Source organism: Lithobates pipiens, unplaced genomic scaffold, assembly GCF_037356315.1.
Source record: "Lithobates pipiens isolate NorthernLeopardFrog02 unplaced genomic scaffold, aLitPip1_a1.2 Scaffold_25, whole genome shotgun sequence".
In the NCBI taxonomy this organism is placed as follows: domain Eukaryota; kingdom Metazoa; phylum Chordata; class Amphibia; order Anura; family Ranidae; genus Lithobates; species Lithobates pipiens.
In genome coordinates this window covers 192,235,615-192,379,793 of record NW_027507787.1, presented here as the reverse complement: position 1 = coordinate 192,379,793, position 144,179 = coordinate 192,235,615, and the positions used below count along the sequence as shown (strand labels likewise).

Here is a 144,179-nt window from a genome sequence, read left to right as displayed (position 1 = left end):
ATACCTTTTAAAATAAGTTTGGCATAACTACATTAGTAGAACCAGCAAAGCAGCTTCATTATTATCCTATTAAAGAAGATGAGAATGTGCGTTGCATTTCAATATTTCATCAACTGCCGCCTCATGAATGTTAATTCTAGATTACGAACAGTAGTTTACAAGACCATACTCTTCCTAGTCATTCCTTGATTCCGAGCATGCGTGTTTGTACTTTCGACTTTTTTGTGACGATTTCTGTACTGACCATCCGAAAATCAGACGTTGCGTTCACATCCGACAAAAATTTTATAGCCTGCACATCCAGCTTTTATCTAACGAAAAAGTCAAATTGGCCGTCGAAAGCACTGCACTAACGATCCGAAAATCTGCAGACAGCTTGTCTTATGAATTTTCCCACCTGATTTTCGGAATATGTGTATGAGACTTTAGAGAGTAAAAAGTTTCCCAGAGCCAGAACATTACTTAATGCTTTAACCACTTCAGCCCTGGAAGATTGGGCTGCTCAATGATCAGGCCATTTTTTGCAATACGGCACCGTGTCGCTTTAACTGACAATTGCGCAGTCGTACGATGCTGTACCTAAACAAAATTGAGCCCTTTTTTTCCCACAAATAGCACTTTCTTTTGGTGGTGTTCGATTGCCTCTGCGGTTTTTATTTTTTGCAATATAAACAAAAGAATAGCGACAATTTTGAAAAAAAACACACTATCGTTTACTTTTTGCTAACAAATTTTTCCTCAGTTTAGGCCGATATGTTATCTTCTACATATATTTGGTATATATTGATTGGTTTGAGCAAAAGTTATAGCATCTACAAAATAGGGGATAGATTTATGGCATTTTTATTATTATTTCTTATTTACTAGTAATGGCGGCGATCTGCGATATTGCGGCCGACAAATTGGACACTTTTGCCACCTTTTTGGGACCATTGACAATTATACAGCGATATAAAATGCACTGATTACTGCATAAATGTCACTGGCAGGGAAGGGGGTTAACACTAGGGGGCAATCAAGGGGTTAAATGTGTTCCCTAGGTGTCTTCTAACTGTGGTGATATGGAACTGTCTAGGAGGAGAGAGAGATCGGTGTTCATACTTAGTATGAACACACCATCTGTCTCTACTCCCCTGAAAGAACCGGGATCTGTGTGTTTACACACACAGATCCCAGTTCTCGCATCGGCTCCGGGCGCACATGCCTCTAGTGGCCAAAAGGCGAAGCGAAGTAAGGTAACGTTGATTTGCCCAGCCAAGCCAACCTGCTGCAGTAAAACTGCAGCGGAAGGTCCAGAAGTGGTTAAATAGTGCATCTCACAATTTGTTCCAGGTTTCTGGGGGTAGGGTAACACCAAAGTCTCTTTCCCAACGCAAGCAGTATGTTGGAGGTTGGGGAAGGACATTACTAGGGTTGCCACCTCATCCCTTTAGACCAGAGCACATATGAATTACACAGGTTCTGAAGCTAATGTAATGCAGATAAGGCTCCAAGTGAATTTAATTACCACCTTAATGAGCCACAGAACCTGTGTAATTAATATGAGTTTGGTTTTAAAGGGATGAGGTGGCAATCCTAGACATTACCCATAATGGAAAAATATAGTAAGGATATTAGACCTCACTAGGGTTGCCACCTCATCCCTTTAAACCCTGAACACATATGAAATACACAGGTTCTGAGGCTAATTTAATGCAGATAAGGCAACAATTCAGTTTAATTACCACCTTAATCAGCCACAAAACCTGTGCAATTAATATGCGTTCGGGTTTAAAGGGATGAGGTGGCAACTCTAGACCTTACTAACGTGTCGTCGGATTTGATCGGCATCTAGACTCAAGAAGTTATGGATGTGAACTGGTCGATATTCTGCTCGGCTAGATAGCAGACATCCTCAGTATCTGGCATATCATAAGACTTACAGAGTTGTTGAAAAGAGTAAACCCCTTACATTGTCAAGAGGGAGCACACTGTTGTAAATCCATGACATTATAATGATTGAATTTATATATACTTTAATATAAAGCAATATTATGATTAGATATATGTGATAATGGCACCGTAAACTCTTGAAAAATATGTAAAGCAAAACTTTCATTCTATAGTATATTCATTGATTTGAGCGTGTAAAGTGCTGCTTAAATTATCAGTGATATATTAATACGTGTAATAAATACATTTTATAAATATATTGTGTGTTGATGAAGTTCTAAAACACTCATCTGCTATAGATTGATAAAGATGATATTTGCACAAGTTTTTTCACTTTTAGCTGTGTGCAATCACATTTTCTATTCCACAGCACTGACTATGTCTCCTCTTGGACTTTACAGTGACCCCCTGACACCAACTCCTGTAAAGGTCAGTAAATTGCTGTAAAAATGGAATTCACAGGACAGTGTCAAGCCTCAAGACAATAGTTCATGAAAGATCAAGGCTCGGTCATTAAAGCTTTTATACGTAAGTAACACAAAGTGTGGGTCCAGGTGCATAAATTGACAAGTAGGTGGCATTCCCTTTGCAGTTGTTACAGCTTAGCCTAATATCAAGCAATTTTTTCACATGATTGACCAATAAAAGTGGAATATTTTACGGATCTGTGACCCTCCCGTAACAGAATGCTGCCCATTCCTTTCTTTTGTGATGGAATGTAAGAAAGGTGGGCTTGTCCCTTGTTAGCCTGGGGTGTCTAATTAGCATTAATAAAAACCCAATTGGAGTTATGTGAAGGCTCTGATCACACTTGCACAACAATAACACAGCCATGATGGGTGTTTTCACACCAAGGAGTCACACGTCGTTGACTGAACATCGCTAATTGTGAACTTTATGTGGGGATTAAACTCATAAATGTTTTTCAAAGGCATTTGGTAGTAATTGGCTCCCTGACTAGTTCAGAAGTGGAGCGATCTGATTAACACAAGACAAGCAGTAGCTATAAATGTGCATCATGTAACAAATATGCTGAACATTTTTTTTTTTGAGCAGCTTGTTTGGTTGCATTGATGCAACTATAGACCTGGCTAAAAAAAAATAGATGTAGTGTACTGCAGATTGCCCATATACAGTAATGCAGGGTTTCTCAACCAGGGTTCTGTGGAACGTTAGGGTTCCTCCAGAGGTTGCTAGGGGTTCCTTGAGCAATGAGGAATTTCTTCCTCTCAGATAAGTTCCCACTGACACCATCAATCTTTTTTAGCTATCTGTAAGGAGGTAATTCTTCCCAATGACCAGAAGTGTAAGGAGCATTCTTCCCACTGACTATCACACTAATGTATCAGGCGTTGTAGATATCATCATTTTTAGTAGGGGTTCCCTGATACTGGAAAGATAATTCAAGGGTTCCTTTGTGTTGAAAGGGTTGAGAAAGGCTGCAGTAAAGTGTCCACCCAAACATGATATTTCAGCTGTGACCTCTTATATTCCTTATATCCTCCTGATGCATTTTTCATGTTATGGAATGCAATAGAAAAAGATTGACCCTCTCATAATGATCACTGTAAGCTGATAGACCAAGGAACTCAAGGGTAGAGAGCTGGCAGCCAGGGGGTAATACGGAGCCAGTGATGATGTAGGCAGTGTAGCTTTGGCCCCTCTGGCATCATCTCAGTCTGGCATATGCGGGCAGATGCACCATTTGGGACCCACTCTGTGCCCTATATTCTGGGTGTGCACAGATGTGCGAAGACAAACACCCTATAAAGTAAAAAAAATAATAATAATAGTAACATCCAAACGTCAGCAAGGGGTAAGGCAAAATATATATATATATATATATATATATATATATATATATATATATATTTTTTTTTTTTATGGTTTAAGGTCAGTTTTAAATTTGTACATTTTCAATTTTCTTGTTTTTTTCTTATCTGTTAGGGTAAATGTCTGCTTTAAAATCTTAAGTTCCCATCAAAACCTGGGCATACACCAGTAACATTTTGTTTGAAAATTTGAATTTTCTGAACATTTCCTTTGATTTTCTAATGGTTAGAGGGGATCAAATGAAATGCCAACTTGAAAAAAATTATCCATCCTGCTCATTCAAATATTCCTGTGTTCGAAAACATTTCTCATGCCCTGTACACACGGTCGGACTTTCCAACAACAAAATCCGTCAGATTTTTTCTGACGGATTTTGGGCCAAACTTGTCTTGCATATACAAGGTCGCACAAAGTTATTGGAAAATCTGATCGTTCCGAATGCAGTGATGTACAGCACGTACAATTGGACTATAAACGGGCCAGTAGCCAATAGCTTTCGTCTCGTAATTTATTCTGAGCATGCGTGGCACTTTGTCCCTCGGAATTGTCTACACACGATCGGAATTTAAACGATTGGATTTTGTTGTCAGAAAATTTTAGATCCAGCTCTCAAACTTTGTGTGTCGGAAATTCAGACGGAAAAAGTCAGATGGAGCCCACACACGTTCGGATTTTCCGACAACACGATCCGATCACACATTTTCCATCTGAAAGTCTGACCGTGTGTACAGGGTATAACTATGAACTTTTTGTTTGGGGAAAAAAACATATACAGTCCTGTGAAAAAGTATTTGCCCCCTACCTGATTTTTTTTTTAAATCTTTTTTTGCATATTTGTCACACTTAAATAATTTAGATTATCAAACTAATTTTAATATTACACAAAGATAACTGATGTAAATATAAAATGCAGTTTTTAAATAGTTTTATTTATTAAAGTGATTGTTTTTTTTTTTTTTTTTTTAATAAAACAATAAACATGTCATACTTGCCTGCTCTGTATAGCTGTTTTGTACAGAGCAGCCCTGATCCTGCACTTCTTTGGTCCCCACCGGCGCTCTGGGCCCCTTCCCAATGCTGTGAATGCTGGCTGTGATTGACAGCAGCAGGAGCCAATGGCATCTCAGCCTATCAGGAAGGAGAGACCCGGGAGAGCCTCAGGTCTTGTGCACATCGCTGGATCAGGATTGGGCTTAGCTAAATATTAGGGGAGCTGAGGGGGGATCTGCACACTGAAGGTTTTTTACCTTCATGCATAGAATGCATGAAGGTAAAAAACCTTAATGCCCTGTATATGGAAATTCTGATGGAAAAGGTCACATCGGATTATATTGTCAGAAAATCGTGTGTGGGCTCTATTGGACTTTTTCCGTCTGAAAAAATTTGAGAGCAGGATCTAAAATTTTCCATCAAAAAAATCCGATCTGACTTTTTCCGGTCGTTTGTAGAGAATTCCGAAGGACAAAGTGCCACGCATGCTCAGATCAAATTACGAGACCAAAGCTATTGGCTACTAGCCTCTACATAGTCCCGTCGTATGCAATGAATGTCACCACATTCCGAACGATTGGATTTTCCGACAACTTTGTCCGACCGTGTGTATGCAACACAAGTTTCAGACAAAATCTGTCAGAAAAAATCCAACGGATTTTGTGGTCGGAATGTCCGACCGTGTGTACATGGCATTAACCTTTACAACCACTTTAAGGGAAAAAAGCTGTCACAACCTGCCTGGCACTATGTGAAAAAGTAATTGCCCCCCAAACCTAATAACTAGTTGTGCCACCCTTGGTGGCAACAACTGCATTCAAGCAATTGCGATAACTGACCCCTTTGATACAGTTTAAATTCATAGAACAGGTCTGGATGAAATTTGAAGGCCTTTTGAATGATATTAGTTGAGTCAATGATGGCAAGAATGTTCTGATGAACTATTGTTCTGTGACTGTTTGAAAGAACATCTAACCATTTATGTCCAGATTAAGTTTTGGGGGGCAAGATCTTTGACAGATACAGTAAAACCTCGGATTGCAAAAACATGGTTAACGAAACGTTTCGCAATACGAGCTGTTTTTTTTTTAAATCCTGAATCCTGGTTTGCGAGCATTGTCTTGTAAGACAAGCAGGATTCAAGCTTCTGGGGTGTGCAGTACCGCATGTGTTCGGAGGTGCAGGGGCACCGGTTACACTCTGAGCCGCTCAGAGACACTTGGAAATGCTTAGAGACACTTGGACACACTCCATTCCTGAGTGTCTGCCTAAGCATCTCAGAGTGGTCTCAGAGCGTTTTCGAGTGTCTCGGGGGAAACTTGCTTTGATATACAAGTTCTTTGGATTACATGCATGCTTCTGGAAAGAATTATGCTAGTAATCCAAGGTACTACTGTATACTCAAATACACGTGGCCAAATCTGTAGTATGTGGTTGTCCACAACATACACTGTCATGCACTGTCATCATTTGAACAGTACTATCCTGAATCTTTGTTAGCTATGCGGATTCAGGAGTTCTATATATAATTAGACATGTTTGATTTGTTTAGTTACGAATCGAAAGTCAGATACATTTTTTATTGGAGATTTAGATATATCCGAATCTCCAAATCACAATAATAATGAATTTTAACTAATGCAAAATAAATTCTAACCAAAACATTCATTTGTTTAATTTGTATGCGACTTTAGAGGGTTTTGTAAGTTCAATAATATTTGTCACACTCTGTATTGAAGTCACAAAACATCAAAGTCCCAAGCAAGCATCATCAAAGTTGCAATGGAAAGTCGCACTGGAAACATACCATAAACATTCCAAAATAACTTCCAAAAATACGAATTGATTCAGAATAACAAATATACCAAATGAATCCAAATATACAAAACTAAGTCTGAAAATAAATTATTCTAACATAACTAATATGATGAAACAAAACAATTGCATGGTGAAATTTTTTTTTTAATTCATTCATTATGTCACATCTCTATAGATAATAATCATTTCATTTAAAGTGGATGTAAAGCCACTCTCATCCTTTCTAAACTACTGCAATATTGGTTATCTAGAAGGATATAGATGCCTCCTGCATGTATACTTATCTGTCAAATGTCTCCCCTCTGTCTGCTATGACAGATTTTGTGGGTGTGTCCGTTTTCCAGGGCTCAGTGGGTGGAGTCGTGATGTCAGTAGACTCCCCGCCCACCTCTACACTCCCCTTATCAACATGCATTTTCTTCTGTTTATTTCTTACACTGAACTTCTGCTATGATCACTAACATCCAGTCAAAACCCAGAAAAGTCCCCAATTCATCAGTCTCCAGTTATGCTGAGGTGTGGAACAGCCAATCCTTGCAGAGCAGCAGAAGAAAGGAGTGGGAGGGAATTAAAAAATAATGCATGTCTCTTAGGCTAGTGCACGAGATATGTAAATCACCTGTCACTCACAGCAAGGGGGAGGATTTGACAACGTTTTTCTCTGTTTGTCAAGATTTATCTCACTGAACAATAAAAGAGGATTGCTCAGAGCTGGATTAACTCTTTGTGGCAAGACTGGGCTCAAATGATAGGATGTTTTATACTCTACATTATGACATCATCAGGTTCACATCCACTTTAAGGGCAGTAAATCATGCTCACAGCGCTGTGAAGCAGAGGTGCTCAGGTTTGGTCTGCTACAATACATACACACTACACACCATCATAAGTCACTAAAACAGGCCTCCTTTAGTGACTCATGACGGTGTCCATGATCTCTGGAGGGTAATAGGAGTATATAGCTTTTCTCTGTGATGCTTCTCACATCTGTTGGTGTTGATGTCTGTCCCTTAAAAGTTTGAATCTGGTGGTGAAAAAGTGGTGAATCTTTTTGAAAGTCTTTTTGAAAGTAATAAACGTGTCACAGAAGAAGAACTGACAGTGGACGTCCAAGAAGACTTGGAAGATGGAAATCTGAAGAATAGCCTTTATTAATCTGGACTTTTAGAAAATTCCTTGTATTTAAATTATTTTATGTGTTAATTGAATAATTTTTAGTGTGGAACACAGACAGTTTTTAAAGTGTTTTTCTTTTCTCCGTTTAAATTCAATAAAAATACATAAAGACAGAGAAATGGTAATCTGATTTGAAGTGCTTAAGCAAAGATTTATTTCATTTTCATCTTGTGATCTGGCCAGTAAGTCTGTTGTTTTTCAAAAGAACAAGTTGTCCTGAAAATGTATCAGTTAACAGTGTTGAGACAAATCATTTACCTCTGACAGGGGTGCTTACAATGATCAGCTTTTATTTATTTACTGTATATAAAACCTTTATGCCAAAAGGAAAACTGTTGCTGTAACTGCAGTGTGAGCTAGAATTTAGCTTGTTAGTGTATCTAAATCTGCTAGTAAATCTAACACTCCCCTCCCTCTAGACGGGCAATGCTGCTGTCTGCTGTGCCCTGTTCTCCTTCATCCAGAGTGGGTGCACTCTAATACAGGAGATGTGTTACTGGCCAGATCACCAGGTAAGAACAGAGGGGGAAAAAGCCTAAAGAAAGAAAACAAATGCAAACACCACATCTAAAGATTGGTAAGCAATAAATAGAATTTTTGGTTTTGGCTTTATTACCTCTTTGATAGTCATAACCAGAATTACTTAAAGTTGAGTTCCACCCTTTTTTTAGTTTATTAAATAGCATAGCTGCTGACTTTTAATAAACAGACATTCACCTGCCCCACAGTCCAGCAATGCGGCTGCCCGGAGCCTCGCTCCCCTCCCCCTCCTCTCCTCCTCCTTTCCTCAGCGCCTCCATTGATACTGTGGGCACCCGGCCATGGCAGCTTACGGCTTCATGGCCGGGCGCACACTGCGCTTGCCCGAGTCGCTCTGCTCTCTCCTATTGGCCAGCCAACCTTCTGGGACCTGTGATCGCTGGCAGGGAGGGGCCACCTATGGCGAGAGGAGGAGTCGCCTAGAGCAGGAAGGAGGAAGTGGGACAGGAAGTACCACTAAAAAGAGGGTACACACTCCCCAAAAAATGGCACGTCAGGGGGTGAGGAGCGCTTAAAGTGGAAGTTCCATTTTTGGGTGGAACTCTGCTTTAACCACTTGAGGACCGCCGTATTGCCATTGTACGTCAGCACAATGGCACAGGCAGGCATAATCACGTACATCCACGTGATTGCCTTCCAGCGGGTGGGGGGTCCGATCGGACCCCCTCCCGCTGGTTACGGCGGTCCGATTCGGTCCAGGAGCGCTCCGTGATGAGGGGATGGCCGTTGGTTTTCGGCCACCCCCTCTGGATCGCTCCTGGCCAATGAGAAGCTTCCTCCCCTGTGTATTGTTTACACAGGAAGGAGGAAGTGATGTCATTCTCCTCGGGGCGGTCTTTTTGACCGGACTACGAGGAGAACAGTAAAAGTAAGTGTGCACCAACACTACACTGACATGTAGGTACACACAGGCACACAAACCCCCCCCGATCCCCCCCCCCGATCGCCCCCCTCCCCCCCCCCCCGCCCCCCTCCCCCCCCAGTCACAGTGTCACTGATTGCATTGATCATTTCTTTACTGATCAATGCATTCAGTGTCAGTTGTGACAGTAAAAACTGTCAGGACAGTTAGTGTTAGGTCCAGGGTAGCCCCCTATCTCCCCCCAATAAAGATTTAACCCCCTGATTGCCCCTAGAGTTAACCCTTTCACCCCCTTTTGCCAGTGTCACTAAGCGATCATTTTTCTGATCGCTGCATGTGTCGCTAGTGTCGCTAGGTAGCTAGTTATTTTTTTAGGTTCACCGCCAGGTTTTTATAGCGCTAGGTACCCCGATATACTACCCAATAATGTTTTTAACCCCCTGATTGCCGCTAGTTAACCCTTTCACCCCCTTTTGCCAGTGTCACTAAGCGATCGTTTTTCTGATCGCTGCATTAGTGTCGCTACAGTCGCTAGGTAGCTAGTTATTTTTTTAGGTTCACCGCCAGGTTTTTATAGCGCTAGGTACCCCGATATACTACCCAATAATGTTTTTAACCCCCTGATTGCCGCTAGTTAACCCTTTCACCCCCTTTTGCCAGTGTCACTAAGCGATCATTTTTCTGATCGCTGCATGTGTCGCTAGGTAGCTAGTTATTTTTTTAGGTTCACCGCCAGGTTTTTATATCGCTAGGTACCCCGATATACTACCCAATAATGGTTTTAACCCCCTGATTGCCGCTAGTTAACCCTTTCACCCCCTTTTGCCAGTGTCACTAAGCGATCGTTTTTCTGATCGCTGCATTAGTGTCGCTACAGTCGCTAGGTAGCTAGTTATTTTTTTAGGTTCACCGCCAGGTTTTTATAGCGCTAGGTACCCCGATATACTACCCAATAATGGTTTTAACCCCCTGATTTCCGCTAGTTAACCCTTTCACCCCCTTTTGCCAGTGTCACTAAGCGATAATTTTTCTGAACGCTGCATCAGTGTCGCTAGTGTCGCTAGGTAGCTAGTTATTTTTTTAGGTTCACCGCCAGGTTTTTATAGCGCTAGGTACCCCGATATACTACCCAATAATGGTTTTAACCCCCTGATTGCTGCTAGTTAACCCTTTCACCCCCTTTCACCAGCGATCACAGTATAAGTGTCACTGGTGACGCTGGTTAGCCAGTTAGTTATTTAGGTTCCCCGTCAGGTTTTTATATAGCGCCAGGGACCCCCATATACTACCTAATAAAAATTTGAACCCCCTGATTGCCCCTAGTTAACCCTTTCACCACTGATCACCGTATAAGTGTTACGGGTGACTCTGGTTAGTTTGTTTTTTATAGCATTTTATATTCAAATCCGGAAGGCAGTGCTTGGTTTTCGGGGTCCCGTACGTGGCTAGGCTCCCAAAAAGTCCCCCACATGTGGTATCCCCGTACTCAGGAGAAGCAGCAGAATTTATTTTGGGGTGTAATTTGACTTCTGCACATAGCATGTGTGAGCAATATATCATTTAGTGACAACTTTGTGCAAAAAAAAAAAAAGTTTGTAATATTCCCGCAACTTTTGGCAAAATATAAAATATTCCATGGACTCAACATGCCTCTCAGTAAATAGCTTGGGGTGTCTACTTTCCAAAATGGGGTCATTTGGGGGGGGTTTTGTGCTATTTTGGCATTTTATGGCCTTCGAAACTGTGATAGGTAGTGAGGAGTTAAATCAAAAATTTGCACCCTTAGAAATCCTGAAGGTGGTGATTGGTTTTCGGGGTGCCGTGCGCGACTAGACTCCCAAAAAGTCCCACACATGTGGTATCCCCGTACTCGGGAGAAGCAGCAGAATGTATTTTGGGGTGTAATTTCACATATGCCCATAGCATGTGTGAGCAATATATCATTTAGTGACAACTTGGTGCAAAAAAAAAAAAGTTTGTAATATTCCCGCAACTTGTGGCAAAATATAAAATATTCCATGGACTCAACATGCCTCTCAGTAAATAGCTTGGGGTGTCTACTTTCCAAAATGGGGTCATTTTGGGGGGTTTTGTGCTATTTTGGCATTTTATGGCCTTCGAAACTGTGATAGGTAGTGAGGAGTTAAATCAAAAATTTGCACCCGTAGAAATCCTGAAGGTGGTGATTGGTTTTCGGGGTGCCGTGCGCGACTAGACTCCCAAAAAGTCCCACACACGTGGTATCGCCATACTCGGGAGAAGTAGCGGAATATATTTTGGGGTGCAATTCCACATATAACCATGGCATGTGTGAGCAATATATCATTTAGTGACAACTTTTTGTAAAAAAAATTTTTTTTTTTTTTTTTTGTCATTATTCAATCCCTTAGGACAAAAAAAATAAATATTCAATGGGCTCAACATACCCATCAGCAATTTCCTTGGGGTGTCTACTTTCCAAAATGGGGTCATTTGGGGGGGATTTGTACTGCCCTGCCATTTTAGCACCTCAAGAAATGAGATCGGCAGTCATAAATTAAAAGCTGTGTAAATTCCAGAAAATGTACTCTAGTTTGTAGACGCTATAACTTTTGCGCAAACCAAAAAATATACGCTTATTGACATTTTTTTTACTAAAGACATGTGGCTAAATAAATTTTGCCCTCAATGTATGACTAAAATTTAGTTTATTCGATTTTTCTTATAACAAAAAGAAGAAAATATCTTTTTTTTTCAAAATTTTCGCTCTTTTTCCATTTATATCGCAAAAAAAAAAAAATCGCAGAGGCAATCAAATACCATCAAAAGAAAGCTCTATTTGTGGGAAGAAAAGGACGCAAATTTCGTTTGGGTGCAATATTGCATGACCGCGCAATTACCAGTTAAAGCAGCGCAGTGCGAAATTGCAAAAAGACCTCTGGTCCTTAAGGTGTTTATTGGTCCGGAGCTGAAGTGGTTAAGCTTTGTAGTAAACATTAAAGCGGAGGTCCTCACAAAAATTGAACTTCTGCTTTTCGAAACCCTTCCTCCCTCCGGTGTCACATTTGGAATCTTTCAGGGGGGAGGGGGGTGCGGATACCTGTATAATACAGGTATTTGCACCCACTTCTGGGCATAGATCACCACGGTGATCGCGATGACCTAAGCCACTTCCCGCCATCCCCGCTGTCTGCTGGGAGACACACGGGTCCCAGAGACAGTAGTGACCATTTGGACTGCACAGTAGGGAACCAGGAAGTGAAGCCGCAACGCTTCACTTCCTGATTCCCTTACCAAAGATGGCGGCAGCATCCGAGGGACGGTTCGACCTCGGGTCCGGACATCGCGGGTGCCCTGGACAGGTAAGTGTCCTTATTTTAGAAGTCAGTAGCTGCAGTATTTGTAGCTGCTGACTTTAAAAAATAAAAATAAATGCAGACATAACGGTGTCAGTATGTTAATATATCTAATTAGGTATCTACTGCATGACCCTTTGCTTTTTTTTTTAGCTGCAGTTGTTTTCATTTTATAGATCTACATATTATAGTTATCAAGTTCATCACTAATATTCATAATGGTTAACAGTTTGGTTATATTTTTTCATGTGTGGTGTGCCTTGTTACATGTATTGTATAATAATACATAACTTAGAAACCCAAGAAACAGTGAACAATATGCCTGACATAAGAATGCATTGCATCCCATTTCATCCGATTTGTAAATTTTTTTTCTTTTATCTTTTTCTTACTGGTTACCGTATTTATATCCAAAAGCAAATACTGATGCACAGTACTTTATGTTCAAGATAACATATGTATCACCTTTAACAGGGGTAAATTGTCAAAGTGTTCTGATTTTTACACTGTTCTGTACATATGAATCCTGATATAGAGGCGTTGTGCATTTTGAACACCTTTACTTTTGTAATGCATTTCTCCTAAATTGGTGCTTAATAGAGCAATACAGATCTCTTAAAAAAATAATTTTATATATATATATATATATATATATATATATATATATATATATATATATATATATATATATATAGTCTTTCTTTTTCAGCTGGAACACAGTTCCGGCACCACCAGCACTGATTGTACAATTATGTAATGGCAAAAGGTGCTGCAGTATGCTGGAGGTTCTATTGATGCTGGCGGCTGGGGAATCCATTGTTGCTGGGGGGGGGGGGGGTCTATTGTTTAAGGAGGGATCTTCTGTTGAAGGAGGGGTCTATTTTTGCTGGAATTGTCTTATGGAGGTGTTTGGGGTCGTTATCATGTTGGAATACTGCCCTGCGGCCCAGTCTCCGAAGGGAGGGGACCCTGCTTTGCTTCACTATTTCACAGCACATGTTGGCATTCATGGTTCCCTTAATGAACTGTAGCTCCCCAGTGCCGGCAGCACTCATGCAGCCCCAGACCATGACACTCCCACCACCATGCTTGACTGTAGGCAACACACACTTGTCTTTGTACTCCTCACCTGGTTGCCATAATTTCTTCAGTGTTGTCACATGAAAAGATATAAAATATTTACAAAACGTGAGGGGTGTATGCATATGAATGATAACACAAAAACTTTTCTTTCACTCATGGTTAGTGTTTGGCTGAAGCCATTTATTATCAATCAACTGTGTTTACTCTTTTTAAGTCATAACCACAACAGAAACTACCCAAATTACCCTGATCAAAAGTTTACATACCCCAGTTCTTAATACCGTGTATTGCCCCCTTTAACATCAATGACAGCTTGAAGTCTTTTGTGATATTTGTGGATGAGACTCTTTTTCTTCTCAGATGGTAAAGCTGCCCATTCCTCTTGGCAAAAAGCCTCCAGTTCCTGTAAATTCTTGGGCGGTCTTGCATGAACTGCACATTTGAGATCTCCCCAGAGTGGCTCAATGATATTGAGGTCAGGACAGGAGACTGAGATGACCACTCCAGGACCTTCACTTTATTCTGCTGTAGCCAGTGACAGATCAATTTGGCCTTGTGTCTTGGATCATTGTCATGTTGGAATGTCCGAGTATGTCCCATACGCAGCTTCCTGGCTGATGAATGCAAATGTTCCTCCAATATGTTTTGGTAAAATACTGCATTCATCTTGCTATCAATTTTGACCAAATTTCCTGTGCCTTTGTAGCTCACACATCCCCAAAACCAGGGCTGTCATTAATATTGATTGGACCCTGGGCAAAAACATTTCCATCCCCACCATCAAACATGGAGGTGGAAACATTTAGACATGTGCGATTAGTTTCGTACGAAACTAAAATTCATACGAATTTCCAGAAGTTCGTACGAATCCGAAATACAATTTTTTATGCATACGAATTTCGTACAAAATACAAAATTTTGTTTACGAATTTCGGATCCAAATTCATAACGAAAAGTTAACGAACCTAAAAGTTAAAAACCCAGTAAGTCAGCACAGGGATGGTGGGGACCCCTCATAATGATAAATTCATCATAACGAATGTTCATTATTTTAACGAAAAGTTTACAAATATAACAAAAATTCGTATTTCGTACGAATCCGAAATGAATTTCGGACACGAATTACGACATATGAATTTTTTGACAGCGCCCATGTATAGAAATTATGCTTTGGGGGTGTTTACTGCTAAGAGGACAGGACAACTTCACTGCATCAAAGGTACGATGGACGTTAATTAATAAAGCAGTTTGCACTATGGAACCTCTTTTTTTGTTGTTTCCTATATGTGAACCTGCTGCTGTGAGTGAAGTATAAAAAATCCGAGATATCTGTTATCGTTGGGATATTAAGGAATCTGAGATTGAGAACCTTTTTGATCGTTGATGACACAAGAAGTTTCTACAGAGGAACACCAGTGAATTATTACTCATAACGAAGTGCCTGTTAACCCCCTGGGTCTGGTGAGTGTGTTACCATAAGGGGTGTCACCGGCTGTCAAACTTTTTATGCACTGGTTGGTTTATCTTGGCGATGGACTTTCCTTTCTGTTTTCTCATCGTTTGAATGTTTCAACTGAAATCCCATCCTTATATGCGTGGGACTTTTCAAGGACATTGCTGTGGTTCTACTTGTAACCATGGGATTATCACCCTCTTAAAAATTATTGTTTTGTTGTTTTAGCGCTGTCAATATGGTATATATGGGACAATAGGTTAACGAGAGCTATATACTATATAATTTTTATGATATCATATATATATATATATATATATATATATATATATATATATATATATCCCAGCATATAGGAATAGGACTCCTGCTAAAATAATTCTATATTTTATAATATAATTATATTAAAAAGACAAAAAACATTTCTATTGCTTTATCCAAGTAGTGTTATTATAGTGTTAATAAACAGGAGACACTGTAAATGATAGGCATTTCCCTGAGTAACCAGGATCAGTCGCTCAGTCACCTCACAGCTTGTCCCATGGACAGTTTTTGGTTGTAAAGTGCCCTCTGCTGGTCTGTCTAATTATTTCGGGTGTACAGATCAGCCTTGAAAAGTAAGTTATTTGCGTGTATGTTTCTAAACACCATGTTATTTGTTTCCACAGTACTACATCTTTTGTGTTTGAGTTGATATTGCTACATATAAGATGGAAATGCACTATGAGCATTGTTAAGTCAAGTATTTTGTCATTAAATAATAATAAAAAAAAAATCCTAATGCAGTGTTTGCAGTAGAAATACAGAAAGCAAACAGTCAAGATAATTAAACTTAGATTGGTACATCACTGTAGAGTAACTTTTTAGAAGCACCGGAGGGCGGTGAGGGGTGGGGGGCGTCTATGGCTGGGTATTGCAGGGTATCACCGAGTATGGCTGGGTATCTCCGAGTATGGCTGGGTATGGCAATTTATGGCAGGGTATTGCAGAGTATTGGCGGGGTATTGGCAGGTATTGGCGGGTATTGGGGGGTATTGCAGAGTATTGGGGGTACTGCAGAGTAATGGCAGGGTACTGCAGAGTATTGGGGGGTACTGCAGAGTAATGGCAGGGTACTGCAGAGTATTGAGGGGTACTGCAGAGTAATGGCAGGGTACTGCAGAGTAATGGGAGGGGGTACTGCAGAGTAATGGCAGGGTACTGCAGAGTATTGCAGGGTATTGGCAGGGAATTGAGGGGTTAAATTCGGTGAGCAGCGATGTGGGCACTGCAGATGCAGCCCACAGCGCTGCTAACACTGATCTCTTTCCCCTCCGCTGTACCGATCGGTACAGAGAGGGGAAGGGAGTCATTTGACGGAGCGATCACGTGGTAAACGGCCGCGACGAGCGGCTGTTTACCGTGATGTGCCGAGTCCACTGGACCCGGCAGTCACGGATGATCTCGTGTGCGCACCCCAGGGGGCACGCGAGAGCAGAATTCTGGGAGGCCGTTAATTAACGGCCTCTCAGAGTTAAACAACCGCCCTGACGCCATTAATCGGCAATAAATTAAATTCCAGAGCTTTTACTGCCCACTGAGGTTCTGGCATTTGACAGTTGAATGATGGGGGAGTGGCATTTAGGACTTATTCACACTTGTCTTCGTCCTCTGAAGAGTGATCCGTGGTACATGTACAGTGCCTTGCGAAAGTATTCGGCCCCCTTGAACTTTTCAACCTTTTGCCACATTTCAGGCTTCAAACATAAAGATATAACATTTTTATTTTTTTGTGAAGAATCACCAACAAGTGGGACACAATTGTGAAGTGGAACGAAATCTATTGGATATTTTAAACTTTTTTAGCAAATAAAAAACTGAAAAGTGGTGCGTGCAAAATTATTCGGCCCCTTCACTTTCAGTGCAGCAAACTCATTCCAGAAGTTCAGCGAGGATCTCTGAATGATCCAATGTTGTCCTAAATGACTGATGGGGATAAATAGAATCCACCTGTGTGTAATCAAGTCTCTGTATAAATGCACCTGCTCTGTGATAGTCTCAGGGTTCTGTTGAAAGCGCAGAGAGCATCATGAAGACCAAGGAACACACCAGGCAGGTCCGTAATACTGTTCTGGAGAAGTTTAAAGCCGGATTTGGATACAAAAAGATTTCCCAAGCTTTAAACATCCCAAGGAGCACTGTGCAAGCGATAATTTTGAAATGGAAGGAGCATCAGACCACTGCAAATCTACTAAGACCTGGCCGTCCCTCTAAACTTTCAGCTCAGACAAGGAGAAGACTGATCAGAGATGCAGCCAAGAGGCCCATGATCACTCTGCAGAGAACTACAGCTGAGGTGGGAGAGTCTGTCCATAGGACAACAATCAGTCGTACACTGCACAAATCTGGCCTTTATGGAAGAGTGGCAAGAAGAAAGCCATTTCTCAAAGATATCCATAAAAAGCCTTGTCTAAAGTTTGCCACAAGCCACCTGGGAGACACACCAAACACATGGAAGAAGGTGCTCTGGTCAGATGAAACCAAAATCAAGCTTTTTGCCCACAATGCAAAACGATATGTTTGGCGTAAAAGCAACACAGCTCATCACCCTCAACACACCATCCCCACTGTCAAACATGGTGGTGGCAGCATCATGGTTTGGGCCTGCTTTTCTTCAGCAGGGACAGGGAAGATGGTTAAAATTGAGGGGAAGATGGATGCAGCCAAATACAGGACCATTCTGGATGAAAACCTGTTGGAGTCTGCAAAAGACCTGAAACTGGGACGGAGATTTATCTTCCAACAAGACAATGATCCCAAACATACAGCAAAATCTACAAAGGAATGGTTCACAAATAAACGTATGCAGGTGTTAGAATGGCTAAGTCAAAGTCCAGACCTGAATCCAATCGAGAATCTGTGGAAAGAGCTGAAATCTGCTGTTCACAAACGCTCTCCATCCAACCTCACTGAGCTCGAGCTGTTTTGCAAGGAAGAATGGGCAAGAATTTCAGTCTCTCGATGTGCAAAACTGATAGAGACATACCCCAAGCGACTTGCAGCTGTAATCGCAGCAAAAGGTGGCTCTACAAAGTATTAACGCAAGAGGGCTGAATAATTTTGCACGCCCCACTTTTAATTTTTTTATTAGTTAAAAAAGTTTCAAAAATCCAATAGATTTTGTTTCATTTCACAATTGTGTCCCATTTGTTGGTGATTCTTCACAAAAAATAAAAATTTTATATCTTTATGTTTGAAGACTGAAATGTGGCAAAAGGTTGAAAAGTTCAAAGGGGGCCGAATACTTTCGCAAGGCACTGTAGGTACCTGTACCACAAGGTTACTGCACTTCTTTTGTATAATTCCAGGGGTTTTTTTTGTTTGTTTTTTAGATGAACCCCATCAAACTTTTTAGATTTTTGAATATTCTGTGATATTCCAAATTAAGTACCTACCGCAATGAATATTGCTACATATTGCATTGTATACAGCAGTACAGTAAACAAAGCAAAGATCAGTGTGCACTAACCTATAGCAACCAGTCGAAAAGAAATGTAATATTTTTCACTAAACTTGAATGAAATGTAACCTGTATTATATTGTTGCTTCATGGGTCATTTATTATAATATTGTATCCATATTATCACTCAAGTAATTTTCTCAGTCATTATTATTATGTCCTACTAATTCTGTTCACTTATTTGCTTAACCACTTTCAGACCGGACCATTTTGCTGGTAAATGACCAGAGGTCTTTTTACAATTTGGCACTGCGCTGCTTTAACTGGTAATTGCGCGGTCATGCAATGTTGTACCCAAACGAAATTTGCGTCCTTTTCTTCCCACAAATAGAGCTTTCTTTTAAAGGTATTTGACTGACTCTGCGATTTTTATTTTTTGCGATATAAACGTAAAAAGACCGCAAATTTTGAAAAAAAATGAAATTTTCTACTTTTTGTTATTAGAAAAATCCAATAAACTCAATTTTAATCATACATTTAGGCCAAAATGTATTCAGCCACATGTCTTTGGTAAAAAAAAAGTCAATAACTGTATATTTATTGGTTTGCGCAAAAGTTGTCACATCTACAAACTAAGGTACATTTTCTGGAATTTACGCAGCTTTTAGTTTATGACTGCCTATCTAATTTCTTGAGGTGCTAAAATGGCAGGGCAGTACAAAACCCCCCCAAATGACCCCATTTTGGAAAGTAGACACCCTAAGGAAATTGATAAGAGGCATGTTGAGCCCATTGAATATTTTTTTTTTTTTTTTACACAAAGTTGTCACTAAATGATATATTGCTCACACATGCCATGGTTATATGTGGAATTGTACCCCAAAATACATTCTGCTGCTTCTCCTGAGTACGGGGATACCACATGTGGTCGACTTTTTGGAAGCCTAGCCGCGTACGGGGCCCCGAAAGCCAAGCACCGCCTTCAGGATTTCTAAGGGCATACATATGTCATTTTACTCCTCACTACTTATCACAGTTTTGAAGGCCATAAAATGCCAAGATGGCACAAAACCCCCACAAATGACCCCATTTTAGAAAGTAGACACCCCAAGCTATTTGCTGAGAGGCATGTTGAGTCCATGGAATATTTTATATTTTGCCACAAGTTGCGGGAAAATTACAAACTTTTTTTTTTTTTTTCACAAAGTTGTCACTAAATGATATATTGCTCAAGCATGCCATGGGCATATGTGAAATGACACCCCAAAATAAATTCTACTGCTTCTCCTGAGTACAGGGATACCACATGTGTGGGATTTTTTGGGAGCCTAGCTGCGTACGGGGCCCCGAAAGCCAAGAACCGCCTTCAGGCTTTCTAAGGGTGTAAATTTTTGATTTCACGCCTCACTACCTATTACAGTTTTGAAGGCCATAAAATGCCAAGATGGCACAAAACCCCCACAAATGACCCCATTTTAGAAAGTAGACACCCCAAGCTATTTTCTGAGAGGCATGTTGAGTCCATGGAATATTTTATATTTTGCCACAAGTTGCGGGAAAATTACAAACTTTTATTTTTTTTTATTTTTTTTTCACAAAGTTGTCATTAAATGATATATTGCTCACACATGCCAGGGGCATATGTGAAATGACACCCCAAAATAAATTCTGCTGCTTCTCCTGAGTACGGGGATACCACGTGTGGGACTTTTTGGGAGCCTAATCGCGTACGGGGCCCCGAAAACCAAGAACCGCCTTCAGGATTTCTAAGGGTGTAAATTTTTGATTTCACACCTCACTACCTATCACAGTTTTGAAGGCCATAAAATGCCAAAATAGCACAAAACCCCCCAAAATTACCCCATTTTGGAAAGTAGACACCCCAAGCTATTTGCCGAGAGGCATGGTGAGTATTTTGCAGCTCTCATTTGTTTTTGAAAATGAAGAAAAAAAAAATAATGTATATTTTCTTTCTTTTTTTCAATTTTCAAAACTTTGTGACAAAAATGAAGGTCTGCAAAATACTCACCATACCTCTCGGCAAATAGCTTGGGGTGTCTCCTTTCCAAAATGGGGTCACTTGAGGGGATTTTGTGCTATCTGGGCATTCCATGGCCTCCGAAACTGTGATAGGCAGTGAGGAATGAAATCAAAAATTTACACCCTTAGAAATCCTGAAGGTGTTGCTTGGATTTTGGGGTACCGTACGCGGTTAGGCTCCCAAAAGGTCTCACACTTGTGGTATCCCCGTACTCAGGAGAAGCAACAGAATGTATTTTGGGGTGTAATTTTACATATAACCATGGCATGTTTGAGCAATATATCATTTAATGACAACTTTGTGCAAAAAAAAAAAAATAATAATAATAATAATAATGTCTTTTTTCCACAACTTTTGTCAAAATATAAAATATTCCATGGACTCGACATGCCTCTCAGCAAATAGCTTGGGGTGTCTACTTTCTAAAATGGGGTCATTTGGGGAGGTTTTGAACTGTCCTGGCATTTTATACACAACATTTAGAAGCTTATGTCACACATCACCCACTCTTCTAACCACTTGAAGAAAAAGCCCTTTCTGACACTTTTTGTTTACATGAAAAAATATTTTTTTTTGCAAGAAAATTACTTTGAACCCCCAAACATGAAGTGTTTTTTTAAAGCAAAAGCCCTACCGATTAAAATGGTGGGTGTTTCATTTTTTTTTTTACACGGGATTTGCGCAGCGATTTTTCAAACGCATTTTTTGGGGAAAAAACACACTTTTTTTATTTTAATGCACTAAAAATCACTATATTGCCCAAATGTTTGATGAAATAAAAAATATGATCTTAGGCCAAGTACATGGATACCAAACACGACATGCTTTAAAATTGCGCAGAAACGTGCAGCGGCGACAAACTACGTACATTTTTAAAAGCCTTTAAATGCCTTTACAGGTGACCACTTTAGATTTACGGAGGAGGTCTACTGCTAAAATTAGTACCCTCGATCTGACCTTCGTGGTGATACCTCACATGCATGGTGCAATTGCTGTTTACATATGACACCAGACCAATGCTTGCGTTCGACGTTGCGCCTTAGCAGGGGGGGACAGGGGTGTTTTTTTTTTGTTTTTTTTTATTATTTATTTTGCTTTTTTATTTTATTTTTAAACTGTTCCTTTCATTTATATATATTTTTTTATGATTTTTATTGTTATCTCAGGGAATGTAAATATCCCCTATGATTGCAATAGGTAGTGACAGGTACTCTTTTTTGAAAAAATTAGGGTCTATCAGACCCTAGATCTCTCCTCTGTCCTCAAAGCATCTGACCACACCAAGATCAGTGTGATAAAATGCTTTCCCAATTTCCCAATGGCGCTGTTTACATCCCGCAAAATCTAAGTCATGAAATGCTCGTAGCTTCCGGTGTTTTAGGCCATAGAGATGATTGGAGCCATTCTGGTCTCTGATCAGCTCTATGGTCAGCTGGCGGAACCACCGGCTGCATTTTCAGGTTCCCTGTTGGGACAGGAGAGCCTGAGAAAACCATGGAAGATGGTGCGGGGGGGGGGGCATTCCCTCCCACTGCTTGTAAAAGTAGTCTAGAGGCTAATTAGCCGCTAGGATTGCTTTTACATAAAAGCCGACCGCTGGCTGAAAAGAATGATACCAAGATGATACCTAAACCTGCAGGCATCATTCTGGTACAAGCACTCAAAGTCCAGCAACATACCAGTATGTTGCTGGAACTGGTTGGGCATATATTGTAATTTTTTTTTCATGCAGCCTGTGGGCTGAACGAAAAAAAAATATTGATCGGTGGGTATGCCCACCATTAGATACCTCCCTTCATCCACCCACTTCTAATGGTGGGCATACATGCACCATTTATATATGCCGAAGCATGGGGGCATCCTCCCGCAAAAGGTAGGAGCAGATCGCTCCTCCACCCCTTATGCCCCATGCTTCGGCATATATGCTCTTTTTTAACTGTGGTGGTGAAATCACCCCCGACAGTGCTGGAGTCGCGGCTTTATGTATCGTGGGAGCAAACGCTGTTGCTGTCAAGATAAATAAATCCGCGCTGCAACTGAATGGCGTACCTGCTAAACAAATGATGGTTAACAATAAAACAAAGTAACATTACAGTATAACAGTAAGACGTACCATACCTGCAAAGCAAATACAAAAAAAAAATAGCAAAAAATAACACATTTAACACAATCTGTGCCTAAAATATATATATGCCGAAGCATGGGGGCATCCTCCCGCAAAAGGTAGGAGCAGATCGCTCCTCCACCCCGTATGCCCCCATGCTTCGGCATATATGCTCTTTTTTAACTGTGGTGGTGAAATCACCTCCGACAGTGCTGGAGTCGCGGCTTTACGTATCGTGGGAGCAAACGCTGTTGCTGTCAAGATAAATAAATCCGCGCTGCAGCAGAATGGCGTACCTGAAAACAAAAAATGGTTAACAATAAAACATTGCAGAATAGAATACAGTACAAAGGAGCAGAACAATAGAGAAAGAATAGAGAGAGAGAGAACAATAAAACGACAACTATTTTTGTTTTTTTTATTTTATATATTTTTTGGTTTTTTGTTTTTTTTACTTTTTTTTTTTAAACACTTTTTTTATGTAACTTTAACACTTCCATTGTAACGGTTCCAGCGGTTTGGGTCTCTCAAAATGCGATGGCATCTTGGGAGACCCTGTGAACGTGTGCCTAGCCTGTGCAATGCTGTACCCTACGCTAATACTCAACTAGTGAATGGTAGCGTTCAAAACATTCACCAATGCAAAGACCAGGATTGTCAGGACAGCGGGGACAACAATAACGGGAGTCACGCCTATATCCGCGCTTTCTGCAGACACGACATTTTCTTTGGGGGGCTCGTTGGGTAGGGGTACTCGGGATGACATAAGGATAATGCCTCTCATGCAGCCGGCTTACTGCATCTGGTTGGGGAACGTGAGGTGGAGCACCGCCTGGATACAGAAGGGCTCTGACGATATCCTCCTGGAATTTAAGGAAGGATCCAGTCCGTCCTGAAGCTTTGTGTAGTACATAAGCATTCAGTATAGCCAATTGGAATAAATAAACAGACACTTTTTTGTACCAGCGTCTGGCCGTAAGGGCAACTAGATATGGCGCCAACAACTGGTCATTGAGGTCCACCCCTCCCATGTTAAGGTTATATTTGTGGACACAGAGGGGTTTCTCCACAATACCAGTCGCCGTAGGAATTTGGACCGTCGTGTCTGCATGAAGGGAGGTAAGAACGAAAACATTCTTATTATCCCTCCACTTCATAGCGAGCAAATTATTACTGCGCAAGCAGGCTCTCTCCCCCAGCCTAAGACGGGACTCTACAAGCCGCTGGGGAAAGCCCCGGCGATTAGGTCGCACGGTGCCACATGCTCCAATCTGCTGATCAAACAAGTGACTAAACAGTGGCACGCTTGTGTAATAATTGTCCACGTACAAGTGGTACCCCTTTCCGAATAAGGGTGACACCATGTCCCACACTATCTTGCCAGCGCTTCCTATGTAGTCAGGGCAGTTCTCTGGCTCTACGTGACTATCTTTACCCTCATAAACCATAAAACTACATGTATAGCCTGTGGCCCTGTCACAGAGCTTATACATCTTGACCCCGTATCTGGAACGCTTGTTGGGGACGTATTGTTTGAATGACAAGCGACCAGAAAACTTAATCAGGGACTCATCAACGCAGACAACTTGATCGGGAGTAAACAAGTCTGCAAAACGTTGGTTGAAGTGGTTTATGAGGGGCCGAATTTTGTAGAGCCGATCGTATTCAGGGTCTCCACGAGGACGACAGAGTTCATTGTCGCTGAAGTGCATGAACCGCAAAATCAGCTCGTATCGTGCCCTGGACATGGAAGCAGAGAACACGCGCATATGGTGAATTGGGTCAGTGGACCAATATGACCGCAACTCACTCTTTTTGGTTATGCCCATGTTGAGGGAGAGGCCCAGAAAGATTTTAAATTCGGAAACCGTAACTGGTTTCCATTGTCTGGCAAGGGCGGACTGGGGAATAGTGGCGATGTGTTGACCAGCGTACAAATTGGTTTGGTCCACAATAGATCTATAGAGATCTTCGGTAAAAAACAGTGAGTAAAAGTCAAGTGTCGTAAAATCTACTGTTTCCACGTTAATGCCAGGTTGGCCAGTGAATGGGGGAAGTACGGGTTCTGCAGAAGTGGTGGGCACCCAATTAGGATTGGCAAATTCTGCAGGAAGGGCACTATGGGTACGACGGGCCTGTCTTTGTCTTTGTCTTGGTGGCAGCGGGACACTACTTGTACTTGCCACCTCGCCAGCTTGAACTGCACTTATGGGACTCGCCACGTCACCACGTGTTACTGCAGTGCTGGATGTACGTCCAGGGTGTACTAGGCCGCTGGTGCTTGCCAGTTCACCAGAAGGATGAGCGGCTCTAGTACGTCTCTGTTCCATACGAGTGACCTGCGGTTCCTGCACCTGAACAACAGAATACATTCGGGATCGGGCACACCTGTCCTTAACAGGGACCTCATCTCCGTCGTCAGAGCTATCTGTCATGGAGCCACTGTCCTCTACAGGATCGTATTCTGAGCCTGAATCTGACAGATGAGTGACGTCCTCTTCACTATCTGTCATGCTCAATAACGTGTAGGCCTCTTCACTAGTGTACCTTCGCTTTGCCATTTTGGGCTCTAAATTTAGGGGTACACTAGTGAGACTCACAGGTAAAAAAGCACCTAGCCTGTCAGCGACTGTTTCAAAGCGCTACAAAAAAAACTGTTAGCGATCGCAGGGATCAAGCCTGACTCTGCGAACGCTGCAGTTATGTGTGTTGTGTTTTGTAAGTGACAGTGATCGATCGATCGATACTGCACTTGGGTGGGCTGGGCTGGGCTTGGCGGAGGGGCTAAACGCAGGTGCTAGCAGGTATCTGGGCTGATCCCGCTAACAATGCGTTTTGGGAAACCTAAAATGCTGGCAACGCTAATATAGATCTGATCAGATACTATATTACTAAGGGAGGTGTATGCTTTGCGCGTGGGTGTTAGCGGTACTGGCACTAACCTGACGCTGGGGCGACGCAGACCTTATCTGACCCTCAAACTTATATCACCCGCCGGGTGATCAGGGGGTTAAACCTTTATTAGGTAATAAATGGCGGGTGCCCTGAAACAAAAAAAAAATAACTAACCAACCAGCGTCACCTGTAACAGTTATATGGTGATCACTGGTGAAAGGGTTAACTGGGGGGCAATCAGGGGGCTTTATGCGGTAGTATATGGGGGTCCCTGACGCTATAAAAAGCTGCGGCGAACCTAAATACTTACCTGCCTAACTAGCGTCACCTGTGACACTAATACAGCGATCAGAAAAACGATTGCTTATTAGTGACACTGGCGACGGGGGGTGATCACGGGGTTAAACCTTTATTGGGGGGGGTTAGGGGGGTACCCTAGAGCTAAAGGGGGCTAACCCTAACTGCCCTAACAGTTATTACAGTCACAAATGACACCAATGCAAAAAAAAAAAAAAATGCAATTGGTGTCACTGTGACTGGGGGTGCAGGGGTGATTGGGGGGGTGAAAAGTGTGCCTGGCGTGTTCTACTGTTAGTGTAGTGTTAGGTGCAACTCACCGATCCTCTCTCCTCGGTGCCGGAACGAAAAAGACCGACACGAGGAGAGATTACATCACTTCCTCTGCCTGTGTTTACATTACAGGAGAGGAAGTGATGTCACGGGGCATTTCCATTCGTCAGGAGCGATTGCGAGGGGGTGGCCATGAATGAATGGCCGCCCCCTCATCCCGGATCGCTCCCGAACGAATACCGACCGCCGCAGGCACCGGGGGGGGCCCAATCGGGCCCCCCACCCACGGGAAGGCAGGGACGTACAGGTACGCCCATATGCCTGCCCATGCCATTCTGTCGACGTATATCGTCGTGCGGTGGTCGGCAAGTGGTTAAAGGGGTTATGAACCCTCATGGATTTTCACCTTAATGCATTCTATGTGTAGCACCCTGCTTCTGATGAGCAGACGCTATTGGATTTTTTTTCAAATTTAATTGTCTGAAGCTGTAGTTTGGCTCAGACTAATTTCTCTAAAAGTTCTGGTTTCTGTACCAGTCCAGCTGGGTCGCACTGATTCCCACCTGACCGTAGGTGTCGCTGTCACCGTCGGTGGGTGTGGAACAGCAGCAGGCTGGATGCATTGATTGCCACCTCTTGCTTGGATATGGTTCAGTGGGTGTGGTTTCCCTGCTGTGCATTTTGGGGAGGGTATTTAAGGTACCGACACCATTTTTTTTTTTGGTTAGTTTTCCAGGGTCCGTGCTCCCAAACCCAGGGCCCTCCTGGCCTGGGGTCTGTGTCATATGGTCTTGCACCTCGGGGCCAGCTGGACCGAGGCCTCGCAACTGAGAGTGTAGGCCCAGGAATGTCTTGGGGCCGACTGACCAGGGGCGGTCCTGCGCTGTCTCACCTGCGGGGAGAAGCCAAGAAAGCTGGAGGATCCAGGGGAGGACTTTTCCAGTGGAGGACCGAGCGCAAAGGCTGGTGTCTCTGGAGGAGCCTGGAGACTCAGTTTGAGGACACAACCCGGATCAATATCCTTACAGTATCGCCAGGCCGGCTGAAAGAATCTGGTACTGTATGGTAGTTCTTCCTAAAAACTCTCAAAACCTCTAAGTTCAGTTAACAAGTCTGTGGCAGAGACTTTGTTTAGCATCTCATCGGCTGCTAGGTCAAATGAGAGGGGCCTATCCGGTGACTGCTGGATCCAGTCTGTGGAGCTGTTTGTCTTCTGGATCTGACTAGTACTTCTAACCTGCAATTACCAGGTGCCTGAACTCCCCTTATCCTCTGGCCCTCTATTGAAGGACTGTGTCTTATGTCTTTCTTTCGTGTTACACCTAAATAAATCTTCAAAAAGGACCTTGTGTCTGATATATCTTCATTTGGGCTACTTTCCACGGGACCCAATAAATAAAACCAGCAGCCTTTGGGGTTAGTGCTACATATGCATTAAGGTAAAAAACTTCTCTCATGCTGCAGCCCCCCAGAACCCCAGTTTTACTTACCTGAACCCAATCTTTTTCTCCCCAGGGACAAGCACACCAGCTCCAGCTGGTGTCTCGTGTCCTGATTGGATAAATTGATAGCAGTGCAGCCATTGGCTCCCACTGCTGTCAATCAAATCCAATGACGCAGGCACCGGGTGGCAGGACCGAGTCCAGCATTCGTGTCTATGGACGCAAATGCTGGACTCGGGAGGGTTGGCCGCAAGGTAACCCCCTCAGGAGAACGCTTCTCCTAGGGGGTTATCTAATGCGGGGAGGAGCCGCAAGAGCCACCGGGGGACCCCAGAAGAGGATGATCCAGGCCACTGGATTTTTCTTTTATATATAACAATCACTTTAAGTTCCAATTTAGCATTTATGGATGTGGCATGTTTCAATAAAGTACAGTAAAAATGACCAAAACATAAGGTAATCTGAGCAAATAAATACAGAAACAAAGTTTGACCCTCGACTAATCTCAACCTCTCAAGCAGGAAAGTAGCAGCATGCTCATTTTCAAAGCTTTTTCTATGGGACCGTGTTTTCTCTGCAATAGTGCTAAGAATCCACCAGGTGGCAGTTGTTCACAGTTTTACAAACATGAAAAGTTATTCCAGGTTGTGTGTTTAGTATTAGGAGGAGGAAATATTGAACAGTTATTTTTACACATTAATACAAAGCCTCATGGACACTTACCAGCTCCTGTGTGATAAGGAGTAAAGTCCCAGCTCTTTCCTGTGCCCAGAAATCTGCCGGTGCCATGTACAACTGCCAATACAAATGAATGGCGGTACGTGGTCATGCTTGGATAAACTTCTAAAGATTCTGTGTTTACCCACACATGAGTGCAATACATCTCCCCAAACGCAAAAGTGGCACATCCAGAAAGAAATACCGTATGTACATGGGGGGGGGGGGGTTAAACACCAGTGCGCTAGCCATCGGTGTGTACCCGAGCACGGCTATGTACGGCTATCTACTTGTATTGGTGGCTATATGCACCACATGTAGCTCTCAAGTTGCCAGAAAGCACAAGGGCTTTTACACCTCAGCACAAACCTAAATCCCTATGTTCTCTTTCTTTTTTGTTAAAGCAGTAGTAAGGTAAAGCATAATGTGCTTGTATGCATCCCATACTAGCACATTATGTAAAACTTACCTTAGAACAAATCCATCCAGCAGCGTGCTGTCCATGCTGAAGGTGCTTCAATCTTCACCTGATCTTCTTTCTAGGTTCGCGGACTCCAGCTGTGTAAGTGGCAGAGAGCCGCTGTTTACGGCAGAGGACTCTGAAGGCCCGTTGACATCACCGGCTGCATCAAAAGTAAATATCTCCTAAACGGTGCACGTTTATAAGATATTTACTGTACCTATAGGTAACCCTTACTATAGACTTACCTATAGGCAAAGATCATGTATGGGAGTTTACTCCCACTTTAACCCCTTGCCGACAAACTCGCGCCGAAATACGTCAGCAGAATGGCACAGACAGGCATATTACCCTTTAAAACGCGACAGGGAGGCGCATGCACGTGCCCCGTGAGTGTGATTTTTAGGTCCCGCAGACTCGATGTCCACGGGGATACCCGCAATCGTCTCACGAAGAGGAAGAACTGATATAAACAAGCATTTCCCCATTCTTCCTAATGACAGTACACTGATCACAGCTCCCTGTGATCGGGAGCGGTGATCAGTGCCGTAACACACGTAGCCACCCCCACTACAGTTGGAACACATCCCTAGGACATACTTAACCCCTTCAGCGCCCCCTTCCGGTTAACCCCTTCACTGCCAGTCACATTTACACAGTAATCAGTGCATTTTTAATCACACTGATCGCTGAATAAATGTGAATGGTCCCAAAATAGCGACAAAAGTGTCCGATCTGTCCATTACTAGTAAAAAAAAAAAAAAATTATTAATAAAAATGTCATAAAACTATCCCCTATTTTGTAGATGCCATAACTTTTGCCCAAACCAATCAATAAACGCTGAATAAAAATATGTAGAAGAATACGTATTGGCCTAAACTGAGGAAAAAAAATGTTTTTTTTATATATATATTTTGGGGGTATTTAATATAGCAAAAAGTTAAAAATAAAGTGTTTTTTTCAAAATTGTCGCTCTTTGTTTATAGCGCAAAAAATAAAAACCGCAGAGGTGATCAAATACCACCAAAGGAAAGCTCAATTTGTGAGGAAAAAAGGACATCAATTTTGTTTGAGAGCCACGTCACATGACCGCGCAATTGTCAGTAAAGCGACGTGGTGCCGAATCGCAAAAGACGCTCTGATATTTGGCCAGCCCAATGGTCCAGGGCTGAAGTGGTTAATGACAAAAATCCAGCAGTTCAGCAACAGGAAGAAACTGAGATGGTGAAGAGAAGTGTTATACCGCATACACACGACCGGACTAGGTCTGACGGTCCTCCCAACGGACTTTCAGTGGAGGTCCGACTGACTTTCTGAACCAAACGGACTTGGCCACACACGACCGGACTAAGTTATTTTGAAAGCCCGTTCATTTTGAACGTGATGACGTAAACGGGACTAAACAAGGAAGTTCAATAGCCAGTAGCTGCCCTTGCGTTGTATTTGGTTCGTTGGGCGAGCACACAGACAAACTGTTTTCCCGATTTTCAGTCCGTCGGACAGATTTGAAACATGTTTTATCTCTAGGTCCGTCTGACTTTTGGGGAAAAAAGGTCCGCTGCAACCCACGCACGATCGAATTGTCCGACGGATTCCGGTCCGCCAGACCAAGTCTGCTGGAAAGTCTGATCGTGTGTACGCGTAATTAGCACATGCACGTGATCGCACATAGCCGGCAGTGATCGCGACTGCCGGCCACGTGCATCGGGTCCCCCACCCTCTGGCGGCTCTTAAAGCAAACCCTGTACGGGTACAGGGTTTCACGCAGGGGTGCCATTCTGCTCCAGTAAGTATACGTGAGCCGGTTGGGAACCAGTGAAAGCAGGGTTAGGTTATAAAAAAATATCCAAGCTTTGAACATCTCATGAGCACTGTTCAATCCATCACCCGAAAATGGCAAGAGTTATGGTACAACCTATCAACCTAAACTGACAGGCTGGGCAAGGAGCATTAATCAGAGAAGCAGCCAAGAGGCCCATGGTAATTCTGCAGGAACTTCAGAGATCCACAGATCAGGTGGGAGAATCTGTTCACAGGACAACTATTAGCCGTGCTCTCCACAAACCTGGCATTTATGGAAGAGTGGCAAGAAGAAAGCCATTGTTGAAAGAAAGCCATAAGAAGTCCTGCTTGCAGTTTACGAGAAGCCATTTGGGGGACACGGCAAACGTGGAAGAAGGTGCTCTGATCAGATGAGACCAAAATGTAACTTTTTGGCCTAAAAGCAAAGCGCTATGAACACACCATCCCCACCATGAAACATGGTGGTGGCAACATCACGTTGTGGGATGCTTTTCTTCAGCAGGGACATGGAAGCTGGTCAGAGTTGATGGTAGGATGGATGGAGTCAAATACAGGGCAATCTTAGAAGAAAACCTGTTAGAGTTTGCAAAAGACTGCAGTGGAATTTTACCTTCCAGCAGGACAATGCCACTAAACATACAGCCAGAGCTTGAATGGAATGGTTTAGATCAAAGCATATTCTTAGAATGGGCCAGTCAAAGTCCAGACCTAAATCCAATTGAGAATCTGTGGCAAGACATGAAAATTGCTCTTCACAGATGCTCTCCATCTAATCTGACAGAGCTTGAGCTATTTTGCAAAGAAGAATGGGCAAAAATGTCACTCTAGATGTACAAAGCTAGTAGAGACATCCCCAAAAAGATTTGCAGCTGTAATTGCAGCGAAAGGGGGTTCTACAAAATATTCACTCAGAGGGGCTGAATACAAATGCACGCCACACTATTCCCGTATTTATTTGTAAAAAAATGTTGAAAACCATTTATCATTTTTCTTCCACTTCACGATTATGTGCCACTTTGTGTTGGTCTATCATATAAAATCCCCAATAAAATACATTTATGTTTTTTGTTGTAACATGACAAAATGTGGACAATTTCAAGGGGTATGAATACATTTTCAAGGCACTGTATGAAGGGTTATAGAAGGCCATTTTGGATTAGTCCAATGTTTTGTTCATTGGTGCTCTTAGCTGTGTGTTTTGGGTCATTATCCTGTTAGAGGACCCATGACCTGCAACCGAGACAGCGCTTTCTGACAAGAGTAGAATCTTTTGCTCCAGAATTACTTGATTTTCCAAAAATGTCATTGGGCCCTACGCAGGTTCAAAGCACCCTGTGCCAGATGGAGCACAACAGCCCCAAAACATAACCAAGCCTCCGCCATTTTTCACAGCATGTATGTGTTATTTCTTTGAAAGCTACATTTTTAAATGCCGAACATAGAGCCGACTTACCATAACTACAATTTTGCCTCATCTGTCCACAGGGATTTTCCCAGAAGCATTGGGGGAGATTGACTAAAACTGAAGCATGTAAAATCTGGTGCATCTCTGCATGGAAACCAATCGGCTTCCAGGTTTTATTGTCAAAGCTTAATTGAACAAGCTAAAATTAGAAGCTGATTGGCTACCATGCACAGCTGCATCAGATTCTGAGTGCTTCAAATTTAGTAAATAATTATTGTCAATAAGGATGAGCTCAGCTGTGTTCGGACCCCCCCCCCCCCCCCCGTGCAGAACCTGCCAGGAAGTCGGCGCAGCGCTGCGCTAATCACAGGCAGTGAGACATTTCCCGATCTCTGAAGCTGCGCATCAGGGGGCAATGTCTCAGTGCCTGTGATTAGCGCAGTGCTGCGCCGACTTCCTGGCAGGCTCTGCACGTGGAGTGTGCGAACACGCCCGAGCCCATTCTTACTTGTCAATATGCATTTAGCTTTCTTTTAGTTCATTTTTATGTCTTAGTCATCCAATGGGGGATGGGAGCTTCTGCCATTTTGTTTTTCCTCACTGTCCTCCATTTTTGTTTACTCGTGGTATGTACATGTTTTTACTTTTATTTGAATTTGTTTTAACGTTTTTTATTTTCAGTTACATGTATTTTATAGTACATACTGTAAGGGTCGGTTCACACTGGGATGACTTGTCAGGCGACTTAGCTGCCTGACAAGTTGTGTCCCGTTCTGTACAATGGAAACGTTCTAATCGGAGCGTCACAAGTCGTTCCGACTTAGAAAAAGGTTCCTGTACGACTTTGGGGGCAACTTGCATTGACTTCTTATAGAGAAGTAGTTTTGCAAGTCGCCGCAGCGGTTGTGTCCTGGTCGCCTGAGGCAGTCACGCTGCAAGTCGTGCTGCCTCAGTGTGAACCAACACTAAGACATCATCACGGGGGGCGGGGGGGGTGTTCATTTAGGAGAGGCTTCCAGTCTGGCCTGGTTATTTTAATTAAAATGGAAGTAAACCCATGATTTTAAACAGTTAAAAAAAAGGCATGCCGGGAATGCTAACTGCACATTGGCTGTGCTCTCAGCCAAACTATCAAACCACCCAATGGCTGGTGTGAGAACGACTCACATGTGCAGCACCATAGCAGTTGAAGATTAAACAGAGGCAAAGATGGCAGCTGAAAATTATAGGGGAGTTTACTTCCACTTTAAGAATTTGTGGCACCAACTGGTCGTGGTGCGCTGCAAGACATGGGTTGGTGCCTTGTCTTAGTGCATTTGGATGCCATGGGGGTGCCATTAACCACTTGGGATCCGCGCTATTGCCAAATGACGGCATTAGCGCGGACCTACATTTCCGGGACTACGTCTATTGACGCCGTCCCGTGTACGAGCGGCCTGCGCGCCCCCTGAGGGGAGCGCGCGGCACGCTGTGATCGGCGAGTCCATGAGACTCGCCTGATCACCGATCCGTGCAAGGGGTCGATCCCAACCCCTTATCACGTGATCAGCTGTCAGCCAATGACAGCTGATCATGTGATAGAACGGAGCCGGTAATCGGCTATTATTCCTCCTCGCGCTGACAGCGCGAGGAGAAAAAAAAAAAGCCGATCACCGGCGGCCGTGATCGGGACATTAGTCCCGATCACGGCCAGCAATACAAACAACCACCTGCCACCTGCCAGTGCCCACCTGCCTCCCGCAGTGCCATCCTGAATAAAAGTAAGTGCCCCCCGTCAGTGCCCATAGTGCCCACAGTGCCACCCACAGTGCCACCCACAGTGCCCACAATCTGCCTCAAAGGTGCTGCACCCCAGTGCCGCCCATCAGTGCCCAGTAGTGCCGCCCAGCAGTGCCGCCCATCAGTGCCCAGCAGTGCCACCTATCAGAGCCACCTATCAGTGCCCATCAGTCCCATCTATCTGTGGTACCTATCAGTGCCCATCCGTGCCACCCATCCGTGCCATCTTATCTGTGCCCATCTTTGCCCATCAGTGCCGCCTTATCTGTGCCCATCGGTGCCGCCTTATCTGTGCCTATTAGTGCCGCCTTAACTATGCCTATCAGTGCCCACCAGTGCAGCCTATCAGTGCCCACCAATGCAGCCTATCAGTGCCCACCAATGCAGCCCATCAGTGCCCACCAATGCAGCCTATCAGTGCCGCCTAATCAGCGCACTTCAATGAAGGAGAAAAATGACCCGTTTGCAAAATTTTATAACAAACTATTAAAACCTGATTTTTTTTTTTTTGCATCTTTTTTTGTTTGTTTAGCAAAAAATAAAACTCCGAGCTGTAACTAAATACCACCAAAAGAAAGCTCTATTTGTGGGAAAAAAATGATAAAAATTTCATTTGGGTACAGTGTTGTATGCCCGCGCAATTGTCATTCAAAATGCATCAGCGCTGAAAGCTGAAAATTGGTCTGGGACTGAGGGGGGTTTAAGTGCCCAGTAAGCAAGTGGTTAAGCTTGCCTTGTCGTTAGGGATGTTGTCTTGAGAAAGGTGGACTGTGCCCCACCAAAACATCTGAATTGACTACATTTTGGAATGTTAGCTCTGTTACCAAGTCATATGGAGGTTACCTATTTACAGATTATTTTTATATTAAAAAGATCAACAACATTTGAAATAAAAATGACCCAAAACCATTATGTTACCTATAAAGTAATGCGGCCAAAGTAAGACCTTATTCTCATAGTAGGCAATATTTTGAGCTGTTCATCATTTTTTGTGACAGCTTCCTGCCAAAATACTTTTTTGGTTGGCCAATCTGCAAAAACGTGGCAGCCCTTCAGCTGTCACAAAAAGCTGAATGTACTGCAGACTCTTTGGCCTAAACCAGAAAATGTTCCCAGAAATTTACACTGCGAGAAATGCTGCAATCAGGTTGAATCCTCGTTTTTTGCATATTGCTTTGCTCATCGTAACTCATTGGCACCAGTTAGGTTAATGTTTGTGTTTTCCTGCACATCTGCACTGGTAAAAATAGATTTAGAAAAAGAAATATCTTACATAGCAGAAGATTAACAGTGATTAATGCTCTGTACTGGGGATATTGATTAATGAGTGCAGTATGCCGATAGCAAGGCTAAACAGCAGCTGATCTGGGTGGCAGGTGAGATTGTTTCATCCCTGAGTGATAAAACATGCAAGCTAATCAACCTGCACCTAGTCTCCCTCCATCCATCTCAGCTCCCTGTTGCAGCTGCTTAATCAACTCCGAGAGAAACTTTAGAAAAGAAGCCCTTGTACCTTGTATTCGGCCGGCCTAGAGGTATCACAGAACATGGAGCAGAATTCCAATTGTCAGGATTGGGGGGATTTACGATTTGCAAGAGTTGGCAGAACATTGTCAAAGGGTACACATACACAGGTGTACTCCAGTCCAAAAAGATTTTTTTTTTACATTTAAAGGGGAACTGTTTTCTGACAATATTTTTAGGCAAATCTGCTGATTGCAGCACCTAGATTTGCAATATAGTTAGTCTGTGTGAAAAAAGAGCCATCTAGTTCATCCAATAAAAGGGGGAAAAAAATACAAAATCACACATATGTAGATATGCGCATAACTCTTGCATATTCTATTCTAATTTAGTATTTATGGATATTATGCTAATGTATATTTTTTTGACTGCCCACTTTACTTGTGAGCATGCTACTCAAAAATTCTCTTTTTGTGGATCCCTGCCGCAGGTGTGACCTATCCCCTTCTGTGTATTGCCGTCTCACTGTGTGTTTGTGTGTGTGTGTGTGGGGGGGGGGGGGGGGCGCAATCTAAGTAAGCCATATCGTTGGATCACTGCTCCTCCCTGATTGTTGTGGCCGTGGAGTGTTTTGGGAAAACTTGGGGAGAGAAAAAAGTTTTTAAAGGATCTCCATGCAGGAAATATTCCTTTCTTTGGATATACGCTATTGGGTAACTATATCACAGGTCTGCACTTTATGGTACTATTGTTTTTCCTATATTGTGCGTGAATAATGTTTGACATGTGTACCTATGATGTGTTTTTCTCAGCAGACGATCCCTCTGAAGAAGACCCTTGGTTTATGGGTTGAAACGCGTCAGTGTTATTTTTCATACTGTTGCCATTACTTGTATAATGTTGTTATGAAATTTTTGTCTGCAAGTGTATATCTGTTTTATCTTCACTTTCCTACTGGAGCTCATTTTTTAATTATCATGTTATGCTCTTTGGTATTAATAAAATATTGATTTTTTTCCATACATCATTGCTTAATTTTTTCCACCTTGCTGCCTAAAAACACCATTTTGGGGAGTCCTTTTCCCATCCTCAGGGTGAGCCGTGCTTTTCTACCTCTCCTGGTATGTGTCTTCCCTTTGCTATACACAATCCTTTACCCACAGTTGATCCAGTGGAAGATGGAAAACCCCAGCAAAGCATAATGCAATTTGCTCCAGCAGGGGAAAATATTACTTCATGATCCCGCGAAGAGGCAATCGGATATTCCCTGGATCAACATTACCTATAAATGTTACCAGTTATATTATGTACATTTAGGAAATAATTCAGGCAATCTACTGAGCTGGACAGTACCAACTCTTGAGGGACATTGCAGGATCCTGGGGACAAGGTTCCTGAGATGCTATCCCGAGTTGCAATCCCGAGTGTGGCTCGGGGTTACCGCTAATGTTACTGAAATTTAACCCCGAGCCACACTCAAGATTACCACCAAGGAGGTTAAGGCGGCAAATCCTTCCAGTACTTAAAGCGGGGTTCCACCCTAAAGTGGAACTTCCGCTGATCGGAACCCTCCCCCCCTCCGGTGTCACAATTGGCACCTTTCAGGGGGGAGGGGGGTGGAGATACCTGTCAAAGACAGGTATTTTCACCCACTTCCGGGCATAGACTCCCGTGGGCGTCTATGTCATTTCCTGTCCTGTCGCGCTGTCTGCTGGGACACACACGGGTCCCAGAGACAGCGCGGACAATTCCTATTGCGCTGCGCGGCTCGCGCATGCGCAGTAGGGAACCGGGAAGTGAAGCCGATTCGCTTCACTTCCTGATTCCCTCACCTAGAATGGTGGCGGCAGCAGCCGAGAGCCGAGCGATCGATCGGCCTCGGCTGCCGGCATCGCTGGAACCCGGGACAGGTGAGTGTCCATTTATTAAAAGTCAGCAGCTGTAGTATTTATAGCTGCTGGCTTTTCATATTTTTTGTAGGTGGAATCCCTCTTTAAGTGGCTTTGACCACGGCATGGTTGTTGGTGCCAGACAGGCTGATCTGTGTGTTTCAAAAACTGCTGATCTACTGGGATTTTTACGCACAGCCATCCCATCTGTAGGGTTTACAGAGAATAGTCCGAAAATGAGAAAAGTCTAGTGAGAGGCAGTTATGTGGACGAAAATGCCTTGTTGATGTCAGAGGTCAGAGGAGAATGGGCAGACTGGTTCAAGATGATAGAAAGGCAACAGCAACTCAAATGATCACTCGTTACAACCAAGGTATGCAGAATACCACCTCTGAAGCACAGCACATCAAACCTTAAAGCAGATGGGCTACAGCAGCAGAAGGCCACTCCTGTCAGTTAAGAATAGGAAACTGAGGCTACAATTCCCACAGGCTTACCAAATTGGACAATAGAAGATTGGAAAAACATCGCCTGGTCTGATTAGTCTCAATTTTAGCTGTGACATTCAGATGGTAGGGTCAGAATTTGGCATAAACAAAATGAAAGCATGGATCCATCCTGTCTTGTATCAATGGTTCATGCTGGTGGTGTAATGGCGTGGAGGATATTTTCTTGGCATACTTTGGGCCAGTACCAATTTATACACCACACCCTACCTGAGTATTGTTGCTGACCATCACTTTATGACTACAGTGTACCCACCTTCTGATGGCTACTTCCAGCAGGATAATGCACCATGTCACAAAGCTCCAATCATCTCACCACTGGTTTCTTGAATATGACAATGAGGTCACTGTACTCCAATGGCCTCCACAGTCACCAGATCTCAATCCAATATAACATCCCTGACAGGGCAGTCTTTAGAATTGATTGGACCCTGGGAAAAACATTTCTTGCCCCCCCCCCCCCCCCATGCAGTTTTTGCTCTCCACCTGCTCTGAGACCTATAATAAAAAGCAGCTAGACTCAAAATCAGTATACTAAATCAGATCAGGCAGCTATTGCGATTGGTTGGCAGAGGTTACAGTGTATCATTACTGCTCACTGACTGGTTGCTAGAGGTTACAGCACACATTATGTCTCACTGATTAGTTGCTAGAGGTTACAGCACATGATTTCTGCTTGTTGATTGGTTGTTAGAGATTACTGTGGATATGACTTCAGGGGGTCATGAGATACATATCAATGCCGCCATCCGCTGCTATTTAAATATGAATGCTGGTAATTTACATGTAAACACAGGGTCTGCAGGTGAGTCACCTGTACACGACAATAGGGCAGAACTGGGCAGCATTAGTATCAGCACTTCACACTGAGATATCAGGACACGCCAAGGGACTAAAACTTCAAGGGACAAAGGAATTTAAACCAGAATAGTTGGCAAGTATGAGGCAACTGCTTTGGGCCCCACAACAATGACAGGCCCAGGGCAGCTGCCCCTTTTGCCCTGCCTTAAAAACGGCTCTGATCCCTGAGATGTGGTGGAACAGGAGATTTGCATCATGGATGTGCAGTGGACAAATCTGTAGAAACTGTGTGATGTTATCATGTCAATATGGACCAAAATCTCTGAGGAATGTTTCCAACACCTTGGTGAACCTATTCCATGAAGAATTAAGACAGTTCTGAAGGAAAAAGAAGGTCCGACCCAGTATAAGCAAGGTGTACCTAATAAAGTGGCTGGTGAGTGTAGGTAGGTTACATTACACTTATCTATTTCTAAATATAAAGGACCTTTTAATAAGGGTCTGCTCATCCTTTAAAGTCTTTGGTTCTCTTTAAATATAAAATGATTGGACGTTCTGACTTTTGTTGTTGCCCAGAGTGGTTCTTTTAAGTGAGAATTACTTCCAGCATCGGGATCGTTGTACATCTTTCACAGCCACGATTTTGGTCAGGAAGTGCTGACTTACTGCAAGCAAGTTACTTGTCTTGGGAACTAACTAATCAAAGTATTTGACACTTGTGTTGTGAGGGCAGCTGTACTTTTTAATGGACTAACAACGTCTTGTATTGATGATGTAACCTGTCCCTTTCATTCTGTCAGATATAATGCACTGCCAGGCATTTCTCGCATCTCTTGAAAGGACAGTCCTTCAGCTCTGCTAATCCAGCTGACAAATAATACTGTTAGACCAATAAACAGAAATCGCTGGGACCTGAATAGCTCCCCCTTATTTATTGATCATGTATGCCCTGATTCTTTGGAAATGATCCAGCTGCCATATAGTCTGACACATAAAAGAAATACTTTGTTGACAGTGGCACAGCAGCGATCATGGAAGGTTGTTCTATGTGAAAGGTTTAGCGTTTATTTCTTTATAGTAAAATGTAGCTTTTGGATTGGTACATTTGTTTTCCGTGCTGGGATACAAAATTGTTTTGGTGGCAAATGAAATAAACATTTAAATGCCAACGGGCTGCACCTGCACTGCAGGGGTTGACTGCTCATTCAGTCTAGGGGAGAGTAAAGGCACTTTGACTCATCCGATCCTCTGCTCCCCCATGCTCTGCCAGTAGACTTCCCCTCAATGTCATCATGTCCAATCTAGGGCTTTAAAATCTGTATCGATCTTGATGACGTCAGGACCAGAGACCACTGGATGGGGGAGAAGATGCTGTTGGGATTGGTCTAGCACAAGGATATGCAATTGGTGGACCTCCAGCTGCTACAAAACGAAGTCCCATAATGCCTCTGCCTCTGGGTGTCATGATTGTGGCTGTCAGATTCTTGCTATGCCTCATGGGACTTGTAGTTCTGCAACAGCTGGAGGTCCGCTAATTGCATATCCCTGGTCTAGCAGGTTCAGGTAAGTAGATCTTCTTTTCTGTGCCACCTAGACCTAAACAAACAAGTAACCCTTGCAGTGCAGCCCAACTGCCATAGATCATTTTTAAGTTTCCCAGACTTGGGCTTTAAAGCTGAACACCAGACAGACATAAAAGATACAAGTATTTTTTTTAAATGGAAGCAGTGTAAGTAACTACATTTATTTTGGTATTTGCCACTTGCAGCCAACTGTACAGTCTGAACAGCAGAGCTCAGGGAGGATAAAGAAGAAGCAGCACAAAGAGACAATCAGGTATGCTGCACTGCAAGGCACAAACTCAGGAAGAGAAAGCAGACAAACATAATTGTGCTTCTTGGCTCACAGAGGTTGATTTACTAACACTGGAGAGTGCAACATCTGGTGCAGCTGTCCATAGAAACCAATCAGCTTCCAGTTTTTTTTTTTGTTAAAGCTTAATTGAACAAGCTGAAGTTAGAATCTGACTGGCTACCATATACAGCGGCACCAGATTTTGCACTCTGCAATTTTAGTAAATCATCCCCACTGTCCACTCACAGGCTGGGAGTGGGAGGAGGACCTGTAAAGTGAAACTGCAGCAGTGAAAGATCAGGTTCCCTTCTACTGCTAGATAAAGCCTGTGCTGTGGAGCAGAACTGTGTAAATCTTGGGAAAGAATGGTCAGAAATAGAATATTCTTTGGCAAGTAAAACCTCTCCTAAATATGTATTTCAATTGTGTATTTAGTGGTTTGTCTGGAGTTCCTGACCTTTTCTCAAGCCTACCTCTCAAGTGGCTTGAGAAAGGGGCAGGAATATCCTGAAACATGTTGCCACGCCTTCTCTAATGTCAGAGCGGCATTCTGGTGCCTTGCTTCTGCCCAGACAATCTCTAAGCAGTCCACAGCACTCACACATGGCACCCCCCCTTTATACCTCCCCTAATTGATGGTAGTCTGATTCAAGAGAGTGCATTCATTTTGTCACAATGCTCTTCAATACAAGCAATCTTGCTCAGTGCTATACCCAACATGTCTGTGGACATAATTGGGGTTGATTTACTAAAGGCAAATAGACTGTGCACTTTGCAAGTACCGTATATACTCGAGTATAGGCCGACCCGAGTATAAGCCGAGGCCCCCAATTTACCCCCAAAAAACTGGGAAACCTATTGACTCGTGTATAAGCCGAGGGTGAGATATGCCTGTCCATCCCTGTGTGTGTGTCCATCCATCCATCCATCCCTGTGTGTGTGTCCATCCATCCATCCATCCATCCCTGTGTGTGTGTGTTTGTCCATCCATCCATCCATCCCTGTGTGTGTGTCCGTCCATCCATCCATCCATCCATCCCTGTGTGTGTGTCCGTCCATCCATCCATCCATCCATCCCTGTGTGTGTGTCCATCCATGTGTGTGTGTCCATCCATGTGTGTGTGTGTGTGTGTGTGTGTGTGTGTGTGTGTGTGTGTGTGTGTGTGTGTGTGTGTGTGTGTGTGAGGCCTTGTGTGTCCAGCCTACCTGTGTCCCCAGCCTCCGTCCGGTCCCGAGCCTCCGTCCGGTCCCGTCCCGTCCCGAGCCGAGCCTCCGTCCGGTCCGGTCCCGTCCCGTCCCGAGACTCCGTCTGGTCCCGTCCCGTCCCGAGCCGAGCCGAGCCGAGCCTCCGTCCGGTCCCGTCCCAGGATCACCGCTCTTCGTCGGCGCCCATTTTCCTGTTCAAATGCCGCGCCTCCCTGTCTGTGATAGGCGGAACACAATTTCCCAGCAGTCTGTGTTCCGCCTATCACGGCCATCCTTTCATCCTCGTCCGTAGTACGAGGATGAGCGGATGTCCGTGATAGGCGGAACACAGGCTGCTGGGAAATTCAGTGTTCCGCCTATCACAGGCGAAGGCGGAGCCGGAGGCGCGGCTTTTGAATTAGAATAGAATGGCCGCTGTCTGTCTGCTCGACACGCTGATCGAGCAGGCAGACAGCGATGACTCGAGTATAAGCCGAGGGGGGCACTTTCAGCCTCAAAAAAGAGGCTGAAAATCTCGGCTTATACTCGAGTATATACGGTACATTTTCTCCAGGGCTTAGTAAACGAGGGGAAGCTTCACTTTACAAAGAATACCCAATCACATGTAAGGAAAATAAAGAACAGCATTTATACTTGCACATAATTGGATGCTGGAAATCAGCATAGCTTTGCCTTATTTACTAAACTTTAGCGCAACGGGTTGTTTACTGGTTGGACTTGATGGACTTATGTCTTTTTTCAACCAAACTAACTATGTAACTTTGTAACCATTAAGGAGATTTTCTAAAACTGGTCCCACGAAGCATTTGGTGCAGCTGTACATAGTAACCAATCAGCTTCTAACTTCAGCTCGTTCAGTTAAGCTTTGGCAATAACACCTGGAAGCCGATTGTTTTCTATGCAGAGCTGCACCAGACTTTGCATTCTCCAGCTTAAGAAAATAACCCCCTATGTAGCCGCACTTGCAAAGTTCAAAGGCCTTTAGTAAATTAACCCCAGTGTGTAATTTACTCCATTCTCTCTTTATATCTGCCCCCCCCCCCCCACTCATGATTAAATAAGATCCCTGTGCTGTTGGACTGGTCCCCGCAGCCTCTTCTCCTCTATGCTTGGGAGGTTGCAGGTCCTCTCACATCATCAAATACAATTCAGAGCCCATAACTTTGCACTGGGCATGAAGATGCCGGGGAATAGTCCATCTCTGGAGAGTAGGGGAGAAGAGCAAAGCGCCTGCTTCCAGGATCAGGTAACTAAAACTGTGTTTTCCGGTGTCATGTCAAATAGTGTCCCCCGTCAGATAGTGTCCGCTGTGTACGGCGTATGCGCCGTACACATGACAAGCAGATTCCGAAAATATCCAAAGATGTACGGTGCCTGCGCCATGAGTCCAGGTTCAAGCCCCGCCATCCAAGTGGACATAGAGTTAGAATAAAAAGAGCCGAGGGAAGCGTGGCGAGTGAAGCGAGCCCACGAGGGGCCGTGCACTTGGATGGTGGGGCTTGCAGCTCGACTCACGGCGCAGGTGGTGTTCATCTTCAGAGATTTTCCGAATCCCCTTGTGCTCCGTACTGCGCAATCGCTGCGCCTGCACAGTACACAGCGGACACTATTCGATAGGTGGACATTTTTGGACAGAAATTCGGTACCCTAAACCTAAACAAGCAGCCTCAATACAAGGGAAAATTTTCCTTTCACCGGAGATGGGCTTTAAAGTCAAATTTTAAGGATGTAGCAGGAGATTTTAGGGTTTACTCACTGAAGTTCTTCATAAATAATTTGGTTGGGTTACAAAAATTGGAGAGGAGAAGCTGATTGGCTACCATGCAGAGCTGCACCAGATTTTGCACTCTTTTAGTTTTAGTAAATCAACCCCAAAAGTGTTGTATCCTTATTATCTATTATAAATCAGCTCCACAGATTCTCTGCACAATTCCTAGAGGTGGCCTGCGCCTGCTCTGTGAAAGTGACTTTCACTTTCATTTTTAGTCTACGTTTCTACTTTGACTTTGAGTAAGGAAGTGTGTCGTCCAGCTTCTAATCAATCAAAGTATTATTTGTAATGAGTTCTTCTGATTACGGTGGTCCTCATTAAAGAACAGAAGGCTGTCTATGCGTCTGGTGAACTTTATAGCAACTTTGCCTGAAGTTGTAAACCTGGACCTGCTTGTGGCTTTGAGCCTGAAGCTCCCTGCAGAACTGTCATGGACTACTCTGCATGTGGAAGGGCAGGCAATGGTGAGTGCGTACATTCCATAACTGCATTACTTAAACCTGTGCTGTAAGGCAGACTGAACAACATTTAGAAATGATTTTGTTTTTATATTCAGAATTCAGAATACTTTATTGATCCCAAAGGGAATCAGGATATTCAAGAAATTCAACTTGTAAAAGATCAAACTGTTCTTTGTAGCTAGTGCTTTCTGATTATGACAGTGTGCATTGAAGGACTGACGGTGGGGCTGGTGTGCTTGCGGAAATTTGTAGTAACATTTTAGTTTCAGTAACATTCCTTGAAGCTTTAAAGAAAACTTGTTTTAAAGTCTATGCCAAGCCAAAAACGTTTCACTCGTTTTGGATTGAGTGAACAAGGATTTACTCCTCCCTTTTAGATTGTAAGCTTTAAAGTGGCTGTAAACCCTTACAAACCACTTTGACCTACAGGTAAGCCAAGATTAAGGCTTACCTGTAGGTCCAAGAAATGCATGCACCGTAGACAGCGGTGCCTGCCTTTTTGTAAATATCTCCTAAACCGTATAGGTTTAGGAGATATTTACAAAAAGACAGGCACCGCTGTCTACGGCGCATGCGCCATAGACAGTGGCGTGCAGGCGCACTGAGCAGGCCGTAGATCACGGTGATATGCCGCTCGTGCCGGCTCCCGTGCGCATGTGCGGGAGTGACGTCATCATGGCTCCGGCGAATCACAGCGCCGGAGCAGCGAGACCCGGAAGTCTCTCCGGAATACATGGCAGTGGCGAAGATGAAGACAGAGGACCGCTTCGGGGGCTTTGTTCTCAGGTAAGTTATTCATAATGAGCTAGTATGCTATGCATACTAGCTCATTATGCCTTTGCCTTGCAGGTTGCATTTTTTTTTTTTAAATAGCCTTTACTTCCTCTTTAACATCTGCTCTCATATTGTAAATCACTGTGCAAACTGTTGGGACTACATAAATCCTGTATAATAATACCCCTTTTGGGCTCATTTACACCTGGGGTCGGGATGGGGCTGTAAAATCAGCACATTGAGGCACATTTTTCCCACCCCCCTCCTTAGGCCTCTTTCACACGACCGATCCATTCAAGTCCACCTGTCAGTTTTTTAGGCGGACCTGAACGGATGCTCCATAGACCTCTATGGAGCGTCAGATGTCATCAGTGACATGTCCGCTGACATCCTACCCGCTCCGAAAAAGTGTGATGAGGAAAAACCTACTTTTCCATCCGTCTGCGGACCGGATCGGGTGACGACGGACTCTGCGGTCCATCGTCATCCGATCTCCCATAGGGGAGAGCGGCACTCTGACAGGTCCGTCTGTGCACAGTGTGCAGAGACAGACTTGTCATCTTCCTGCTCAGCGGGGATCGACAGAGCGATCCTGGCTGAGCAAGAGGATGTTCGATCCCTGATGATCCGCCCCGTGTGAAATAGCCCTTAGGCTGAAAAGGCATGCAGACAGGGTTATACCTATGTCATGGCTGTAATGCTTTGCTTTGGGGCCACAGCAAAAATGATACCCTCTGAATCTGCCAATGTATGTGGTCATGCGATGTGGTTTCAGCATTTACAGGGTTAAAACAGGTGCCAAGGAAGCAAAATATAGCCTCCTCACATCTGTTGACTGTCTCTAAGGCTTGATTCACACTAACACATTTTTTGATGCATTTTGCAGAAATGCAGGGAAATTTTTCAACATGGGTTCCTATGGAACTTGTTCACATCAATGCATTTTTGTGCCTCTGAATTTTTGGAAAGGGTTGGGGACTTTTTTTTCATGCAAAATGCTGCATTTTGCATGTAATAGAAGTTACTGGAGCCGCAGTAAAAACGCAAGTACTGCATTTTTGCAGCGATATTGCCACGATTTGCGTATTTGTATATAGCTCTCTGCTAAGCAACCACAGTGTGAAAAAAAAAAGAAAAAATAATGCAAAACGTGGCAAAATCGCGGTAAAAACACGTGTCCAAAAAAGCGACAAGCACCGCAAAAAGCACTGCAAAAACGCTCAAAAGCAACATGCATAGATGTGAATCGAGCCTTAAAAACAATCCACTGCACATCTAACCTAAAGCCCCGTACACACTATAAGAAAATCGGGCAAACGTTTTCATCCGGGGAATGGTTTTCTGCGTACACAACTTTCAACAGCCAATTCAACCTTCTGACCAAACTCCAAATTTTTTCTCATACAGGAACCAAACCAATGATTTTAGTTAAATGTACCGTTTTCATACAATTTTTGTACAAGAAAGATCAGAAACAAATGAGTGTGCATAATCAGAAACAATTAACAAAAAAAAAAAGCCTTTGTGGTATGAGAATTTTCATGCATTATTTCCTTCCTCGGTTTAAACTTGCTGTGAAATATCGAAGAAAAAAAAAAAGACTATCGTTCGGCCGATTTTCTTATAGTTTGTACTCAACTTTAGCCTTCAGGTTTTAAGTGCTATCTAGAAATCTGATAGAGCCAATTACAATCACTTCCTGTTCTACTGATAACGAAGGACATGGACAGACATAAAAATACAACATTCTAACGCAGGGATATGCAATTAGCGGACCTCCAGCTGTTGCAAAACTACAAGTCCCATCATGCCTCTGCCTCTGGGTGTCATGCTTGTGGCTGTCAGAGTCTTGCTATGCCTCATGGGACTTGTTGTTCTGCAACAGCTGGAGGTCCGCTAATTGCATATCCCTGTTCTAACGCATTCTAACGCATTCATATGCTTTGAGCTAAACCATTCCATTGTACTTCTGGCTGTATGTTTAGGGTTATTGTCCTGCTGGAAGGGGAACCTCCACCCCAGTCTCATGTCTTTTGCAGACTCTAACAGGTTTTCTTCTAAGATTGCCCTGTATTTGACTATATTTATCTTCCCATCTACTCTGACCAGCTTCCCTGTCCCTGCTGAAGATAAGCATCCCCACAACATGATGCTGCCACCACCATGTTTCACGGTGGGGATGGTGTGTTCAGGGTAATGGGCAGTGTTAGTTTTGCTTTTAGGTCAAATAGTTTACATTTTGGTCTCATCTGAGTACCTTCTTTCACATGTTTTTTGTGTCCCCCCACATGGCTTCTTGCAAGCTGCAAATGGGACTTCTTATGGCTTTCTTTCAACAATGGCTTTCTTCTTGCTACTCTTCCATAAAGGCCAGATTTGTAGCATTCACGACTAATAAAGTCCCATTTGCCCTGTGGGCAGATTCTCCCACCTGAGATGTGGATCTCTGCAGCTCCTCCAGAGTTACCATGGGCCTCTTGGCTGCTTCTCTGATGAATGCTCTCTTTGCCCAGCCTGTCAGTTTAGGGCAGTGTTTCTCAAATCCAGTCCTCAGACCCCCCCAACTGGTCATGTTTTCAGGATTTCCCTCAGATGAAACGGCTGTGGTAATTGCTAAGGCAGTGAAACTGATCAAATCACCTGTGAAAAATAATGGAAAACCTGAAAACATGACCTGTTGGGGGGGCCTGAGGACTGGATTTGAGAAACACTGGTTTAGGGGGACAGCCATGTCTTGATAGGTTTGCAGTTGTGTCATACTCTTTCCGTTTTTGGATGATGGATTGGACAGTGCTCTGTGAGATGTTCAAAGCTTGGGATATTTTCTTAGCACCTAACCCTGCTTTAAACTTCTCCACAACTTTATCTCTGACCTGTCTAGTGTGTTCCTTGGCCTTCATGATGCTGTTTATTCACTAAGGTTCTCTAACAAACCCCTGGGGGCTTCACAGAACAGCTGTTTTTATAATGAGATTAAACTATGCACAGGTGGACTCTATTTACTAATTAGGTGACTTCTGAAGGCAATTGGTTCCACTAGATTTTAGTTAGGGGTATCAGAGTAAAGGGGGCTGAATACAAATGCACGCCACACTTTTTCAGATATTTATTTGTAAAAAATTTGGAAAACCATTTATCATTTTCCTTCCACTTCACGACTATGTGCCACTTTGTGTTGGGCTATAACATAAAATTTCAATAAAATACAATTACGTATTTGGTTGTAACATGGCAAAATGTGGAAAATGTCAAGGGGTATGAATACTTTTTCAAGGCACTGTATACTTTAAGTAAGGACTATGGAGGCGGCAATTCGCATCTGCTTTGGAAAATGCTTGTAGTTTGGCTTTCAGCCTGATTCAGTGGCTTCATTAATTTTTGAATCCCTGACATGAAGTGATGTGGATTATGGGTTCTTTTTTTTTTTTTTTTTAATTCTTTATTTATCTCAAAATTTTTTTTTTTTATCTTCCAGCAAAGTGTATATAAAACAATTTAGAACAAGAAAAAACCTTATTACACATATATACAAACATTTCTTAATTTCTTTGTGGTTTATGCCTACGCCATCATACCCCTCTCGTAGTGTAGTTTGTCTCTATCAACTTATTATCTACTACCCCAGAGTGAATTAGTCTAAATATCTTCTTGCGAATTTGTGTGCTACATTGTGACCCCAACTCTTTTTCCCACTTTTGGATGTATGGTGGGTCCTCCAGCTCATCTCCCTCTGAGAGAATCTTATATAATCGGGTTATATATATATATTTTTTTTCTCTCAGGCATAGCCGCTCCAGAGGTCTCAATTCCTCTTCACTACGGATTGGCTGAGGTAAATTTGAGATAAAGTGACTTAGCTGGAGGAACCGCCATACATCAATCTTCATAATTTCTGTGTCCGCACTCAGTGCTTGAAATGAGGCTATTTTACCGTTAACTAGTATATCTTTTAATTGTGCGTTTCCTTTTATTATCCAATTACCCCCCACCTCCTGTTTTCCCGGTGTGAAATAATCATTTTCTTTAAGAAAAATCAAGGGTGAATTGTACCCCCAGTTATTTTGTGAATGTGTTCGATCCCAAATCTTTAATGCTAAACGTGTTATCTTGTGTGCGTTTGGTCCTATTGACCTAAACTGTGGAGGATTCCATATTGTGCGTCCTAAAAGTGCTTGACTCATTGCGTTCTCTACACTCACCCATCTCTTTTCGTTTACCTCTTTCGCCCATTCCACTACTCGTGACAAAACCACTGCATTGTAGTATCTTTTTAGGTCCGGGACTGCCAATCCCCCTTGTCTTTTCCCCCTGCTTAACACCGCCAAGGCAATTCTCGGCTTTTTATGTTGCCATATGTACTTAGAAATTATATTTTTCAATAATCTAAAGTAGGCCTGAGAGAGCGGAATGGGCAACATTTGAAACTTATATATAATCTTCGGGACCAATATCATTTTAACTGCGTTGATCCGTCCTAGCCAGGAGAGGGGACATGTTGACATTTTTTTTATTTCTCTTTTAATTTCATCGAGTAAGGGGATATAATTATTCGTATATATTTTCCTAATGGTATCCGAAAGATAGACTCCCAAATATTTAATCTCCTTATGCCAGGGGAAGCGGAATTCTGCCCGGAGCTTCTCCTCTTCCTGGTTACTGATATTAACATTCATAATTTCGGACTTGCCGAGGTTTATTTTCAAATTCGATATTTTGCCAAATTTTTCCAACGCCCTCAGCAAGTTCGGAATCGTAATCCTAGGATTGGTGATGAAAAAGAGCACATCATCCGCATAAGCGGCGAGTTTGTGTTCGTCCCTTCCCAACCCGATCCCCTTTATATCCTGGTTGTTTCGGATAAAGGTCAGTAACGGCTCCAGAGATAAGGCAAAAAGGAGTGGGGACAATGGACACCCCTGTCTAGTGCCGTTTCCCATTTGAAATTGGGGAGAGGATTCTCCATTAATCTTTACCGAGGCCTGCGGATGGTTATAGAGTACCTGAATCCATTGGATCATTCTCGGACCTATACCCATAACTTTTAACGTTTCTATCATGAGTCCCCAGTCTACCCTGTCAAATGCTTTCTCAGCATCTATAGACAGGAATAGACCTGGGGACCCACTGTTTTTTAGGGCCTGGAGGAGGAGTAATGCCCTCACTCCATTATCCCTACCTTCTCTCTCGGGTATAAATCCGACCTGATCTGGGTGCACTAGTTCGCTCATCTTTTCCTTCAGTCTAGATGCCAGTATTTTGGCAAATAGTTTTGTATCCGCATTCAATAATGCTATCGGCCGGTAACTGGAGCAGAGTAAGTGATCCTTCCCCTCCTTCGGTATTACCGTGATCGAGGCCCGCAAGGCCTCTGCCTTCATTTCATATTTTGTACCTAATCCGTTCATATATTTGCATAATCTAGGGACTAAGATCTCCTTAAATTTTTTAAAGTAAATAGTCGTGTACCCGTCAGGTCCCGGACTTTTGCCCGATGCCGTATCCTTTAACGCTTTATAAATTTCCTCTTCTGTAATAGATCTATCTATATTATATCTATCACTCTCTTGTAAGTACGGTAAATTAGTATCATTCAAAAATTCTTTAATAATTTCCTCATCCCCTTTATCTCGCCCCCCTTTTTGGCCTACATTGTACAGGGCTTCGTAATATTGCCTGAATACCTCCGCAATTTCCTTAGTAGTATGGACCATCTTCCCATTCTTATCCTGAATTTTATCAATAAAGTTAGTCCCCCTCTTCCCTTTTAACTGTCTCGCTAGATATTTACCAGTTTTATTTTTCCCATAATGTCTCTCTCTGACTCTCCCCTCATGTGCCCTCCTTGCTTCCTGCTCCATGAGGTCCTTGAGTTCCTCTCTCTTGTTGATCAATAGGTGAAAGAGTTCCTGCTGTTGGCCCTTTTGTTTTTTATGCTCTTGTTCTAATCTGTGAACTTCTTTTATCAGATTCTCCCTTTTCTCTATTCTAACTTTTTTTTAATTTGTGCCTATGGAGATGAGGATACCCCTGATGTATGCTTTATGTCCTTCCCATAGGGAGGCACCCGAAATTTCACCTATATCATTCGTCAAGAAGTAGAATTCTAATTCTTTCCGAATTATCTCTACGGTTTCTTTGTCCTGTAAGAGATTTTCATTTAATCGCCATGTAAAAGGTTGTCTATGTATTCCAGGTATCCTCATCTTCATTATCACTGGAGAGTGATCTGACAGAGACACTATTCCTATCCTTGTTTCTGAGACTTCCTCTAACAGCCTGTGGTCCACCAATATGTAGTCCAGCCTGGAATGCGTCCCGTGCACGGGGGAATAAAAAGTATAGTCTTTCATTTTTTCATGTTGAATCCGCCATACGTCCATCATTTGATGTTGTTTCAGGCGATGTTTAATTATTTTCAGAGTCCTCTCATTCATCCCCCTTGCACGGGACGTACTATCCATGGCCGGATCCATACAGAAATTAAAATCCCCTGCTAAAATTACATCACCTGATTTAAAGTCTGCTAATCTCCGTAAGATCTGTTTCATATATCCTAAGGGATTTTTATTTGGACAATATACATTTGCAAGAGTAAACACCCTATTTCCTAGTTCTCCCTTAAGGAACAAGTATCGGCCCTCAGGGTCAGTCAGCCTATCGAGCAGAATGAATCTTGTGTGTTTCTCAAATCCAATCGCCACTCCCTTGGCCCTCCTTATTGGGGAGTCCCCATAAAACCAAGTCGGAAAGCTATCTGAATATAACTTAATATTCGTATCCTGGGTTAAGTGGGTCTCCTGCAAAAATACCACTTCTGCTCTGTATTGCTGCAGTTCCTTTAAGAGTTTGTACCTTTTGTTAAGAGAATTTAATCCTTTTACATTGTATGACATACATTTTACCTCGGTCATCCAAGACTGTCTGATGACATGCTTAATCTACACCTTTTTGCCCTACCCATAATTTTCACTTTTCTTTCGTTCCCCCCCTCTGCAAGGCATTTCTTTTTCCACCTCTCCCCCCTCCCCCCCATCCCTCCTCCCTCCACCCTCCCCATCCTCTGGCCCAATCCTGGCCTTTACTTGACATTGGGGGGCACAGCTCCCCTCTGCAAGCAATACCTACTAGGGTGTGACTCCAACTGCGGTCTTCCACTTCTGTACCCCTTATCCCCCTACCCCTAGGGAAAAGGAGTCACCCTCTCCAGACAAGGAGTGGTGGAGCCCGGGTCAGCCCATCCAATCCATCCTCCTGTCCGACCCACCCCCGCCCCCCTCCCCCCCAAGATCTCCCTCCCCCCTCCACCCCCATCTGCAAAAAAAAAACAACAAAAAAAAAAAAAAAACAGCACAAACTAGAACCAGAGCGAGAAAAACTATCATCCTCCTCCCCTCCTTATTGACCAGCGACCATTGACATTAAGTTTCACGTGAGTCTCGGGGGATCTTGGGAGGTGAAATTCCCAGTTTGTTACAAAAGTCCTCTAGTTCATCTAGGAACTTTAACTTGATAGTCCTTCCCTCTCTCTGAACTAACAGAGCTGTCGGAAACCCCCAGCTGTATCTTATGTTTGCTCTTCTCAATTGTTCCAATAGAGGTTTTAATTGTCTTCTCCGTGCCAGGGTCCCTGCAGAGAGGTCTGCAAAGACTTGTAGAGTTGTCCCCTCATATTGTAATGAAGGCAGTCCTCTTAGTTTGCTCCATATCTTGGCTTTATCCTCATAGAGGTGAAATTTTATAATCACATCTCTTGGTACCTCTTCCCTTAATCCTGGAGGTTTCCTCACTCTGTGTACATGATCTATCTTTAATTCTTCACCTTCCTCTCTTCCTAGTATAGAGTTAAATATCTTCCCCATTTTTGCTCCTAGGTCTTCTCCCTGTTGTTCAGGTAGGGCTCTAATCCTCAGGTTCTGACGTCGGCTCTGGTTCTCCTGTTCCTCCATTCTATATAAGATATCCCTGTGAGCCTCTTGCATCTTTCTAGACTGCGCTTTTAACTCCAGTATTTCCTGGGCCTGTTTACCCGTTAGTTCCTCTGTTTCTTCTATCCTCCTTAACAGGTGGCCCATATCCGCCCTTACGGTTGAAATCTCCGCCTTTATTATATTTTCCAATTTCATAAACATTTCTTGTAATTCGCCTTTTGTTGGTATTTGGGAGGTATCCCTCTGCTCCTTTCTTTTGCCTTCCATGTCTGACTCCATCTCCTCACCGGAGGTGCCACCCTGTGTCCCGGTTGATTTTCCTGCCTCCTTCCTCCTCTCTCGTATGCCCTGCTGTTTTTTTTCTATGCCAGGACTTTTTTGGCTTGTTTCCTTAAGGTACTTCTGGATCGTGCTTGTATTTAAACTCTCTTTAGGGGCTTTGGGGTCATTAGCTTTTGGGTTTCTTCCCCTCATGTTGTCCCTCTTTGTCTTTCTCCTCCCCAGGGTTCCCCTTTCGCTTAATTGTAACTGAGAAATAAAATACGGGAATAGAGGGAAAGTACCAGGAGGCAAAATAAAATAAAATAAGATACTCCTTTCCTTTATGCCCGCCGTTAACCTATATAGGTATCAGGGATCTCTTCACTAATGGTCAACCAATGGAGCGCTCTGATCACAGTAGCAGTGGGAGAGACCACCTGTTCTTCTCCGTGACCTAAAGTATCTCCCTTATATGTCCATGCCTTAAGCAGTAGGGGCCAAAAATATAAGAGAAAAAAAAAAAAAGGAGAGAAAACCCCCTTTTCCTTTGTCACATTAGTGTATTCCCCAAATGAAGATCTGTTCAAGGGACTAAAGGTGCAGTCTTCTTATACAGAGGAATTACTCAGCGCTATATTTGATACCTTCGGTCCCTCCTACAATAAGGGAACCCTGATGCAGCTCTCAGTCTTTATCATCCTCGGCTTCTCCTCTCATTCTATACTAGGGCATAAAGTCTGGACTGCGCCGACCTTAAACACAGTGGGTACCCTTAAACTGGGCTATCTTGTTTTAATTCAGGCCATACAGAGGAGAAAAAAGAAAGGGAAAAAGCACCATTACAAAAATGTTTCAAAGTTCAAGGCTGTACTTTTCAAGGCTTATTTAGCATGTAAATATTGACATATATTTTCAGGGGAATACTTATCAAGAGCTCAGCTTAGTTTTCAAGTCCGTCAGCTACCTCCAGCCAATTTGCTCCTGAACACGTGTTTTTATAAATGCACGTTTCCACTCCATGTAGCATAGGTCTGCAGGCTTCCTATTAATGCTTGCTCTCCTGTTTTACTCCTGTATTGCCACTGCTATGTATTTAACTGGTCATGATATAACAGTCCGGATGAATGAAATGCTTGTATCTGACCTGTTTGTAGTCTTCCTTGCTAGTAGGCTCCTCAGCTCACAGGGATATCACAGCATCACAGCATCCGGTGGATGAGTATGGGGGGGGGGGAGAACCGGGGGCTCCGTTCGCTCCAGCGAGATACTCCGCGCCGTCTGCCGGCGGTGTTCCTCCGAGTCTCGCTGGGGGAGTTCTCAGGCTCGTGCGTGCGGACGTTCGAGTGCGGGCGATGGGGTTAGAGCAGGCATCATTACGAAGCGCTGCGCTCTCTCACCGCGCTCAGCTCCGGTTGGTACGGCGGATCCTCCTCCATCCACTCGCGTGGAAGCCGCTGTCAGGCCCCTCCCCTCTCACGTACGCCGCATGACGTCGTCCAAGAATCACTGTTGACCCATGTGGATTATGGGTTCTGACTCCACTGATTCGCATGCATGTGCTGAACCTTAAACCAGACCAAGACTAGCATTTTTAGAAGTAAGTCCATTGTGACACCTTTAGTTTTCTCTCAGTACAGGTTTCCTTTCAAATCTTAGCTTTTTGGTGAATCTGGACTCAAAACTCCCAGCCAAACTGCCACAGACTACCTTCTATTAAAATCTCTGTGGCAGACATCTAAAATGAGCTGGGAGCTCTCAGCATAAAGGAACAGCCAATACACTGTAATGCGTTCTTTGCATGATTTTTTTTTTTTTTTTCTAATTTTCTACCATAACCTCAAAAGTCTTCACACACCTGGTTGACCCACATCTCCTATCAGCATGCCAGGTTGACCCTCATTTCCTTACAACTATGTGTTTCCTCCATTTTGTTCTTGCAGTGCTGGGATTGCAACTTTTTTTCAGTGCACCTTGAAGCCCCATTCACACCTGAGCGTTTTGTGGCTTGAAGCTCAAAGTTCCAAAAGAAACAAAATCCTATGTTTTTAAATGGTGGGCATTCACCATTGATGCCTGACACTCCAAAAGGTACATTAGCTTCTTTTCAAGTAGAATTGGGTACATCTGTAAACACGCAATTTGTATGTTTTTGCACCTTTTTTTGGGTGTTTTTGAATCTTTTTCTGAGCTTGTAAGAATTTGTCTCCTTCCCCCAAAACTTTCCATTGGCTAAAACAAAAACCCAAGAATAAACTACATTCTTCAATAACAAACTGCAACATTGGTGTCAGTGCAGGGGTGTGGCTAGGTCTACAAAAGATCTAGGGCTAGAGCCCATAGCAGCGAAGTAAAGAAAGATCCCCAGAGAGCCCCACCACTTACATCTGGGTCCCCAGAGAGCCCCTCTTTACATCAAGGTCCCCAGAGAGCCTCCCCCTTACATCAGGGTCCCCAGAGAGCCACCCACTTACATCAGGGTTGTTAGAGAGCCCCTCTTTACATCAGGGTCCTCAGAGAGCCCACCTTTATGTTAGAGTCCCCAAAGAGCCTCCCTCTTGCATCAGAGTCCCCAGAGAGCCTCCCCCTTACATCAAGGTTCCCAAGGAGCTCCCCCTTACATCAGGATCCCCAGAGAGCCGCCCCTTACACTGGGGTCCCCAGAGAGTCCCCAAAGAGCCTCCCTCTTGCATCAGGGTCCCCAGAGAGCCCCTCTTTACATCAAGGTCCCCAGAGAGCCTCCCCCTTACATTAGGGTCCCCAGAGAGCCTCTGCCTTGCCTCAGGGTCCCCAGAGAGCCACCCACTTACATCAGGGTCATTAGAGAGCCCCTCTTTACATCAGGGTCCTCAGAGAGCCCACCTTTTACGTTAGAGTCCCCAAAGAGCCTCCCCCTGGCGTCGTAAGATTGTCTGTATTTATTTTAATGTGTTAGTTTGTTATTGGGAGATTGTATATGCACTCTGTTTGGGTTGGATGGAAGTGGATCCATCAGAATCCCCAAATCATAACATAACAAATAGAACAAAATTCATTTCAGATTCATTCTTTATGTTCTGATACAGAGATTCTGTTGGACCCACCTTCATCCAACCCAAACCCAATAGGTAGGAATCATCATCACCTATAGGCTGGGTTCACATATATGTGGTGCGGGACACCGTATGTGATTCCGCACAACAAAGGTGCAGGACCCTTTTTTTTCTCCACCCTGGAATCAGATAGCATGTGTGTTTACACCTTTTTGGAGTTTAACTTGCGGTTCATATAAATGATAAATGGTCAGTGCAGCGCTAAAACAATAAATAAAATTAAAATTAAAAAACTTCATATATGGCAAGAGACAACCATACATGTAAATTCTCGATATATCTAATAGTCCAAGTTCATATAGATGATCCGTAACCAATCCAAAAAGGTGAAAACAAAAACGGAACACCAGAAAGAATTTTTTTAATTTTATTTCTCTCTTTATTTCGGGCCGCTCACGAGTCAAACGAGCCTTCCCGTAACGGGTAAAATGTATAATTGTTACATCTGTGTGGATCCGATTGATCCAATCATGCTGCTCCGAATCACCAGCTGTATGACACACTCAGTGCATGTCGGATGGGATGCACCATGCAAAATCAATGAATAGTACATAGTGCTCTCTGAATGACTTAAACCATAATTTATTTATATAAAAGTTCACTTACAAGCAAGGCATTAGTAACCTAGTGCCTGGTATCGAAGCGCTCAGTAAACGTCTCGGCGAGGCAATGAATAAAAAGTGGCTGCAGATGGCGTGGCAGAGTCTTCCCTCATGAATGCCATGCAATTTAAATGCAGTGTGGTAAACGCACAGGATTCACTATGTTTCCTGCACCGTATATATGTGAACTAAGCCTTACACCTTACTGTATTTATTGCAATATGTTTCCATTTCATATGACATGCATTTTATATAATAATGAAAAATGTTAATGCAACATAACAACATGAAAAATAAATGATCCAAATGATTCGGATCCATTTTGTTTTTATGTTATTTTGGATCTGAATGAAATTAATAAATTTGTTGTTTCCTTATAATTTATTTCGGATTAGTTAAAAAATAGTTACTATTGTGATTCGGATACCTCCGATTAATGAAAATTTTGTCCAAATTGTGATTTTTAATTAAACGAATTGCACATGTCTGGTCTGCATTAGTAACCCCAAGTATTGGTGCCAGTGCCTGCATTAATAACCACAAGTATTGGTGCCAGTGCCTGCATTAATAACCACAAGTATTGGTGCCAGTGCCTGCATTAATAACCCCAAGTATTGGTGCCAGTGCCTGCATTAATAACCCCAAGTATTGGTGGCAGTGACTACAATATTAACCCACAAAATTGTTGTCAGTCACTGTAATAATAACCCCCAAGTATTGGTGTCAGTGCCCGCTATAATAACCTCCAGAATTGGTGTCAGTGTCTGCAATAATATCCCCCAGCATTGCGCTAGTGTCTGCAATAATAACCTGTAACATTGACAGCCGTGTCTGCAATATTAACCCCCAGCATATATGCCAGTGACTGCAATAATAATCCCTGGCATTGGTGTCAGTAATCCCCATCATTGCTTTTAGTGTCTGCAATAACAATCTCCAACATCAATGTCTAAACCTGCAATAATAACCCCCAGCATAGATGGCAGTGTCTGCAATAATAATCCCCAGCAGTTTACTTCAGTGACAATGCTCACTCACTGTACAGTATTTGTAGAGAACCCCTAGGACAGTACTACATTACTTCACTCCTATTCCCCTTTTATATGACAAGGGGAGGAGGGGTTTTGTAGTCCACAAAGACAACTGGAAACAAACTAATGAATGACAGTTAGGGGAGGAAGACAATTATCATCTCACAAGAATTCTGGCTAGTTTAGCAGGTTTTGCTGGTGTTCACATCCACTTTAAGGCCTCTTGCATGCAAAACTCCTGTTTAAGCATCTACTTTTTCAGGCATCATTTCAGGCTTTTTTTTTCGTGTATTTTTGCACATTTTTGCTTATATGTGTTTGTGTATTTACGTGCGCAATTTGAGCATTTTTGGGCAAATGTATTTAAATATGAAAATTGACAATTGCGTGCATTTGTGCACGTATTTATGCTTATTTACGTGAAATTGTACCCATAAGGTGGAAATTACTGACCAAAAAAGCATATTTTTCAATTCGTTTTACTGAATAATGCACATCGCTTGCTTGCGTGCCTGTGTGCATAAGCAAATTACAATTAATGAGCTGTATTTTAGCTCAGTAAAAAAAACAAAAAAAAAAAACTGTACTGAGCTTTTTCAAGATGCAGTGTGCATGTGTAAGAGGCCTAAGGCCTAAGTGTTTCAATAAAGAAGCTTGGCAGCTGCTTCTCCCCCTCTCCCTCCTGAAGCTGTCAGCTGCTTTATTGAAAGGTTATACGGGGGGGCCAGTGCTTGTAACTGCCCCCGCCGCTGCACCGATCATCCCCGACTGTGCCCCTGTGTCCTCCTCCGGCTCTCCAGGTCCTCCGCTGGCTTCAGGTGTCCTCCTCTCTCCCTCTCACTGTTTTCTCCTCCTGTCCCCGGCTTCCTCCTTGTCCCCCTTTGTGCTCCACGGGTCCTCCTTGGGTCCCCACCCTTCACTGGATCCCCATCTGTGCTCCGCAGGTCCTCCTCGGGTCCCCACCCTTCTCCGGATCCCCATCTGTGCTTCGCGGCTCCTCCTTGGGGTCCCCCTCTGTGCTCTGCAGGTCCTTTTCCGGCCCCCCCAGATCTGTCAGAATGGAGAGCGGAGGAAGGAGCTGGTATATATGACATTTACCGGCTCCTTCCTTTTATATCACTGACTAAACACTGACTGTCCATTCATAACTGTGTTTTTACGATGTTTCAGCTTATGAATGGAGAAGAGCTGCTGTCTCCTGTCCATTCATTTTCAGTGCAGCTGAGGCTGCAGAGAAGGACTGGGGAATCCCTGTCCTTATTCCCTTTCCCTGTCTCAAAGGGGAGATGTCAGGGGTCTAACATAAAAAAAAGACAAAATAATAAATAATGAAAGGTTAAATTGTAAAAATAATAAAAAAAAAGTAAAAAAAAAAAAAAAGTTAAAAAAAGTAACGGTATCGGCGAGTACTTGTAAAAAAACATTGGCACTTTTACTCAGTCTTAAAAAAGTGGTATCAGTGCAACCCTAATAAATACAATATAGAAACACTGATAATATCCATAACATGTAATTTTTTTACACTCAAAAAGTTAATGCAGCATGACACATTATCAGCCCTGACATTTGCAGACAGTTGTTCAAATCATTGATTTTTACAAACTGAATTTAGCTCCCGTTCAATGCTGGCAAAGGCACTGTCTGACTTTCCAAAAGTAGTTCCTACACTACTTTTGGTGACTTCAGGGGCAATTTCAATAGACACCTATGCATGAACCCGCACAGATGTCTTTCAAATCACCCCCAAACTCACACTGAAATACGGGTTGAAATCGTGCAAGTTCAGCACAATTTCCACCTCACATTTAGTGTGAATGAAGCCTTACTGACAGTCAGCAACCCTGCCTGAGACAAATATATAATTTATCTAATTTGTTGTTTGTCAATTGATAACCCAGCTACAGTAGTACATTAGGCAATCCTAGAAGGGAATATAAATAGGAAAAAAGTCAGGAAGTTGTGAAATCTGTAGCTAGTCCTCTCCCGTGACTGCCCAAACATCATCATTGATTTTCAAAATCATGAGGCTCTTTTACACTGAAATAAAAAAAAGAAAAATGCAGAAGCGGAAGTGGCCAATCTTATACATTGAGTGTACGGTCACACTGAATGCGGCTTTGAAATTCAAGTGAAGTCACACTATTTCAAAGCCGCATGTCAGTGCGACTTCAAGTGCGAGTTGGAAGACATCTGTGCGACTGTCATACCTGAACTTGCACAAAAGTAGTGAACAAACTACTTTCAAAATTGGTGTGACTCTGATGGAGTAGGAGTCGCACTGTATTGGCTTTTTCCATTGCCGAAAATAGGGTGCTACTTTTCATCGGATCTAAAACTATCAAATTACATGACATGTTGCATAGGTGCCACTAGGGTTGGTGTCTCCTGGTGCAGTGAAACATGGTGTCACCCCCCTCCTGTCTAGGCTGCCCAGCACCCTGCAGGCAGCGCACTGTCACGGGGGGCGCCTCCCCAAACTGGCCCCTGTAAATGATAGTATAGGGTGGTATAGTGACAGCTTAGGGTAGGTTGGGGTGGTATAGTGGCAGGTTGGGGTGGTATAGGGCTGGTTAGGGCATTATAGAGTGGTATAGTGGCAGGTTGGGGTGGTACAGGGCAGGTTGGGGTGGCACAGGGCAGGTTGAGGTGGTACAGGGTAGGTTGAGGGTGGCACAGGGCAGGTTGGGAGTGGTACAAGGCAGGTTGGGAGTGGTACAAGGCAGGTTAGGGGTGGTACAAGGCAGGCTTGGACTCTATGTAGTGACAGTGTGCTGTGCAGTAACGTATAGCATACCTCATGCTTGCAGATGAAGACCCTGGCGGGTGGGAGGGGCTGCTGTGTCCTCGCCTCTATCTCCTTCAGCTGTGGGCTCGTGAACGGGTCTGTGGGAGGAGTGGATGAGGCGGCCACACCCCCAGCTCCACCCACCTACTCCGGTTGCCTTGGGAGATATTGAAGATCGGACCCTGAGTGACAGCTGGGGAGTGTTATAGGCAGCCTGAGCCTCCCCTGCATGGCTGAATGCCCTGCTTGCAGCGCTCCGCTGTAAGCTAAAGTGTTTAGCGCCGGCCCCGGTGTCACCGGGCGCGGGCCGCACCCCCCATAGCAACGCCACTGTCGGGGGCTAAAGTGACACTAAACTCATGTTTAAAAAAATATGAAAAAATAATTTGTTGCTCTTGCCCTCCCCCAAATCCCCTTTTCTTTTTGCTCTGATCAGATATGCTGTTAGAGGGTGGCAATATTCATTCCCTACAGTCATGCTGTGCACAAGTACATAGCCACCCTCTCTTGCTTGCTCCCAATATGAACTAAGGACTATTAAAGTGGCGTTCCACCCAAAAATTGAACTTCCACTTTTTTGGAATCCTCCCCCCCTCCGGTGTCACATTTGGCACCTTTTAGGGGGGATGAGGGAGAAGATACCTGTCTAATACAGGTATTTGCTCCCACTTTCTGGCATAGATCACCGCGGCTTTCGACCTACCGCTTCCGGCACCTTTTCTATCCTCCCGCGAACAGAGGGAGGATAGAACACAGCAGGGACCAGTGAGGACGTGCAGCGCGACTTGTACATGCACAGTAGGGAACCAGGAAGTGAAGTCGCACGGCTTCACTTCCTGATTCCCTTACCGAGGATGGCGGCGGCAGCAGCCTAGAGCCGGCGGACAGATCGGCTTCGGCTGCCGACATAGCGGGCATCCAGGACAGTGTCCATATATTGCATATATTGCATATACTGCATATACTGTTGGATTTTAATATTTTTTTGTGGCGGACCTCCACTTTAATTATTATGAAATGTGTAGTGCATAGAACAGTGCACATAACTGCAACTAGCACACACTGCTTATTCCAAACAAATGGAAGTGAGAAGGAAAAAGAGAGGTTTGTGTGCTCACAATGGACATTACAAGGAGGCAGTACAATACAGTAGGAAACAATTTCATGAAAAATATATCACAGAGTCAATAAATAGTCATATGCATGGGTTGTTTTTGGATACTAAGGGTCCTTTCACACGGGACAGATCCGTGATGATCCGCCCCGTGAACATCCGCTTGCTCAGCGGGGATCGCTCTGTCGATCTCCGCTGAGCAGGAAGATGACAAGTCTGTCTCTGCACACTGTGCAAGGACGGACCTGTCAGAGCGCCGCTCTCCCCTATGGGGGGATCAGATGAGGACGGATCGTAGAGTCCGTTGTCACCCGATTCGATCTGATGATGGATGGCAAAGTAGGTTTTTCCTCCTTCACACTTTTTCGGATCGTAACGGGTCGGATGTCAGCGAACGCGTCCCCGCTGACATCCGACGCTCCATAGAGGTCTATGGAGCATTCGTTCAGGTCCGCCTAAAAAACTGACAGGCGGACCTGAACAGATCGTTTGTGTGAAAGAGGCCTAAGGGTGTCCCCTTTAGTGTCACTTTAAAGTTTATCTACAGCTAAAACCTTTTTTCCTAATTTTTTGTAAATCGTGAATAGGTTGGAACCAGTGCTGGGAAAAGGTCCAAGGCCAGGATGCCAAAGTGTGCCATACACTGAGCTCCGAATTAATTTGGTGATCTGAAAACTAACACAAATTATAAACTGTAAACAAACAAAGGAGTTAAAAGTAATTAGGGTAGACTCCAATTTTTTTTCCTTTGATTTGCTAGTGGGCACTAAAATCATATTTCTGGTACAAAGTAGTTTTTTGTTTAAATTAGCACTACAACATACTAAATGTAAATTTAAAATGTACATAAAAAATGTGTAATACATACACACACACACACAAAACATACACACACAACATACACACACACACATATATATACAGTATATACGGGGAATAAGTGAATGAAGGAATGCAGAAGTAAAAAAAAAATATTTAGGATTCAAGAGGCTGAAATGTTTATCCAGAGGAAGGCAAAAAATACGGCTCTCCTCGTGTAATTATCCTACAGCTGGGCATTGTGCTTTCTTTACCAGGCATACACAGAGCTCCTGGCATAGAGCTGGTGACTGTCACACCAAGAGCAGAGCGGAGTGCCGCTGGTTACACAGGAAGAGCTGCTATCACCCATTGTATTCAGCAGGATTACGCACAGTCCATGACATGACTAGATGATGCAGAGGTAGGAGAGGCTCCTGTCCTAGTTGCTCCTCTTTGACAACATTTATCCTCTCTATTTCTCATGGTAACCAACCTTTGCCATGGGGGCAGACTGTGTTGGAAATTTTTTCTAACTGGGATAACTGTCTGAAGGATTAACCTTCATTTTGGAGAAATTTCTTTTAATTCCTATTATCCTTGTAACAAACCCGATTAGGCACATACAGCACTGATTAGGCTTCTAGTTTTTTTTTAGTAATGCCACGCAAAAGCTTAATTTGTGGAGTCCATTGTCATTTATATAAAAGTATTCACATGACCAATTAATTTTCCACTTGTAAGCATGCAATGGACCTGATGTATTTTATTATTTGTATTTTTTCACAGATTTTTTAAGTAAGTTTTTTTTGCACACAAATACACATTTTTATAATATAACACATTTTTATATTTTCTCATGCTGGTTTTACTTTGTGCACATCTTTCTTGCAAAGAAAATATTTTTGACTTGTTTTCAAGCACAACAAAATTATTTTTATTATTTTTTATTATTGAGAAAGACGAAAACTGATATGAGTGTGCTAGAATGGAGAAGTATGAGGAAGTGTTCTAAAAATAACACCATGTCAGATACCAGGCCCGTGTGTGTTTTATAGAGCTTGGAATTCTTGAAATAACATGGCTGCTTACCTGTATTTTGTCTGTAGTTAGAGATTGTTTCATGCTTCTTTTGATATATTGCTATTGTTATTTAAAGTGAGGGTGGATCATCTGTTACATTGTTCATGGCATTCACTGCCTACCAGGGCCAGCTTTTTGTCACAGGAGCCCGTAAGCACACAACATTGGTGTCCAAAGCAACACTCCTCTGCTAGGATTATCTCTTTTACACATATTGTTTTACTGCTCATAAATCAGGTTAAAATATAGTGAAAATATCTAAATAAGCGTATATGAGTTACCTATATTTCTGATAAAGATAGGAACAAGTCCTATCACCTTAGAGGAACTTCAATAGGCGATGGCCTCCTTTTCAAATTCTAAAGCTCCTGGTAGCGATAAATTACCGATAGAACTACATAAAACATTTGGTGATATACTACTACCTGAATTACTTACCGTAATACGCACAGAAAAAGACCAAGGTTATTTCCCAATGTCCATGTATGAAGCAGTAATAGTTGTTTTATTGAAGCTGCAGAAGCATCCTAATTAACCAGAATCCTACCGCCCTATTTCTCTCTTAACTACCGATCTGAAACTTATAACCAAAGTACTTGCAATGAGACTCTCGAAGGTGATAGCCAACCTTATTCAGGAATCAGGATTCATTCCCAATCCATCAATGGCAAACAACCTTTGTAGACTCTACTTAAATATGCAACTACCTACAGATAATACGGGCAACAGGGCTATACTATCACTCGATGCCACTAAGGCATTTGATAGCAGGGAGTGGCGATTCCTATGGAGGGTTCTAGACAAGTTCTAGGGGCAAACTTTTTTTTTTCTCCTGCATTAAGCTTTTATACAAAGCACCCTCCAACCACCTTGGAATTAACAATGCTTTATCCACATCCTTTGAGCTGAAAAGAGGAACGAGGCAGGGATGTCCCTTATCCCCACGGCTCTTTGCCCTTGCAATTGAACCTTTGACAGCGGCTATGAGGGGAGGCCACAGCATAATCGGATTTTGACTATTTCGACACAGAAGAAAAATTGGCCTTATATTCCGTCGATGCACACGTTTTTCTGGGTGACACCTCTGACTCCATTTCAAACCTTATGTCACAAATTTGTGAATTTGGATCCTTTGCAATCAACTAGGAAAAACAAACACCCGTGTTAAACTAGAAACGTTGCAGAAACCAAAAGACTCAGGGGGGTTGGTGATACCCAACTCGCTATACTACTATATGACTGCACAACTACAGCATCTCACGGCCTGGCATGACCCATCCGCCCATGATCCCGTAAAACGTATACTAGCCACGGTATTATCTAAGGATAATTTGGTGGAGTGTTTGGGAATTTAGATCTAAGTCTCAGTAGCCTACTTTATTGCTGATTGACAACATTTGCTGTAAAGCTAAACAACATTTCCGTTACTTGGGTTTCACCTCTTTTACTCGTATCTTTAACAATAATAACTATGTTGAACTTCAGAAACTGCAGGGGTTTAGTACTGGTCCATTTATGGTCTCGTTTACATCTCACAACTGTATCAAGGCCAAGTGCTGAAAGACTTTCAGACACTGAAGGAGGAATATGGTATGCCAAATAACATGTTTTACCAATACCTACAACTTCGGCATGCTATTTCTTCACAGGCCAAAATTTCTAACTGGACATTAACAGATCCCAAGACGCTCACACAACTAGCATCTTCAACATCTAGAAAGGGACATATCTTCTCTTTATATACAGTAGCTCATTTATGTCTGAAGTATCACATGCCATGTTCTCTACTGATAGAACCTGGTGGTCTGAAGACATAGGACATATTTCACATGAGGAATAGTCTACTATACTTAATAATATACACAAAGTCTCACTATCGCCAGTTCAGAAGCTCACCCAGATTTTCATCCTATATCGTACCTATCGTACTCCCTAAATGCTATATACCTGGCACAGGAGGGACTCTATGTCCCAGATGTGGAATAGATAATGGCACGCTCATTCACGTGTTGTGGAAGTGTCCAAAATTAACAAGTAATTCATTCTATTAATGGCATTTGGAAGTTCATTCTTCTTTTAGATCCAAAAACTTTGCGTACTGGGTTGGATGGATGAAGAGCTATATACTACCAATACATACATAGATATTATTAGATTACTTTATATTTCTCTGAAACTTATAGCACAAAATGGCTTTCTACAACACCACCCTCCCATAAAGAGTGGGTCAGCGCTGTTAACAACACTTTGATAAGAGAGAAACTGGTGTATCAACACAAAGGTGGACCAACGAAATTCACACAAATATGGAATGATTGACTGGTCACTCCTTATCTCGCTCCCTTTCAGCTAGTCAAAGATAGAATACTAAGTGGGGGAATGTCCTCTGGCTTGGTCTAAATCACCTGCAAGTAGAATGTTTCATAGAGTTCAGGATACTATGAATATGTACAATCTCCAATGCTGTAACAACTTTGATAACAGGATTATGTACTAACTGTACTTTGACATACAGAGGGCTGATAACAAGTTTTGTATTGCGCTGTAGTTCTAAGCAGTGCAAATGACATGGCCTATAACCATGTCACACTTGTCTTTTTAATGACGTGTCTTCACTCCTGCTTTAATATGTAATAAGTAATATGAATCATATTCATACAATAGGGGTTATGTATATTGCACATCATTCAAATTTCAATGCTGTTTGCTAGTTACAACCCTATTGTTGTGGCGTTATTTGTATCTATGTTACATTGCATGTATAACATTAAGCACAGGTATGAGCCATTTCAACTGTATTGTTTTTTTTTGTATCAGATTTTTTTTATAAAAGTTTTTCATCCAAAAAAGAAAAGGAATAATATGTTCTAGTCTGACTATATGCCTTACTTCTAACAAGCACAGGCCTACTGCGTTGGGCTGGATAAAAAAATTACGCATGCTGTGTTCTTTTTGCTCACTGTAAGGGTTAAATGCTTGCTTCAGCCAAGGGGATGGGAATAAGCACAACACTTACCTTATTCTTTGTCCCCCCCAGCAGCTGACACTTTCTCTGATGCTCCCAGGCTGTGGGTGGGCTTATTAAAAACAATACCCTTTTGGTAGCTCCCCTCCCCACACTCCCAAAAGTAAGGCTCATTTAGTCTAGGGGTATACAGCACACCTGGGATGGGTCCTGGATGGGAGATATATTTACCCACAATTTGGCTTGTGGTCCCTTTAAGGGAGAGTTGAAGGGATAGTTTTAGTACTCAGGGGTTTTCACCCTTGCATAGTGAGGGATTCCAGGTTAGTTCTGTTGGAGAGAAGAGGACTAATTTCAGTGATATCGGGATTGATAAATTCTTATTTGGAGCCCAGGATTCAGAGAGACCTGGGTTGGGAAAAGAGCCTCCAAAACTCGATTACAAGAACTTTGGGTTAACCCACCTGCAAGGGAGGCTAGCAACAGGAAGTTGTCAGTAGGTTTCTATGAGGTGGTGTGGAGCAGGCCGCAGCTTTGAGATTGTGTGGGCTGTCTGGCGATTTGAGACCTAGTTTTGCTGAGCCCCTATGGCTTTTCTTGCATCCTGAAACAGACATCAACCCTAATCATCATCTCGCTGCCCCCAGCCTGTGATTGGATAGTGAAGCAACAGCAGCACACTGATGTCATACAAAAAGTTTTAAAAACTGCCTTTTGGGATTTTTATGATTTTAATAATGCTTAAAGTGAAACAATAAAAATGAAATATTCCTTAAAATATTGTGCCTGGGGGGTGGTGGTGGGGGGGGGGATGGGGGGGTCTATAGTATGCCTGTAAAGTAGTGCATATTTCCTGTGTTTAAAACAGTACCACGGCAAAATGACATTTCTAAAGGAAAAAATGTAATTCAAAACTTCTCACAGCTGTAATGAATTGTTGGATCCCGGCAGAATAGATAAAAAATAATTGAAAAAGAATGGCATGGGCCCCCCCCCCCCCCAGTCAATTACCAGGACCTTTGGGTCTGGTATGAATATTAAGGGGAACCCTGCACCAAAATAAAAAAAAAATGCATGGGGTCCCCCCAAAATCCATGCCAGGCCTATCAGGTCTGGTATGAATTTTAAGGGGAACCCCGAGCCAAAATAAAAAAAATGGCATAAAGGTCCCCCAAAATCCAGGCCGCAGGAAGGGGGGGTGAGAGAGCCCCCCCCTCCTGAACTGAACAGGCCACATGCCCTCAACATAGGGAGGGTGTTTTGGGGTCCCCCCCAAAACAGCTTGTCCCCATGTTGATGGGGACAAGGGCCTCATCCCCACAACCCTTGCCCGGTGGTTGTGGTGGTCTACGGGCAGGGGGCTTATCAGAATCTGGAAGCCCCCTTCAACAAGGGGACCCCCAGATTCTGCTGATGCAGCAGTCTTCTAGTGTGGTTGCCCCTATCCTTAAGCGTGGTAATCTTGGAGAAAGCTGCTCCGGTGTCCTCTTCTGAAGCAGCTTCCACAGTGTGTCTCCTCTCTGTTCCTCACAATAGGCTTCCAATAGGATCACCTGATGTTTTGGCCAATCGGGAAGCGGGTATGAAACCCGTTTGGCCCCCCGATTGGCCAAAACATCAGGTGATCCTATTGGAAGCCTATTGGGAGGAACAGAGAGGAGACACACTGTGGAAGCTGCCGGGAATATTTAATCGCTGTTGCAACACACATGGGATCGGAGCCCACCCCTATTTGAAGCCTATTAGAGCCTCTGGTGGCTACTGCACAAATTGGACAAAGACATTTTTTTGGTGGTATCTTCAAGAAAGTAGCTCCAAACCTGTACTGTACTAGGCATGTAGCAGGTAATACACCTGTCACGTCTGCTCTCTGGGGCACAGCCATTTTCAGATCTCTCCAGAGATGTTCAATCAGATTCAAGTCTGGGCTCTGGCTGAGCCACTCAGACATTCACAAAGTTGTCCTGTAGCCACTCCTTTGTTATCTTGGCTGTGTGCTTAGGGTCATTGTCCTGTTGGAAGATGAACCTTCACCTCAGTCCGAGGTCTAGAGCGCTTAGGAGCAGGTTTTCATCAAGGATGTGTCTGCACATTGTTGCATTCATCTTTCCCTAGGTCCTGATTATTCTCCCAGTTCCTGCCACTGGAAAAACATCTCCACAGAATGATGCTGCCACCACCATGCTTCACTGTAAGGATGGTATTGGCCAGGTGATGAGCGGTGCCTGCTTTCCTCCAGACATTGCTGTTGCCATTCAGGCCAAAGAGTTCAATCTTTGTTTCTTCAGACCACAGAATTTTGTTTCTCAAGGTCTGAGAGTCCTTCAGGTGTCTTTTGGCAAACACCGGGCAGGCTGTCATGTGTCTTTTACTGAGGAGTGGCTTCCGTCTGGCCACTCTACCATACAGGCCTGATTGGTGGAGTACTGGAGAGATGATTATTCTTCTGGAAGGTTCTCCTCTCACCACAGAAAAATGCTGGTGCTCGGTTCTTGGTCACCCCCCTGACTAAGGCCCTTCTCCCCCGATCGCTCAGTTTGGCCAGACGGCTTGCTCTAAGAAGAGTTCTGGTGGTTCCAAACTTCTTCCATTTACGGCTGATGGAGGCCACTGTGCTCATTGGGACCCTCAATGCTGCAGAAAATTTTCTGTACACTTCCCCAGATCTGTGCCTTGATAAAATCCTGTCTTGGAGGTCTACAGACCATTCCTTGGACTTCATGGCTTGGTTTGTTCTCTGACATGAACTGTTAACTATGGGACCTTATATAGACATGTGTGTGCCTTTCCAAATCATGTCCAATCAACTGAATTTACCACAGGTGGACTCCAATCAAGTTGTAGAAACGTCTCAAGGATGAGTGGAAACAGGATGCACTTGAGCTCACTTTTGACATGGCAGAGGTTGTAAATACTTATGTACATGTGATTTTGTCAGTTTTTTATTTTTAATAATTTTGCAAAGATTTCAAACAAACTTCTTCAGGTTGTCATTATGGGGTATTGTTTGTAGAATTTTGAGGAAAATAATGAATGTAATCCATTTTGGAATAAGGCTGTAACATAACAAATGTGGCAAAAGTGAAGCGCTGGGAATACATTCCAGATGCACTGTATGTGGAACAACCAATGTCATATATTATAATGAGACTATTAGTCCTGCCACTAGGTGGTAGTGTGTTATGATGTCATTTCCTGTGTCTTCGTTCCTGTTGTTTTCCAGATGTTGTTGGACACATTGCTAAGTCATTTATCCAGCAACATCTGACTGGTATAAAAGAGTCATATCTGCAGCAGCTTTCCAACATTTTTAAGCCTGGGCAGGTTAAAGTGTTGGTGCAAGTTTGACTGCTACTATATCCTGCATATAGCTGAGTTGTGGGTAGGGTTTGCACTTTTTCTTCAAGTCAAACCCAAACACTTGGCGCACAGCATTTTTTTCTTTTTTTTTAGCATAAGCTATAAGATTGTAACAGAACTTGGACACCTTTGAGCACTCCAAAGAGAATAGTAATCCAGCGTGCATAGCAGTGTTAATTTCGGCAAAGTTTTCGTCAGCTGCATTTTTACAGTGATAAAAACAAAACTAAACAAAAAATACAGCACATTTTTGTCCACTGATGAAAACTATGAAGAAAATCAAATCTGTTTTCAAATCCGAACCAAAACTAGCCAAAAATCACAAGGAGGGTAAACCCTCAAGAACTAACTTCCGGTTTTCACAGAGATCCTCCTGCTTCCACTCCCAGCAAGCAAGCGAGCGACTGTGTGCACTGCAACTGCCAGATAACCAGAGCAGCATGGTGCATTACAGACAGCCAGACCTCCCAAGTCAGACAGTTCCACTTCTGAGTCCCGACTCACAACATGACCCCCCAGTCAGGTGCCCACGTCCAAAGCAGAGAGCAGAGCAGACTGTGAGTGTGTAATACATTACAATTACAGCAGCCTCCCCTCAGATCACCATCCAGCATGTTTTACATTACATAAGCCTCCTCTAACCACTGGCGGTGGCATCCAGGGTATTGTGCATTGCAGTCCATCCCTCAGACCTGAGACCACCATCCGGCATTGTGCAGCATTACAGGCCTCCTCAGACCACCATACAGAGCACTATGCAGCATTACAGGCCTCCTCAGACAACCGTCCAGAGCACTTTGCAGCATTACAGGCCTCCTCAGACCACCATCCAGAGCACTTTGCAGCATTACAGGTCTCCTCAAACCACCATCCAGGGTACTAATCCGCATTACAGGCCTCCTCAGACCACCACCCAGAGCACTGTGGAGCATTACAGTTTTCCTCAAACCACCGTCCTGAGCACTGTACAGCATTACAGGCCTCCTCAGAGCGTCCAGAGTGGCGAAATCTGTATCTGTGAGTCTGTTCAAACCTTAATACCATAAACAATAACATAATATATAGTTTTTACTCCAGGAGTATATAATGAGTTTGGAAATTCTAGAGAAATTATTAAATAATGCATTACAGTTTAACTAAACAACACTATAGATTTTACAACATTAGATTTTAGTTGACTAAAATGTACTGGAGATTTTAGTCGACTAAAATGGGACCAAAACTAAAATGGCATTTTATTCAAAGACTATGACTAAAACTAAAACACTTGCAGAAGACTAAAATGGGACTAAAACTAAAATGCTATTTTAGTCCTAAAAAAGACTAAAACTAAATCTAAATTGTTCCCAAAATTAACACTGGTGCTTAGTTCCCTCTCGCCATCCTGTCAGGCCCTGTTTTGAGCAACATTCCTGTCTGAATATTGTATATATTCAGGCGGACTGAAACCCAGACACGTGATTAAAAACCCGGACTGTCCGGGTGAATCCCTAGTCGTGGGGTTCTTTACAGAGACACTTGTAGTGCTCGGCAGTGGGAAGCCAACAGTGGAGTTGCCACTATCTACTTAAATGAGTTAGTTTAGTTCTAGATTATTTGCTGATCCGAAATAGCTATTTGCCTGCTTAACTTCAGACTTTTAAAGTTCACATCATTTGCAAGCTTTTCTCTGTTTTCCTTCCTTACATTTTTGGTTGATGGAGTTGAAAACAGACACTTCAGCACAGGCTGAGACCCAGGAGAGCTGACGATGGAATTCATCAGCTTGTTTTTGTCTGGTGCTCTCTGGATTTTAATGTCTGGCTGCTCAGCTAAAACCTTAGGAAACGAGTGTATCTGGAATGGATTTCCAGTGACCCTCCTCTCCCTTTCACTGTCAGAGACATCTGTCCTGCTCTTCCTGTTCATCCTGCAGGGATGGAGGCAAGTGTCAGCTACTGTGATAATTATACTAAACCTGACTCTAAAAAGAGAGAGTAATAGACCTTCCTATGCATGTGGTAAATAGTTTAAATTGCATTATTACACTCTCAGTTTACCTGACAAAGTACATTTGTTTGTTCATTAAGGTTTCCCTGCTGAGACTGCCGCAGATTCCGCACAAAACTGCAACAAGGATTCCTCTACTGAGTAAGTTATTATTACATATATGTTTACTATAGCAACCTATGAAGACAGAATTAAGGGACCTGCCACTGCTTACTGCAAGCATATAGGATGGGACTTCATGGGCTACTTGCTCATTCCAAGTCATGAACTCGTTATATTGTAAAAACAAGTTTAGGACGGCATCCCTGGAGTCTGCACCTTTACAAACAAGTCAGCAAAGAACATTCCCATATTTATGAGCTCACAGGTCTTCTTTGAATGCTTATTTATTTGAGAACTAATTTAAGTAAATGGCACATATTTTAGTACAGTTAACCTATACAGTGGTTAAACTCGCCTATACCCGATCCAGAAAGATATTGTTGACAACACAGCCGATTGTCAAAATCTTCTGAGCCCCGCTCATGCCCTGTTCTGTGCACTCTCCATTCAATCTTATGAAGGGTTCATACTCTGATCAGGGAGCACAAAAGGGGTTATTTAGGAAAGGCAAATCCACTTTGCGTTGCTTTAGATCTGAGGGGAAGATCTGAAATGAGTGGAATCTCTGCTGATTTTTTACTTTGCTACAATGTAAAGTAGTGAGTGTACAGTTTGGATAACACTGTCAATTTTTTTGACCTCTCAAAATAACTCAACGCACAGCCAATGTCTAAACCGCTGGCAACAAAAGTGAGTACACCCCTAAGTAAAATTTTTTAAATTGGGCCCAGTGTGTCAATATTTTGAGTGGACACCATTATTTTCCAGCACTGCCTTAACCCTCTTGGGCATGAGTTCACCAATCATCAGAGCTTCACTGGTTGCCACTGGAGTCCTCTTCCACTCCTTCATGATGACATCACAGAGCTGGTGGATGTTAGAGAGCTTGCACTCCTCCACCTTCCATTTGAGGATGCTCAATAGGGTTTAGGTCTGGATACATGCTTGGCCAGTCCATCACCTTTACCCTCAGCTTCTTTAGCAATGCAGTGGTCGTCTTGGAGGTATGTTTGGGGTCATTATCATGTTGGAATACTGCTCTGCGGCCCAGTCTTTGAAGAGAGGGGATCATGCTCTGCTTCAGTATGTCACAGTACACGTTGGCATTCATGGTTCCCTCAATGAACTGTAGCTCCCCAGTGGCGGCAGCACTCATGCAGCCCCAGTCCATGACACTCCCACCACCATGCTTGACTGTAGGCAAGGCACACGTGCCTTTGTACTTCTCACCTGGTTGCCACCGCACACACTTGACACCATCTGAACCAAATAAGTTTATCTTGGTCTCATCAGACCACAGGATGTGGCTCCAGTAATCAACGTCCTTAGTCTGCTTGTCTTCAGCAAGCTGTTTGCAGTCTTTCTTGTGTAGTACTTTAGAAGAGACTTCCTTCTGGGACAACAGCCATGCAGACCAATTTGATGCAGTGGGTGGCGTATGGTCTGAGCACTGATAGGCTGACTCCCCCCCCCCACAACCTCTGCAGCAATGCTGGCAGCACTCATATGTCTATTTCCCAAACCTCTGGATATGACGCTGAGCATGTTCACTTAACTTCTTTGATCAACCATGGTGAGGCCTGTTCTGAGTGGAACCTGTTAAACCGCTGTATGGTCTTGACCACCATGCTGCAGCTCAGTTTCAGGGTCTTGGCAATCTTATTATAGTCTAGGTCATCTTTAAGTAGAGCAGCATTTCTTTTTTTTATAGATCCTCAGAGTTCTTTGCCAAAAGGTGCCATGTTGATCTTCCAGTGACCAGTATGAGAGAGTGAGAGCGATAACACCAAATTTAACACATCTGCTCCCCATTCACACCTGAGACCTTGTAACATTAACGAGTCACTTGACATCGGGGAGGAAAAATGGTTAATTGGGCCCAATTTGGACATTTTCAATTAGGGGTGTAATCGCTTTTGTTGCCAGCGGTTTACAACATTAATGGCTGTGTGTTGAATTATTTTGAGGGGACAGCAACCTTAACACTGTTACACAAGCTGTACACACGCTACTTTACATTGTAGCAAAGTGTAATTTCTTCAGTGTTATCACATCAAAAGATAAAATAATTACAAAAATGTGAGGGGTGTACTCACTTTTGTGACATACTGTATGTGTGTATACACATACTGTATATAGTTATTTATTTTTAATTGTGCTGATATTAGGAGGAAAGAAGCCTTCTTCCTCACATCATAGCAGCTTCTCACCGCAATTCTCCATCTCTGGGCTGGAGAAGCTGAGATTTTACAGAGATGGCCAGTGAGATCTTCAGATCTCACCTTCATAAACCGGCCATCTGTGTAAAAGTGAATGACAGAAGGGTGTGTCCTGTGATGAGAAGTGAAGAAGATGTTCTCTGCTCCTCACCTCAACTTTATAAACAACAAATATCAAGATGAGAGGATCAAAACAGAATGATACCACATCCCATATATAATGTACACAAAATCCTAATAGAAAAAGGGAAGAGAAGGGGGCCAATGGGGCTGAGGGGTAACCAACCCCGGGACTTTTAATGGTATCAAATCAAATAAATCAAAACATTCATTTTAATTCAATTTAATCCAAAAGATTTTTCCACAACATCAATATTAAAACATCAATGCATAACCATGAGTGAAATTACCAATCCTGTACATAAAAACAAAATTAAGCTCCGATTCTCAACATGTTTCGCTCGGACAAGCTTCCTCAGGAGATATTGCAGCCCACAGTAAATGCACTTAACAAGGATTCCCCAAATTTTTGATGTGTATTACTTCATAGGTGATAAATTGATGAAGGCAAGTTTGAAAATACAATGGCCAAATAGAAAACGCTTCCCCAAGAAGGTCTGAAAAGCGGTACAACCAAACGGTAGAATCAATAACTAATAGCTTATCAGCTTGAGGGTATAAAGTGGAGTATAAAGATAGTAGCCACTAGTGTTGTCAGTCAGTATCAGATGAGTTGCACCCAGGCATTCTAAATGAGAGGTAGCCAAAGAGTATTGCAGAGTTAGAAGAAACTATCATGGAGGGATCCTCTCTCGTCAATTGCCAAGTTCTTTTGGATTAAATTTAATTAAAATGAATGTTTTGATTTATTTGATTTCATACTGTTAAAAGTCCCGGGGTTGGTTACCCCCCAGCTCCATTGGCCATCTTCTCTTACCTTTTTCTATTGGAATTTTCTGTACTCAACTTTATAAACTGGCACACATGACAGATCAGCCAAGATGATCAGGAGGATCTTGGCTTTTCTCATATTCATAAATGGACACCTCTGCATGTGCGATTTCTCCTGCAGGATCAGGGCCCTCTTCCTTTTTATAGCACACAGGACTTGAGAGTCAGACCCAAGAAACCCACCAAGGAAGACCCGGGAAATGCAGTTAACCCCTAACTTCCCGCTGGGGCAGAATTAACCACTACCTGCCTACACAATGATTATGTGAACAAGCCCTAAATATTCACCCTTACCAATTATAACTGAATTATAAATAGTTATTACTGCAACATACTGTATATTGACTATTACAAGCAATGTTGACTTTGTTGAAATTACTAAATAAAAAACAAATTGAAATCATTCACAAAATTGTTCTAATGATATTTTCTTTTAACAGCATCATGATAGGAAATGGGGATGAGTGCAGCAAGCTCTCAAGAGATGGTTTCAATCCACATATTCCTCACCCAACGTCCCAAGTTCAACAAGAAGGAAAACAAGAGACTACCATGGCTCAAGAGGGTATTGGTGCAGCTATGAAGCATCAAATCACAACTGAAACTGATATTGATATTACAGCACAGATGTTGCCTTCTGGGGGAACTCAAAGTCATATTCATGTGGCTAGAACAGCAGTTAGTGAAACCTCAGCTCAACAGCCCACAAATGTTGGCCAACAAACCAGCATAATTCATCATTTAATTGATCATCCGCCAATCTCTCTTGCACCATTTTTTTCCCCAGGAAAGCCTACAGAAGATGCTTTTGCAAGAAAAAAAATAATCAGCGAACGAATGTGTGATCCACAGGGAACAATTGAATCGTTGGCAATACACAGTGAATATAAAGGTGACAGTGGTATAGGGGACTCTGAACTTCGAATAGACAATACCACCGATCTTTATAGTGATTTGGAAACACTGCAGCTAAATACACTAGAGCAGAATAAAAATTATTTGAAAATCAGTCAAAATTGTATGAAAAATGAAGATTTAAATGATGTTTATGTGAGCACACTAGACAAATGTCAACTTAAAAAAAATGATCCTGCAGAAGAAATAAAATGTATGTGGGTAAAACACTCTGATCCACAACTTTTTAATGCACAAAATCCTTATATTCAACAATTTAATGTCAAAAATTGTGTCTCAGACAAATTATATGATGCATCTTCTCTGGCTAAAGTATGGCATGTGTCAAGATCTTGTCTGCCTGGGAATAGCTGCAAGGGTATGCCAACCTGTGGCACAGAATGTGTGGGGAAATGCTGTGGTGAGATCCTTAGTGAAAATCTTGTGACATCAAAGCCTTCAGGCCCTTTATGTGATCCAATTGGACAGCCAAAAAATGCATTTATGCAAACAATACCAGTTTTCACCTCACCTGAACAGAAAGCGAATAACCAATGCCCTACACCCACTAAAGATCATAATTCTTTTGATAGTGAACGTACAGAAGGATCTGAAGGTCAGAAGAATCTTGATTGCGATTTAGCAAAAGACTACTTCACAAAAATAAAGCACTGTGAAGAAGATCAACAGAACAAACCTCCCTTCATTAGTGTACAAAAGGGCATACACAATATGGGCTTTAAAATAATGGACACTACACATGTGGAAACATGTTCTAAGGAAACAGGTGTTACACTTAGAAGGCTAACACCACAGTTAGGCATATCCAGTGGTGCAGACATCACAAATATGTCCACTTCTGCTGTAGGTGACACTAATAACTTTAACAGCATGACTCTTGTAAAGCCAGCATTCCATAAAGACGGTGAGCTACAGGACCATATAACATCTATAATTACCATTCAAACCAAAGGCACTGAAAATAGCACATTTTCAGATAAGTGTTCTCAGCTGGAAGATATAAAGGAGACGTCAAACATAAAATCTGTGCTTTGTCATAGTTCATCCATTATGGGGAAAAACATACCACTGGGGGCTCAAACTTCTGTGTATACCAGAAACTTGACAGCAATGAATAATTCTATCAAGACATGTGTACAAAATGATGCTTCAAGTGGTGTAATGAATGCAGAACATCACAGAGATATTGAACTTTTTAAACAAAGGCAGAAACCTTGTTTTAGAGACTCCATGCACTCTTCTGAACCACCATTCCAAAGCCTAATTTCTGCTGATCCTCCGTACCATAGCACAGCCTTCTATGATTGTTCACCATACCAGAAAACAAGCTCCTCTGTTGATCAGAGCATAGTTTCCTTTCCTGATCCAGCCAACAATAACACAACATCCTCTACTGTTCCATCTTACCAGAGCACAGACTTCTCTCATGATGTATCCTACATGAACAAAACTTCTTCTGAACCAGTTTACCAAAACATAACCATCTCTGATGGTCTACCATACCAGAGTAAAGCCCCCTCTGATAATGCACCATACCAAAGCACCACTTCCTTTGGGGATCCACACTATCAGAGCACAACCTCATTTGACCATTTAACAAATCAGAACACAACATACTCTGCTAAACCACACTACCTGAGTGCAGCTTCCTCTCCTGATCTAGTCGTCAGTAACAACAAAGTTTTTTTTCCTGATGCATCTTACCATAGCACAGACTTCTCCACTTACCTATGCTATAAAAGCACAACTTCTTTGGATCCAACTTACCAAAACATGACGACCTCTTATGATCCACCACACCAGAGCACAACCTTCTCAGATAATCCTCCACATCAGAGCACAAACTCCTTCGAAGATCCCTTTAACCAGAGCACAACCTCCTTTGATGATCCACCACACCAGAGTATAACTTCCTCCAATGATCCTCCCCATCCTTGTACAACTTTTTTGGATCTAACTTACCAAAACATGACCTCCTCTAGTGATCTAGCTTACCAGAGCACAATATCCTCTGATGACCCGCTACACCAGAGCACAACCTCCTCTAATGATCCTTCACACCAGAGAGCAATTTTCCTTGACGATTTTCCACACCAGAGCACAACCTCCTTTGATGATCAACTGCAACAAGGCACAACCTCCTCTGATGATCCAGCATACCAGAGCATAACTTCTTCCAATTATCCTCCCCATCTGAGCACATCCCTCTCCGTTGACCCACCGCACCAGAGTACAACCTCCTCTGATAATCCACTACACCAGAGCACAACCAACTCTGATGATCCTCCACACCAGAGCACAACCTTTTCTGATGATCCTTCACACCATATCACAAGCTCCTTTTTTTATTTCCAATGCCAGAGCACAACTTCCTCTCTTAATGCAGCCAATGATAGGGCAAGACTCTCTACTGACCCATCCTACCACAGCACAACTTTTTTGGATCCAACTTACCTAAACATGACCTCCTCTTGTGATCTAGCATACCAAAGCACATTATACTCTGATGATCCCCTACACCAGAGCACAACCTCATCTATTCATTCTCCACACCAGAGAGCAACTTCTTCTGATGATTTTCCACACCAGAACACAAGCTCCTTTGATGATCAACTGCACCAGTGCACAACCTCCTCTGATGAACCACCACACCAGAGCACAGGCTCCTCTCTTGATTACTACTACCAGAGCTCAGCTTCCTCTCTTGATCCAGCCAATGATAGTACAAACTTCTCTACTAACCCATTCTACCAGATCAAAGCCTCCTCTGATGATCCAACTTACCAAAACATTATGTTGTCCAATTATCCACCACACCAGAGCACAGCCACCTCGGATAATCCACCACACCAGTACACAACTTCCTCTTATGATCCACTGCACCAGAACATAGGCTTCTCTCTAGATTCCTACTGCCAGAGCCCTGTGTCTTCTTCTGATCTGGGCAATTATAGGACAAACTTCTCTACTGACTTATTCTACCAGAACACAGTCTCCTCTGATGAACCACCACATCGGAGCGCAATCCCCTTTGATAGTTCTCCACACCAGAGTACAACCTCCTCTGATGATACACAACACCAGAAAACAACCTCCTCTCGTGATCCACTACATTGGATCACAGGCTCTATTCTTGATTCATGCTACCAGAACCCAGCTTCCTCTCCTGATCAAGCCAATGATAGGCCAAACTTCTCTACTGATCCATCCTACCAGAGCACAATTTCTTGTGATCCATTGTCAAAGAACAATACTTCCTCTGACGATTCACCATACCAGATCACAGGATTTTCCCTTGATTCTTATTACCAGAATTCAGCTTTCTCTCTTGAGTCAGCCAATTTTAGAACAAACGTTTCTACTGACCCACCCTGCCAGAGTACAATCTCCTGTCATATTATGCCACACCATAGCACCATCTCCTCTGATAAACCACCACACCAGAATACAACCTCCTATGATAATTCTCCACACCAGATCACAAGCTCTTCTTATTCGGACTACCAGAGCAAAGCTTCCTCTTCTGATCCAGCCAATGATATGAAAATCTTTTCCAATGACCCATCCTGCCAGAGCACAACATCCTTTAATCCAATTTATCAAAACATGACCTCTGATGACTCGCCATACCAATGCAAAACTTCCTCTGAAGATCTGCCACACCAAATTAATAGTGTCTCCGCTGATTCAATTTGCCAGACCACAATCTCCTGTCCTAAGCTACCCTACCAGAGCACAGCATCCTCTCCTGATCCAGTCAACAATACTGATCCATTCTACCATAGTACTGACTCTTCTTATCTACCATACCAAAGCACTACTTCTTCTAATCCACCATACCAGAGCATGTCCACCTTTGCAGATTCCCCCTGCCAAAGAGTAACCTCTTTTCCTGATCAACCCTACCAAGTCACAAGCTCTATACTAAAATCAACTTTTCAGTCCAATAATACCTCTCAAGATCAAGCTGGTCAAAGGGAAAACATCCACTTTGATCTAAGCAGCCAGGGCTTATGTAATAACGCTGTTACAGGTAATCTATGCACAAGTTCCTCTCCTGATGTATCTTATAATTGCACATCAGCCTCCTTTGTTCCATCAAATCTGTGCCATGCTCTGATAACACACTTTACAAATTCTTCAGATTTTAAGCTATTAACAAAACCAATACAAGATGAATATGGAGCTTTAGTCAAGAAGAATGACTATGCATTCCTAGAAGAAATAAGAAGAATATTTTTAGATTGTCAAGGTCAAGGCTTAACAATTTTAGACTCAGGGATTGTCTTAACAAAAAATGTGACTGTGGACAACAGCATTGCTCTTGCTGCTCTGGTGAGTTCACTTAATGAAATTCAGATGGTAATGCAAAGGAAGTTAACTGAGAATATTTTGGGGCAGCAAATGAAATCCAATACATTTTTAGTTAGTTATAATCTAAGCACCAACATTCTCACAACATTAAGCAACAAGATCAAGCCACATTTTATGGTGTTTCAACAGTGCACGAAGTAAAAATATAAGGCAAAATTATGTGATCCAAGACTGAAATGTAAACATAACAAATTGCTAAAATATCATACTTATTATAAAAGAATCCTATCAAGGAGAAACATTAACCATATGCATATTAAAGCACACTACAATAGTACAGTACATACGCAGGGGTTGATTTACTAAAGGCAAATAGACTGTGCACTTTGCAAAATGCAGTTGCAAGTCACTCTGCATGTGCAGTTGCCCCAGAGCTTTGGATGATGGAAGTCAGCAGAGCTTCACGTGCAAGCAAAAATGCTTTTTTTTTTTTCCTTGCACATGCTTGGGTATAGGGATGGGCGAACAGTTTGGTTAGAGCATAACTTTGGGCCGAACTTTGGTTGTTCGGATGTTCTGCAGCCTGGTTCGAATCCCAACTACAACACCACCCACCTGGAGTTTGCATGTTCTCCCTGTGCCTGTGTGGGTTTCCTCCAGGTACTCCGGTTTCCTCCCACAATCCAAAGACATGCAGGTAGGGTAATTGGCCTCTGTCCAAAATTGGCCCTAGTATATGGGGACCTTGGATTGTGGGCTCCTTGAGGGTAGGGACCAATGTGAGTGTGCAGTGTACAGGGATAGGGACAATTGTAGACACTCACTCAGGTTGAACTGGATGGACTGGTGTCTTTATTCAACCTAACTATGAAACTATGAAACTTTGGAGGAGGGGGACCTTATGGACTGGCTGCCACTGCTTTGAATAGTTCAAAACATCTGTACCTTGTGCATTCAGTTATTTATTTATTACGGGTACTTACTGTATACAGTGCTGTCAATTTAAGCAGTATCACTGCCCTTACAATCTAAGGTCCCTAACTCATATTCATACATACACATACTAGGACCAAATTAGACAGGAGCCAATTAACCTCCCAGCATGTCTTTAGAGTGTTAAAGGAGTATTGATTACTGAACACGTGTCATGTGTCTTTTTGTGTTTGTCGTCAGGTTAAAATTATTTATTTATTATAGGTACTTATATAGCGCTGTCAATTTATGTAGTGCTTTACATTTATATTGTACATTTACATCAGTTTGCCCTCAAGGAGCTTACAATCTAAGATTCCTCTCATTCATACGTACACATACTAGGGCCAACTTGTACAGGAGCCAATTAACCTAGCAGCATGTCTTTGGAGTGTGGGGGGAAATCATAGTACCTGGAGGAAGCCCGCACAGGCACAGGGAGAACATGCAAACTCAGGCAGGTAGTGTCATGGTTGGGATTTGAACCAATAATCCTAGTGCTGCTAGACAGAAGTGTTAGCCACTTAACCCCTGTGCTGCATTTTTATTTAATTTTTTTATTGTAAAACTGTGATGTCTCATGAGCACAAAAAGTACATGCTACCTGCAAGGACATGAATTTATTCAATATGGACATTCATCACATGCTTTATGATGACATGTTAGTAGAAACTGTTTTATGTGGGGGGTTGTTTTGTATTTAGATGCTATTTTACACCTTCAAAACTATTTTGGCTATATGCTAGATACATTGAACATTGCTGACATATTATTCTAAATATATGGCCAGTTTGCTCTTTGAGGTTGATTTACCAAAAGCAAATAGACTGTGCACTTTGACACCCCAGACAGCTCCGCCTCTCTTCCCCTCCTTCCTTCCAGAATCCTCTAGAAGCAGAAGGGAGGTAACCAAACGATGATGCTATCTGTGAGTCACCACCTACACTGAGCCACTCGCAGCCCATACAGATCAAAACAAAAAGGCCTAGCTCACAACTAGGCCTGATTACATTTACCTGCACTTACGAAAAATCCAACTCCTAGCACCTACCTAAAGTAGAGGGTGCTACACCATAAAATAAATACATTCCTTATTTGGTTATTGTTGTATTATTTGAATGTGGGGATCATTTCTCTTCTTTAAATGTATTTGTTGATGTGTTTACATTTCAACACTGGATTTTATGCTTTTTAATTGGGTTAGAACTTCCGTCATGGCAGTCATCAATTTGGAAGGTCTCCCCTGTGTTCTTATCCCAAAACACAAGGAAAAGAAATGAAAGGAAAGGGAGTCAACAGAAAAGCACTGACAGAAGGAAAAATCTCATGGGGGTATTTCTATGTAGCACATCCAACATTGTTACTTTTAAACTAAAAAAACAATAATATAATGATCACCTTTCATGTGTAAAAAAATAAAATAAAAAAATAAATAAAAATTGTATATATATATATATATATATATATATATATATATATACACACACACACACAGTGGTTATAAAAAGTCTACACACCTTTAATGTGACCTATAAACTGTACAGCCGAGTTGAAAAACAACCTGAAATCTTTTAGGGGGAAGTAAAAATAATAACTAAAATAATGTGGTTGCATAAGTGTGCACACCCTCTTATAACTGGGGATGTAGCTGTGTTCAGAATTAAGCAATCACATTTAAACTCAGTACGCATCTGCCAGTACATACCTGCCATCATTTAAGGTGCCTCTGCTTAATCCCATATAAAGTTCAACTGTTCTAGTAGGTCTTTCCTGACATTTTCTTGGTCGCATCCTACCGCAAAAGCCAAGCTTACAAAGCATCAGAGGTATCTCCTTGTTAAAAGGTATTAGTCAAGAGAAGGGTACAAAAGAGTTTCTAAGGCATTAGATATACCATGGAATACAGTGAAGACAGTCACCATCAAGTGGAGAAAATATGGCACACCAGTGACGTTACCAAGAACTGGACGTTCCTCGTAATTGATGAAGAAAACTGGTCAGGGAGGCTGCCAAGAGGCATACAACAATATTGGCTTACAAGTACTGGCTGTGTGGAACATGTGACAACAATCTCCCGTATTCTTCATACATCTGAGCTGTGGGGTAGAGTGGCAAGACGGGAAGCCTTTTCTTGCAAAAAAAAAACATTCAAACACGGCAAAATTTTGCAAAAACACATCTGACGTCTCCCAAAACCATGTGATAAAATGTGTTATGGTCTGATGAAACCAAGGTTGAACTTTTTGGCCATAATTCCAAAAGAAATGTTTGGTGCAAATCAACACTGCACATCACCAAAAAAAAAACACCATACCCACGTGAAGCATAGTGGTGGCAGCATCATGCTTTTGGGCTGTTTTAGCTAGACAAGGGTCCTTCATCAAGGTAGGCTTCTGCTAGTAAGCTGAACATGAAGAGGAACTTCACCGTTCAGCATGACAATGGCCCAAAGCATACATCTAAATCACCAAAGAAATGGCTTCACCAGAACAAGACTGAATGGGCCAGCCAGAGGCAAGACCTGAATCCCATTGAAAATCTGTGGGGTGGTCTGAAAAGGGCTGTGCACAGAAGATGCCACCGCAATCTGACAGATTTGGAGTGTTTTTTCAAAGAAGAGTGAAGTCAAGATATGTTATGCTGATAGACTCATATCCAAAAAGACTGAGTGCTGCAATAAAATCAAAAGGTGCTTCAACAAAGTATTAGTTTAAGGGTGTGCACACGTATGCAACCATATTATTTTTTTTATTATTATTTTTACTTCCCTCCACCTAAACGATTTTAGTTTGTTGTTCAACTGAGTTCTACAGTTTATAGGTCACATTAAAGGTGGAAAAAGTTCTGAAATGATTTATCTTTGTCTCATTTTTTTTACACCACAGAAACCTGATATTTTAACAGGGGTGTGTAGACTTTTTATATTCGCTGTTAATATATATAAGTGTATCTGACTATAATGCATAAAACAATATATGCATGACCATCAGATAAATAACACACAGCATATTATGTGAATAATGCATATAAATCATAAAGAATCATAGACATCAGTCCATGAAAAAAAAAAAAAAGTCCATAAAAATCCAATATAGTTGATCTTTCTGACTATGCAATCCCATCCACTAGAACGGATCTTTGCTTAACAGAAAACACACACCTCAGTGCCCTTCACCCCCCAGATGGGTGTCCTCTCTCTCCACTGCTTGAATAGACCTCACCAGTAAGAAGAGGTCAATAGCGCTTTGCAGTAGTATAGTGGCCTTGCTTCCACTGGCTAGATACTCAAGTCCACAGCTCCCAGTGAGATGTCAATCATATAAAACATAAGATTAAAGATCGATAGTGTATTTATTCTTACTCTGGGTATTGGTTTGCACAGTCACATTAAGACACGCTACACAGCTTTTACAGGATAATGGAAGTATGCTTATGAAAATGGAGGTTGTTAGCACAAAGTCTATATAGCTAGATATTAGACATGTGCGATTCGTTTCATACTAATCTCAAATTCGTACGAATTTCCCTAAATTCGTACATTCGGGAGGATCCGAAATACAAATTGCCATGCGTCTGAATTTTGTATGAAATACGAACTTTTGTTTACGAATCGCAAGGAGGAAGTCAGCACAGCACAGGGATGGTGGGAGCCCCTCATCTAATGAGAATTCGTATTTCGGATTGGAAATTCTTCAACGGAATTTCGTATTTTGGCTAAAAACCAAACTTCCATCAGCATCGACTGTCATATTGAGGTATATTTTTGCCTTTAAATTCATCATAAAGAACGTTCGTACAAGTTAACGAAGCTAAAGACAATTCGTATTTCGTACGAATTGAAATGGAATTTCAGACACGAAATACGAAGTACGAATTCATTTTAATACGAACCGTAACGGAACAGAACAAAACAAATTTATTGACAGCGCCCATGTCTACTAGATATCTATCTCTTATGTCTTGCTCTCCCTGGATTCCTCATTACCAGATGGCCAATCCCCCAAAGCCGCTGCACTTCACTGGCCGCCCCCTTTACTGACACCTTTATACACAATGCAGGACCACTGGGTCCTGCGGCGTACATAAGCACATTCACATTCCAGGTCTGAAGAGTAGGCAGAGTAGACTGCCAGCTGTTGAAGGAGTGAAGAGTTTACAAGTCCACATGTAATTTGGGTTTTGCTTGATTACAGTATATTTTGTAATTGCCACTTTTAATGTAAACATTTTGAAGTCGCTGTGATCTTCACATGCCGTACATGACTACTAACCTGATTTATTGATTTTCAGAGCGATGGATCTGAGCTGGGAATGCTGGCTCCACCTTCAAAGCTTTTCTTCTACTACCAGCTGGGAAAACACTTTTACATCACTAAGCAGCTGAGTGAGCAGTGGTATTGCGCTCAAGACCGAATAACAAAAGTTACCATGCTGATGAAAAAGGTAAATGATATATTGGGGCCTGTAGCAGGAACTTTTCTATGATATCACCTTCCTTCTAGTCATTTTCAATAACAAATTATACATAAAATACATCAATAATTAGGAATATACCCTCAGCCCCAATTATTTTATATTTTAGTCTGCAGTGCAGGATGTGAAAATTTTGAAAACTGCAAAGAACCTGTCATTATATTGGTCACTATGCCATCTTTATCCTGACTGCATAAGGAATCATGCACAAAGGGCATCTAAACGCCAGAATTCATAGTAGAAAAAAAAGCTGCTTAAAAAATGCATCTGAAGCCATGTAAAATGGCCAACAGAACGAAATCCATACAATCCATCCAGACAATTTGACCATGTGTGGGCTTTATTGGTCCTTTGCTGTCGAAAAAAATCAGGCGGACTTTAGATTTAGAACACTTCAAATCTTTCCGACAGACTCGAGTCCAGTTGAAAAATCAGTTCGTCTGTATGCTAGTCTGACGGACGAAAACTGACGCTAGGGCAGCTATTTGCTTATTCTAGTCCGGTTGTACGTCATCACAGTCAAATCCGTCGAGCTTTGGTGTGATTGTGTTTGGCCAAGTCCGTTCGTTTTTGGAAAGTCCGTCGGGAAGACCGTCGGACCTAGTCTGCCGGGAAGTCCGGTCGTGTGTACACGGCATTACACACGCGATTAGACGTGTCAAGCATTTAAATGTTAATGGATTCCATTGGCCAACATATTAATTTATTTCAGCCACTGGAATGCATTATTGTGCCTAAACTCATCTAGTATATAGGCATAGTTATGCAAATTGACACGCATTTAGGCATGTTCAGCGCATTTTCTGTTCTTCAGCTCCTCTCCTGAACATGCTTGCACTACACGTGGAGGTACCTTTTGCGTGGTGCGTGCTTAGCAATGCCCAGAATCAGGCTGCAGTAATGTAAAGAACTTAACATTAAGGCAGTTCTCCAACTTAGAAATAAGCCTTAGCTGTGTGCAGTAAAGAAATACAGAGTTCCTCTGAAAAGTGACTTGTCCCATGTCACTACACACTGTAACTTGTATGTTGCATTAGAGGGGACATGCTGAGCCTGCGCCCACTCCACCAGTCCAGCGTAACTCTCTTACCCCACTCCCAGTAACAGAATGGGGTCCTGCTGTGCACATAGTGCAGACCTTATGCATGCTCTCGCTTACCTCCTTCCTTCCCGTACCCCGTGACCAGGCCATGAATCTCTGTAATGCGAGTTTGGATCCAATTGCTACTGGAAACTGACTGTTAGTCCTTGTACACACGGTCGGACATTCCGACAACAAAATCCGTCGGATTTTGTCCAACGGATTTTGTCCGAAACTTGTGTTGCATACACACGGTCGGACAAAGTTGTTGGAAAATCCGATTGTACGTAACGTGACAACGTTATTTAGTTACGACGGGACTATGTTCAGGCTAGTAGCCAATAGCTTTGGTCTAGGAATTTGATCTGAGCATGCGTGGCACTTTCTCCGATCGGAATTCTCTACACACAATCGGACAAAGTCCGATCGGATCATGTTGTCAGAAAGTTTTATAGCCCAGCTCTAAAACTTTGTCCGTCAGATATTCCGCCGGAAACAGTCCGATGGAGCTCACACACAGTCGGATTATCCGACAACACGGTCCGATCAGACATTTTCCGTCGGAATGTCCGACGGTGTGTACAAGGGCTTAGGGAGGGAGCCAGACATCAACCCCCTCGCTACTGGAGCACCTGTCGCCTTACCAGGCACCACATGAAGAATGGTTGCTTTTAGCTTGTTCCTTCACTTGGTGACCCATAGCAACTATACTCCTCTTCTTGTCTTTGCTGAGTTAACCCTTTATAATGATATTACTTCATACCCCTATGTGCTTTAGAGACCCAGAACCAACATGCACCTCTTTGAATAACTTCAGACCAGGCTCATAATGGTTGAAGTAATTTTTACTGATCAGGTTGCAGCATACAGTTCAATATGAACAATGTTCTTCCCCTAACCCTAACTACTGTGGTGTGGCTGCCCAGGCATACCTCTGTGAGGTGAGAGTGCATTATGGCATTGTTCATGGCTTGGATGTCTCCAGAAGTCCTGGTGTCTTCATCAGCAGTCCTTATTCCACGTACAGAACCAACCAGTTCAGCTAGAAAGAGCCTATTCCTGGACCTCACCCTTCCCCCTTTTTATAGCACTAGTAGGCTGGTTAAGACCAAAAAGCCCGGGAACTGAACTTCCACAAGTTAACCCCTTTCCCCACCTGGGCCAGCCACTAACTTACTAGAACCAAACACAATTCAACCTGTCTACACACTTTTGATTTTTTTTTTTCAGCCTCTTCTAATACATCTGTAAACATCTATGTTTGCATGAACACTTAGGCTAACATAGATGTGCTTTTACAGGCAGAAACACCTGTTTTTAAGTCCACTGTGCACAAGGCCTCCTTCACTTCACAAGGCCTCTCCTTCACTTGCTAACCTTTAGTGAAGGTGATGTTTCAGACGCTGTCTCGGCCTTCTCAGGGAAGTCATATACACAGCAGTTGCAGAGAACAGCTTCTGCGCAGGCCAAACTTTTGCAGAACTTCCAGCATACGGTTTACCTCATAATTGGCATCATAAATTGTTTGAAGGAGAAAATTCAGCAAGTAGAATCGGAGAAGGAGAAACAATTCCATTTGGCTTCCTTTATTTAAAATTATTGCTCAAATTCATCTTTTTTACCCTCCTCCTCCATAACTACATCTCCCCACTGCATTTCCCTAATCATGATAAATTCCTGTTCATATTCTCTCCCGTCTCAAGTGCGATAGCTCAAAAAGGAAGTTCTTTCCCCCCCTTGCTCGTCTCAGCAGCCATTTGGCTGTTTGCCGTCATTATTTCTTTAAAATATTTACTCATGAATATTAAGCACTGCTATTAACAAGGGAACCTGCTGACAGATTCTAGGGTAATGGAGACTATCATTTCTAGATATTCTCAAGCCCAACGGGAGTGTGGCAGGCTGAGGGGGAGGGAGCATTTGTAATTAAAATTTGAGACTCTTCGATTAACTTGTGGTTAGTGTATTTTTGTTTTCGCAGACTTAGAACAGATAACAGTAGGTACTGCAGGTTGCTGTATGGAGAGTTTGGTTGCCACTATTTTTACAGTGATCGGCTGTAAAAAATTCATGGCCTCCATGTTGTTATTGTTTATTAGGCTTCCATGTTATGTTTGCCTGTGTTCCACCCACCAGAGTAACGCAGGCAACAAGTAAATGGCTAGTGCAGTTCAGCTTGGGCTCCATTTATAACAGAAAGCAGATATAGCTTTTCACTATCCTCAGTATTACTCAACATTGCGGGCTGCATTTTACGAGCCATTCATAAAATGCCACCCTTGGTGGGGATCCTGTGGTGAGTTCTCTCAGTCACATGACCGATTTTTTTTCCACAAACTTATTTTTAATCACACTGTGCTTGCTTCAAAATACCGGAGCAGGTGAAGAGCAATGCATTTTTTTAAACCGCACTACTGTAGGTTTTGTTTTTGAGCAGTTGTATAACCTTGGTAAGGAATACTACTGCTTTATAGACCCCCTACCCCCCTCTCTTAAGATTAGGAAGTTCATAGGCCTCTGGATAGTACTGCAACATATTCATTGTTTGGACTCTTGCATACAGCAAACGGGTGTATGCAAAAATTAGCCATTTTTCTCTTTTTGTGCGTATGCCCATATGTTGTACCCTGTTATATACACAAGTGTAGCAGTGCACAGCCATTCATGTCAATCACAAGCTGTGTGCTGCACCTGGGCTACCTGGGTGGAGGAAATACGCTGACAATTACGCTAAACAGGTTCAGCCAGCATATGAACCAAGAGGCCTTTAATGTGCTTCCTTCTCTCAAATAAGTATGTGTCTGTGCATAATCGTTTGTGTGAATTGACTTCAAAATTTGGTTTGCAAGGAATTATTTAACATTTAAACTGCAGATTTCACTAAAATTCCCTGAACCTGGAAATGTCCCTTACCATTTTCATCATCTTCACTCTTTTTAGTGTGGGTTAAACTAAAATACAATACTGCTCTAATGCTGCAGAAGGTGAGTCTTGTGGCTGGTGACACTGTGTGCTGGTTGAGATATAAGGTTCATCAGGTTTAGCTTAGACTACAGAAAATGGCACCTGGCCACACACAGGATTAGCGGACTGTAAGCTAGCAGGAAGACAGCAGGAATGTAATTGTGCGAGTTCAGCTGAAGTTGCCAAAAGTAGTACAGAAACTACTTTTCGGAATTGGTGTGGCACCAAAAAATTGCCATCGCACTGATTCGGACGGTGCCATTGCCGGCAATAGCCGCCAATTTGGCATGCGAATTGATCACTGCAATGTGAAGCAGGGCTAAAGCTAAGATAGTAAAAGATAATGAGAATTGGCTTCTGATTGGTTCTCCACCCATAGAAGACCCCACCCAATACCAATTGCCTGAAATTCATTGGGGGGGGGGGGTTCTTCTATGGGTGGAGAACCAAGCTGAAGCCAATTCTCATCATCTTTACTATCTAGCCTGCTGATCTTTTGTGTGGCAGGGTGCCATTTTCCTGTAATATTGTGTGGGTGCCATTTTCCCATAATCTCATGTGGCAGGGTGCAATTTTCTTGGAATCTTGTATGGCAGGGTGCCATTTTCCTGTAATCCTGTGTGGCAGGGTGCCATTTTCCTGTAATCCTGTGTGGCAGGGTGCCATTTTCCTGTCATCTTGTGTGGCAGGGTGCCATTTTCCTGTCATCTTGTGTGGCATGGTGCCATTTTCCTGTAATCTTCACTATTTTTAAAGTGGCTCATGTTATATCATTCTTACCTATCTCTAACAGATTTTTGATGGAGTGCCACCATTTAGATAAGCAATTGTTTTTTTGGGGAATAGTAGCACTAACAGCAGCTTTCAGTGAAAACACTGGCAACAGGGATAATGGCTTCTTAAATTACTGAGGTTAGAAAAATGAATAAACAAATATACAGTATAATGAAGTGCTGTATATGTGTATATCAAAAAAGGTTTTTTAAGGTAAACCAAGCCTAAGGGAGTGGGATGTTAACGGTGCAATAAGTCAAAAACTGTATTCTTATTAAAAAATTACAAAATTTATTTATACATAATTCATAAAAGCAGAACAATGATCCGTATAATCATACTGAGGTTATATACAACTTTGTGGTCCAATAGATGGTAAAGTTGAGGTAGTTGCGATTGATTTATCCCGACATGTTTCGCTTAATGCTTCATCAGAGGATAAGCCAACTACCAACATAATAAATTCAAAAAAGAGAAAACATAAATTAATTTCACAAAATACATTTCTTTGTACATAATTCATACAAGTAATCGACATATATAGTGTTTAAAGGACACTATATATGTTGATTACTTGTATGAATTATGTACAAAGAAATGTATTTTGTGAAATTAATTTATGTTTTCTCTTTTTTGAATTTATTATGTTGGTAGTTGGCTTATCCTCTGATGAAGCATTAAGCGAAACATGTCGGGATAAATCAATCGCAACTACCTCAACTTTACCATCTATTGGACCACAAAGTTGTATATAACCTCAGTATGATTATACGGATCATTGTTCTGCTTTTATGAATTATGTATAAATAAATTTTGTAATTTTTTAATAAGAATACAGTTTTTGACTTATTGCACCGTTAACATCCCACTCCCTTAGGCTTGGTTTACCTTAAAAAACCTTTTTTAATATTTCTAAAAAAAAAAAAGGGATGAGGTGTCAATTAATGGGGTACTGATGGAGGTTTGAATCATTTCCTTGTTTGTATATGTGTATAGTTTTTTGAGCTTAGGGACAATGTTGTGCAAACTTTTACTAGACGTCTAAAGCCAAAGTCATTCTAGCTAATGTCACTGCTAAAGAGATCCAAGAAGAAACAACGGGAACTGCAGCATGTGGATTATTGAGGGTTCTAGGCTCCCCCCTCAATTATGAACTATTTCTGCAAGGGGCCACAAAAACAATAAAATGCTATATACAGTACTTCCAATATATTGGAGATGCTTTTGCACAACAAATCCAAATTAAACTAGTGTTGTTCTTCCAGGTACTGATGGTGCCCAGTAAAATGTGGTTTGTTCTGCATTAAAGCAGAATTAAATTCTGATAGTTGGACTTACCTGTCTCTTCTGTCATACTGTAAGTAATTAATCCCTGTCTGTCAATATTAATGTACACTAAGCCACACATGCATCGCTCAGTGTACAGTTATGACAGAACTCGGTACTGATCTGACTCATGTGGCTGAGTCCAAACCTAGATGGAATACCGGGAGAAGATGGCAGCACCTGTGACAGACAAGAGTGCTGACATTGCAGTGCTGAAGGAGATCGTTTGACAGGTAAGTCTGTTATAATGTGCTAATTTGCTGTGCATAGTAGTACAGTAAAGTGTATGCACATACTAAAAATAAAAAAAAATGCAAAAAAAAACTCAAAACAGGTTAGCAAGGGTCCGTATATTCAGCATTGTACCTGGAGCTCCACTTTCATTTATTAATAAATCTCACTTTGATCATAGCAATCTATTCTTTTTTTTTTTTAATCTGCTAAAACTGATCTTCTCTGTTTCCTAGGTCCCTGTCATCTCCAACTGGATGAAGCAATTACATAACTTCTTACTTCTCCCTAAGCACCCCAGACTTCTGACTCCATATGCAGCTATCAGCAACAGGACTGGCTCTATCCTATTTTTGATGGAAGACAAACCTCTACTAGGCACTAGAAGTAAAATTCTTTTCAACCATTTATGTGTAGTCATAATTTCTTTTTGGCACAATGACATATTCATAGCCATACATAAATGACTATGATGCCTAGCATTTTGTGGCTGTATAATGATTCTTCTAGGCAGCAATATTGTTTGGCATATCGTTTTGGCCAGTCTTCATGAATATGTTGTTTCACACTAGGCATATGATGATATTTGCGTCCAGATCAGCATAAATAGTAGCAAGGCCATCTCAAGTACAGCAGTGAGCAGTAGTAAAGTTTAATCTCCCGAGTAGGGATGAGCCGAACACCCCCCGGTTTGGTTCGCACCAGAACCTTCGAACGGACCTAAAATTCGAACAAACTTTAGAACCCCATTAAAGTCTATGGGACTCGAACGTTCAAAATCAAAAGTGCTAATTTTAAAGGCTAATATGCAAGATATTGTCCTATAAAGGGTTTGGGGACCCGGCTCCTGCCCCAGGGGACATGGATCAATGCTAATTTTTTTTTTTAAATGACCGTTTTTTCGGGAGCACTGATTTTAATGACAATTAAAGTGAAAAAAAAGTGAAATATTCCTTTAAATATCGTGCCTGGGGGCTGTCTATAGTATGCCTGTATTACAGAAACAGAACAACACCAGCAATAAGGGGTAGCGTCAGGTGTATACTGTGCAGGAGGCACACAACACCCACTTTAACATCGCTAGGTTCCCAAGCAAAAATACACTGTCCCTGCCTATCTTGCTCTCCCTGCACGCCAACACACTACACAAGGCCCCCTCGCTGGCGGCCTTATATAGTGTGGGGAGTGTACTAAACCCCCCTGAGCTATAATTGGCTACAGGCATCCTGCCTGTGGCCAATTATGGCTCTCCTCACTGCCAGCGCTGTGATTGGCCAAGCATGCGAGGTCACAGTGCATGCTTGGCCAATCATGAGCCAGCAATGCACTGCGATAGCGTAGTGCATTGTGGGCCATTTGCGCCACATGAATATGGTGCGAACAGTCCACAAAGTTCTGAATTCGCCGAACAGGAGAACAGCCCGTGTTCGAGTTGAACATGCGTTCCAGTCGAACACTGAGCTCATCCCTACTCCTGAGTGCTGGGGTTCATTTATTCCAGCAATACTGGTCTTAGACCGACTGGGTATACACTGTCCAAAGGAAAAGGAGGATGGTAGCAGAGGGGCAAGGGAACAAAGGCAGCTTACAAACTAATTATTACAGAAGGGGTAGTTCATTGTGATGTGCTTCTGCTGGTTATTATTGGGCCTTTTAAGAGCATTGGTGCACTTAACGACAGTCCTAATAAAGCTGCATGCAGTATAGGTATGGTATAGTTTCTGGAAATGTGGTAAAGGTTTGGTATAATACGTCACAAGGTTGGTACAGGTGCAATCTAGGTTTGGAATAAATGCAGTATAGAGTGCAGTATGGATGCAGTATGGATTGAGTACACTTGGTGTCGAGCGCTCAGTGGCTCAGTCCCTGCTGGCAGTATCAGCAATGGGTGAATAGCCCTTTCACCAAGCCTCGGGATGCTGTGGTGACCTCTTGCAGTAGAAGGGGGAGCTCCCTTGGTCTCTCCCCGAAGGCCCTTTGGTGATTAGTGGTGAGAAGCAGAGGTTAGCTGGATGCTGCAGTCTCCCTGCGGCAGTGGTGCAGGTGCTGTAATGTGGGCAGTGTTGCACTGCCTTCCGGGTGTCCTCACTCCCAGTCTCAGGCTCACATGTCCTCTGGTATGGCCTCCTACTAGCATGTGATTATTCAGACATGCTCTCTCTCTAAATCCCTCATTGTAAAAAGGAAGAACTTTCCTGGGCAGTTTAATAAAAATCACCTCCCCACTCCTCCTACTGCACAGTGCCTATTGGGATCTGTAATGTAATGCAAGTCTATTCATCCCATTGTATGGCTGCTATCTCAAACTACCACTGCCAGGATTCTCTAGAAGTCTATGGGCTTGCTTGGCTTTAGCTCTCCCCCTCCTGGCTGGAGAAGAATGGTGCAGCATAACATCAGTATCTCAGAAGAGAAGAATAAAAGGCAATGTCTCCTTTTCCATATTGCTGTAGCCCAGTACCTGGTGCACACACATTTTTAACAAGTTATCAGGGGTGTCCAAACTACGGCCCTCCAGTTGTTCAGGAACTACAATCCCCATCATGCCTAGTCATGTCTTTGAATGTCAGAGTTTTACAATGCCTCATGGGATGTGTAGTTCTGCAACAGCTGGAGGCAGGGCCGGCGCTACCACTAGGCGGAGTAGGCAGCCGCCTAGGGCGCACTACTACCTAGGGCGCACTTACGGCCTCTGTCCAGGGTGAGGTCAGCTTTCCTCTCCTGATCGCTCGCTCCCGGTGGTGTGCCGCCGGCGCCACCAATCCCCCATGTTTCCCCTTGAGCGCCCGCTGTGCTCACATGGGTTTAACTCACAGCGCCGCTCAGGGACTCCTTTGCTCCAGCCTGTCCCTGTGGAGCGGCGCTGTGTGTCTCTGTGAGTGCAGCGGAGGGGCGGGGCTCAGCGGAGATGGGAGCGGAGAGGTCTGTCAGCTGACCTCCCTCCCGGCGGGGACATCGTGGAGCGGGTGGAAGGCGCTGGCCTGGCCCCGGCGGGGACATCGTGGAGCGGGTGGAAGGCGCTGGCCTGGCCCCGGCGGGGACATCGTGGAGCGGGTGGACGGCGCTGGCCCTGGAGGGACATCGTGGAGGTGGAGTGGGTGGACGGCGCTGGCGTGGACTCCTGAACAATTCTGCACACCCAGTGCTGAGGAGAGGCCCGGATTATGGTCGCTGAAGCATCAAAGAGCAGAGGTAAGGAGGAGGGTGGTTCTTCCCTGATCTACATTGAGCTGTATGGAGAGAGTTTGTGTGTGAGTAATGCAGGAACTAGGAGTCAGGTAGGTCAGTGTGATGGTCAGTGTGATGGTCAGTGTGATGGTCAGCGTATGTGTCAGCGTATGTGTCAGCGTATGTGTCAGCGTATGTGTCAGCGTGATGGTCAGCGTATGTGTCAGCGTGATGGTCAGCATATGTGTCAGCGTATGTGTCAGCGTATGTGTCAGCGTGATGGTCAGCGTATGTGTCAGCGTGATGGTCAGCATATGTGTCAGCGTATGTGTCAGCGTATGTGTCAGCGTGATGGTCAGCGTATGTGTCAGCGTGATGGTCAGCGTATGTGTTAGCGTATGTGTCAGTGTGATGGTCAGCGTATGTGTCAGTGTGATGGTCAGTGTATGTGTCAGCGTATGTGTCAGCGTGATGGTCAGCATATGTGTCAGCGTATGTGTCAGTGTGATGGTCAGCGTACGTGTCAGCGTGATGGTCAGCATATGTGTCAGCGTATGTGTCAGTGTGATGGTCAGCGTATGTGTCAGCGTGATGGTCAGCATATGTGTCAGCGTATGTGTCAGTGTGATGGTCAGCGTATGTGTCAGCGTATTTGTCAGTGTGATGGTCAGCATATGTGTCAGCGTATGTGTCAGTGTGATGGTCAGCGTATGTGTCAGCGTATGTGTCAGTGTGATGGTCAGCGTATGTGTCAGCGTATTTGTCAGTGTGATGGTCAGCATATGTGTCAGCGTATGTGTCAGTGTGATGGTCAGCGTATGTGTCAGCGTATGTGTCAGCGTATTTGTCAGTGTGATGGTCAGCATATGTGTCAGCGTATGTGTCAGTGTGATGGTCAGCGTATGTGTCAGCGTATTTGTCAGTGTGATGGTCAGCATATGTGTCAGCGTATGTGTCAGTGTGATGGTCAGCATATGTGTCAGCGTATGTGTCAGTGTGATGGTCAGCGTATGTGTCAGCGTATGTGTCAGCGTATGTGTCAGCGTATTTGTCAGTGTGATGGTCAGCATATGTGTCAGCGTATGTGTCAGTGTGATGGTCAGCATATGTGTCAGCGTATGTGTCAGTGTGATGGTCAGCGTATGTGTCAGCGTATGTGTCAGCGTATGTGTCAGCGTATTTGTCAGTGTGATGGTCAGCATATGTGTCAGCGTATGTGTCAGCGTGATGGTCAGCATATGTGTCAGCGTATGTGTCAGTGTGATGGTCAGTGTATGTTTCAGCGTATGTGTCAGCGTGATGGTCAGCATATGTGTCAGCGTATGTGTCAGTGTGATGGTCAGCGTATGTGTCAGCGTGATGGTCAGCATATGTGTCAGCGTATGTGTCAGTGTGATGGTCAGCGTATGTGTCAGCGTATGTGTCAGTGTGATGGTCAGTGTATGTGTCAGCGTATGTGTCAGCGTATGTGTCAGCGTATTTGTCAGTGTGATGGTCAGCATATGTGTCAGCGTATGTGTCAGCGTGATGGTCAGCATATGTGTCAGCGTATGTGTCAGTGTGATGGTCAGTGTATGTTTCAGCGTATGTGTCAGCGTGATGGTCAGCATATGTGTCAGCGTATGTGTCAGTGTGATGGTCAGCGTATGTGTCAGCGTGATGGTCAGCATATGTGTCAGCGTATGTGTCAGCATGATGGTCAGCATATGTGTCAGCGTATGTGTCAGTGTGATGGTCAGTGTATGTTTCAGCGTATGTGTCAGCGTGATGGTCAGCATATGTGTCAGCGTATGTGTCAGTGTGATGGTCAGCGTATGTGTCAGCGTGATGGTCAGCATATGTGTCAGCGTATGTGTCAGTGTGATGGTCAGCGTATGTGTCAGCGTATGTGTCAGCGTATTTGTCAGTGTGATGGTCAGCGTATGTGTCAGCGTATGTGTCAGCGTGATGGTCAGCATATGTGTCAGCGTATGTGTCAGTGTGATGGTCAGTGTATGTGTCAGCGTATGTGTCAGTGTGATGGTCAGCATATGTGTCAGCGTATGTGTCAGTGTGATGGTCAGCGTATGTGTCAGCGTGATGGTCAGCATATGTGTCAGCGTATGTGTCAGTGTGATGGTCAGCGTATGTGTCAGCGTATGTGTCAGTGTGATGGTCAGTGTATGTGTCAGCATATGTGTCAGCGTATGTGTCAGTGTGATGGTCAGCGTATGTGTCAGCGTGATGGTCAGCATATGTGTCAGCGTATGTGTCAGCGTGATGGTCAGCATATGTGTCAGCGTATGTGTCAGTGTGATGGTCAGCGTATGTGTCAGCGTGATGGTCAGCATATGTGTCAGCGTATGTGTCAGTGTGATGGTCAGCGTATGTGTCAGCGTATGTGTCAGTGTGATGGTCAGTGTATGTGTCAGCATATGTGTCAGCGTATGTGTCAGTGTGATGGTCAGCGTATGTGTCAGCGTGATGGTCAGCATATGTGTCAGCGTATGTGTCAGCGTGATGGTCAGCATATGTGTCAGCGTATGTGTCAGTGTGATGGTCAGCGTATGTGTCAGCGTATTTGTCAGTGTGATGGTCAGCGTATGTGTCAGTGTGATGGTCAGTGTATGTGTTAGCGTGATGGTCAGTGTATGTGTCAGCGTATGGGTCAGCGTATGTGTCAGTGTGATGGTCAGCGTATGTGTCAGCGTATTTGTCAGTGTGATGGTCAGCGTATGTGTCAGTGTGATGGTCAGCGTATGTGTCAGCGTGATGGTCAGTGTATGTGTTAGCGTGATGGTCAGCATATGTGTCAGCGTATGTGTCAGCGTATGTGTCAGCGTGATGGTCAGCGTATGTGTCAGCGTGATGGTCAGCGTATGTGTCAGCGTGATGGTCAGCGTATGTGTTAGCGTATGTGTCAGTGTGATGGTCAGCGTATGTGTCAGTGTGATGGTCAGTGTATGTGTCAGCGTATGTGTCAGCGTGATGGTCAGCATATGTGTCAGCGTATGTGTCAGTGTGATGGTCAGCGTATGTGTCAGCGTATGTGTCAGCGTGATGGTCAGCATATGTGTCAGCGTATGTGTCAGTGTGATGGTCAGCGTATGTGTCAGCGTATTTGTCAGTGTGATGGTCAGCGTATGTGTCAGTGTGATGGTCAGTGTATGTGTTAGCGTGATGGTCAGTGTATGTGTCAGCGTATGGGTCAGCGTATGTGTCAGTGTGATGGTCAGCGTATGTGTCAGCGTATGGGTCAGCGTATGTGTTAGCGTATGTGTCAGTGTGATGGTCAGCGTATGTGTCAGTGTGATGGTCAGTGTATGTGTCAGCGTGATGGTCAGCGTATGTGTCAGCGTATGTGTCAGTGTGATGGTCAGCGTATGTGTCAGCGTGATGGTCAGCGTATGTGTCAGTGTGATGGTCAGTGTATGTGTCAGCGTATGTGTCAGCGTGATGGTCAGCGTATGTGTCAGCGTGATGGTCAGCGTATGTGTCAGTGTGATGGTCAGCGTATGGGTCAGCGTATGTGTCAGTGTGATGGTCAGCGTATGTGTCAGTGTGATGGTCAGTGTGATGGTCAGCGTATGTGTCAGCGTATGTGTTAGCGTATGTGTCAGTGTGATGGTCAGCGTATGGGTCAGCGTATGTGTCAGTGTGATGGTCAGCGTATGTGTCAGTGTGATGGTCAGCGTATGTGTCAGCGTATGTGTTAGCGTATGTGTCAGTGTGATGGTCAGCGTATGTGTCAGTGTGATGGTCAGCGTATGTGTCAGTGTGATGGTCAGCGTATGTGTCAGCGTATGTGTTAGCGTATGTGTCAGTGTGATGGTTAGCGTATGGGTCAGCGTGATGGTCAGCATATGTGTCAGCGTGATGGTCAGCGTATGTGTCAGCGTATGTGTCAGCGTGATGGTCAGCGTATGTGTCAGCGTGATGGTCAGCGTATGTGTCAGCGTATGGGTCAGCGTATGGGTCAGCGTATGTGTCAGCGTATGTGTCAGCGTATGTGTCAGTGTGATGGTCAGCGTATGGGTCAGCGTATGTGTCAGCGTATGTGTCAGCGTGATGGTCAGCGTATGTGTCAGCGTATGGGTCAGCGTATGTGTTAGCGTATGTGTTAGCGTATGTGTCAGTGTGATGGTCAGCGTATGTGTCAGTGTGATGGTCAGCGTATGGGTCAGCGTATGTGTCAGTGTGATGGTCAGCGTATGTGTCAGTGTGATGGTCAGCGTATGTGTCAGCGTATGTGTTAGCGTATGTGTCAGTGTGATGGTCAGCGTATGGGTCAGCGTGATGGTCAGCGTATGTGTCAGCGTATGTGTTAGCGTATGTGTCAGTGTGATGGTCAGCGTATGGGTCAGCGTGATGGTCAGTGTATGTGTCAGCGTGATGGTCAGCGTATGTGTCAGCGTATGGGTCAGCGTATGTGTCAGCGTATGTGTTAGCGTATGTGTTAGCGTATGTGTCAGTGTGATGGTCAGCGTATGGGTCAGCGTATGGGTCAGCGTATGGGTCAGCGTATGTGTCAGCGTATGTGTCAGCGTATGTGTCAGCGTGATGGTCAGCGTATGTGTCAGCGTGATGGTCAGCGTGATGGTCAGCGTATGTGTCAGCGTATGTGTCAGCGTATGTGTCAGCGTATGTGTCAGCGTATGTGTCAGTGTATGTGTCAGTGTATGTGTCAGCGTGATGGTCAGTGTATGTGTCAGCGTGATGGTCAGCGTATGTGTCAGCGTGATGGTCAGCGTATGTGTCAGCGTATGGGTCAGCGTATGTGTCGGTGTGATGGTCAGTGTGATGTTCAGCACATGTGTCAGCGTATGTGTCAGTGTGATGGTCAGCATATATGTCAGCGTATGTGTCAGTGTGATGGTCAGCGTATGTGTCAGTGTGATGGTCAGCGTATGTGTCAGTGTGATGGTCAGCGTATGGGTCAGTGTGATGGTCAGCGTGATGGTCAGTGTGATGGTCAGTGTGATGGTCAGTGTGAGTGTCAGTGTAGGTGTCAGTGTGATGGTCAGTGTAGGTGTCAGTGTGATGGTCAGTGTAGGTGTCAGTGTGATGGTTAGTGTAGGTGCCAGGTGGGTCGGTGTAATTATCAGGTAGGTCAGTGTAGGGGTCAGTGTGATGTGAGTAGTGCAGGAAGTAGGAGTCAGGTGGATTAGTGTATCTGTCAGGGGGTCAGATAGGTCACATGTGTAGCAAGGGCAGGGTAAAGTGGAGTCAGGGGCGCAGCCGGGGGGGGGGGCGGCAAAATTAGGTTTTGCCTAGGGTGTCAAAGATCCTTGCACCAGCCCTGGCTGGAGGGCCATAGTTTGGACACCCCTGAGTTAGATAGATGCAGTTGAGACTGCTTGAACAATGCCGGCTCTGGGGGGCAGTGCTGGGGTGGATGGTGCCCCACCCAATATGTGTTGGAACAGCAGTGTAGCTGCAGCAGCCTACACACTGTGCAGGTTGAGACTCAGGCGGTCTGTAAAGGAAAGCACTTGCTCTCAGCTCAGTTATGTGCATTTGGAAGTCCAGTCGCTGTAGATCTGAGGGGGAATTGGAAGTAAAATAAAAAAACAGCATTTTTGCTTCCCCAGGATTAGATAATAGAAATCAGCAGAGCTTCCCCCTCATTTCTGATCCTCCCCTCAGATCTAGAGCAACTGCACTTGTCATGCACAGTATATTTGCCTTTAGTAAATCAACCTCAATGTTTGGTGAGAACCACTACCAGTAGACTTCAGGGGCGGACTGACAACTCATGGGGCCCCCGGGAAATAGGAGATTATGGGGCCCCTAGGTAATCAGAGATTATGGGGCCACACAGTATACATAGACATGTTTCTATTGGCTAAGGTACCTGGAGAGGTGGGGCAGCTATAATCTCTGGATTTTTAGACCAAAAGGATGTTGGTAAGGTACATTTCATAGACAAATGTAAAAAAAAAAAAAAAAAAAAAGATTTTTACATACTGTCCCTGCTTTTACTGAGGCTGGCAACCCTGATGGGGCCCCCTAGTGGCCTGGGGCCCTCGGGCATTGCCCGAGTTGGGGAATGGTCAGTCCGCCCCTGGTAGACTCTCAGACTTAGCTCAGTTATTTGCTATTTGTGAAGAGCATCTCGGGTCAGTGTTATGTGCCCAATCTGAGAGCAGATTTTTTCTCTTTTGATGAGTAGGCAGATGGAGGCTGTGTTTCTTGATCCTAGGAATGGTTCCTTGCAAAGTCCAAACTGGGCTTTCATGTGTTTTGACCTGAGCTCTGCAGGCAGTTTCTTTGACCTCATGGCTTTTGCTCTAATACAGTATGCATTGTCAGCTGTGAGGCTTTTTACAGAGTGTGTGCCTTTCCAAATCATGTCCAATCAATATAATTTACTGCAGGTGAACCCCAATCAGGGTTTGAAAACATCTCAGCAACGATCAAGAGAAACAGGAGGCACCTGAGCTAAAATTTCAAGTGCTGTTACAATGGCTCTGAATACTCATGTCAATGTGATGTTTCAGTGTTTTTCTTTTTCATACATTTGCAAACATTTCTAAAATTCTGGCTTCACTTTGTCATTATGGGGTACTGAGTGTAGATTAATGAGAAAAAAAAATGATTTAAATAACTGTAGTATCAGGCTGCAATATAGCAAAACTGAAACATTAAGGCTATTTTCACACTGGGGCGTTGCGGGCGCTGGCGGTAAATCGGCACTATATTTAGTGCTGCTTTACTGACATTTTTGCTGCGCTATGCGGGTTAAAACTGCCCCGCTAGTGGCCGAAAAAGGGTTAAAACCTCTGCATCGGTGCTTTGCAGGCGGGCTTGCAGCGCTGCCCCATTGTTTTCAATGAGAAGGGGCGCATCCAAAGATGCGACTTGCAGGACTTTTTTGACCACCCTGCAAGTGCACCGCTCCAGTGTGAAAGCCCTCGGGGCTTTCACACTGGAGACACAGCAGCGGCTGTTTCAGGGCGCTTTGCAGGCGATATTTTTAGCACTTTAGCGCCTGCAAAGCACCTCTGTGTGATAGCAGCCTTAAGGGACTCTGAAAACTTTATGAATGCACTGTATGTACAGTATATGTCAGCTATAAAAGTTTAAGAGATTCAGTCCAAAAATCAGCATTTTTCCAAGGTGGTGGCACAAAAATAGACATCATTTCGTAAAATAGGAATGGCTCAAACACATAAAACCACAAGGATAAAATAAGTTGTGTTAACAGTATGCCCCCCCTGACATTTTTCATTGCACCTCCATATCAGACAGGCTAGATCCGGCCCTGCGCTTGAACCATATAGGTAAATGTGGCTGCCATTAGCCTGAAGGCACCAGGTCAGCAAAGACATTTATCTAATATATTGGTGACCCAGTATGTAAATATGTGTGCCAGTCTTTCTAGTCACCAGATTTTAGATCTCAGTGGCAGTGGGAAGGGGTTAGAAAAACAACTGATGTATCAATATATGAAATGAATCAATGCTTTTCCTGACCTCCATAAGGCGCTAATACTATTGGAACTACACATCCCAGCATCCACAAAGCATGTAGCTTTCTCTTTCTCTATATCTGGTAGTTGCATGCTTTTTTATGGGTTGTAAAGGCAGAAGGTTTTTTTATCCTAATGCATTCTATGCACTAAGATAAAAAAAAACTTCTGAGTGCTGCAGCCCCCTTAATACTTGCCTGAGTCCACCTCGATCCAGTGATGTTGCAGGAGAGACTCGGCTGTCTGGGACTCTCCCTCCTCATTGGCTGGGACACATCAGAGGTGCCATTGGCTTTCACTGATGTTAATCTAAGTCAGCGAGCCAATGAGGAGAGAGAGGGGGCAGGGCCGGGCCACAGCTCCATGTCTGAATGGACACATGGAGCTGCGGCTCGGCGCGGGGGCCCCCATAGCAAGCTGCTTGTTGTGGGGGCACTCAGCAGGGAGGAGGGGCCAGGAGCACCCAAGAGGCACCCAAGAGGAGGAGGATCGGGACTTCTCTGGGCAAAACCACTACACAGAGCAGGTAAGTATAACATGTTTGTTATTTTTAACAAGAAAAAAACAAGACTTTAATATCACTTTAAGTAAAAAGATGGGATGGGCAGTCATAAGGAAGTTTTAGTTTTTGCCCTGAAAAGCATAGGGACCAGTAATAAGATTATTTTTGAAGCCATTGGGCCTTATAACAATTTTTAGGTGACCCTCCATGTACATGTATATTGAGCAAAGATACTTAGGGGCCAGTTTATATAAAAAAAAATTGCATAACTATTCATGCAGTGAAACTGCGTGACCATTCATTTTGAATTAACCATCATTCATGCATTTGTTTAGGTATTTTTTTTTTTAACATTTATAAAGCTGTAGCTATTGTGCGAATGAGGAAAAATCGAATGTCCTTTAGCTCCATGTGAAATTTGCTGTAGGGCAAAGGGTACCAATTTGAATGTTTTTTTTATTGTGCATATTGCCACATCCACAAATGGAAAACAAATTTTGGTGACCGATGGTTCTTAGAATGTTTTTCTATTAGAAAAAAATGTTCTTGAATATGTTGCATTGAGTAGGAGCTATATTACAGGGTCTTGAAAAAGTATTCATACCCCTTGAAATTTTCACATTTTGTCATGTTACAACCAAAAAAACGTAAATGTATTTTATTGGGAGTTTGTGTGATAGGCCAACACAAAGTGGCATATAATTGTGAAGTGGAAGGAAAATTATAACAGTTTTTTAACATTTTTTACAAATAAATATCTGAAAAGTGTGGCGTGCATTTGTATGTGTCCCCCACATGGCTTCTCACAAACTGCAACTGGGGCTTTCTTTCAACAATGGCTTTCTTCTTGCCAATCTTCCATAAAAGCCGGATTTGTGAAATGCACAACTAATAGTTGTCCTGAGGACAGATTCTTCCACCTTAGCTGCGGATCTCTGCAGCTCCTCCAGCGTTACCATGGGTAATGCTCTTTTTGCCTGTCGGTTTAGGAGGACAGCTAAGTCTTGGTAGCTTTGCAGTTGTGCCATACTCTTTTTATTTTCGAATGATGGACTGAACAGTGCTCTGTGAGATGTTCAAAGCTTGGGATATTTTCTTATAACCTAACCCTGCTTTAAGGCCGGGGTTCACACTATTGCGAATTGGATGCAGGTTCCCCGAGTGCCCGAGTGCCCGAATGGTCAGTCCGCCCCTGCAATCAGCTTCTAGGTTTTATTGTCAAAGCTTTATTGGTTACTATGCACAGCTTGAGAAAGTTCTGTGTGCTCCAGTTTTAGTAAATCTCCCCCACTGAGTGGGAAAAGGCAAGTCTTGAGTAAATATCTGTGATCTCGTTAGGTTCTCAGTGATGATTGCTACAGCATGCATGTCTCTTGCAATTCTTAGAATGGATTGCCTGCAAATGTGTAAATCTTACCTCTTTTTTTATATATATATAAATTTGCACAATTAACGACATTTCACCTTTATTTGGCAGCTTTGGGAATGCCACCACTGAGGTACGAAGTAAACATACCAGCAAGAATTTTGGAAATAATTAATTTTCTGGGCTATTGCAAAATAAATAAAGTGTTACCAAGAAACATAGAAGATTCCATCTTGTATACACCACAGGTAGGAAGCTCTGGAAATCATTTATTTTATTTTAATATGTTTCTGTTGAGTTTTATAATAAAAAAGTGACAAAAGGTCAAGCAAAAGTCAGAAAGTTCTGCCACGCAGGGCAATAACACATCAGTAGAGGATAGAAATCAATGGCTGTAATGAGGATTAAGGAACTAAGTGCTTCGACACATCAAGAGCTTATGTAGCATGACATACTGTATATCATCAGCAGATCATTTGGCGTACCAGAGTACCCATAGTTTCCAGGATTTCTCAAAAGCAGTTAGTCTGATCTACGAGCAAGCAATTTTTCATGCATATAATGTACTTGAATCAAAGCAATAACCTCTGATGGATCAGGTACCATCTATCTCTTCTAATGTCTCGTTATTGTGAGTTTTGTTGCAGTGTGGTACGTATTGGGGAAGTCCTCACTCTGTAAACAATTTTAACATTGTAATCTATTAGGCTTATATAAAGGGCAACTACACTCAGTTGAAGGGCTGGTGGAAATATCCATCAATATATGTAAAAGTAGTAGCATGTGCAGAGATATTGACATTTTAACTGCCATTTATGGGACTTGCATCATCATAAATATTTATTTCAAGGATATCTGAATTTTCGATAAACCATTGCTCTTCTACATTGCACGCATTATTATTTACTTTTTCCATTGTTCACTCTATTCTTTGAGAGCTGTCATCAAAGTAAAAGTCAAAGTCATTTTTATTTTTTTTGCTATTTAGAGTGGAGAAGGTTAAAACCTTCATCAGTTTTTAATTTGAGAGATTTCTCCTCACCTCCCGTCTTGGTAACAGGTAGTCACTAGGACGTGAGAGATATTAAGAAGTGAGAGGATATTTCTTTAATAAACAACAAAATAGTTACCAATAAAAAACAGAGAGGATGCAAGCCTTGCGTACCCAGGGCTGTCTTTAATATTGATTGGACCCTGGGCAAAACATTTCTTGGGCCCCCCCCCCCCCATGCAGTTTTTGCTCTCCATCTGCTCTGAGACCTATAATAAAAAGCAGCTAGACTCAAAATCAGTATACTGAATCAGATCAGGCAGCTATTGCGATTGGTTGGCAGAGGTTACAGTGTATCATTACCGCTCACTGACTGGTTGCTAGAGGTTACAGCACACATTATGTCTCACTGATTAGTTGCTAGAGGTTACAGCACATAATTTCTGTTTGTTGATTGGTTGTTAGAGATTACTGTGGATATCACTTCAGGGGGTCATGATATACATATCAATGCCGCCGCCCGCCTCTATTTACATATGAATGCTGGTAATTTACATGTAAATACAGGGTCTGCAGGTGAGTCATCTGTACACAACAATAGGGCAGAGCTGGGCAGCATTAGTAGCAGCACTTCACACTGAGATATCAGGACACGGCAAGGGACTAAAACTTCAAGGGACAAAGGAGTTTAAACCAGGATAGTTGGCAAGTATGAGGCAACTTCTTTCGGCCCCACAACAATGACAGGGCCCAGGGCAGCTGCCCCTTTTGCCCTGCCTTAAAAACTGCCCTGTGCGTACCATCAAAGGGTATATCCTTGCTATGCCATACTGTTTCAGAGTTCATTGATCTCTCATTCCTTAAACCCATCCATATAAAACAATGCCATCCCCTCTATTAGAGGCTGGCATAGCACACTATGGGGGGTTTGCACTACAAGTGCAAACTACAAGTGCACAGTGCACTTGAAATTGCACTGAAAGTGCACTTGGAATTGCAGTCGTTGCAAATCTAAGGGGTAGATCTGAAATGAGGGGAAGCTCTGCTGATTTTATTATCCGATCACGTGCAAGCTAAAATGCTGTTTTTTATTTTCTTTGCATGTTCCCCTCAGATCTACAGCGACTGCACTTCAAAGTGCACTTTCAGTGCAATTTCAAGTGCACTTTGCACTTGTAGTGCAAAGTGGATTTGCCGTTAGTAAATAATCCCCTATGTTAGTAGTTCTAAAAAATGAGCAGTGTAAATACCTAATTTGAGCTGTCTTCAGGCTGGTCACATCACTCACAGCCGCTTTACAGCTCTGCTGGTTTGCTTCTGCGGGAAGGGGTGTCATCTCCCTCTGACTTTAGCCGGGGGGATCACAGGGCCGCTCGTCTCCTCCGCTAAAGCTGTGCATTGTAGCTGTAAAGTGGCCTTGAGTCATGTGACTGGCCTAAAGACAGCTCAAATTAGATATTTACACTTCTCATTTTTGAAAACTAGTGACATAGGGGGTTATTTACTAAAAGTAAAGTGCACTTGGAAGTAAAGTGGCTGTAGATCCAAGGGAAAATAAAAAACAGTATTTTAGCTTGCACATGATTGGATGATAAAATCAGAGCTTCCACTCATTTTAGATCTACCCCTTAGATTTAGAGCGACTGCACTTTCAAGTGCACTTGCATTGTAAACTGGATTTGCCTTTCGTAAAAAACCCTCATAGTGTGCTATGCCATACACAGAGGGGGATAACAGGCATGAAGGAGGGGGAGAGAGGAGAGCAGAGCAGGACAGCCTAGGCACTTTGACCACGATTATCAGGGCGGAGCAGCCCTGATTTTTATGGTCTGTTTAGAGAGGCCATACAGGAAGTGGCAAGTTCAGGGTTTTTTGTTTTTTTTTACAGTTTAGAGGGGGAGAGATTACACAGTACAAGTGCTGTGCTGTGTAATCTGCTTTAAGGGACCAGAATCTGCATTTTTTTGGGGGATAACAAAAAATTTAAATAAGGCATTTGTGCAGGGTGTCGCAAATGTCACCCTCTGTACATGACCAGATGCAGTGTGTCACATGTCTTCGTCGCTTGCCACCAGATGCAGTGGGTCACATGCCACCATCAACTATCACCAAATGCAGCGTGTCACTTGTCACCATCGCCTGCTGCCAGAGAGAGGGGGGCAGAGAGAGGGGGAAGGGGGAGAGAGAAAGAGGGGGGAGAGAGGGGGGATAGAGAAGGGGGTTCAGGGAGAAAGAGGGGGAGAGGGGCAGAGAGAGGGGTCAAGGCCTGGTCAGTGACAGTGCTCAGCTCACTCACTTGAATGGTTGGGGGGGCTTTAATGTGGCTGTTAGCTACTTGTTTAATCTTCCTGCTCCATCTTGCTCGCCATAGATGCAATGCATGGGCAGGGAGAGAGGGGCGGGAGAAGCAGTGTGTGTCACAAGCTGTCATGCTGAACGGAGCAATGTGCTGATCCCCTCTTCTAGGGCAGCTGCACCGAGCCGGCATTCACCCGCTGCCCTCACACTGACAACAGGGGGGGATCTGGAGGAAGGAGCGGCAGCGGCTGTCAGAGGAATTCAGTCCCCGCCCACCAGCCTGACCTTTCAGACACCTATCACAGCGGCAGAGCCAAAGGAAGTGCTCCAAAAGCAAGTTGGATCGGTGCTACAGGCGGTGGGTGGGTTGGCAACAAAAGAAGTAGTGAAACACTGAAGCACCCAGCAAGCTCCCACCATCCCGACCCAGTCAACACCTGAATTGCCGTCTCGGTCCCATGGTAGGGCCGGCCCTGGGCAGTACAGCAGTGCTCAAAATAATGGCTGCATGGGCCATGCATGCATTATTTTGACAGGCTATCTGTCACTGAAACCAGCCCACTGAGCCATCTGCCCACCGGGAAACTCCCGGTAGTCCCGATGGCAGACATCGCAAGTCTCCCACGAGGTGCAGGAGCCTCCCGCACTTTGGGGGCTGCTCCTGGACACCCGCAAGTGCTGCCCGATATCCCGGCTGCAGGGCTGATCCTGGATGGTCCCCTGGTTCACAGCTGGAGATGATTGGTGCAGCAGGAGGGACAGCTGTGAACACTGATCTCCCTGTATAGCTGACATCTGCTTCTCCTTCTCTCCCTCCCGTGGCTGACAGCTAAAAATCTATACAGGGAGATCGGTGATCACAGATGTCCCTCCTGCTGCACCGATCATCCCCGACTGTATCCTCCTCCTCCAGCCCCCCTCTGTGTTGTTCTTCTCCCCCGTTCTTCTACGGCTGTCCTCCGTGTCCTTCACCCCTTCATTCTTCCCCAGCTCCCTGTCCTCCTGAACACCCATGTGATCCGATTCCAGTGCGGGAAAAAAAAGTCCCTGCACTTGTTTGTGTGAATCCAATGTGAGTTCAGCCATACATTGTATTCGCATTGCACAGACATTGCATGTGATCTGTACCAGCAATGCGGTGTGAATCACATGCAATGTTTGTATATATGTGTGAACCCAGGCTGAAACAATTAAAAAATAAATAAAAATAAAATAAGATCATTACATATGAAAATTGTATGATGGTTACTAAAATCTATTTTATATCGTGCGTACACAACAAGTGACAAACTCCAAAATTTTGAACAGAACTAACGATTTTCGTTTAATGTGTACTGTTTTCATACATGAAAAATCAGGTACGAAATACTGCGCATGATCAGAAACAATAAACAATAATCTATGCTACAACGTTTCTAAGTTGTTTGAGAATTTTTGTAAAATTAGTACCATCCTCGGGTTCGACTTGCTGTAAAACATTGAGGAAAACCAGACGATGGTTCACCTGATTTTCTTATAGTGTGTACCCAGCTTAAAAATCTAATTAGTACAATTTCTCATTTTAATGGGTTAGTTGGGTAGTTTGAAATCCAAACAATCTATTTTTATTTGACTTTTTTAGGGTATATGTTTTGACCCCAGCAGCCTTGATAACAATGATGACCTCCAAGAACTTCAAAAATGTCTAAAAGCTTCTCTATCGCTTTTTCTATGTAGGGGACAACAGGTATGTATACACCATTTCCAGAATAATGAAATTTGGAAAGCTTTTTTGAACTTTTACTCAGACAAGAGAAAATAATCAAACAACTATCATACTATATTTTTAAAAACCTTTTTTATACCGTCCTTAATTTTCTTATGTAAAAATAGAATTGCCATTTCGGTCCCTACAGCATACTAGTCATATTGGTTGATTTCTATATAAGAATTGGACTGGGAACAAGCAGGCCCCTCCTTGGGCAACTTTTCATTTAGTGGTATATAGTTGTAGGCACTAATAATTGGTTTATATATGTACTAGAAAAAGTGTGTCTCTTCATTGAATAAGCTAAGTCTTATCTAATCTCTGGATAATCTGTGAAAAATATGCATCGAATATTTGTTTAGCATCTAAACTTTTATTTTGCATTGTCAGGAATTTGATCCATGCTTAGAGGCCTTGCTCAGCATCACATGCCATCTTCTGGAGGAAGACCAGATACATCAAGCACATTTTTTAATCACATCTCTCCAAGGACCCTTCCCATTTTCCCTTCCTCCATTTACAAATATGAATTAGATGTTTGAAAATCTAGTTCAGAAAAACACTTGAAGAACAACTTGAAGAATACATCTACTGTTATGCTTTTTTATTTGGTAGAATATAGCTTGTAGTGGAACATCTAAGTACAACGTGTATAGATTCATAGAAAAACAGAGGCCAATGGGGTCCTTTGTTGTAACTTAACTATCATTTGGGATGTCCATGTAATATGACTACAACTGGATTGAATTTGTTTATATCACGTCTTCAGGATAAATGGTAAGGCTACAGTTGGGGAAGTCAGACTATTGCTTCTTTCATTTCATTTCTTTAATCTAAACCTTTAGGGAAAAATGGGAAATGAAAATATCACCTCACAATATTACTTATATTATTATACAGGATTTATATAGTGGCAGCAGTTTGCACAGCGCTTTACAACATTATCCAGAATGTATAGATCTGGGGTCATGAGCAGGGATGTAGATAAGAGGGGGGGGGGGGGTCAGGGGTGTTCAACCCCCCCAGAGCATCCTGGCAAAATGCCCAGACAGTGTCCCTGCTGTTTCACCTCAGCATCAGCACAGTAGAAGCACTCACAGTTTTGGAGTGCAGCAGCCAGCCCCCCTTCTATTGTGCCCCATCCCCTCAGTTTAATAAGGGGTCCCCCTGAAAAGCATGAAATTACTGCGAGGTCTCAGATGCCGGTAATTGACAGTGCACAGTTGAGGGAACTCCTAGACTCCTCCTCGAGGCATCATTTGATACAGCTGAAGGGAGACTGGGGATGCAGAAGTTTTCCTACTTCTGTGCCTTGCTGAATCTGAGGTCTGGTAAGTGGGCAGGCAACAATTTTCTGTTTTAGGAAGGAGAAAGTAAGAATTCCAGTCTGCGGGAGTTTCTTGTGGGTGGGGTTGCTTTTGGAGAAGGGGTGGAGTTTCTTGTAGAGACGTTTACAGGGGGTGGTTAATGGCAGGGATTTGCTTCTGGGAGGGAGTTTGATTGGATGAAGGGAGATTTTCTTCATAATTAGGAATATTTGCTGGGGAGAGGGTATTGACTGAGGGAGATATTTTTGCTTTGGCGAGTCAGTTTAGAGACGGGGGGTTTAATTTTTGGGAGGATATTTAAAGGAGGGAGATATTTTCCAGTGGAAATCTTTGCTTGGGGAGAGAGGGTTCTTAGGAGGGAGAGGGGGATTTTTTCCTTTTAAAAGAGATTTTTTTTTTTGTTATTATACTTACCTAGGTGGATGGAGTATAGATCAAATGTTGCATCTGTTCCCAGCTGCTTCTAAGCCCAACAATTACTCAGTTCTCAGCCTTCAGTGAGCAAAGTCACCATGACTGTCAGTCCCTGGCTCTGCCCCCCCTCCCCCAAGCTGGACTGCCAGGCTGTGGAGGGGGTGGGAGCAGCTGGCTCAGGGTCACTCTCTGCGGCTTACTGAGAGACTGAGCAAGCTGCTGGTCCAGGCATCTGGGTGAATCCTGATTTTGAAGTTAGGATCTTTCCATAGCCTGGACCTGCTGAGCGATGTCAGCGGACAGCGGGCTATAGCTGGCTGTCGGCTAAAAATGGGTCACAAAAGTGCAGAACAAACTGCGCTCCTCCTCAGGAGAAGTACAGCCAAGCAGTATGCCGTTCCTTCAGAGTGCATGCACCAGTGACATCACCGGCTGCTTTCTATGTAAAGATCTCCTAAACACCATAAGTTTAGGAGATATTCACCTACAGATAAGTGATATTATAGGGTTACTTGTAGGCTCAAAAGCTTGGTTTACTACAGTCTAAGACTGAATAAAAGCCAACCATATTGACCAGATGCAAAGGGCACCATCCTGTTGTAGGCAGTGCACAATATTTTTTATTTTTTCATCTCTTAAAACATTTCATAAAATTTCTTAGGACACAGTTTTTAAGGTTTAAATAATTCACTGAATTTAATGCCTACCACAATATGTTGCCCCTTGCACCTGCTCAATTTGCACAGTAAAGTTAGCTAAAATCCAGTCTTGGGTCTCATTCATATATACTGGTGCAGCAAGTATACTGCAAATACCTGCACCCAGGATCAGATGTTCTAATATCTGCTCAGCCTGTACACCTGAGTGATGAGCTGAGCCAAGGCTGTCTGCTGCTGTAAACATGTATCCACCTGTATCTGAACATCCATTGGTTACCTGCAGGTAGGGATACATTTCTGCCCTTGGATAAAATCTCTCTGCATCCATGGTCAGAAATGTGTCCCTGACAGCAAGTAACTATTGTGATCCACGGTTTGTTAGTGTGTCGCTCAGGCTTAATCAATGTGGGGAGTAATGTAGATGATACCGAATGTGCTGCAGGAGTGCCGAAAAGGAATGGAGCTAATTCCAGCACTTGTAGTCACTGAAGGAAAGTGAGAAAAAAAATCACTGGTGCCACACATCCACGGAGTCCTATGATAATGTAGTAGTGATGGGAGAGACCTCAGCCTGGGTTCCCAACAGGCCACACCCCAATGTGTTTAGCTTTGTCCCCTGGAGCTTAAACATGGGGACCACTGGATGTACAGATACTTGTTAACAGCAGTGGCTCTTTTCAGTCCATCACGCAGGTGAACAGGCTGAGCAGCTGACAAAAATTGGAACATCTGGGATCCTGGCTGTAGGTATTTTAATGGTATATTTGCCATTCCATAGCCATTTAGAACATATGAATGAGATCTAAAACCTGGTTCACATGGTAAGTTTTTTTTTTTTAGCTCAACCCAGTGGGCTGAAGGAAAAAAAAAAACTAGGGAGCTTAGGAGGGGCCCGCTGTACTAATGAGTACACTACCGCACCAAAACTGCGTGCATTGCGTTCTATTCAGTTAAATGGGGATTATTTTTGCTGCGCTTCATTGCAAAGCCTGATGGCCCCACTCTGCTGTCACATGTTTTTACCGTACCGCCCCCAACATAAAAGTGTAAATAATGGCTTTCAGTTTGAAAGACCTGAACCCCCCCAGGAAAAAAAAGATCTACAGCCCTGGTCACGAGGGTAACAATTCAATTATCCAAAATAGTCCAGCACTACAGCTCACAAATTACTTGTACAATTTTTTTTTTTCATGATATGACTAAGAAAAATCTAGTCTGAAATGTGTTATCATTGTTTGCTGTACCTGAACTTTTGTTGTGTGTGAAGGACGAAGCCAACACAAAACATAATCAGAGTAACACTGGATTATTCAGATGAAAAATGTGTTTTTCTATGTGGCTTTACGCACACTACCACTGTCCCTGTAGAATATAATTAAAATCTGGACCTCAGTATGGAATAGCTTTCATTGGGAAGCCTCCATGTAGTAAGGAGGATTCCCTCATCTAAATTATTAGCTTATAGTGTTGAAAGTATATATACAGTATGTCTTTCCTAGCAGTCTGAGTCCTATTTAGACTTGATACTCCAACCTGGACCTTTGTTGCTAGGCTTGTACAGAGTTTACCACAGGAAGGAAGAATGTGTCAGGCTCTACAAACAGAGCTCCTCTATCGGTATTTTGTACGCCTATGGTAAAGAAAACTTTGCCTGGAGCATTACAGATCGTTTTAACAAGGAGGCAAAGGAGCATTTCTCCTTTGGTGCACCTGAACTTACCAAGTCGAAATTGGCTACCTTAGATGATTTTTTCTGTTCAGGAGTTCATACTACATATCTTGCTTAGCTTGGCATGCCAACTTTTGGAGGAAGATCAGATATGTCAAACACATTTATTATTATTATTATTATGAAACCAAGGACCTGTCCCATTTGTGTTTCAAGGTCATGTTTTCATGCTTTCCATTATTTTACACAGGTGATTGGATCAATTTCACTGCCTTAGTAATTACCACAGCCGTTTCATCTGAGGGAAATCCTGAAAACATGACCTGTTGGGCGCCTTGAGGACTGGAGTTGAGAAACACTGCTCTAAGCAATAAAGAGAACTCTTTGATTTTTGAGGGGCAAATCCATTACATCAATGATAACCTAAATAATCTCTATTATTTGCACAAATGCATACAGTATGAGGTTTAAAGTAGATGTAAACCCTAAAGATAATGATATTTAATTTTCTGTGTACCTGACTGCCCTTTATATAATAAAATATTTGTTTTCATCATCTTTTTTTACATGGTTTCCCAGCTATGGCTGCATGGCATTTCTCAGGGCAGGTTTCCTGATGGTGACATAAGTGGGCCATACCTGCAAAATGTTAGTTTAAATGGGCACTTTAAAGTCACCATTGGATGCCCATGTGTCAGGGTGGCAAGCAAGGAGAACCAGTGGGAAACAGGGACAAGGCACTGTCACTCTATAACAGGAAGTGCCTGAATATGGGCCATGAGGCTAATATCACCAGTTTTAAAATATTGAAAATTACATGAACACCGTAAAAATTTATTTGAGATTTAAGTATTTGAGTTTACATATACTTTGACTATAACCCAACCAATTTTACTTTTGATTCTGAACATAACTGTAAGCCCTTGTACAAACGGTCGGACATTCTGACAACCATATCTGTTGGATTTTGTCAGACGGATTTTGTCTGACGGATTTTGTCCGAAACTGTTGCATACACACGGTTGGACAAAGTTGTCGGAAAATCCGATTGTACATAAGATGATGACATTATTTTGTTACGACGGGACTACGTTCAGGCTAGTAGCCAATAGCTTTGGCCTAGGAATTTGATCTGAGCATGCGTGGCACTTTGTCCTGTCGGAGTAGGCTACACATGATCGGAGTATGTCCGATCGGAGCATTTTGTCTGAAAATTTTACGGACAAGTTGGAAAACTTGGTCCGTCGGATACTCCGACGGAAACAGTCCGATGGAGACCACACACAGTCGGATTATGCGACAAAACGGTCCGATAGGACACATTCCGTCGGAATCTCCGACCGTGTGTACAAGGGCTTATAGTTCTTTCAAAAGCAAAACAAACCCTTAAAGTTACACTGGAGAGAAACAGTTAAATACATAGTTGAATACCATATATGTTTACCATTTTATCTGCCAAAGGGTTTGTAATTCTGTACATCTTGTAATTTACATATATTTTCTACACTGTACAGACGGGCATGTAACACCAGTAGTTCCTGATTAAACAATTTCACTTTCTTGGTTCAGTGATTCAGCTTCCTGTGTCACCTCCATCCTCCTCATTAGACAGTAAAATCAGCTTAATCCATTCTCTGCCCATGAATCAGTAATAATAATAGGAAAATAACAAAGTCATGTTACTGACTGACATATGTGTACCGGAAGCATGACTGTCCGAAATTATATATCTTTAGGCAGGTAAAAGATTAAACTGTTTATTTTATAGGTGCTAGGAGCCCACTAGAGCGATCTTTAACCTAGGCTCAATTATGTCTCAAATAAGGCCAGTAACATGTATGGTGCTCCAGTCCTAGCTAATGTTACCAGGCTGGTATCTATACACATTCATATTTTGTTTATTGCTGCAGCCCTTTATTGTGGGCACTTTGCAGCTCATAGCCACGAATGCACTAAGTGCTCAATTGGAAACTAGCACACCAAGGAGGACTACTAAGTACCTAATATGAAAGATTTCCTTCTTTTTATCCTATTAAAATAAGGGATAACTTTTTTGTATAGGGTTTTCCTTTTAACCAATGTATTTTTCCTCTTTGAGAGAGAATAATTACTAGAACATGAATCATTTTAATAAGTCCTTGAATGTGCGCTTATATAATACTAACATAGTAGCAAGTGATACCTAATTATCTCATTTTTTATTTCCTAGTATATAGCAGAATTTTCTATTAATTTCACAACAGGAAGGTAAATAGTTTTCTTTTTTCTCTTATTAAATTTAAGATTTAATTTACATTGCTTTTACAATGAATCTGCAGCCATTTGCTCTTTGTGCCCAGTGATGTCTCTTTTTGTTTAATGAGCTGCTGTTTCATTTGATTACTTTTTTCTGATTTATATAAATTGCGAAGGTAAGCTACATAGCCAGTGTTTCCTGTAAAATCATAGCATTTTTAATCTTTTCTTGAAAGTTTGTGACTAGAAGAATAAAAGTAGCTGATTCAAACATGTGGTGTTGATTATCATTTGAGACAAATCAAATGCAAACATTTATTGTTTTCATAGACAATTATATTATATTATATTATAAAATGACTGTTGGACGTTTTCGCTTTAGGTCCAGCTGATTATACTGTAAATTGAAAGCCCAATTCCAGGCTCATCTCTCCCTCTTGGAGCCCCAATGGTATAATGCTTGTGTTCTCTATTTTTCAGAGGCCCTCCTTTTCCATAGTTGGTCCTCAATGATAAAGAAAGCAGCACTGATGTCACTGCTCTCAGGATAATTACACAGTTAACGCAGGACACTGTGGTGATACCATCTTAAAGGAGTTGTAAAGGCAGAAGGTTTTTTATCTTAATGCATTAAGCTTATTCTAGTTTTTCTATGTCAAGCCCCATACACACGATCGGACTTTGTACAAACTTTTCCGTGGACTTTTGTACAAAGGGCGTTGGCCGTAAGTTTGTATTGCATACACACGATCAGACTTTTTAGGCAACAAACACGAACGTAGTGACGTTTCAACGTACTGACGACACTTCAAAAAAGGACGTTCATTTACTCCAGTGCCACTTTTGGTCAACTTCTGTATTGTTGTCTGATCTTTTGCATTGGTTCTGAGCATGCGTGTTTTTACTTTGTACCAAAGTCTGATGGTTTGGTGTGCACACGATCGGACTTTGCTCCATCTGACTTATGTTGTCAATTAGTTTGTCCATTCGCACAGCCAACAAAAATCAGATAAAAACCGAAAAAGTTTGTCCAATGGTGCATACACACGGTTGGATGTTGCCTGAAAACAGCTAATTTGCATGTTTGTTGTCAAAAAGTCCGATCGTGTGTACGGGCCTTAAGAGTGGTTTCAGTTTGAATTATTCCTATAGGAATAAGGCTACCTGAACAGCTTGTCATTACCCTCATACAGAGTGTTGATCTTAAATGCTCTGCTTGTTCTGTAACTTATTAAACTTTATGAGTACTAGCGTTTGAGTATAGTCCTGACTGGGTGGAGAATTAAAATCTCAGCCATTCAGATGCAATTAAGCAGAGTACAGTACATTGTCTTGGAATGGTATTCAAGAAAGAATGTTTTAGAGAACAGATGTCTAGTTGGAAGGCTTCATTGTTAAGAAACTTCTTAAGCCTCATACACACGGTCGGACTTTGTACAAACTTTTCCGTGGACTTTTGTACAAAGGGCGTGGTCCACAAGTTTGTATTGCATACACACGGTCTGACTTTTTGACAACAAACACGAACGTAATGACGTCACAACGTACTGACGCCGCTTCAAAATAGGACGTTCAATGACTCCAGCGTCACCTTTGGTGAACTTCTGTATTGTAGTCTGATCTTTTGCATTGGTTCTGAGCATGCGTGTTTGTACCTTGTACAAAAGTCCGATGCTTTTGCGTACACACGGTCGGACTTTGCTCCATCTGACTTTTGTTGCCAGAAAGTTTGTCCGTTCGCACAGCCAACAAAAGTCAGATGAAAACAGAAAAAGTTTGTCCGATGGAGCGTACACACAGTCAGATGTTGCTCCAAAACAGCTAATTTGCATGTTTGTTGTCAAAAAGTCCGACCGTGTGTACGGGCCTTTAGAAATAGAAACATCCAGGCTCAGAAATTTCTTCTATTAACTTTGTTTTATAGCTCCTGCAATCCAGATTATAGAAACTGAAACAGTTGGAGATGAGAGGGTTCTGAAAAGGCCACAAGGAGCTGACCTCAGGATTGGAACCTAGGTCTCTTGGAAAATCTCATAATGGTCGCAATGATAAATGCTGCATATCTTCAACCTAGTGTATAATGAATCACATATCACAGATAACGTGCATCAGTGTAAAATAAATACAATAAATTAATTCGATGGTGAAAACTGATCAAAAATGTATACTCCAAAACCACCACCCAAAACCATAAATAAAGTGCATCAGTGTTAAACACTGATGCAGTGGTGTAGTGGGCAGCACCCTTGCCTAGCAGTAAAAAGGGTTGCTGGTTCAAATCCCAACCATGACACTACCTGCCTGGAGTTTGCATGTTCTCCCTGTGCCTGTGTGGGTTTCCTCTGGGTACTCAGTTTTTTTCCCACACTCCAAAGACACGCTAGTAGGTTAATTGGCTTCTGTCCAAAATTGGCCCTAGTATATAAATGTGAGTTGGGGACCTTGGATTGTGGGCTCCTTGAGGGTAGGGATCGATGTGAGTGTGCAATGTATGTGTGGAGCGCTTCGTTAAAAATTTACGGCACTATATGGGTACCTTAAATAAATAATAATCGCACCTATTCCATGATCGACTATTTTCAAATCCAACATAGGGACCTCCCACTGGTCGCCTCCACCCGGATTGACCATATCTCCTTCGCGGACCATGCCCCAATCCATGTGACTCTGAATTGGGACTCAGACTCCCGTTCGCCCCCCACTTGTAGACTTAATGAATCCCTCCTGTAGATCCCTGAGGCCCGGGAGAATGCAGATCCGTCCCTAAGTCCAATGTGTATCTGGGAGGCACACAAATGTGTGGTGAGGGGTGTGCTGATCCGAATTGGATCGCAGAAAAAGTGAGAAAGGGCCAAGCAAATTGACTCTTTAATTAACGAGGTGCGCTCCCTCGAACTCCTACACGAGCGATCTCTCAATTTTCCAACAAACCCAGCGCAATGCTGGCAAGAACTTTAAGGGGTCCGAGACAGCACACCTTTATCCCATAGATCACCACTAGGCAGGGCTCCAGAGCTCATATGTCCAAGGACATAGTGAGTGAATTCTATGATTTCTACCAAAAACTCTACAACTTTCACACGGGGGAAACTGCGGAGATGATAGCATCTAAAAGGGAAGCGGCGGGTGAATACATCAGGGCCTCTGGTATGCTTACCTTATCTGCAGAGGTCCGCGACTCATTGGAAGCGGACATCACGGCAGAGGAATTCCAAGTGGCAATGGCTCAAACAAAACCACGGAAGGTGCCGGGGCCTGATGGCTTCACCTTGACTTATTACCGTACTTACGCAGAGTCCCTGACACAGCAATTCGTTAACGCATACAACAAGGTAAAGGGGGGCAGCGATATGCCTGCAGATTCACTCCGGGCGTACATATCACTGATACCTAAAGAGGGGAAGGACCTGTCACAATGTGGGAACTTTCGCCCTATCGCGCTTTTAAATGTGGACTTGAAACTCTTTGCAAAGATCCTCTCCAATAGAATAATACCACATATACCAAATCTAATACATTTAGATCAGGTTGGGTTTGTCCCTATTAGAGAGGCAAGGGACAATATGACCCGAGTCCTCAACCTGATCCACGCAGCCCGCACGCGGGGAAGGCCCTTCCTGCTACTCTCAACAGACGCAGAGAAGGCCTTCGACAGGGTGGCCTGGTACTTTCTGCAGGCCACCCTGGACCATATCGGACTAGGCCCTTGTATACAAAGGTTGGAGATCATCATTATACTCGAAACCGTCAGCCGCGCGTGCGAGTCAACGACTGGTGCTCAGACTTTTTCCCAATCACAAATGGGACAAGGCAGGGTGCCCCCTGTACCCCCTCATTTTTATTTTAACGTTTTAATGTGCCATGTGCGGAATGATCCAAACATCACGGGAATGCAGAAACCATTGGCTCACCATAAACTGGCGGCTTACTTCGACGACTTGGTCTTCTTTGTTTCTAATCCCTACATTTCCCTCCCGAACATTTTGGAAGCCCTGCGAGTATATGGAATCCTGTCAAACTACAAGGTCAATTGTGCCAAGTCTGCGCTTCTGGACATTTCTGTCCCGGAGGCTGAGGCCCGCGTCCTATGTTCAGCCTTTGCATTCCATTGGGCAGATGAATCAATACGATACCTGGGCGTTGACATCATCTCGGACCTGGCGCAACTATACCTACATAACTATGCCCCCCTGTTATGCAATCTGAAGGTAGACCTAGAGAGCTGGCACACTCTGACGCTGACCTGGTTTGGGCGATGTAACACCTTCAAAATGACAGCACTCCCAAGGATCCTATATATATTTCAAGCCCTGCCGATTGGCATCCCCTTGAGATTTTTCACTCAATTAAAGGCCCTTCTTAGAAACTTCATATGGGCACACAAACCACCCAGAACAAAACTGCAAACCCTATCCAGGCCGCAGGAACAGGGTGGCGTGGGTCTCCCCGACATTCACAGATACTATAGGGCGACTTTGCTGGCTAGAGTCGTGGACTGGCACTGCAACAAAGCACACAAACAATGGGTAGCGAAGGAGATAGAAGACACAAGCATCCCTCTGCTGACCTCCCCATGGCTCACGACAACTTTACCTAAAGATCTGAGGGACCACCCCCTGCTTAGGGCCACGCTGACAGTTGTGAGAAGACTATTCCGCAATACCTGTATCTCACCCCTACCCTCTCCCCTGACTCCGATAGTCGGGAACACGGACTTCCCTCCGGGCCTCACTAACAGAAAGCTGAGACAATTGTTAATAGTCGGAAGGCACCGTCTGGGGGAGGTGTGGCCATCCGGAGAGCTCCCGAATCTGCAGGCCATCATGGAGCTCACTGACCCACCACTTGACACGTTTAGCGCATACCAGCTCCGACACTTCTTGCAAACAGTACAAAAGACCCCCTATACACCACGAGACCTGACTGTCAGGACTGGCTTAGCCCTTCCTTCTCTGGGCTGGCCGCTCAGCTGTCGGCTAATTGCCAGCTCTCTTCTCTCTCCACCGTTACCAGCTGTTCCTGATGATGCTCGTCTGACCTGCCTACTTAAAGCCTTCCAGCTCACTTCACCTCTGCCTTTGCCTTGGCCACATCACTAGAAACCATCTCCTGTGGTTTGTTTAAAGACTGGCTTGCTGACATCCCTTCTGGCTCCTTATCCTGCTTGCTGTTGCTCTACTTGGATCCCTGACTTCTGGCCTGGCTGGTTACTGGACTCTGGCTATGCTTGACTATGCTTTTTCTATTTACCCTTTTATTTTTATTAATAAATAAGTGTGATTTGATTGTACTTCTGTCTCAATCTGATTCATGGTTTCTGACACTGACTTCTTTTGAGACTGTGTGTCACAGGACTGAACCTGTAAGACATACCCTTTCCCTACTGTACAAACTCCTGACTAGTCAAGATGCAGGGACACCCCTGACGTTTATCCATCAATGGGAAAATGACTTAGGAACCCACTTCACTTCACAGCAGATAGGTAAGATCCTGCTGCTTGCACACAAGGCCTCCATCGCAAATCAATTCCAGGAGTCAGGGTACAAAATAGTATCCCGGTGGTACAGGGTTCCGTACTTAACAAGAGTAAAACAATTCCAGATAAATGCTGGCGGTGCAACTCTGCGGTGGGAACCATGGGTCACATCTTCTGGGCATACCCAGCACTAGGGGCATTCTGGAGGGAGGTGACGGAGAGGATTAGGGAGTTAACCTCGGTGGACTTAAGGGGTAACCCGGCTGCGTGCCTTCTCCACCTGACGGAGAGGCCCATCTGGAAGTATAAAAAGACGCTGATGATGCAACTCCTGAACGCGGTAAGGGTATGCATCCCTGCGATGTGGAGGCAACCTCAGCCTCCGTCGAGGGTCCTGTGGTACTCTAAAGTTAACTACATCCTCCAGATGGAGGTACTGGCTGCCACTCTTAACAAGACGGAAGAGCAGACCCACGATAAGTGGAGACCCAGGAGGTATTTCATGGGCACCCAAGAATATTTGCATGAGATAGCCGGTGCGGCTACCCTGGAAACCGCCTGATTGCCGTAAACACAATTGGTGCTCAGGGAGCTGGGCACATGACTCTGGCTCGAGAATAGGTAACAAGCTTTTCGCCCTTAGCCTCTCCCCCCCTTTTTTTTTCCTTTCCCTCCCTTCCCTTTCCACGTCCATTCTGCCCCGTTTCCTTCTCCATTCCTTCTTTTCGTGTCTTTTAGACTTTTCACACTTCTACGCTCAGAGCTGCGGGTATGTCCTGCAGACCTAAGCAGACAACATAGGTATTGGGATACGGATTAGAATAGTTGTCTACGGGATGGGTATGTGTGGATTACATGGACCCCCTGGTTTAATGTTCCTTCGAAGCATTGAGATGACAGTTTCTCTCTGAAGTTATGTGTCAATATTTAATATGTCTAAATTGCATTGCTCACTGTTCTCAATTTCTGTTCATGAAGATGGTTTGTATAGCTAAAAAGTAACATGTGAAAGTACTGTATAGTTTGACTGTTTTGCACAGAAAAATAAATAAAGGAATAAAAAAAAAAATAATAATATAATAGATGAGCATCTTAATGAGACACAATGTACAGGGATAGGGATAATTGTAGACACACACCCACACTCACTCACGATGGACTGGTGTCTTTATTCAACCTTACTAACTATGTAACTTTGTAACCACCATCTTTGACATGGAATACCATTGTTATGGCTGCAGATAGCTGCCATAACCCGGTGGTCTCTTAACCTCCCTGGCAGTATGATTATGTCAGATTTTTGATGCTCAAAGGGGTACATTGTTTTGCATGGAAATTTGGTGTTTTATATTGTAGGCCTGTAATTCTTAGGCCGCGTACACACGCGGGGACTGTTCGCCCAACTTTGTCCGTCAAACAGTTTCAGCAAACAGTCCGCTCAAAATTAGCATGGACGGACTTGCCCACACACGACGAACGAACAGTTTGCTGAAACCGTGCGCGATGACGTGAACGGCACGTACGACGGGACGAAAAATACAACGTCCTATACACTGCATTATAACTTTCGGCGTGTAAATCCTTTCTGAGCATGCGCGGAACTTAGTTTGACGAACAAGCCTACACACGAGGGGACTGTTCGCTGAAACAAAGTTTCAGCGGACAGTTTTAACGGAATTTCCGAAAAACCTTGTTCAGCGGACTGTTCGCTGAAACTGTCCGCTGAAAGCCCACACACGAGCGGACTGTCCGCCGAAACACTGTTCAGCGGACAAAGTTGGGCGAACAGTCCCCGCGTGTGTACGCGGCCTTAGAAATAACTCTCTTAAATCTATACAAACAAGAGTCTAGTAGACATCCTGGGTATAATAAAGTTTGAAACACGAAATCATAAATTATAATATAATAATAACAATAACATTATTCAATAATGTAATCAAATCAAAAACACTGAAATGTGCTCAGTTGCTGAATTGTCTCCGTTGTCACTTAGTGTTTGATGACTAATATCCCCATAAATCACTATCACTCAATTCTGCAAGTGATTCTAATTTATTATCGCTGTTTTCTAGCTGGTAAAGGGACACTTTTTGGTTGCCATGGACAATCTCCAGTTTCCAGGCAGAAAGAACAGTACGGTATATATAATATAAAACTGCATGCAGGGCACCGGACAGAGCACTAGGGACAAAAGGGATGGGAAATGATTTGATACAGTATGCTGTAATCTTACCAATTACATTTCTGTATGTGTAATATGTTTTTCACTTTTTAAAATAACACAGGGAACAGAGCTTGGCACTGTGATAGATCAAGTGCAGACAAGCTCGCACACACAGCGGGGAGACATCGCAGGATCCTGGGGACAAGATAAGTAAGCTGTACATGGATCCTGCAATGCAATCCCGAGTGTGGCTCGTGGTTACCGCTTTTGGTAATGAAAATTCACGGTGGTCGTCTCCGCCGCTTATCAGAGCCGTCGGTATACGTGGAGATGATCCAATCCTACGATCCTATCCCCTCAGAGGCCTGGAGCCAAGTGAGGGAAAGGTGGCCCCCACTTGGCTCCATAACATTGGATGACGGAAGCGAATTCAAACGCCACTTCCACCCAATGGTCTTAAAGAGGAATTTTTTTCCCAGATCTCACATTAAAGAGGTCCTGTCATGCTTTTTTTCTATTACAAGGGATAGGAATAAAAGTGACCCAATTTTTATTTTTTAAAAGGAAAGTGTAAAAATAAAAAATACAAAGTAAAATAAATTAGAAAAAAAAGTGCCCCATCCCGCTGAGCTTGCAAGCAGAAGGGAACGCATACGTAAGTCATGCCCGCATATGAAAACGGTGTTCAGACCACACATGTGAGGTATTGCCACAATCATTAGAGCGAAAGCAATAATTCTAGCCCATGACCCCCTCCGTTACTCTAAACTGGTAATCTGTAGACATTTTTAAATGTCGGTAATAGAGATTTTTAGCGCCAAAGTTTGTCGCCATTCCATGAGCGGTGCAATTTTGAATCCTGACATGTTTGGTATCAATTTACTCAGTGTAACATTATCTTTCACAATATAGAAAAAATTGGGCTAACTTTACTGTTGTCATTTTTCTAGCAAAAAATGATTTTAACTTGTAAACAACAATTTTGAAAACTAGTGGTTAAATCAAGCAGATAAATAAATAAATAATATATATATATAATTAAATATTAAAAAATAACAGAAATCTTTGTATGCAGTATTCAGGAAATAAGAGTGCAGCTGTTCATGGCACACATAATAACAGAGTGTAGGATATTGGGTTCATTTACCTTCACAACGGAACCCACCAAACGTTTACTTGTTGCAAACTGGAATCTTTCTTTGTATGTTTCTTTACACTAATGTAAAGCCATTTAGCCTTCTTCCAATAATGTAACCATACCATTGACTAAAGCCTCGTAAGTTGTGTAAGGAACAATCTCACCCAGTCAGTAGCGAATAAGCAGAGGGTAATGTCTTGAATTGGTGTTCAGGATAAAAAGATTAGGGGCAGGAAAAATCTGTCTATATTAAACAGTGCCATCAGAAACACATTTTGTGTTACATTTTCTATAACAGGAAATTGAAGCTGGACTAGGTGGACATTAATCCTTAACATCCTGCGGCTCTACACCTCAGATCACTGCCCCACCACTGTACATCTGCCCCACCACTGTACCCCCTGCTCACCTGCTCCACCACTGTACCCCCTGCTCACCTGCCCCACCACTGTACCCCCTGCTCATCTGCCCCACCACTGTAACCCACCTGCTCACCTGCCCCACTACTTTACTACCCAGCACATCTTCTCCACTACTGTACCCCCCTGTTCATCTGCTCCACCACTGTAACCTCCCTGCTCATCTGTACCACCCTGATCATCTGCCCCACCAATGTACCCCTTTCTCATCTACCCCACCACTGTAACCCCCTGCACATCTGCCCCACCCCTGTACTACGCTGAACCTCTGCCCCACCACTGTACGTTCCCTGCTCATCTGCCCCACCACTGTAACCCCCTGTACTTCTGTCCCACCCATGTTTCTCCTTTCTCATGTGCCCCACCACTGTACCTCCATGCACATCTGCTCCACCACTGTACCATCTTCTCATCTGTCCTAACACTGAACTTATCTTCTCATCTGCCCCACCACTGTAACCCTCTTTGTCACCCCCCTTTTTGACTGTACATCCTGCACATCTGTCCCACCTCTGTTCCCCCTGCTCTTCCGCCCCACCATTGTAACACCCTGCTTATGTTTTCCACCAATGTACCTCCTTTCTCATCTGCACATCTGACCTACCTCTGTACCCCCTGCTCCTCTGCCACACTTACTGTAACCCCCTTCTCATCTGTTCCACCAATGTACAACCTTTCTCCTCTGCCCCAACACTGAACCCTCCTGCTCATCTTTCCCACCACTGTAACCCCCTTCTCATCTGGCCCAACACTGAACCCCCCTGCACATTTGCCCCACCACTGTACACCCTTGCCTTTCTGTCCACCCACTGTAACCCTCCTGATCATCTGTCCCATCAATATACCCCTTTTCTCAACTGCCCCACCACTGTACCTCCTTGCACATCTGCTCCAACGTTGTATCCCCATGCTCTTTTGTCTGACTACTGAATCACCTTCTCATCTGTTCTAACACTGAACCCATTTGCACATCTGTCTCACCTCTGTACCCCCCCTGCTCTCCTGCCCCACCACTGTAACCCCCTGCTCATCTGCCCCACCAATACACCTCCTTTCACATCTGCCGTACTGCTCTACCCTCCTGCTTTTCTGACCCAACACTGAACCCCCCCTGCTCATCTGGTCTAACACTGAACCCCCCTGCTCTTCTGTCCCACTGCTGAACCCCCCTGCTCTTCTTTCCCACTGCTGAACCCCCTTCTCATTTCATCCACCACTGTACCTCCCTGCACATCTGCCCCACCACTGTACCCTCCTGCTCTTCTGTTCCACCTCTGAACCCCTCCTGCTCATTTTCCCCACCACTGTACCCTCTTCTTATCTATGATATGCGTGATATGCAGAGTGGTGAAAGGAAGCAGAGATGAGACACATCTACCTGTCCTGGCACACTCATCCTGCGTAACCACCTCTCGCATCCAGCCCATGTGCTTGTATGTGATATATGTGAGGTATGTGATATCACATACAAGCATCTGGAAAGTAGGTGCAATGATGAGCTCAGGTCAGGGGCATTTCCTGAAAGCAGTGGGCCTGCGTGCTGGATCATAAGTTGGACCCCCCCGCATCTGAGAAAAAGTGGTTGGGTGTGATTTTCATTGCGCTGAATACTGACTCCAGCTTAAAGGGACACAGAGTGCTGGGGTTCTGTAGTAAGTGACGCAAAGGTTCAGGAATAATTTCAACAAAGTTCCCATAAGCTCAACAGTAATTCCACAAACTGTCACCTGATTGTGGTTTTCTCAATCACAGTGAAATCCCTTCTTTCTGAGATTGGTAGTGGCAACCAAGCGAGTCATCTTCCTCCAGATGGTGGATGTGGCTAGCAGGACTGTGATTGGCTTCAGCAGTGGCCAAGATCGCCCCCCCCCCCCCCAACCCCAGCAGAACTGCACCCAATCTCTTCCCCATCACAAAAGCTGACAATTGCAGCTACTGCAAAGGTAGAGAATCAATGTCTCCCATCTTTTACAATGTGTTGGGGCACAGTGCCTCCCCTTCAGTGCAGGTAAGACGTGAGGAATTCTGAAATTGGAATGCATTAGTGTCTCACTGACACTTACCTGCCCTGCTCTGCTGATGGGGAGGGAGTCGAGTGCCGGCAAAAGAAGCTTTGAGTGATGATTGTGGCACCAGTCTCACCATTTATTCTTTTATATTGACCTTTTCAAAATAACAAACATAATAATTTATTGGTTGGATGGAAGGTTTAGTCTAAGTGTAACACTTTTGATAGTTAAAAAGTACATTTCCTGTTAGGGCCAGAAAAAGAAGAAAAGTAGATCCATAAAATTGTCACCACTATCCAGGGCCGTCTTTAATATTGATTTGACCATGGGCAAAAAAATGTTTTGGACCCCCCCCCCCCCCCCCCCCATGCAGTTTCGCTCTCCACCTGCTTTGAGAGATATAATAAAAAGCAGCAAGACTCAAAATCAGTTTACTGAATCAGATCAGACAGCGATTGTGTTTGGTTGGCAGAGGTTACAGTGTATCATTACCGCGCACTGACTGGTTGCTAGAGGTTACAGCACATAATTTCTGCTTGTTGATTGGTTGCTAGAGATTACTGTACATACTGCTCATTGAACTCAAATTCTAACATTATAGCTGGACAGGAATGCACACATGTTGCAGCTGGGATTCTTTGCATCGTGGCTGCAGCAATTTTACTCAATCTGCAGATGTGACAGGCGGCACCACCTGTCAAACGTACCTATTGAGATCAATTGGACTGCGCTGCAACTATGAGCCAAAAACTCAACTTGTAGCGCAGTATTTCATTACAAACCCCCCTTGGGATTACAAAAAAAAGTAGAGTCAGCAGGTGGCAGGATAATCTCCTGAATGCTTGCCAGCTACTGCTATATTGCCTACTGTGGATCACTTTTCAGAAGGAAGTAAGCATGGCCGCCAATGTAAAAGAGCCCTTCAAACTCATTGGTATCCACTATTTTCAGGAATGTCTATGTGTCAGTATTTATTTCCGACTGGCAGTTTATTGGCTTTATTATAAATACAGTAAAATCTTGGTTTGAGAGCGTTTTGCAAGACAAGCAAAATGTTTTCATAAACTTGGACTTTATATACAAGCGATGTCTTGATATACAAGTAGCGTCATATCACAACTGAGTAAAAAAGAGAAGAGAGGCACCTGTAAGCCCTTTGTCTGACGGATTTTGTTCGAAAACTGTTGCTTACACATGGTCGGACAAAGTTGTCGGCAAATCCGATTGTACATAACGTGATGGCGTTATTTCGTTACGACGGGACTACGTTCAGGCTAGTAGCCAATAGCTTTGGTCTAGGAATTTGATCTGAGCATGCATGGCACTTTGTCCGTCGGAGTAGGCTACACATGATCGAAATATGTCCGATCGGAGAATTTTGTCGGAAAATTTTACCGGCAAGTTGGAAAAGTTGGTCCGAAGGATATTCCGACGGAAACAGTCCGATGGAGACCACACACAGTCGGAATATCCGACAAAACAGTCCGATAGGACACATTCCGTCGGAACCTCCGACCGTGTGTACAAGGGCTTAGTGTAACAATATGGTTACATTTAATGAAGGTACAACATTTAACAACTCACATCCTCCCAACTCATCATCCTCCGCACCGCCATTAACGTCATCCCTTCCACGCTGCGCTCCACAAACTCTTCAAGCCTCACTTTCAGATCGCTCTACTGCGGGGTAGTCTTCCCGGTCACGACTGCAGATTGACAGTGGTGAGAGCCGGCGGTGCGGAGGATGGTCTATGTGGACAGCTTTACCCCAGATGCCTTCATACTTAGATGTGCCTCTTTTAATCATCAACCATGTGAGTTGCTAAATGTTGTACCTTCATTAAATGTAATCATATTGCTTCACTTAGAGGCGCCTCTCTTCTCTTTTATACTCAGTTGTGATATGACGCTACTTGTATAGAAAGTCCAAATTTATGAAAAAATTTTGCTTGTCTTGAAAAATGTTCTCTTCTCTTTTATACTTAGCTCTTGCTGGAGTTTATGGTTACAGAACCTGGTCACATTGCTAGAATCTTTTTATATGAACTATAAACGGAGAGACCTATGAATAAATAGTTGTGGAACGAATCATCTGAGTTTCCATTATTTCTTATGGGGAAATTTGCTTTTATATACAAGTGCTTTTGTTTACAAGCATGTTTCCGGAACGAATTATGCTCGCAATCTAAGGTTTTACTGTACAGATTCACTTTATTTTGTTGCACTGATTTCTGTAGAATAGCCAGCAGAGGGAGCCAGGAGACCGATTAACCATCCCAGAGTAACAATGGTTTCAGCTGACACTTGATATATGTGAGGCCAAAACAACATGAAGCATTTCTTTGTATTTGTAGCTCAGAGGGCTTTTTGCTTTGCTGACATGGTGCTAATATGAATCAGAGGCTTTGAGCAACTGCTGCTATATTTTCAGACAATTCATTTAGTATTTGTAATAACCCGCGCTGTATTTACAGATTGATTGTTATGCAGAGCGAGGGGGATAAGGAACTCTGTTAACCCCTCCATAACTGGGACTCCTTAATGCCTTTCTAAGTTGGGGCACATAAAGTCTTTGATCTAATACACCTCAACAAAATGTGCTTGCACCCTATTAGATGGAGACGAGTTCATTCCATCTTTAGATCTTCAGTGCTGCTTGAGAACCAGCTAGAGATCTCCACCCATCCCTTTAAAGCCAAGGTCTCCAAACATTTCAGAATGAGGGCCAAAAAAATAAAAAATCTGATTTATAAATGAACAAATCAGATTTCAATTAATGAATATGTTCTACTTTGACCTTTTTTTAATCAGCATGATATGATTCAGAGCAACAGAAAAAGAACTTCAGTAAAACAAAGCAAAAAAAGTCCAAATAAACGTGAGCCCATCAGAACCCTCCTTATATCAGGGTCTCCATCGGAGTCCCCATTATAGGCTCTCCTTTTAACAGGGTCCCTATCAGAGCTCCCCCTTACATCAGAGTGCCCATCAGAGTTTCTATAAAGCCCCATACACATATACATGAGTTTTTCCTTCAGATTTACCAAAACCATATAATATGAGGTCAAACCTTAGGAGTTTCAATTTGTATGTAATCAGGCAGGCCCTTGCACTACATGGTTTTGGTAAATCTGCAGGAAAAACTCAGCAGAAAAACTGATAGTGTGTATGGGCTTTAAGATTCCCTCATTTCATGAGAGTCCCCATCAGAATCTTCCCTTACTCGAGAGTTCCCATCAGAGATGCCCCTTACACCAAAGCTCCCAACAGGGCTGCTGTTAGAAATCATCCTTTGACCCACCCTTGACCTCATTCCTGGCCCCTACATGGCCTCCTGGCTTTGAACATGTAATAGCATGAGCCTTGGAAGGTCCTCTTTGTGGAGCGATCTGGGGTCTATTGGACCACAGATCTCTACTCTAGCCCCCAAATCATCTGATTAAACTGAGATTGCTGCTCTTACAGGGCTTTAGAAAGCCCTTTTTTTTATTTTGCAGAAATGAACTGTAAAGCTGCCTGGGCCCCCCTGTTGAGCTTATAGGGCCGGGCCCGGTACGGTACAACAGGACTTGTCAGTTTTTCAGGAGGACCTGATTGGACTTTCCAGTTTCCTCTATGTAGTAGCGTATGTCAGCGGACACATGTCCACTGACACCCACAGCCAACCGATCTGATTCTGTCCACCACAAACAGAACAAATGGTGGTCTTATTTCCCATTTGTCCAATGGATCAGATGGAAACAGACAAATGGTCCGTTTCCATCTTATTTTCCCATAGAGGAGAGCTTGGCTATGTCCGTGTCTGCTCTGCACAGCAGAGCAGACACGGATCTGTCATCCACCTGCTCAGCGGGGATCAGCGGAGTGATCCCCTGCTGAGCAAGCGGATTCCTATAAGCGAAGACACTCATGTGAAAGGGCCCTAATTACTTTAGCTACAGCTCACTGTATATTAGTATGATTGTCAAGGAGAAGAATGTGTCTAACATTTGTGGTCCATTTGTGGTCAGTGGGAATAAGCCCCTCTGACAGTTATCTAAAGTTCATTGGTCTCAGTGGCACCTTATCTGAGTGACAGAAAATGCTAATTTCTCAAGGAACCCCTAGCAACCTCTGGAGGAACCTTAGCTGAGAAATGCTGCATTAGAGGCTCGCTCCCAGTACCTGTCAGGAAAGGCTTGCTGGGACTCGCAGTACCATACAAGCGGGTGTGCACTTGAGGGTGCCTGCGCATATGCACCAATGTGTATGCGCATGCTCAAGCATGAACGCTCGTGCCCGTGGCTGAGCGCGAGCATGGGATTGCTGACGCCAGGCGCACTATTTAAACCTTACTGTGACAAGAGGATCCTTGCGTCTGATCTACAGCGTTCCCTAAGAGATATCCGTGTTTTCTGATACGTTCCTGTGACATCTGGCTTACCTTGCGTCTACCCTCTGCCATCCACCTGCACCTGACCCCAGCCTGTCTACGACCTTGCTCTTGTCTGATCCCTTGGCTGATCCGTACCAGTCTGTTGTTGACCCGGCTTGCTCTGTGACTCTCCTTCAGCTTCCTGTATCTCCACCAGTTCTGCTCGCCTGTGTATGACCCAGCCTGTCTGACCCTCCTGAGTTCCAATCCCTGCAACCATCTTCCCGCATCCTGTGAGTTTCTTCCTGCCTTGCCTGCTTCAGCTTCCTGTCTGCTGCATCCCACCTGCTGTTCCAGTTGTCTCAGCATCATCCAGAACTCCAGACCGGCGATCCAGCTGTTGATCCTGCCAAGCACTTGTGCTGTCCTGTACTCCCTGTATATTCTATCAGGGGCCGCGAGTCAGGGACGTAAGAGAGGCCTCCCTCTGCATATTGGGCTCAACGACCAGGTACGTGACAGTTCCGCATTCAAATCTCTGCAGCAAAGTCACAGAAAAGAAAAAAAAACAGTGTCTGGGCTGGCTCCCCCCCCTGAGTAACAATAGTAGCCTGGCCGCAGCTTAGCAGCGGGGATTGGAATCTCCATCTTGCTTCTGTGATGCTGGAAGTGAGCTTCTGACAGCTGCAATGTCCCAGGGCTTGGCCAGTACACATCAACACTAACTGGATGTTTTTTGGCCTGTCTTCTGGAGGCGGGGGCAGAAATGGCTTACGGGTTTGCACTTGCATTAAACAACATTTTACAAAAATGCACATATTTTACCTACTGGGGGGCTTCCTATGTGCATAGGTTAATTTCTTAAAAAGATGAACATACTGTTTAAACATCTATACAAGGTCTATACTCAAAAATGCTAAAAAAAAAAAAAAAAAAAATAGAAAGAAACCCCAAATGTAAAAAGAAGAAGAAAAACAAAAACTCATCACTCTTGCATGTTTCTTCACACCATAGTGCTGAGGATCAAAATTGCAATACTGTTCATGTTCATTTTTAAGTCTAACCTTTGATCAAAATGTACTATACTGCCCTATTGAGCCCTTTCAAGCTCCAGAAATCTGGTGGCACTCCCCTTCTGAACAATATTATTGCCAGGGTCTTCTAGATAATTATATTAATGGGAGTTTGAGGAACATATTTGCTATCGCCGATCTCTGAATCCCCCTTCAGAGGCCCATCCCACTAATGAGTTATGTGTTCTCACAGTTAGCAATGTGCTCTGTTTTCATTAGCAGGCAGGCTCTGTACCTTAAAAATTTGATAAATAACAACTAATGTCTTCACGGTGACATGTTTAATTAATTATTTGTCCTGGGGCTCTAAGGATAGGACCAATGTCACCTGGCATCATATATATTGGTTTGTCTTTAACGCCTCTTTGGCATTGATGCTCCTTAGGTCTACTCTACACAAGAGACAACTGGGCTTTTTCGTTTATCCAAATTCTCATTAGAATGTTGAGATGGTTCTTAGCGGAACTGAGTCTTTACAGGGTGTTGATTGTGGCTCACGAAACAAAGGCAAGAAAAGGGCCGTAGACGGAGGCTGTCACCCACTTGAGATGTGTCAGCCTGGCAGTTCTATAACACATTCTGATCAGAACAAATGGAAATTTCTTTGCCCGGAAATAACCTGCCAGAATCTGTCAAGCTCAATTTCGGATCGTTTGAAGCGATTATCAGAGCTTTGCTCTTTGTCTTTTGTTTAAAAGAATATAAATGTACTAGCAGCTAACATCTTAACAATGCTAGTTTGGCCTTGTCTCTGTCACCTTTGCTATCCACCCCTCCTCTCAGTTGTGCACCAGTATTAGTTGATTTATAGTCAGGCCAGCTGCTGGTGACCTTGCACTCCAGCTCAGGCATTATAACTAATGGCAGGTCAATAAAGCTACAGTGAAAGTGAACTGGGTGGGGGTTTTCGGATATGGAGAATGAAGGTTACAGAGGAGGGGCTGAACTGCAGAAAATTAAACCTGCCAATATTGCTACACTTTACGAAGAATCAATCTGAAGGCTTAGTAAATTGTAATAGTGTAATAGTGAACGAAAGGAAAAAATTACAATGCTATTACTATAGTACGCCTAGTCAATAAATCAGGTTTAATAGAAAAGACTGCAAAGAGCAACCAGCCCGATTGCATCATCTCCATCTCCTTATATGACTTTGATAAAATGACATTTGGTTCTTACAGTTACTGCACTTTGCATACAATTATTGTACTTTGTAATACCTAAATAGGCTTGTTGCTGTATGGTTGCCCACTATCCTGTTTCAGCAGTTGTTCAGTTTAATAGGCACCACTCTAAATATTTCACATTGACTTGGTCAGACACCCCCCCCTTTACTTCTCTGAAATACAAGTCTGTGTAAGGACCAGCAGCGGCCGGTCCATAAGGGGCGCTGGGGTGCCACCCCCCTGATCTCCATGTAGGGCACCAGACGTATTGATTTCTATGAGGTTTTTTTTTAAGCACATGATTAGGACCTGAGGCTCTAATTGGCTTCAAAAAGGTTGGGTTTGTGGCGCAGAGCACTGCACCGTGATCCCACCCATTTGTGACATCAGTGAATCCACATTCGCTATTATCTTCCTGCTTCTCCTCCCGGTCAATCAGGACAGGAAGCGGGTCTTAAGACCGGATTGGCTGGGAGGAGAAGCTGGGAAGCCACCTGCAACCTAGATGAGGTAAGTGTGGATCTGGCGGGGGGGGGAACAGTTTTCTTGCCGCCCCCTCCAAAAAAATGGACCACCAGGTGCCACTGGTAAGGACCCTTGTGTTGAGAGGTGTGGCTGGTACTCAGCTCTGTCAGCACAAGCACTGAAGTGTAATGGCAGGAAGCAGTGTTTTTACTTTGAGAAAAAATATTTTTTTTGCTTGAAAATGCCTTAAAATAAGTCACAGATCATAACATGGGTGTTGGTGTAGGATTATACAGGGATAAAAATGTGGAAGACGTCAGTTGGGCTTTAAAGTTGAAATCTGACCAAAAACACCACCTGGCAGCGGAAGGAGTCCAGATCCCACTGGATGAAATCTACATTCGTCTGCAGGTGGTCAATTTTGTCCATTAGCGCCACTTGACCCATGGCAATAGTCTGCATGGCAGTTGCGAGGTCTGCCGCCGTAGCAGTAGGGGAGTCCACCGTCTCCGTCTGGGATGCCACGTGGGCAGTAATGGCAACCTGACTTCTAATTTTGGCCCTGTCCAGGGGAGCCACTGCTGACTTAGATCGCCGGGATTTGCCACTGGACATGGCCTGGAGCACCCAATATGCCATCAGAGCTTTCCCACCATGCATCTGCAACCTGGGCACTGGAAAAAGGCAGGATGACTGTCCGGACTCCAGGAGCTCTGTTACTGAGCATCCTTTCCCGTTGCCATGTTGTACATGCCCCAACCTATAGCAACTAATTATAATTCATTTGTAAAAGGTCTGGAAAATTTTCATCTATTTGGTTGCTATGTGTCTATGTGTCTATGTGTTTGGTAGACATAAGCGCAGGGCGCAGGGTTACTGCCCCCCTAATCCATGCATCTGACCCCCTAATCTACACGCGGGGTGCCGAAAGCATGGATTCCAATGTTTTTTTGTTTTTTTTTAAAGCACGTGATTAGAGCCAGAGGCTCAAATAGTCTTCAGAACAGGGTGGGCTTGGGATGTAGAGCACTGAGTCCCAAGCCCACCCAGTTTTGTGACAATAGCAAATTGATATTCCCTATTGTCTTCCTGATTCTCCTCCCAGCCAACCAGGAAGGGGGTCCTGACACCCGTCATCCGCTTGGCCGAGAAGAGAAGCAATCATATTGGCCACTGAGGAGGAGGAGGGAGGAGACACAGGGGAAGCTGCTGTGAAGCACCAGGAGTCGGAGACACTGCCCAGAGGAAGTGCTGCAAAAACTACTGGGTGGGAGGCGGAGTTGGGTGGCAGCACCCCCCAAAAAAAATATATACCGCCACTGCATAAATATATGTATATCGGTTGTTTTCTGTTTTTAGGCATTTTATTTATACTTTTGTCCACTTATGACAATTTTTTCAACAACTGCAAGGGAGCATGTGAAAAACAGATGTATACTGAAGGGAACTGAACTGAACTGAAGACGGTTGTATAGAGTAATGTAAACTGATGTAAAAGGATTACATTTTCATGTTTTTTTTTATCAGTTTTCATGCCGGAACTGACAACACTCATGTGAATTCTCACTTACTTTGCTTCATTGAATAGAGCAATGAGAGTGGGGTTCACATTATACATTTTGTATAGAATAAACTTTAAGTTCTCCTCTTCTCCCCTCTAGCTCTCAAATTTAAAACAACCAATAAGTAGGCACTTCCACCTTTTCAAATTTAAAGGTGACGTGCAAGGATAATGGTTATTGGACATGACAAAGTATTAGCCCTTGTACACACGGTCGGAGATTCCTACGGAATGTGTCCTATCGGACCGTTTTGTCGGATAATCCGCCTGAACGTAGTTCCGTTGTAACGAAATAACGTCATCACGTTATGTACAATCGGATTTTCCGACAACTTTGTCCGACTGTGTGTATGCAACAGTTTCGGACAAAATCCGTCTGACAAAATCCGTTGGACAAAATCCAATGGATTTGGTTGTCAGAATGTCCGACCGTGTGTACAAGGGCTTACAGTTGATAGAACACAAAACCGTTTAAAGGATACCTTCACCTTTACACTTTTAGCAATATGTTACCTGTTAGGCCGCGTACACACGCGGGGACTGTTCGCTCAACTTTGTTCGTCAAACAGTTTCAGCGGACAGTCCGCTCAAAATTAGCATGGACGGACTTGCCCACACACGACGAACGAACAGTCCGCTGAAACCGTGCGCGATGACGTGAACGGCACGTACGACGGGACTAGAAAACGACGTCCTATACACTGCAATGCAACCTTCGGCGTGTAAATTCTTTCTGAGCATGCGCGAGACTTAGTTTGACGAACAAGCCTACACACGGGCGGACTGTCCGCTCAAACCAAGTTTCAGCGGACAGTTTTTCGGAATTTCCGAAAAACTTTGTTCGTCAGACTGTCCGCTGAAACTGTCCGCTGAAGCCCACACACGAGCGGACTGTCCGCCGAAACACTGTTCAGCGGACAAAGTTGAGCGAACAGTCCCCGCGTGTGTACGCGGCCTTACAGTCTTATTCAGGGTGTAACATGTAACATATTACCAGTGTAGAAGCCCAGTAACCCCCCCATCCCCCTCTGACAGCAGGTGAGGGATCCTCTCCCACACCTGCTGTCACAATTTAAATACAGCCCACACAGTAACATCATTCATTCACACAGATCTGCAAATTAATGAGCTACAAGTCCCATCTACCATCGTTTAATGATAGCTTGTAGTTCTTAAGAAACTGTGAGGGTACTGATGAGCTCCCTTGTAGTGAATTACCTTTCCTGCACCTCTGCTGAGTGTTTGCAGGAACTTGACATTGCCCCCACGATCTGCTTTGCAGACTCCTAAAAAAAAGAATTAAAAGTAATTATTAACAATTACACATTTTTTTACCGGCAAAAAAACGTTATTTTTTTTACATTTATTTTTAAAATGAACTTAGTCTTTAAAAATAATCTCAAGCCTGATTGCTCTAACAAATGTTTGGCTTTAAGTACCTAATTAATTGAATACTGTCTGTGATACTTTTTTTTTAAGCATAGTGTTTGTATTATTTGAGATAATAACAATAATGTAGGTAGAGCATTGCATATTTGTAGCATAGAACTAGGGATGAGCCGAACACCCCCCTGTTCGGTTCGCACCAGAACCTGCGAACAGACCTAAACTTCGTGTGAACTTTAGAACCCTATTAAAGTCTATGGGACTCGAACGTTCACAATCTAAAGTGCTCATTTTAAAGGGTAATATGCAAGTTACTGTCCTAAAAAGTGTTTGGGGACCTGGGTCCTGCCCCAGGGGACATGGATCAATGCAAAAAAAAGTTTTAAAAACGTCAGTTTTTTCAGGAGCAGTGATTTTAATAATGATTAAAGTGAAACAATAAAAGTGTAATATTCCTTTAAATTTCGTAGCTGGGGGGGTATCTATAGTATGCCTGTGAAGGGGCGCATGTTTCTGGAGCTTAGAACTGTCCCTGCACAAAGTGTCATTTGTGCAGGAAAAAAAGTCTTTTAAAATCACTTGCGGCTAAATTGTCGGCTCCCCGTAATACAGAGAACACTCAATGAGTGTTCTCTGTATTAGCCGACAATTCATTCATTCATTGATAAAAAAAAAAAAAGCGTGGGGGTTCCCCTAAATTCAATTACCAGGCCCTTCAGGTCTGACATGGATATTAAGGGGAACTCCGTGTCAAATAAAAAAAAAATTGACGTGGGGGTCCCCCTAAATATCCATACCAGACCCTTCAGGTCTGATATGGATATTAAGGGGAACCCCGCATCAAATTAAAAAAAAAATTGACGTGGGGGTCCCCCTAAAAATCCATACCAGACCCTTTATCCGAGCATGCAACCTGGCAGGCCGCAGGAAAAGAGGGGGGACGAGAGAGCGGCCCCCCTCCCTCCTGAACCATACCAGGCCACATACCCTCAACATTGGGAGGATGCTTTAGGGGTCTGTGACCCCTCAAAGCACCTTGTCCCCATGTTGATGAGGACAAGGGCCTCATCCTCACAACCCTGGCCGGTGGTTGTGAGGGTCTGCGGGTGGGGGGCTTATCAGAATCTGGAAGCCCCCTTTAACAAGGGGACCCCCAGATCCAGGCCCCCCCCTGTTTGAAATGGTAAGGGGGTACAAAAGTACCCCTACCATTTCACAAAGAAAGTGTAAAAATGGTTAAATAAGACAAACACACTTTTGAAAAATTCCTTTATTAAAAAAAAAAAAAAAAAAAAAAGATTCCAGCGGTGCTAATCCACTCTTGCTATCCAGCGACGGATCTCTGGGGTCCAGCGATGGATGATCATATCCAGCGACGGGGGATCTCTCAGTCCAGCGCTGTCCATACCTGTCCATACAGGTTTCCGTTACATCAGAGGGGGCGGGGTCACCCATACGTCACTGGGGAACCCTTGGCTCCCTTCACCAGCGTCAGAGGGGGCGGGGTCAGGTGACAGGTGGCCCCGCCCTCCTAATATAAGAAACGTCAGCACTGGGATCTCCGCAGTGTCTCCGCACTGGAGACAGAAGACGGATGTATGGACAGCGCTGGACTGAGAGATCCCCCGTCGCTGGATATGATCATCCATCGCTGGACCCCGGAGATTCGTCGCTGGATAGCAAGAGTGGATTAGCACCGCTGGAATCTTTTTTTTTATTTTTTTTATTTTTAATAAAGGAATTTTTCAAAAGTGTGTTTGTCTTATTTAACCATTTTTACACTTTCTTTGTGAAATGGTAGGGGTACTTTTGTACCCCCTTACCATTTCAAACAGGGGGGGCGGGATCTGGGGGTCCCCTTGTTAAAGGGGGCTTCCAGATTCTGATAAGCCCCCCGCCCGCAGACCCTCACAACCACCGGCCAGGGTTGTGAGGATGAGGCCCTTGTCCTCATCAACATGGGAACAAGGTGCTTTGAGGGGGTCACAGACCCCTAAAGCATCCTCCCAATGTTGAGGGTATGTGGCCTGGTACGGTTCAGGAGGGAGGGGGGGCAGCTCTCTCGCCCCCCCTCTTTTCCTGCGGCCTGCCAGATTGCGTGCTCGGATAAAGGGTCTGGTGTGGATTTTTAGGGGGACCCCTACGTCAATTTTTTTTTAAATTTGATGCGGGGTTCCCCTTAATATCCATATCAGACCTGAAGGGTCTGGTATGGATATTTAGGGGGACCCCCACGTCAATTTTTTTTAAAATTTGATACGGAGTTCCCCTTAATATCCATGTCAGACCTGAAGGGCCTGGTAATTGAATTTAGGGGAACCCCCACGGTTTTTTTTTTTTTTTTTTATCAATGAATGAATGAATTGTTGGCTAATACAGAGAACACTCATCGAGTGCTCTCTGTATTACGGGGAGCCGACAATTTAGCCGCAAGTGATTTTAAAAGACTTTTTTTCCTGCACAAATGACACTTTGTGCAGGGACAGTTCTAAGCACCAGAAACATGCGCCCCTTCACAGGCATACTATAGATACCCCCCAGCTACGAAATTTAAAGGAATATTACACTTTTATTGTTTCACTTTAATCATTATTAAAATCACTGCTCCTTTAAAAACGGCCGTTTTTAAAACTTTTTTTTGCATTGATCCATGTCCCCTGAGGCAGGACCCAGGTCCCCAAACACTTTTTAGGACAGTAACTTGCATATTACCCTTTAAAATGAGCACTTTAGATTTCTCCCATAGACTTGTATAGGGTGTTCCGGCTTTTTGAATTTGCTGCGAACAGCCCAAATTATTCACTGTTCGCTGAACAGGCGAACAGGCAATGTTCGAGTAGAACATGAATTCGACTCGAACTTGAAGCTCATCCCTACATAGAACATAAAATAAAGCAGTGTTTCTAAACTCCAGTCCTAAAGGGGCACCAACAGGTCATGTTTTCAGAATTTCCCTCAGATGAAACAACTATGGTAATTACTAAGGCAGTGAAACTGATCAAATCACCTGTGCAAAATAATGGAAATCCTGAAATCATGACCCGTTGGGGCGCCTTGAGGACTGGATTTGAGAAACACTGCAATAAAGCAACAGATAGCGCTAAACCCACTAAGCAGGGAAAAAGGAACCATGTAACACCAACAGTGATATACAGTTCCTTGAAAATGTTTTCAAACCCTTGACATTTTCCATATTTTGTCATGTTACAACCAAAAACATAAATGTCATTTATTGGGATTTTATGTTATAGACCAACACAAAGTGGCACATAATTGTGAAGTGGAAGGAAAATGATAAATAGTTTTCAAATGCTTTTTAGAAATAAATATCTTAAAAGTGGCCATGCATTTGTATTCAGCCTCCTTTACTCTGATACCCCTAACTAAATTCTAATGGAACCAATTGCCTTTAGAAGTCACCTAATTAGTAAATAGAGTCCACCTGTTTGTAATTTAATCTCAGTATAAATATGGATGTTCTGTGAAGTCCTCAGGGGTTTGTTAGAGAACCTCAGTGAACAAACAACATCATGAAGACCAAGGAACACACCAGACAGGTCAGGGATAAAGTTGTGGAGAAGTTTAAAGCAGTGTTAGGTTATAAAAAAATATCCCAAGCTTTGAACATCTCACAGAGCACTGTTCAATGCATCATTCGAAAATGGAAAGAGTATGGCACAACTGTAAACCTACCAAGACATGGCCGTCCACTGAAACTGACAGGCCAGGCATGGAAAGCCTTAATCAGAGAAGCAGCCAAGAGGCTCATGGTAACTTTGGAGGAGCTGCAGAGATCCACAGCACAGGTGGGAGAATCTGTCCTCAGAACAGCTATTAGTCATGCACTCCACAAATCTGTCCTTTATTGAAGAGTAGCAAGAAGAAAACCGATGTTGAAAGAAAGGGATAAGAAAGCCATAAGAAGTCCCATTTGCAGTTTTTGAGAAGCCATGTGGGGGACATGTGGAAGAATGTGGTCAGATGAGACCAAAATGTAACTTTTTGGCCTAAAAGCAAAATGCTATGTGTGGTGGAAAACTAAGGCCACGTACACACGGGCGGACTGTCTGGCCAACTAAGTCCGTCAGACAATCCGACAGACAGTCCGTCCTACTTTTGAATGAACGGACTTGACCACACACGATGAACAGACAGTCCGCTGAAAGCTTGCGCGATGACGTGTACAGCACGTACGACGGGACTAGAAATACGACGTCAAATACACTGCAATGCAACCTTCGGCCGTGTAAATCCTTTCTGAGCATGCGCCATACTTAGTCCGTCCAACTTGCCTACTCACGAGCGGACTGTCCGCTGAAACCAAAGTTGGACGGACAATATTACGGAAATTCCGAAAGACTTAGTCCGCCAGACTGTCCGCTGAAAAAGTCCGCTGAAGCCCACACATCAGACAGTCCGCCCGTGTGTCCGCCTTACACTGCACATCACTCTGAATACACCATCCCCACCGTGAAACATGGTGGTGGCAGCATCATGTCGAGGGAATTATTTTCTTCAGCAGGGACAGGGAAGCTGGTCAGAGTTGATGGGAAGATGGATGGAGCCAAATACAGGGCAATCTTAGAAAAAAAAACTGTTATGCCGCGTACACGCGGTCGGAGAATCCGTCGGAATGTGTCTTATCGGACCGTGTCGTCAGATAATCCGACTGTGTGTGGTATGCATCGGACTGTTACCGTCCGAATCTCCGTCGGACCCAATTACAACTGGGCCGGTCGGACCTAATCCGATCATGTGTAGCGAATTTTGATCGGACTAAGTGACACGCATGCTCAGATCAAATTCCTATATCAAAGCTATTGGCTACTAGCCTGAATGTAGTCCCATCGTAACGAAATTACGTCATCACGTTCTTGGCAACCGCTAAATCAGACAACTTGGCCCGACCGTGTGTATGCAACAGTTTCGGACACAATCCGTCGTACTAAATCCGACAGACAAAATTCGACGGATTTGGTTGGCAAAATCTCCGACTGTGTGTACGTGGGCTTAGAGTATGCAAAAGACTTGAGACTGGGGTGCTTCACAGACACTCTCCATCCAATCTGACAGCTTGAGCTCATTTGCAAAGAAGAATGGACAAAAATGTCACTCTCTAGATGTGACAAGCTGGTAGAGACAGCCCCAAAAAGACTTGCAGCTGTAATTGCAGCAAAAGATGGTTCTACAAAGTATTGACTGAGGGGGCTGAATACAAATACATGCCACACTTTTCACATATTTACTTGTAAAAAATGTTGAAAACCATTTATCATTTTCCTTCCACAATACAATACATTTAAATTTTTGGTTGTAACATGACAAAATGTGGAAAATTGCAAAGGGTATGAATACTTTTCAAGGCACCATATCTTTTTATTCCTAATGAGTATATTATAGGAGCACCGTGGCCGCTTACCTTGCCATATGTAAGCACTAAGGATATGTTTCACAGCTATGAAGAAGGAAGGTAGGACATGTAAAGGCAATGCGTGGAACAGATACAGTAATTTGGGAAGCAGTAACATTTTGAAGGCTATAATACACAAGTAAATGTGCAAAAACAGGGTCAAAGATTTTTTCCCAATGTCCACCAGTCTCTCACCAATTGAAACCAAGAATACAATTGTATGAATGAGAGTCCATATTATGTTAAAATCCGTATGATTATAAATATAAAAGCTGCCATCCAGTAGAACAAAAGAAAGCAGGAGCTCCACATCCAGGGCTGACATCAGTGAAGGACAGAAACCATGTTCCAAAGTCTGTGAAAAAAAGCAAAGGAAGAGGCGCCTCTGGGTGTAGAGATAACATACACTTTAATTATAAAAACGTATTTAATACAGGCAAAAGTCTTTGTAGTTGTCCCACTTGCTTGATGAAGGAGTGCGCACCGATTGCGGTGCGAAATGCGTCCGTTTTTTCCTGTACCCTATTATTCCTTTTGCTGTGGATTTTTTGATTTTGTTTTGATGTGACCCACGTTGTTTCAATTAAAAATGGGATTTCAAGTCTTTTTCCAGTGTGCGGCTATCCAGAGTTTTGTCCTGCTTGTTTGCTCAGCGCGCCCACCTTATGACGTCATCTCTCTCCGCCTGCGCTCCAGACCTCATTCTGCTTTAAACTGCGCTCCACGGCTGGTGTCTGTGCCACTTCCTGGCCGTTAGCGGCTACATCGCCTCAGCTTGACGGACTATCAGATGACCACATCCATGCTCAGCTTTTAAAGTCATGGAATGCTCATACATCACATCCAAAATGTGAGTTGCCTGTATTAAAGCGGTTGTATAGCCATTTTTGTAAGTTTAACCTACAGGTAAGCCTATAATAAGGCTTACCTGTAGGTAAAAAAAAATATTCCCCTCGCAATGCACCGCTGACTGCAGCAGCGCATGTGCACAGGGGATTCTCGGCTGAAAGTCCGGCAGATGCCGGACCCTGCCAGAAAGAAATCTCCCACGCGTATGCGCGGGGGTGACAATATCGCGGCTTCGGCCACTCACAGCGCTGGAACCACGATATCCGGAAGACCCGCCGAGGGAACATGTTAGCTCCCTCGGCGTGGATAAGGCCAAATGTCAGGGCCTCGTTCTAAGGTAAGTATTTCATAATGAACTAGTATGCGATGCATACTAGCTCATTATGACTTTTCCCTTGCAGGTCAGAAAAAAAAACAAAAAACGTCAGCGGGTTTACTCCCGCTTTAAATGCCTTTTTCATAATTAAAGTGTATGTTATCTCTACACCCAGAGGCACCTCTTCCTTTGCTTTTTTAGCTACATTTTGAAGGCTGCAGTTCTGCCGGTCCACGTTAGATAGAACTTACTCAGTCTGTTCAACTCTTGCTTACAGGAAGCTAGTTATTTTGGGAGAGTTTGGAAAAAGGGGATGTGATACTTTTTAAATTTATTTACGCTAACATCCAAATTTTGAGGATAAGATGTAACCCCTTGTTCAAGGTTTAAGCCGGGCTTTCTCAACATTTTAACCCTAGAGCAGGGATATGCAATTAGTGGACCTCCAGCTGTTGCAGAACTACAAGTCCCATGAGGCATAGCAAGACAGACAGCCACAAGCATGACACCCAGAGGCAGAGGCATGATGGGACTTGTAGTTTTGCAACAGCTGGAGGTCCTTTAATTGCATATCTCTGCCCTAGACGGTCGGAGATTCCGTCGGAATGTGTCCGATTGGAGCGTTTTGTCGGATATTCCGACTGTGTGTGGTCTGCATCGGACTGTTTCCGTCTGAATATCCGTCGGACCAACTTTTCCAACTTGCCGGAAATATTTTCAGACAAAATGCTCCGATCAGACATACTCCGATCATGTGTAGAGAATTCCGATCAGACAAAGTGCCACACATGCTCAGATCAAATTCCTACACCAAAGCTATTGGCTACTAGCGTG

General features: G+C 43.5%; 1 protein-coding gene across 1 annotated transcript; it reads left to right on the top strand.

Moving 5' to 3' along the window:
• Positions 1 to 43,392: 43,392 nt before the first annotated feature.
• LOC143930763 (uncharacterized) lies at positions 43,393 to 115,829 on the top strand. The gene is made up of 8 exons (XM_077455339.1): positions 43,393 to 43,633; positions 71,490 to 71,550; positions 75,122 to 79,931; positions 85,173 to 85,325; positions 91,968 to 92,118; positions 104,329 to 104,465; positions 109,128 to 109,232; positions 109,644 to 115,829. Exons 1-8 carry the CDS (start codon positions 43,600 to 43,602, stop codon positions 109,785 to 109,787), a joined length of 5,595 nt encoding a protein of 1,864 aa, XP_077311465.1. The 5' UTR covers positions 43,393 to 43,599; the 3' UTR covers positions 109,788 to 115,829.
• The last annotated feature ends 28,350 nt before the right edge of the window (positions 115,830 to 144,179 follow it).

Excerpts from the sequence above, each read along its gene's own strand:
- LOC143930763 (XM_077455339.1), top strand. The coding sequence starts at position 43,600 with ATGGACTACTCTGCATGTGGAAGGGCAGGCAATG. Across the intron at positions 71,551-75,121 it reads AACAAGGATTCCTCTACTGA|CATCATGATAGGAAATGGGG; the intron begins GTAAGTTATTAT and ends TTCTTTTAACAG. Across the intron at positions 109,233-109,643 it reads TTCTATGTAGGGGACAACAG|GAATTTGATCCATGCTTAGA; the intron begins GTATGTATACAC and ends TTGCATTGTCAG.